Below are 126,734 nucleotides of genomic sequence, written 5' to 3' on the forward strand. Positions count from 1 at the left end.
TATTAGGATTTAATTCTGATATGTACAAATGGATCTGTCTCATTGGTCAATCGATATAGGGTTGCAATGATATACTTAATATATCTTAGGTATTCAACTTGTGAGAATTATAATACTGACTTTGAATGACAGAAATTATAATCATTACTGTTAATTTAAAAAATAGAATTAATCAAATAAATGTTAAGTACCTACAATATGTCAGTGTCTTCATAATTATTTACCTAACTACATCATTTAATAACATACAGGTTAAGCATCTCTAATCTGAAAATCTGAAACTTCCTCAATGCCAACATGATGCTACAAGTGAAAAATTCCACATATAAGTACCCAACACAAACGTTATTTTATGCATAAAATTATTTTAAATATTATATAAAATTACCTCAGACTATGTGTATAAAGTATATGTTAAACATAAATAAATTTCATGTTTAGACTTCGGTCCCATCCCCAAGATATCTCATTATGTATTTGCAAATATTCTCAAATCCCAAAAAATCTGAAATCTGAAACACTTTTGGTCCCAAGCATTTCAGATAACTGATTGTCAACTTGTGTTGATCAGACTGTGACTTAGCATTTCATAAAGGTATAGCTTCTGCCCCAAATAAATCGTCTGTAAGTCAGAACTCTATTGGTGACAAGTGATGGAAACTCAACTCAAATTATCTTGAATTTAAAAAGGTCTTATGAATTTATGTAACCAGAAAAGTCCAGAAGTAAGGCTGGCCTCAGGCATGACTAAATCTTCCCTTTTTTGAGATTTTCAAAGTGTTGATTTGAAAAGAGGAAAAAAAAAAAACAAATTATCTTTCTTCCTACGGCAGTACAGAAAATCCAAAATTTTCTTTATTTAGGTAACATGTCTACTTCTTGCAGTAATTCCTGTGGCTGAAGGGATGGGGCGATCTGATTGGCCAGGCCTGGGTCACATGGCCACTCTTGTAATTTAAGAGTATGAGGAGGATATGGTGATTAGTAGTCCTACCAGAATCTAACGCAAAATAGATAGCCTTTCCACAAATTCTACATTGTTAAAATACATACAGTAAGTCTGCAGATTGTGGTGGTGAATCTGAGTTAAATAACATGCTACAGAGAACCTCTAATTGTGGTGACTTGTACTATAATTCATTCCAGTTGAATTGACCTGAGAGTTGCAAAGCACTCTGTGTATGAAGTGTGGGAATGAGCAGGAGCTTTGCAGGAGAGCTTCTTTAAACACTTCCTGATTCTGGAGCCTGAGCCGTTAACTCCTCTTCACTTGTTTTCTCATTTGTAAAATGGGAGTAATAGTAATGATCCCCATGAGATGCTCCACATGAAGGGTATACACCAGTGTCTGCCACACAGGCATGAGCTCAATAGATAGTTGTTATTCACTATTATTACCAAAGCAGGATTTTTTTTAAAAGACCTGGTCTTTCATATTTATAAATAGCTGATATTTTAAGGAAAAACGAAATGCCCTGTATTTCCTAGCATGAAGATGGCATCACTTTAAAATGGGTCATTAACTTCCCAGAGTGTTAACAGCCAAAACAGCTTGCCATGGCTGCCCCGACTCATACACATACACCCCAACTTCCATCATTGTTTCCAGGTCCCTTATCCTATCCATCTTTCATTCATTTATTTATCAAAAATGTCTTAAGAGCCTAATATGCATCTTCATGACTTGATTTTACCCCCATGACTTCTCCTCAGTCCTTTGGAGGAGCATCAGCCCCACAGTTTGACTTTTTGCTTCTATGTTTAATCACCATTGACACCCTTTTGGTCTGTCATGCCAGAAGACTTTTCCAGAAGACCCTTCCAGAAGACCTCCACTGCCCTCCTGGACTTCGTGTCTCTCTGTGTTTTCAGTGGGGAAAGGTATACACTATATATGTTTACAATTTTTTAAAAAAGTTTTTCCTGTTTTCCTATTTCTTTTAAATCTTTTTGATACTTGAGTAGGATTTCTTTTTCAGTTCATATATAATGGGAGAGGTAGAATTTAGAAGCCAATTTTAAATGAGGATCTAAAAGGGTTAATTACATATAGATGCTGGCTCCTGGTGAGATAAAGTCAAGCTGCTCAATTAAGGTCCCCGCTTGAAATCTGATTGTCTTTCTAAGAGCTTTTCATCTGTAACTTGCATATTCTGGAACAAGTGTTCAATTGTAATCAGCAACATTTTTCACTTAATTTTCTTTAATTTTAGAAGTCTACCAACTAACAGGTTTATCTGTTTCAATAAATGAGCAGGTACTATGCCAAGTGATGCAGGCATTCCTGTACACAGCACCCTGGATTTTACCTGCAAGCAAGAAGGGGATGGGACTGAGTGGTGGTAAAAAGAATGCAAAGATAAATAATTGAAAACATAAATGATGCTTTTATGAAGCAGAATAGGAAAGGAGCTATAAGATGCAATTAAAGTGCTACAGGAGTGTAAAGGAGAGCAACTACAGTAGTCCCTTCTTATCCAAGGATGCATCCATTCCAAGCCCCCCAGTGAATACCTGAAACCATGGCTAGTACTGCACTATACATATCATTTATATATATAGCATATATATATATATAGTACTATGGTTTTTTTGTAGACATAAATACCTATGATAAAGTTTTTAACTTATACATTAGGCACATTAAGAGATTAACAATAATAACTAAAAATAAAATAGATAATTATAACAATATACCATCATAAAGTTATGTGAACATAGTGTCTCTCTTTCTCAAAATATCTTATTGTACTGAACTGAGGAAAACTGAAACCTTGAAAAGTGCAACCATGAATAAGGGGGGACTGGGGACTACTGTATCTCTGTTTGAGGTGAGGCAGAAAGGGTTTCATGGAAAAGGAGGGTGTGAGATGAGCACATATGCTTGGATTTTGGCTAGCAGAGATGGCAGAAGGCAAAAAGAGGGGTGGAAACATAAAGATACAAGATATGACTAACTAGAATATCCAAACAGGGAAGCTTTGACTGTCATTGTGAATGACCTAGTGAATGGAGTCCCACAGGCAGTGAGGAGACAGGGATAAAATGACTGGCACCTGGCAGTCAGATGCAGATGAGATTAGGGCAAGGAGGCCCTGAGGCAGGGAGATAAGTTAGGAGACTCTGTAGGACTAAAGGAAATAAATAAGAGAATCCATTCCTATAATTTTGAGAAGGTGGGCTGCAAGGGATTTGAATATGTGTTTGTTCAGGAGACAGTAAAAGGAGGTAAAGGAAAGGAAGTTGTCAGAAAAACCAGCAGGAGCAACCCACAAGTAGCTTATCTAGATGGAGATTTTCAACAGTGAGTTGAAAATATGCCTCAAGGGAGAATACATACAGATGTGGAAGCATTGGTGCTAGAGTCCTAAGGATCCCTGGGATTCTCAAGATAAACAGTGTTATCTGCTCTTTTTACAGTTTCTCCTCAAACATTTATTTCATTCTTAGGGGAACATTTTTCTTTAGGAAGTAGGAGGAGATAATGCAACAAGGTAAGGGTCAGAGATGGAACAGTCCGAGAGGTCGAAAGAGCTCCCAGGTGGTATGGTATCAGGGAAGGGAAAGGAAAGGAGAGGTTTAGAGAGTGAGAGTATGACAGATTAACCTCCTCAAATACTGCAGAGAAGTTCAATGGCATGAACACTAAGCAAAGACTCTCCTTACTAATTCTGTCATATACTATTAAGACACCTGGCATAGCACTTATTATGTAATATTTTGCTTATTATTCTTCACCATTAGGTAGGGACTACTTGATATTGCTAATTTTTTTTATTTTCAGTATGCTTCACTAGTAAATGAGTGAATGAATGAATGAACACATGAATGAAAATGTTAATTGTGATGGAAACAGTAGTTTCAGTGGACAAGTGGGTGTGGTGTGGAAACCCAATTCCAATGCCTAAAATAAACAAATAATGGTAAGAAAAGTCAAGGTGATATGCTGAGATGTATAGTTTTCTTTTTTAAGGAAAAACCAAACCACCCCAAAACTCAAGTTTTTACAATGCTTGGCTGTAATTGTGATGATTAAAAAAAAAAAAAAAAAAAGAACTGCCATTGTATCAGGAAATGTTTTTTCAGACAGCTAGTTTAGAGAAAGTTCTGCTAAGACATTTCTGTTGACCCAGTGGGACTTTTGGAAAGATTTAGATGATTACAAGAAAAGCCTCTGACAGATATCTGTGAAAGTAAGATTAAAACAATAATGCACACAATCAACTGAGGTCCATGGGTTTGTAAACCAGGGCCAGTCAGGATGCTCAGAGCTGGGAATGGTGATCTTCAGGCAGCCAGGTGAGACTAATCTGGAGAAGCTTTAGGAAGGAGATAAATTTAAGCTGTTTTGAAAGGGGACTATTCTAGTCAATTGGCAAAGAGTCTTAAAGCATGGGATTAGGAATTTTAATTTGATTACTCGAGGTAATTTGGAGCTACCCCAGTGTTTTGAGAAGACTTGGTATAAATGTTGTTTGGAAGATGATTCATTTCCATAGTTCTTAACCCTGTCTGCATATTAGAGTTACCTGGAGAGCTCTGAAAACTCCTGGCGCCCAGGCTGTGCTCCAGAGTAATTAAGTCTGGGGTGGTACCAAAGCATCAGTGCTTTGTTCTGTTTCTTAAAGTTCTCTGGGTGATTTCAATAAAGAGCCAAAAATTAAGAAGCACTGCTCTGAGTATGGGATAAATTGCAAGGAAGCAAGAGAAAGGCTAGAATTAGAAAGGTTAGCCAGGAGGCTGGAAATTGGAATCTGACCTAGCTTTGTGAGCAGAGATAAAAGGGGTGAAGCTAAATAAAGTATTCCAAAGGAAAACTTGGTTGAACTTTGTGATGCATGCCAGTTGCATTTTTAAATAAAGCTATCCTCCAGGAGTGTCACTGCTTTTACTATAATGGATTAGTTGAAAAACAAGCACACAGGATTTGCTTTTGCTAAAATTTGGGGCTATTAGCAAAATTCTCAATTTCTGTGGGAGCAAAGCAGGTCAGAAGAGAAAAGAAAATGTAATCACATTAAAAGTACATGTTGTTTATATTTGAAGGGGGAAACAAAATTGAGTGATGGATGCTCCTGAATTAAGAATCCAAATTCAGATTTTAAATTGAATTACCATTGGGAGATACTGGGCTGTGGTAAAATTATGATCCCTTTAGAGTAACCTTGAAGGAAATGAAAAGTCAGACTATTAAGGAACTGAAGAGAAAGATCCACCATCATTCTCAATCATATTATTCCCCTTTCTTGGAATGAAGAATTTGTAATGGGTATGGGAAATGGATGGTGATGTCTCAGTTTGATGACCTCTCAGAAAGCTGAGTTAGGAAGCAATGATGGGAGTTCCAATGTTTAATTGAGAACACTTCAAATTTATCCTGGCATGACCCACCTTTAAAGTTTAGAGGAAGGGCAGAATGTTATAAAGTGGGACTATTATTTGTAAAAGGAAATAGTGTTTCCTTATTTAACTGTGTATGAGTATTTGATGAAATAGAGACACTGAGAGAGGAACTTCACTGGCAAGAGCTTCCTGAGGGAAGCAATCGAAGATAGTTATTGGAGCAAAATCATTTTTCTGACTCTAAGAATGAAGCTGAGTCTTACAGCGGTGATAAGCCTCCATCTGATAGCTGCTGTCATTACTTAGAGCACAGACTTGGAACTGTAAATGAAAGATAATTGTTCCTATATTCCTGCTCCCAAATGGTGGGTCTCTGGTAGATGCAGAGATAAAGCAGTTGGCCAGGAGTGGTACCAGCTTTAAGTCAGGTAGGTCTGCATGTAATTTGAGGGGCAGAGCCTCCCCTAACCCTCCCTCCCTAGAACTTCCTCAGTTAACATCATTCTACTTGCAGGGAGCAGGGGTACACTAGGTTAGGACATTGTTTGCAGAAGACCCTTGAGGAAATAAAAGTGCAGTATTAAGGATCAGTAACACATCTGGAAATGACATTCATACCCCAACTCCCACCCCGAACTCAGAGGAGCTTAGGGCAAGTAACTAAGTAGCTGGGTCCAAGGGGATGTGTTAAGGTAAGGGTCAGAAGGGAAGAGTTCACAAGCCTGGGTAGGGTACAGCAGGGAGGACCCATGGGTGTCCTGTGGGAAGCAAGTGGGCCTGGGGCAGCAAGAAGGACCTGAAAGGTCTTGCTGACACCCGAGAGGACAAACCCCATCCTTCCACTTTGTCTCTGCCTTGGGCTCCGAGCCCACTCCACTTCATTTCATCCAGCCAGCCTGACTACAGGAGGCCCAAAGCTACTCTGTGCCCTGGGCACGTTTGAGTCTCCTTAAATGCTTCCAATTACCTTTGCCTGGGTTTGTGGTTCCAGGAAAGAAGGTTCTAAATTAACACTGTACAAGGCCCCCCTGCATGTTGGTTTGCAAAATTAATGATCCTAATGGAAAAGCAAATTAATCTTTGATGCTTGGTTGAGGATAAACACAAAAATCTCTGTTTTGGACACTGGACCTTCTTAATACATCTCATCAATAGTATTTTCTCTCTCCCTTCCATGCCTGCCACATTCACAAAGAGAGGAGACAATACAACTTATAACTCCATCTCTGAATCCAAAGGGCCGTGATGCACGCATTTATTCTGCAAACATTTATCAATGGTCTGGTTTGTGCAAGTTGCCCAAAAGAAGCCAGGAAAGGCTGCACAGAGGAGGCCACCTGATGACACCCCCTCACACGTAAGGTTTGACTTGCACTTTCTACATTTATGGTTTGAAAAGACTGCACTAAGCATTTTGTAAAATGTAAATTACATTCTTCAATTTTAGGAAGAGCACAATAGTTTTTCCAAAAGCCGACTGTCACAGTTCTGAGGGTTCACAGAGCTCTTTTAAGGGGATCGGAAGTTCTCTGGCTGCCTTGCTGTGTTTTTCTAGCCAGAAGTCTCTGCTGCAGTGCATTGCTCAGTTCCTTTCAACTGAAAAATTAAATCTGCACTCCTGTCAAAATGTGTCATCTACACACCCGGACACTCATCACAGTTCACCAGGCTCCACGCAGAGTCCAGGCTGAAAGGATGGCATGCCCTCCCCAACCCCACCCTTTTGAGGTCTGGGAAGCCCAGGTGCTGGGGAGGAGTTGAACAACTGTGTCCAGGGAGTGTCTGGCAAAGCCGGCCCAGGGAGTTCCACGGGAGCCTCGGTGCTATGAAAAGAGCCAGTGACCATCCATTTCCTCGGGTGTGAATCACACTGCCCGGTCGGGCCTTTGGGAGAAAATTAATGAAGGACACAGTCAGCGCCGTAGAACCTGCCAAACACACAACAGATCCAGGGGAGTCTGTGAAGGGGGAGGGGGAGATTTTTCCAGAGGCTTTTCTTCCCGTTCCATTTCTCTTTTGTGCCCCACGACCGGGTTCTTGAATGTAAAACTCTCAGAAAGGTCAGGGCGGAGCCTCTTTTATGCCCCGCGGAGTATCTTGCCCACCGGTAAGCGCTGAGTGACAGCGGCGATTTCGGCCCAGAAGACCCGGCGGGGACTGGGTCCAACCAGCCCTCTCTCGGGGGCGCGGCAGCGGCCCCAGGGCGGGCGCAGGGCCGGGGCCCCTGATGAGAGGCGGCCGGACGCAGAGAGCAGTCAGCCCTGGCGCTCAGAGGCTAGGAAGGGGCTCCACCTGGGCGCCGCACCGCGGCGGGAGGGGCGGGGCTGGGCTTCCCGGAGGCGGTGGCGCCTCCTCGCGCACGAGCGCGCGCTCCTCGGCGTCCGGCGCACGCGCGAGGCCGGCTGGGAGCGCGCCCCAGTGGCGGCGGCGGCGGCGGCGGCGACGGGAGGAGGAGGAGTAGGTGGAGAAGGAGGGCGGCTGAGGGGAGGCTGGCCGCGCGCGCAGAGGCAGCGGCGGGGGCGACCGGAGCTGGGGCAGAGTGGGGAGCGAGGGAAGGGGAGGAGAGAGAGGGAGGCGGAGGGCAGTGAGAGACGCATTTCCAATTCCCAACTACAAGCCACGAGTTTGCAGATGGGGTTGCTCGGCGGCGCCTGTGGCTGAGGGAGAGCAGCCGCGGCGGGGAGCGACTGGGAGCGGCGGCAGCGGCGGCGCGGAGGCGGCTGAGGTGCGAGCCGGTGAGTTGTCGGGGCCCCCACGCCGCTCGGGTAACGGTCGCGCTGCGCGCCGGGCCGGCCGGGGGCGCCCTGTTGCTCGCCGCGGCGCGCCACGCGGGGACCCTGGCCAGCCCCGCCCCTCGGCACCTGGGCTTCGGCGGGCGCGGGGAAGAGGGGCCGGGGAGGCGGAGGCGGCGGCGCGGGCGGGGAAGCTGCTGGCCGCCCCCAGCTCGGCCCGCGCGGAAGGGGTGCTCTGCCGGGCTCCTGGCTCTGGTTGCTGGCAGGCGGCCGGCCGGGCCCGAGCTCGGCAACGTGTCTGGCCCATGCTGCTGGCCGTCGTTCCCCACGCGCTCCCCGGCGCGGCCCTGGCTGGGGCTAGGGCCGCAGACGCGCGGGGCCCCATCAGGCGCGGGACTCGGGTGCCGACACCTCTGCGGCGGGAGTCGCGGTGGAGCCTGGATGGAGAGCTGGCCCGGGGGCGGCGTTGCTGTGACTGACACCTCCGGGGTCTGTCCCGAGAGGGGGTGATTTACCCGGCTCCCGGTTCTCTCCCGGGCTCGGAGTTCCTGGGGGAGGAGGCTTTCTGCAACTACCGCCGCTACTTCCGAGGTACGAGACTCCAGTTGTTTGGCCAAAGTGGCTTTGGGCCGAGCACACGCTGCCCCGGGGGCGTTCGCTGCTGAGATCGTGCTTGCGGATCCTGGGTACGTTTGTCTGAAACCGGATAGGTGTCGGGTTTTTTTTTTTTTTTTTTTTTTTTTTTACTTTGGCTTGGTGGAGGGTCAGCAGGGGAGTCGATTGAGGTATCCGATCGTGTGGTGACAGGATGTGGATTGGTTGGTAGATGTTTTTTGCAGAAGGACTTTCTAACACTTTTTTGGGAGTTTATTCTCAATCCTACCAGTTTCTGGGATTGCAGCTCGAGATTACATTTGTTAAACTTCCATCAGTTGGGTGTGCATCTGTGTAGGGGGAGGGGGTGAAGCGAGGAAGAGAATTGAAGACTGACGGGGAAGCTCAGAAAATTCTCCGCATTACTTACAAGCAGCCGGGTAAGGTCAGGCTAGCCACGTTTTTTTCTTTCCTACGCCTTTGGAGAGTGTTGGAATTTTACTTTGTGCTTCAAGTATATTACAAGTGGTCTTGTAATGTAGCTGAGAACGTTTGGGGTGCGTTAAAATGCTCTTCAAGTGGGGTATGATTTAGCAGCCATTTCTTCCCGTGAAATCTTGCAAATCATTTGTAAACTTATGTGGGTCGGATATGCCGGGCGAAGTAACATTGTTAGTAATGCGGTATATAGTTTCCGTATATAGGTATAGCAACGAACCTCAAATAATATTGCTTATTGTAGTCTTCTACTGTGCAATGATGATAGGGTAGTAGGCCTGGTTATAGTTATGTCTTCTGAGGCCTTATTAACAGTAAACAAAGAACTTTTGTGGGTTGTGTCATTTTGAGGTCATCTGTACCTTAAATCTGTCATATATTTAAATAGGTGTTTAAATGCATGTTCGCACGATGTGTTACTCTTTAAGGTCCTTGTTTCTTTTATTCTAGACTACGGTTACATAATACACAAATGGTAACACTTTTAATTGCTCAATTTCGTCCTATGGAGACTGCACACCATCTTTATGAAAGAGGTGTGTATGTGTCCTTACTGATGCCACCGAATTCTTTTCCATCTGAAATGTCAAAATGAATTATTTTACATTCTAGGTTAAATCAACACTGGAAAAATTAAGGTGCTTAAGTAAGTCTAGTAGCTCTATATAAGACAGAATCTTTTTTTTCCTTTAGGCCAACTGCTGGATTTTTTTAAATGAATCATATTTTTAAACATTTGAGGGAGCAGTTTGCTTCTTTCTGAGTCTCATTTTAGCCTGAAATTGTTCCAGAACACTACATAGCCTGCTTCTCTCTTTCTCTCCCGACTCCCCCTCTTTTTAGCTTGAGATAACGGAGAAGACATAATTGTGACTCTGTGTTATCTTTTTTAAAAGTTGTTTTAAAATTGAAGTTGCTTGTTTGAATATTTACTATCCCTTTACATGCTTTACTACTTAATAATGGATTAGCAGAAGACAACAGATGTTTTAATTAAATGCCTTTCATATTTTTGACATCTGAACTTTGTTAAAATTGAGAGGCATCATATTATTGCTGAGAGAGTTAAAAATAATACAGGGTTAGTGCTAGTCAAAGGCTAATTGTAAAAAAACAGCAAGATATTAAAATTAGAAGAGGTAAGAGAACCCATTTATACTTTTGACATCACTTGCTCTAATATAAATTACCTATTGCTAGGTGGTTTTTGAAAAAGAGTATCTTGTAAAATTCACATTAGGTATATAATAGTTAATAATTTTTCTTTCCAGAGTGATTCATTTGATGAGTGACTAGATTTTTTTTTAAATCAGAAGTCTACTGCAGGTAAGTATAGTTAACCATGTAAGTGATGTGCTGTTTATTTCAAGAAGAATGAACACTTACCCATTTGATAAATACTGAACTATTTGGGAATATGTCAATTATTCCTTAAAACTTGCGCAGAGAAAAATTATGCTACTTTTGTTTTAACTGTAGGTTCTTTCTTTAGAAAAATGGTCTTCACATTTATAAATATAAGAGCAGATAAGCACAAGAGATCTCTTCCCTGATATGGTGCTAATACTGAATTAAAGATTTTGTTTTTTTGTTGTAGGAACCGGTTTTGCTTAGTCTTCCTATTCAGTCTCACAGAAGCTGCAATGATTTTCCTCCTTTTCTGTTACTTGTATCTGACCACTGGGGGGAGACTTTACAATTGGGCTTGACCATATTCCTCCTTTACATACATTGGCTGCTAATCATCCTGGGCACTTTGCCAAACTGCTCGTACATGTGCTGAGGAGGGTGCACTCAGAAGCAAGTTTCAATCAAGGTGTTTAATGACTTTTCTTTCTTTAACTCACACCATGCTTACAAAGTATCATTCTTTATATACTGTGTTATTAACAGTCTACCGTTAAGTGGTCTAAGTATGCCTCTAACATAATGAAAGATAAGATTCCTGAATACATTATAGCTTTCAAAGATCCGACTTTACTTGCATTAATCTTAGAGGCAGTGTAGGTTTAATTACTTGCTTAGTGTACACAGATATTAGTTGTCTGGAAGGATCTGGAAAGATCATCACTCTTCTGTGAAGTATATCTATATCCAAACCTCTTTAAACAAATTGGTCTCCTCTTATAAAAAGCTTTTGGAGAAGTTATTGAAGCTAAATTTTAGTGTTCATTTCACCACAGAGGGGAAGTTCGTCCTTTATCATAGTCATAGAGATAAGATTAAAGCCCACAACTTTGTTGACCATTAAGCTGTGACCATTATTACCAGGTGTGATAAGTCAAAAGCCTGGTTTCTACTTTTTCTTTTCTGACAGTATTTAACCTTGTTAATGTCCAATTCAATAATAATGAATTCAGTAAACAGAGGCTGCTACATTTACGGTAGTTTAGAAAGAACTTAAGTTTTATGATCTCCCTTAATTATGATAGACTAATTCACAAACCTTTCTATAATCTTTATCATAGTAAATATATCCACAGAGTAACGAACAGAACAAAATTAGTTTCTATTGTTCCTTCATCCTAGGTTATTTTCCTTCTTTCTTTAAGATGACTTTGCTTTCGTCCAAAAATTCTTTTTTCCCTCTTTACTTTTTTTTCTTTTTTTCTTTTTTTTAATGTAGCGCACTAGAAGAGATACTTTCTGCTTAGGAATATATTCATTTCTGGCTAACTTTAGGATTATGTTAAGTACTTGGGAATGTAAGTTTCTAAAAGCCTGTCAGAGTTATCACTGATTCAAGGCAAAATGAGAATTAAAGACAATATAATGAGTATTTCATAAAGCTCAAGTTATTTTCAAATCCTTTCTAATGCTTGCTAGTTTTGTACATGATTTAATCCCTCCTTCACCAGTTTACATCTTTTCCTCTTTATCATTTCTTTACCCTCTTCCTCCACTTTTTGCTATATTTAATCTACATTGCCCTTCATTTTGTTCCTCATCAATGCTGTGACTTGCTCCTAACTTAGAGCTTTTACACTCTGTTCACTCTGTTGGGAACTCTTTTCCTAAATCATTACATGAGTGACTACTTTTCATCATTTCATGTTGTACTTCAAATATCACCTTTTCAGACAAGCGTTGCTACCTAACCATCCTTTCAGAATGACACTAGCTTCATCCCCCTCTATCCTTTTACCTTTTTTACTTAAAAATTTCTGCAAACCATTTATCACTATCTGAAATTATATTTTTGTATTATTTTATAATCTCCGTACTCACTAGAATATAAGCCCCATGATATCAATGATCTTGTCTCTTTTTGTTTCTCTTTTTGAGATAGAATCTCACTCTGTCACCCAGGCTGGAGTGCAGTGGTGTGATCATGGCTCACTGCAGCCTGGAACTCCTAGTCTCAAGTGATCCTCCCACCTCAGCCTCCTGGTAGCTAGGACTACAGGCAACAACCACCATGCCCAGCTAATTTAAGAGAAAAAAAAAATTGTAGAGATAGAGTCTTGCTGTGTGTGTTGCCCAGGCTGATCTCAAACTCCTGACCTCAAGGGATTCTCTCTCCTCAGTGCCTCAAATACTGGGATCATAAGCATGAACCACCATACCCTGCTGATCTTGTCTCTTTTGATTAACACTATGTTTCAAGGACTTAGACCTGTTCCTGGCATGTAGCTGTCATTAAATAAATCATCCTTTAAAAAAATCTGAGGTCATGTTCTGCCTGAGGTTTCGGTGTTAAAATGCTCCTTTATAAAATGATAGTACTATAGTAAACAGGCTTCTTTTGGCCATAAGTAATAGAAATCCATTCTAGTTGTTATAAAGGGGGTTTATCGTTAAGATGCAGCCAATGTCCAGTGGAATGCAAGGACTGGGACTCCAGTGCCTGCAGGGCACATTATATCTTTTCTCTGTTCTTCTCTGTACATTTGCTTCATTCCTTCTCTTGCTGCAGAGGACCACTTCTAGTCCTCTTAGTGGAAAATATGGCCACCAGCAGCTTCTGAGTTTCCATAGTACCAGCCCAGGAAGCTGGAGAAAGGTTCATCTAGTTCTTCCCTGTTCAATAAACTATCTCATTATTAGAACTTGGTTGTACTTGCTGTAACCACATGTAATGGGATTAAGCAGACAATCTAAGTAGGTGCCCCTGTGATAATTAATGTTCATACTTGTTTGCTGCAAAACATTCATCTCTCCTCTTCTTAAATTTGATCTTGAAATCTGAGGTATCTGAAAAGCACTCTCCTGGAGATATGGAAAAGAAATGTGATATCTTTCATGGGGGTGATTTGCAGTTTGAGGAAGATAAAATATATACAAAAAGGAAATAAAAATAGCATGATGATAATGGAGGAACTGGTAGAAATATTTGCAATTTGTATGATAAACAAGAGTCTAACTTCCTTAACATATAAAGTACCTGCTAACCAATTAGGGAAAGACCAGCCATCAAGTGGGCAAAGATCATGAGTTGAGTAATTATCAGAAAAGGAAATGCAAGTGTTTTGTAAGCATCTGGAAAGGTATTCAACCTCACACATAATACAAATATTATAAATAAAAACTATGAGATACTGTTTCACCTACTGACAGATGGAAAATGTTTGATAATACTTTTGAAGAGGATAGAGGTTAACAGGGGCTTTCACATTGTTGGTGGAAGCACAAATCAATAAAATCTGATGTGGTTGAAATTTCTGAAGAGCATTAAGGTAAATAGAAAAGGCTGAAAATATGCATTAACTGATATAGATGTTTGTGAGAGGGTAAAAAGTTAATACACAACTTATTTGAACACTAACTTGCATTGCTTTGTTTTTGGCTAAAGTCACAAACAAACTGAAACAGCAGGCCTCCTCCTCCAAAAAGAGAGATCTTTGGGTGGTATTTAGTTACCCCTTTCCATCTTCTCCATTCCCCTTTCTTCTACCCCAGTACTGGTAAAGTTGTTTATAAATCTCTAAGATTTTCAAATACTTTGTATCCTTCACACAGCCCAGCACTTTGTTCGCTACTTAGTAGCACTAAGTAAAGATTTAATTGAAGGAGCTTAGCTTACTACATTTTTATAGACTCAGTTCATAATATTTATGCTTTTGGAAGAAATCTTTTATAAAAAGTGATTTTGAATTTTATTTGATAAATGTACTTAGAATATTTATTAGAATAGGCAATAGAGCAATTTTTTAATAAATCTTGGTTTATTGTACAGCATATTAATAGAACTTTACTTTTTCATAGTTCCTTTGTTCTGTAGGATATTATTAGATATTAGTTGGGTAGGATTAATGTTTTTAAAAAGTAGAATAGGGCAGCTGGAGATATGTGGGACTTTTAAAGAAAAGTTTATGAGAAAGTGTGGGGAAAATGATTCTCTGAGCAGACTGGGGGTCACATGCTTAGGAAAAGTGAAGGGTGAGGGATTCGTTTACAGAAATTCTGTGGTGGAACTCAGAGGGGTACATCTTGGGAGAAGTTTTAACTTATGAAAATACTAAGCTGATTTACTTAAATGCATTCTTCAAGGATAAATATATACTTTGTATTTTGTTCTGCAGGTCATTTGTACCATGAAGTGACTCTGGCAGGGATTCTTTACCTAAATGGGCATCAAAATCCTTTGGAGCTATCCTACACTAAAGGATTCTAATTTAGTAGGTCTGGTATGGGGCAGGAGCATGTTTATATTGTTAAAATCCCCAAGAGCCACTGTTTGAGTTTAAAATAGTACATCCTGTGGAATATTCCGTTTTAATAATGAAATCATTCAACAAAGCTTTTGAGGTTGTATATCATTTAGGTAACTCTAATGCTGGAACTTGGTCTCACCAGGTCAATACGTTTGCAAATATCTCGTTGATCCCCATTGCTTTACTGTCTTGTGTACTCTTCCCTCCTGTGCCTTCTTGTTTCTTTTCTACTAATGAATATTCAGGCATGGTTCTCCAAGGAGACCATCATTAGGTGGCCTCATCCATAATTTATCTTTTCAGTACAGAACAAATTATAACACAGCGCTTATACAACTGGCAAATACACTCATCACATGAGTAGATGATTTATGTGTTTTCATTCATATGAGCCTTGAACAAATATACCCAGTTTTACTATTTGAGCTTCCTTGTTTTTATCTTCTTGCTATCAAGAGGTTGGCGTTTAGTCATAGTTAATGCTGATGTAAGCATTTGATAATATTATTGATACCACCAGGTTTCAAGGTCTGTGTAAGTGCTCTCCACACATTATCTCATTTGCTTGTTGCAGATTTAAAAATTATATTTTTAAGTTACTAAAATATTTTTATGATTGTATTAGTTTTTTGTGACTGTTGTGACAAATTGCCACACACTTAGTGACTTATAAATAAATTTATTCTCTTACAATTCTGAAGGCCAGACATCTGAAATCAGTATAATTGGGCCAAAATGAAGGTGTCAACAGGGACAATTTTCCTCCAAAGAATCTAAGGGAGAACTTACTTGTCACCTTTTCCAGTTTCTGGTGGCTTCTGGCATTCCTTGGCTTGTGGCTACACACTGCAGTCTTCAAGGCCAGCATTTCAAATCTCTCTCAGCTCTGTGTTTTTCATTTTCCCACGTGTGTGTGTGTGTGTGTCAGAGAGAGAGAGAGAGAGAGAAATCTCCCTCTGTGAAGGACACTTGTGAGGGCATTTAGTGCTCTCTGGAATAACCTCCCATCACAAGATCTTTAATCACACCTGTGAAACTTTCCAAATATGGTGACATTCACAGGTGTCAGGAATTAAGACATAGCTAGCTTGTGGAGGGGGAGACTATTATTCAGCCTACCATAATGGTAATTTAAATGGTTCAGAAAAGGGAGGAGGAGCTGATAAGTCTTTTTGTCCCATCTTCATCACTTTCTAAGTCAGTATTTCTCAATCAGGGATGATTTTGCTGAACCCTCTCCAGGAATATTTGGCTGTCACAACTGAGAAGGTGTTGCTACTACTATGTATAAGGTATAGGTCAGGGATGCTGCAAACAGTGCACAGGGCAGCCCGCCTCAACAAGGAATCATCCAGCCCAAAATGTCAGAAGTGATGAAGCTGAGAAATGTTATTCTAAAGGCAGGTATTGCCAATAGCTTTTTTGGGGTATCCAGAAAAAATTTTGATGCCTCTGTTATGAGTAAAAGCCTTTAATCTGGTTTGATCAGAACTGGTGGTAGTTTTGGCTGATTGAAAGTGATTTAAGTGAAGAGTCATAAAAAACTATTCACACATATCTTAAATAATATGTTACTTAAAAATCTACATTCATGTGTCAGTCTTGTCTTTGAGTATGTGTCTTTTGCCAGGAGCTCTGGGTCATCATTCTTGTATAAGCCAATGCATTATCACTGGTTACCAGCTTTCAAGTGAGAACTTAAAAGTTTGGGAAGCAGTCTGCATATAAGATCTAGATTTCTAATGTTTTATGACTCCTCAATTGTTTATGCTTGTTTTACCCTTAATTTTACAGCAGTTTATCATTTTGTTGTTTTGTCACTTGCTTTTTGGGGGGGGGGGTCTTTCCAAAGCATCAGCTGATTTTCATATGAACAATACAACTCCCATCATCCTGTATCACATACGACATGTGATGCATATAAAGAAAATGAAATCCTATTTTGTAACAATTGCTTACTAAGGAATTGGAAGTACTAATTCTAGTCACAGTTCATTTGAACAGCATCCAATCTGGTGATATGGTGATGGCTAATGTCAGTTGTTTACAAATTCTTGAATGTTTCAGAATGTTCTCTTTTAGTTCTGTAATGGCAGAGTTTATAAATAATCTATAGAATATTACTATAAATACTTTATTGGTATTACCAGCTTAGTGCTTGAGTTACTTTTCTAAAAGAAACATTGATTTTTTTTCATTAACTATAATAAATATTATTTGAAGTTTGAATGTGGCTATCTTCAAGTGGATTTGTCTTTTTATTTACTAGAATATGTATGTCTATATGCACATAATAAATGGTTATATGGAAAATCTAACTTTAGTTACATAAATAAAAAATTATTTGCCTTTTTTTAATTCCTCTTTTAATATCCTTCTAGCTCCTTATATAAGGAGCTAGATAATTGGGTTTCTTATAAAGAGCTTTGATATAAGAAACTCAGATAATTGAGTAAAGAAGTTTATTAAAGTTGCTTATTTTTGAAATGATAATCATGCTTTTTTTTTTTTTTTTTTTTTTTTTGAGATGGAGTCTTGCTCTGTTGCTCAGGCTGTTGGAGTGCAGTGGCGCGATCTCAGCTCCCTGCAACCTCCGCCTCCCGGGTTCAAATGATTTTCCTGCCCCAGCCTCCTGACTAGCTGGGATTACAGATGTGTGCCACCACGCCCAGCTAATTTTTGTATTTTTAGTAGAAACGGAGTTTCACCATGTTGGCCAGGATGGTCCTGAACTCCTGACCTCGTGATCTACCTGCCTAGGCCTCCCAAAGTGCTGGGATTACAAGCGTGAGCCCCCATGCCTGGAAATCATGCGTATTTTTATACAAATCAATTTAAATGTTTTTTATTTTTTAACTAGTAATCTTTTGGAATGGAACTTCATAAAAAAAAGTAAGCCCCATTTTTAAAAGGTTGAAATATCTTGTGAGACAAAGTAGTCTCAGTTTGCCATCACCAGCCCTTAGCATTAAGCTCTTGAAAACCAGTAGGTGGAGAAATTTTCCATGAAGGAATTTAATAATCTTTATAAAGTTTTACTATTCACCCAATTAAAATGTTAGATTATCATTTTATGCTACTCAATTTGGAAATACCAGATACTATACAATTAGTTTCCATTCACCATTACTTTCTTGAAAGAAACTTTTCAGTACTTCCAATAAGGCCCCCCACCCCCAAATAAAGTGCTTATAAATCCTAGGAGGCATTTTTGAGGGCATTTTATTCAGATCCTTTCTTATGTTCACTTAAAAGTTATTGATTCCAACTTCTGTTCTAGAGATAGCATAACTTGGATGTTTGAGATTAAAAAAAAATAAGCTTTTAGTAACCTTTATTTAACTCACTCAGCTTGCTATAGCCAAGTTGGTATTTATAGTTTGTTTCCACCCTTGATAATTTCATGCCAGTACTCATCAGAGTGTAACCATGGAACACTGACTTGGCTCTATTTGTCCTTATGAATATCTCCATCCCCTCCTTCCCAACACACTGCAATTCTAGGCTGCAAATTTATTTTATCTCTGCCTCTGTTGTCTCTTCTAAGAGTGTGCACTGCTAATATCTTCTACTCCTACTCTGCCATCAATCTAGTTCCCTTCTCTTTTATCATCCAAACCTGGAGTTCCCTCTTTCACAAATTATCTCCAAAAAGAGCAGCTTAGAATTTGTTACTCTCCAGTAGAAATTTTCACTAAAAGCAAATCTGTTTATATATGTATATACTAGTATTACACAAATAAAAAGATTATATAGTTTATTTGAGGGAAGAAGCAGTTTCTTTGTATTCCCCCAGTCAGGCATCATCCATGAACATAGGCTTTGCTATTTTTGTTCTTTTTAATTGAAGATGTTAGGTGAAAACACAGTTTAGCCATATAAGTAGTGTTTTGTCATGTGTGGCAGACTGTAAGTTCTGAAAGAATTCAGAAGAAGAAATGTTCACCTTTGGGGAGAGACTTGCTACTTGATTGAGTTAATTTTGAGATGAGTTCAGGGACTCATTTTAGCTCTAAAATTTTATTCTACAAAAGCAAGAGATAGGTCATAAGCTGGGTAAGTGTGGAATAACCAAGGAAAAAAAGTAGTCCTTAGATGGGATGAGTAACAAGAGTGAAGGCATTTAGGTGAGAATTAGATATGTGGTTGTGCATATAGGAAGTAAAATGATCAATGTGGTTAGAACAGAGAGTTTATATTAAGGAATAAGAGTGCATTAGGTTGAATAGACGGAAAGCTAGATATTAAGAAGAGAAAGTTAAACATCCCCAGATGATAGAAAATCATGTTTTTCTATTGCAGTCTGGTCATTAAAATGATTTTTTAACGTGATTGGTGTGATAGTCTTACATCGAGTGGATTACAGTGAAGAAGAGAATGGTAGGAAGAGGCTTGTGGTAGTAATTTAAAGGTGAATTAAGGAGAGCCTGAAAGATATTGGTGGCAGAGGGAAGGGAGAGTAAAAGATAAATATAAGGACGTTGCAAATTCACCATGACAAGCCAAATGACATAGGGTATCTTGAGGTTTTCAAGGAATTCCTAGGTGAAGGCAGTCTCTGGATTTTCAGGGTTTGGAAATTCCCCGCACGCACCCCCCAAGATTCTAGTGTTTTCCCCAGAATAAACCCTGGTCTTGTTTTAAAGGTTTTTGTTTTTGTTTTTTGGGGGTTTTTTTTTGTTTTTTGTTTTTAGTTATTTCATTTTTAAATAAGTTGTTATGGCCCCTAGATTTGAGCAGGTTGTTCTCATATTTGACTAATTTGTTACTAAAGGATGGTAAAGTTCTTTAGAGACTACCTACCTGGGTATTAACTAGTTGGTCAAATATTTTTTATCCCCACATTATATACTGTTAAAAACAATGGAAGGACGTTAACTGGAATGACGATGGATGAGTGTGGGTACTGTCATATGGGGAGGGGAAAGAGCAGAGGAACTTTTAAATTATTAAATTATTATTAAATTAGAGGAACTGAGAAGGATACTGATAGGAATATATAATTATTTATTTATTTGATTTTATTTTTGAGACGGAGTCTCGCTCTGTCACCCAGGCTGGGGTGCAGTGGCGCATTCTCATCTCACTGCAAGCTCCGCCTCCCGGGTTCACCCCATTCTTCTGCCTCAGCCTCCCAAGTAGCTGGGACTACAGGCGCCCACCACCACGCCCAGCTAATTTTCTGTATTTTTAGTAGAGACAGGGTTTCACTGTGTTAGCCAGGATGGTCTCGATCTCCTCACCTCATGATCCACCCCCCAAAGTGCTGGATTACAGGCGTGAGCCACCGCGCCCAGCTATTTTTCACTTTTTTAAGACAGTGTCTCCCTCTGTCACCCAGTTGAGTGCAGTGGCCTGATTGTAGCTCACTGCAACCTTGAATTTCTGGGCCCTAATGATCCCTCCCAAGTAACTGGGGCTACAGGTCTACACCACTATGTGCAGCTAATTTTTTTTTTTTTTTTTTGTAGAGTCCAGGTCTCACTGTGTTGTTGCCTATCCTGGTCTCAGAACTACTGGTCTCAATCCTCCCTTCTTGGCCTCGCATAGTAGTGGGATTACAGGCATGAGCCCACCATGCTAAGTTTTGTGGGGAAGTGTGGAAAGTATGTGGCTTGATTCTTATCAGAAAGTTTCACTTTACTTTTGGTCTGAGACTTCCTCTTTGACATCTTCTTTTCAATTTCATAAAAGAACACTATAGCAAATACATCTTAGAACCATGACCATACTGTCTCTAGAAAGCCAGAATATTATGAAACATTTAGTAGGTGAGCAAGAAAAGTGGAGTGATCCTGATGCCAGAAATAGCACAGAGCTAATACAGTTAGATCTATTTGTTATTTAGAATATACCAGTGATTCTCTAAGGGGGTAGTTTTGCCCCCAAGGGACATTTGGTAATATTTGAAGCCATCTTTGGTTGTCACACCTAGGGGTGGGATGTTACTGACATCTAGCAGGTAGAGGCCAGGGTTGTTACTGAGCAATTCATTGGGACAGACCCCACAACAAAGAATTAATCTGGCCCCAAATGACAGCAGTGCGAAGATTGAAAAAACCTGGAATATGGAGTAGGCAGGTTCTTCCCTGGGCACGTTTGGAGACACAGGTCAATTTTTTTACTTCCTTTTCTTCTAGGCTTGACCAGATATCATCCTACCAACAGCTTACAATACCATATAGATTCTTACTCTTTGTTTCATTGTGTTCTTATCTTAAGGGTGTCTCTTAGACACTTCAGTTAAACAAATATTTCTCAATATTTCTACCCATCTTCATTTAGGGTTGCTTTTTTCTGCTAAGTTTATTTTTCTGTTTTATCAATTTATCTCTTGAGGGATCACTCTATTTTTAAATAATTGAAGGCCTCGTGATGATGTCTTTAGGTATTCTCTTTTACGTTTTCATGTACTTCAAGTCCCAGGTCTGGGTTGAGCTAGTTCTTGAGTCCAGATTTTTCTCATTACGGTATTTGAACCTGTTCTGATTTTTTAGTATATAAAAAGTTTAAACAACAAGGCCCTTAAGGGAAAAACTATCTTGGAGTTCTTTTAGAATAATTTTATTCTTGCTCACAGATAAAGATTGCCATACATTTAATAGCTACATACAGAAAGGCTGTATAATGGTTTATAGCACTGAATGGAAAACACTGAAATTCTAGAATGAAACAAGGTTTGCAAGAACTTCTTTTTGGCTTTATTGTTTTTGTTAAGCAGAGCAAAATAATTCATAGTGTGAAGATAAAAGTTGAATGAATGTATCATAATTGAGAAAGGGGTATGTTTTTAGAAAAAAAGTTTATTTTGTCCTTATCCCACCTCCATTTAATGTTGATGTAAACATATTGGCCATTTAATATAAAATATAATTCCGGTCTGCCTATGTATAACAACTACACTGTACAATAAAAAGAGATGGAAAGCAAAAGTATTTCTATACTGTAGTGGTCAGGATGTGATTCGTAGATCCAAATTTTGTGTGTGTGTGTATTTGGAAAATTTGGGAGGCAAAGTTCTTGAGTAAGTGCAGATCTTCTTTTAGTAGACACTTCCTGTCTGCTTCGTATACACATCAATTATATCGTCATCTTCCATTTTCACCTGTACAGGTGTTTCATTAATTGGCCTCCCATCACATCTAAAACCAAGTTGCCTCATTGATAGATCAGTTAACAATAAGCTCTCATTAGTTTGCTAAGTGATACACTCTTGAGCTGTACCACTGAGCCATTCCACCCCACCACTACAACTGTATGGTTATTTTTTTGAGTCTTGACTCCTTTCTTGGGCTTTTTGTCAGCCATGGAAAGCATTACTGTTGGAGCTGCTGCCTCTCAAAAGAAGTTTCAGGTACCTCATGCATGTACACACAACCAGCATTAGTAAGTAAGCCTGTTTTAATTCTAGAGATATTTTAACTAAGAAATATTTAAGTGTATGAAGAGACTACTTTTCTGAGCATAGAAGTTTCAGGGCAGTCACATGCTTTTCTGTATTCTTCATGCTCTGAACAAGCTAGTACACCTGGAGGGAGGAATTTATGTTGGTTAATGAGTGACATAGTTCTCCCATCCCATTACTTATTTATGATCAATTTATTATTAAACTTTTAAAATTATTAATGCTACATGACATGCAAAGTTAAATCAGCATGGAAGAATGAATGTACCATGAAAGTTAAAGGTTTCTATCCCTACTCTTACTTCATAGAGTTAATCATGGTTAGTAGTTTCAGATTTAGTTATATTAGTAAAGTGGTCCTCAATTCATGACTGGCATTTTTGGCAGTGCTATACTTTGCAATGCAGGATTGTCCTGACCTGAACACTACTCAGTGTTTAGTGTCCCTTAATATTTAATTTTCTACCATAGTTACTGAGACAATCAAAAATGGCATAGTACATTTCCAAATGCTCACTAGGGAGAGGTGGTATGGTAATTTTAAAAAACATACATCTTAGCATATGTTTATGTTTTCAATTTTACACAGTAACTATTGACTCTAGTATGAGTCATTTTAAGTGTGCACAGACTTCTTGAGGGAGGTGCAGAGAAAGTCCACTTGGGAGGAACTGTGCTTACTTCTAAAGTCTTAGATAATAAGATTTTTCAATCTTAACTGCTTTCTTTCCTGATAGTATTACTTTCTTGTGTTTTCAGCTACCTGTCTTTTTGTGTTTTATGATTTTTGAATTGTGTGCTCTTGCTTCGCTTGGTTTTATTGAAGGAAATTCTGTGCAGCCCGGTTAGAAGACACATTCTTTCCAAGGCTTGCCAAGGCTTTTCTTTGGCATCTTTGGAAGCCACTGACCCAAGACCACTTTGTAGTTTCATTCCTTGGGGTGTTCTGAACCAGGTGGGTATATTTGGAACCCTGAATCCTTGAGAGTAGGCTGTCATTACTAATTCTCAGGTGATATTTTTTCTGCTAATACGGAGTCCAATCTGAGACAGGCCAACTTCCTTATTGTCTTCCTTGGCCAACAGGCATGTTTTTATTAGACTACTCTTACAAAGTAGGGGTTAGTCCTGTAAGGTCTTAGCTTCATGTGGGGAGGTCTAAGTTGCATTCTTCATCTTGAACAGGCCAGGGTCTAAATGGCAGCTTCTGAACTCCTGGGTACTGAAATCCTAAACACCCTGGGGCAGTCATAACTTCAGTACCTACTTACTAGTTTGTTTTCTCCCCTTCGTGTTGGTCCACAGGGATATTCTTGGGGACTTTTTTTTTTTTTTTAGAGGATGTTTTCAGTGTTTTATTTAGCATTTTTAAATGTTTTGTGAGAGAATTATCTTCAATTTTTCAAGTGTACCTTCTTTGCCAAAACAGCAAACTTTTCTTATCTAACTTCTAAACAGTTCCTAAAACTTCTGGTTTGCTGATCTCTTTCTCTTTTATTTCTGTCTCACCTCCCCTCCAGTATTATTGCTGTTTTATTCTTTTTTAAAATTATATACCTGTTTTGTCATTTTAGTGGGTCCTCAGGAGGGAGGGAACGTAGGCATATGTGTTCAGTCTTCCACTTTAACTGGAAGTGTGTCTAATAGTTTTGAGGTCTACTATGCCTATTAGGGCCAGCTGACCTGAGGAAAAGTCAATGTAAATGCCTTTCGATTTAACTGTCATTTTAAGTTTGAACTTAAAAAGCATAGTCTTTGGCTGTAAAAGATGGACAAGGGTCGAGAATGGAGGATGATATTCAGACCATTATGCAATTGAGCAAGGCCTCACTGAGATGGGGGTCAGTGTGTAGCTTGACCTACGTGGGCTCTTACCATAAAGTATAACTATATAGAGCAAATCACATTACAATGATGAGAAACCAGAATTTTAAAATTTCATTCAATTAGTATTTATTACATGTAGTGTGTCTGGAGTAATACTAAGAATTAGAGTGCAAAAATAAATAAAATGCCATATCCTCAGTGAGCCCACTAATTTTCTGTGGGAGGTAGACATGTAAATTAAAATACAGTTAGTTATCATTATTCAAGATAGTTATGGTGTATAAAGTCTCTGCAACTGCAGAATTATCAAATACTGAGCTGTTACTTCTAGGGAAAATGCGGGATTAGGTTCCTGCAAGTCTTTAGTCACAATATTTCATCAACTGGTCAATATATAGCCTTCTTTATGTGTATTTCTCTATAAAGATACTTTATTATATATTATTCATTCATTAACATTGTACTTATAGCCAAGCTCACTATAACTCATGCCTCAACAAAGCTTGTCTAATACGTACATTTTTCTGTAAGGCACACCAGAGCCTTCTCGTGATAAACACTAGATAGCATTTCAGTGCTATGATTGGGGAACATTTTGTGAAATCACAAACAGAAAAATGCAAAAAAAAAAAAAAAAAAAAAAAGTGGCACAAAATAAACTATGAAAAGGATACTTGCTTTTAGTATGAGAGCCAAAACAAGAAAGCAGAGTGTTACTTTGTTCCACTTCAGCTGGGACTGTGCAATGTTGGGTGATTCAAATTTTTTCACCACTCCCTGCATATCCACTAATGACCACAAAAGCTCTATAAGTATCGATTATTGGATTATAAGTAAATTTTAGCAAGTAGGCAAATTCGCAAATACAGAATAATGAAGATCAGATGTACTGTATAATGTGGTAAGTGCTCTATATTTTAAATCTGCTAGGATGGGTCAGGGAAGTCTTCATTTGAGACAATTAAGATGAAGTTACAGCAGTATGAAGCAATGAATCTGTGGAATGGCAAATGGTCCAGTGTGGTTGGAATAAAAGGGCCCCTGTAAGGAGAGGCAAGTGGGGATGTTTGGACTGGTCAGCTAACAGAGGAGGATGTGAAGGCCCTTATGCTATATTAAGGAATTTTGATTCTGTAGATGATGGGAAACTATTGAATGATTTTAGCCAGGGGAGAAACATGGTCATATTTGTATTTCAGAAAGCACACACTGCTGGTGGTATTAGGTATAGATGAAGTAAGGAAAATAAATACAGGCATACCTCAGAGATAGCATGGGTTCAGTTCTGGACTGCTACAATAAAACACATATCACAATGAAACAAATCACACAAATTTTTTTGTTTCCCAGTGCATGTAAAAGTGTGATTACACTATACTGTAGATTATTAAGTGTACAATAGCATTATGACTAAAAAATGTACATACCTTGATTTAAAAATACTTTAAAGCTTAAAAATGCTAACAATCATCAGAGCCTTCAGAGTTGAAATCTTTTGCTGGTGGAGGGTCTTGCCTTGATGCTGGTGGCTACTGACTGATCAGGGTCGTGGTTGTTGAAGGTTGGAGTGGCTGTGGTAATTTCTTAAAATAAGACAGAAATAAAGTTTGCCACATTGACAGACTTTTTTTTCATGAAAGATTTGTTGGTAGTATGTGCTGCTGTTTGAGAACATTTTATCTATAGTAGAACTTCATTAAAAATTGGAGTCAATCCTCTCAAACCCTGCTGCTTTACCAGCTAAACTTATGTAATATTCTAAATTCTTTGTTGTCATTTCAACAATATTTACAGCATCTTCACCAGGAGTAGCTTCCATCTCAAGAAACCACTTTTTTTGCCCACCTGTGAAGACCAACTCCTCTTCTGTTAATGTTTTATCATGAGATTGTAGCAATTCAGCCTACATCTTCAGGCTCCACTTCTAATTCTCATTCCCTTACTTTTTCCACCACATCTGCAGTGACTTATCCACTAAAGTCTTGAATCCCTCAAAGTCATTGATGAGAGTTGGACTCAACTTCTTCCAGACTCCTGTGAATCAACATTTTGAAGGATGTTTTGACCTTCTCCTATGAATCACAAGTGTTCTTAATGACATGAATGGTGAATCATTTCCAAAAGGTTTTCAGTTTGCCCGCATCCATCAGAGGAATCGTTATCTATGGCAGCTATTGTCTTATGAGATGTATTTCTTAAATAAGATTTGAAAGTCAGAATTACTCCTTAATCCATGGGCTGCAAAACAGATGTTGTGTTAGCAAGCATGAAAATAACATTCATCTCCTGTACATGTCTGTCAGAGCTCTTGGGTGACAAGGTGAGTTGTCAATGAGCAGTAATATTTTGAAAGGAATCTTTTTTTCTGAACAGTAGGTCTCAACAGTGGACTTAATAAATTCAGGAAACCTTGTTGTAAACCGATGTGCTGTCATCAAGGTTTTTTTCCATTTATAGTGCACAGTTAGAGTAGTTTAGCATAGTTTTTATGGGACTTAGGATTTTTCAGAATGGTAAATGAGGATTGGCTTCAGCTTAAAGTCACTACCTGTATTTGCCTCTAACTAAAGAATGAGGCCAAGTGTTGACTTTTCACTAGCTGTGAAATCCTATATAGCTAATAAAAGGCTATTTTGTCTGCGCTGAAAATCTATCTGTTGTGTAGCATAGTCACCACATTCATCAATGATCTTAGCTAGATCTTTTGGGTAACTTGTTGCAGCTTCTACATCGGCACTTGCTGCTTCACCTTACATTTTTATGTTATGAGATGACGTCTTTCCGTAAACCTCATGAACAACCTGTGCTAGCTTCAGACTTTTTTCCAGTAGCTCTTCGCCTCTCTCAGCCTTCATAGAATTGAAGGGAGTTAGGGCCTTACTCTGGATTAGACTTTGGTTTAAGAGAATGCTGTGACTGGTTTGATCTCTGGACCACTCAAACTTTCCCCATATCATCAATAATGCTGTTTTGCTTTCTTATTCCTGTGTTCACTGGAGTAGCACTTTTAATTTCCTTCAAGAACTTTTCCTTTGCATTCACAACTTGGCTGTTTAGCTCAAGAGGCCTTTCAGCCTCTTTGCTTTCAACTTCCCTTCCTTATTAAATGTAATCATTTCTAGCTTTTGATTTAAAGTGAGAGACTTGCTACTCTTCCTTTCACTTGAACTCTTAAAGATAATTGTAGAATTATTAATTAGCCTCATTTCAATATCGTTATGTCTCAGGGATTAAGGAGGTCTGAGGGAGAGGGAGACAAGGAATGGCCGGTTGGTAGACCAGTCAGAACACACACATTTATCAGCTGTCTTATATGGGGATGATTCATGGTGCCCAAAACAGTTAACAGTAGTAACATCAGAGAGCACTGATGTGATGGATATGGTAATTACCTTGACCCGATCACCATATGTTATATGTATCGAAATATTACCCCATGAATATATGCATTTATTGTCAATTTTAACAAGATTACTGATCATAGATCATCATAACTGGCATAATAATAATGAAAAAGTTTGAAATATTGTGAAAATTACAAAAATGTGATACAAAGACATGAAGTGAGCACATGCTGTTGGAAAAATGGCTTCAGTAGACTTGATCAGTGCGGGGTTGCCACATTCAGTTTTTTTTTTTTCTTTTTTTAAATTTATTTATTATTATTATACTTTAAGTTGTAGGGTACATGTGCATAACATGCAGGTTTGTTACATATGTATACTTGTGCCATGTTAGTCTGCTGCACCCATCAACTCGTCATTTACATCAGGTATAACTCCCAATGCAATCCCTCCCCCCTCCCCCCTCCCCATGATAGGCCCCGGTGTGTGATGTTCCCCTTCCTGAGTCCAAGTGATCTCGTTGTTCAGTTCCCACCTATGAGTGAGAACATGCGGTGTTTGGTTTTCTGTTCTTGTGATAGTTTGCTAAGAATGATGGTTTCCAGCTGCATCCATGTCCCTACAAAGGACGCAAACTCATCCTTTTTTATGGCTGCATAGTATTCCATGGTGTATATGTGCCACATTTTCTTAATCCAATCTGTCACTGATGGACAATTGGGTTGATTCCAAGTCTTTGCTATTGTGAATAGTGCTGCAATAAACATACGTGTGCATGTGTCTTTATAGCAGCATAATTTATAATCCTTTGGGTATATCCCCAGTAATGGGATGGCTGGGTCATATGGTACATCTAGTTCTAGATCCTTGAGGAATCGCCATACTGTTTTCCATAATGGTTGAACTAGTTTACAATCCCACCAACAGTGTAAAAGTGTTCCTATTTCTCCACATCCTCTCCAGCACCTGTTGTTTCCTGACTTTTTAATGATTGCCATTCTAACTGGTGTGAGATGGTATCTCATTGTGGTTTTGATTTGCATTTCTCTGATGGCCAGTGATGATGAGCATTTTTTCATATGTCTGTTGGCTGTATGAATGTCCTCTTTTGAGAAATGTCTGTTCATATCCTTTGCCCACTTTTTGATGGGGTTGTTTGTTTTTTTCTTGTAAATTTGTTGGAGTTCTTTGTAGGTTCTGGATATTAGCCCTTTGTCAGATGAGTAGATTGCAAAAATTTTCTCCCATTCTGTAGGTTGCCTGTTCACTCTGATGGTAGTTTCTTTTGCTGTGCAGAAGCTCTTTAGTTTAATTAGATCCCATTTGTCAATTTTAGCTTTTGCTGCCGTTGCTTTTGGTGTTTTAGACATGAAGTCTTTGCCAATGCCTATGTCCTGAATGGTACTACCTAGGTTTTCCTCTAGGATTTTTATGGTATTAGGTCTAACATTTAAGTCTCTAATCCATCTTGAATTAATTTTCGTATAAGGAGTAAGGAAAGGATCCAGTTTCAGCTTTCTACTTATGGCTAGCCAATTTTCCCAGCACCATTTATTAAATAGGGAATCCTTTCCCCATTTCTTGTTTTTCTCAGGTTTGTCAAAGATCAGATGGCTGTAGATGTGTGGTATTATTTCTGAGGACTCTGTTCTGTTCCATTGGTCTATATCTCTGTTTTGGTACCAGTACCATGCTGTTTTGGTTACTGTAGCCTTGTAGTATAGTTTGAAGTCAGGTAGCGTGATGCCTCCAGCTTTGTTCTTTTGACTTAGGATTGTCTTGGAGATGCGGGCTCTTTTTTGGTTCCATATGAACTTTAAAGCAGTTTTTTCCAATTCTGTGAAGAAACTCATTGGTAGCTTGATGGGGATGGCATTGAATCTATAAATTACCTTGGGCAGTATGGCCATTTTCACAATATTGATTCTTCCTATCCATGAGCATGGTATGTTCTTCCATTTGTTTGTGTCCTCTTTTATTTCACTGAGCAGTGGTTTGTAGTTCTCCTTGAAGAGGTCCTTTACATCCCTTGTAAGTTGGATTCCTAGGTATTTGATTCTCTTTGAAGCAATTGTGAATGGAAGTTCATTCATGATTTGGCTCTGTGTTTGTCTGTTATTGGTGTATAAGAATGCTTGTGATTTTTGCACATTAATTTTGTATCCTGAGACTTTGCTGAAGTTGCTTATCAGCTTAAGGAGATTTTGGGCCGAGACAATGGGGTTTTCTAAATATACAATCATGTCATCTGCAAACAGGGACAATTTGACTTCTTCTTTTCCTAACTGAATACCCCTGATTTCTTTCTCTTGCCTAATTGCCCTAGCCAGAACTTCCAACACTATGTTGAATAGGAGTGGTGAGAGAGGGCATCCCTGTCTTGTGCCAGTTTTCAAAGGGAATTTTTCCAGTTTTTGCCCATTCAGTATGATATTGGCTGTGGGTTTGTCATAAATAGCTCTTATTATTTTGAGGTACGTTCCATCAATACCGAATTTATTGAGCGTTTTTAGCATGAAGGGCTGTTGAATTTTGTCAAAAGCCTTTTCTGCATCTATTGAGATAATCATGTGGTTCTTGTCTTTGGTTCTGTTTATATGCTGGATTATGTTTATTGATTTGCGAATGTTGAACCAGCCTTGCATCCCAGGGATGAAGCCCACTTGATCATGGTGGATAAGCTTTTTGATGTGTTGTTGAATCCGGTTTGCCAGTATTTTATTGAGGATTTTTGCATCGATGTTCATCAGGGATATTGGTCTAAAATTCTCTTTTTTTGTTGTGTCTCTGCCAGGCTTTGGTATCAGGATGATGTTGGCCTCATAAAATGAGTTAGGGAGGATTCCCTCTTTTTCTATTGATTGGAATAGTTTCAGAAGGAATGGTACCAACTCCTCCTTATACCTCTGGTAGAATTCAGCTGTGAATCCATCTGGTCCTGGACTTTTTTTGGTTGGTAGGCTATTAATTATTGCCTCAATTTCAGAGCCTACTATTGGTCTATTCAGGGATTCAACTTCTTCCTGGTTTAGTCTTGGAAGAGTGTAAGTGTCCAGGAAATTATCCATTTCTTCTAGGTTTTCCAGTTTATTTGCGTAGAGGTGTTTATAGTATTCTCTGATGGTAGTTTGTATTTCTGTGGGGTCGGTGGTGATATCCCCTTTATCATTTTTAATTGCGTCGATTTGATTCTTCTCTCTTTTCTTCTTTATTAGTCTTGCTAGTGGTCTGTCAATTTTGTTGATCTTTTCAAAAAACCAACTCCTGGATTCATTGATTTTTTGGAGGGTTTTTTGTGTCTCTATCTCCTTCAGTTCTGCTCTGATCTTAGTTATTTCTTGCCTTCTGCTAGCTTTGGAATGTGTTTGCTCTTGCTTCTCTAGTTCTTTTAATTGCGATGTTAGAGTGTCAATTTTTGATCTTTCCTGCTTTCTCTTGTGGGCATTTAGTGCTATAAATTTCCCTCTGCACACTGCTTTAAATGTGTCCCAGAGATTCTGGTATGTTGTATCTTTGTTCTCATTGGTTTCAAAGAACATCTTTATTTCTGCCTTCATTTCATTATGTACCCAGTAGTCATTCAGGAGCAGGTTGTTCAGTTTCCATGTAGTTGAGCGGTTTTGATTGAGTTTCTTAGTCCTGAGTTCTAGTTTGATTGCACTGTGGTCTGAGAGACAGTTTGTTATAATTTCTGTTCTTGTACATTTGCTGAGGAGTGCTTTACTTCCAATTATGTGGTCAATTTTGGAGTAAGTACGATGTGGTGCTGAGAAGAATGTATATTCTGTTGATTTGGGGTGGAGAGTTCTATAGATGTCTATTAGGTCTGCTTGCTGCAGAGATGAGTTCAATTCCTGGATATCCTTGTTAACTTTCTGTCTCGTTGATCTGTCTAATGTTGACAGTGGAGTGTTGAAGTCTCCCATTATTATTGTATGGGAGTCTAAGTCTCTTTGTAAGTCTCTAAGGACTTGCTTTATGAATCTGGGTGCTCCTGTATTGGGTGCATATATATTTAGGATAGTTAGCTCTTCCTGTTGAATTGATCCCTTGACCATTATGTAATGGCCTTCTTTGTCTCTTTTGATCTTTGATGGTTTAAAGTCTGTTTTATCAGAGACTAGGATTGCAACCCCTGCTTTTTTTTGTTCTCCATTTGCTTGGTAAATCTTCCTCCATCCCTTTATTTTGAGCCTATGTATGTCTCTGCGTGTGAGATGGGTCTCCTGAATACAGCAGACTGATGGGTCTTGACTCTTTATCCAGTTTGCCAGTCTGTGTCTTTTAATTGGAGCATTTAGTCCATTTACATTTAAGGTTAAGATTGTTATGTGTGAACTTGATCCTGCCATTATGATATTAACTGGTTATTTTGCTCGTTAGTTGATGCAGTTTCTTCCTAGCCTCGATGGTCTTTACATTTTGGCATGTTTTTGCAATGGCTGGTACCGGTTGTTCCTTTCCATGTTGAGTGCTTCCTTCAGGGTCTCTTGTAAGGCAGGCCTAGTGGTGACAAAATCTCTAAGCATTTGCTTATCTGTAAAGGATTTTATTTCTCCTTCACTTATGAAACTTAGTTTGGCTGGATATGAAATTCTGGGTTTAAAATTCTTTTCTTTAAGAATGTTGAATATTGGCCCCCACTCTCTTCTGGCTTGGAGAGTTTCTGCCGAGAGATCTGCTGTGAGTCTGATGGGCTTCCCTTTGTGGGTAACCCGACCTTTCTCTCTGGCTGCCCTTAAGATTTTTTCTTTCATTTCAACTTTGGTGAATCTGGCAATTATGTGTCTTGGAGTTGCTCTTCTCGAGGAGTATCTTTGTGGCGTTCTGTATTTCCTGGATTTGAATGTTGGCCTGCCCTACTAGGTTGGGGAAGTTCTCCTGGATGATATCCTGAAGAGTGTTTTCCAACTTGGTTCCATTTTCCCCCTCACTTTCAGGCACCCCAATCAGACGTAGATTTGGTCTTTTTACATAATCCCATACTTCTTGCAGGCTTTGTTCATTTCTTTTTCTTCTTTTTTCTTTTGGTTTCTCTTCTCGCTTCATTTCATTCATTTGATCCTCAATCGCTGATACTCTTTCTTCCAGTTGATCGAGTCGGTTACTGAAGCTTGTGCATTTGTCACGTATTTCTCGTGTCATGGTTTTCATCTCTTTCATTTCGTTTATGACCTTCTCTGCATTAATTAGTCTAGCCGTCAATTCTTCCACTTTTTTTTCAAGATTTTTAGTTTCTTTGCGCTGGGTACGTAATTCCTCCTTTAGCTCTAAGAAATTTGATGGACTGAAGCCTTCTTCTCTCATCTCGTCAAAGTCATTTTCCGTCCAGCTTTGATCCGTTGCTGGCGATGAGCTGCGCTCCTTTGCCGGGGGAGATGTGCTCTTATTTTTTGAATTTCCAGCTTTTCTGCCCTGCTTTTTCCCCATCTTTGTGGTTTTATCTGCCTCTGGTCTTTGATGATGGTGATGTACTGATGGGGTTTTGGTGTAGGTGTCCTTCCTGTTTGATAGTTTTCCTTCTAACAGTCAGGACCCTCAGCTGTAGGTCTGTTGGAGATTGCTTGAGGTCCACTCCAGACCCTGTTTGCCTGGGTATCAGCAGCAGAGGCTGCAGAAGATAGAATATTTCTGAACAGCGAGTGTACCTGTCTGATTCTTGCTTTGGAAGCTTCCTCTCAGGGGTATACTCCACCCTGTGAGGTGTGGGGTGTCAGACTGCCCCTAGTGGGGGATGTCTCCCAGTTAGGCTACTCAGGGGTCAGGGACCCACTTGAGCAGGCAGTCTGTCCGTTCTCAGATCTCAGCCTCCGTGTTGGGAGATCCACTGCTCTCTTCAAAGCTGTCAGACAGAGTCGTTTGCGTCTGCAGAGTTTTCTGCTGCTTTGTTGTTGTTGTTGTTGTTGTTGTTGTGTAGCTGTGCCCTGTCCCCAGAGGTGGAGTCTACAGAGACAGGCAGGTTTCCTTGAGCTGCTGTGAGCTCCACCCAGTTGGAGCTTCCCAGCAGCTTTGTTTACCTACTTAAGCCTCAGCAATGGCGGGCGCCCCTCCCCCAGCCTCGCTGCTGCCTTGCCGGTAGATCACAGACTGCTGTGCTAGCAATGAGGGAGGCTCCGTGGGCGTGGGACCCTCCCGGCCAGGTGTGGGATGTGATCTCCTGGTGTGCCTGTTTGCTTAAAGCGCAATATTGGGGTGGGAGTTACCCGATTTTCCAGGTGTTGTGTGTCTCAGTTCCCCTGGCTAGGAAAAGGGATTCCCTTCCCCCTTGCGCTTCCCAGGTGAGGCGATGCCTCGCCCTGCTTCAGCTCTCGCTGGTCGGGCTGCAGCAGCTGACCAGCACCGATCGTCCGGCACTCCCCAGTGAGATGAACCCAGTACCTCAGTTGAAAATGCAGAAATCACCGGTCTTCTGTGTCGCTGGCGCTGGGAGTTGGAGACTGGAGCTGTTCCTATTCGGCCATCTTGCTCCGCCCTCCTCTCAGTTTTTTAAAAACCACAGTATCTGTGAAGCACAATAAAACGAAGTGCAGTAAAATGAAGTATGCCTGTAGAACGTTTTAGATATTCAGGTGAGAGATGATGAGAGAGTGAACTAAGGCAGTGACAGTGGAGATAGAGAAAACGGGATATTATTTGAGAAATATGCAAGATTTAAATTAAAAGTTCTTCGTGACAGGTTAGGTAGAATAAAGGAGATCTAACAGGTATTCATGGTTGCTATGAAGATAGGCAATATGGGAGGAAGACCAAATTTAGGAAGTAACATGATAATTTCTGGATATGCTCATTTTTGTGGTGCCCATGGGAGATTTTCTGTGGAGATGTAGGCAAGGAAATATGAATCTGAAGCTTGGGTGATACAGCTTTGAAAGACATCAGCTATATGTCTACTGTGTGTCAAGCACTGTCCTAGTGCCAGAGGAGATGGAACAATGAGTGAATTTTTAGTGAGGGGAAACATAAGCAAAAAATAATTTCAGACGAGTACTGTGATGAAAATGAAACTAATAGGATGGAGAGTGACTGTATGTAAGGGTGGTAGCATAGTTTAGAATGTATGTTTGGGTTTACTTTCTGGGGAGGTAATAGTTACACTGTGACAAAATGAAGAGAATATTGATATGTGTGCGGATCTCTGGGAGGAGCATTTCAAGGAGAGAGAACAGAAGATGGTAAAGATGGAAAATGAGAGATGGGAGATGAACTGGTCTAGTTTGAAAACAGAAAGGAGCCCAGTGTGACTGGAGACAGCAGACAAAGGGAAAGAGTTGGAGAAGTTGAACACAGAGAGGTACAATGGGTACCAAATCATGAAGGCTCTAAGCGGCCATGGTCAAGAGTGTGGCTAGTTTTCTAAGTACAGTGGGGAAGCCTTTGAATATTTTAGCAGGAGAGTAACAAAATCTGTTTTATGTTTCGAAATGATGGCTCTAGCCACTCTGGGGAGAATATTGTTGAGAACTAGAGTGAAAGTAAGGGAACTGGTCAAGTGACTACTACGGCAGACAGGCAAGAGGTGATGGTAGCTTAGAGTAGGGAGATAGCAGTGAATGGGCAAGGGAGTCAGATGACTTTTCTTCAGTCACCTCCATTGTGACTGAATTGAAGAACCAGTTTTTCATTGGATCTGTTATGAATTCTAGGTATTTTTGTAAGTACATATATAAAGTATTATTTTGAAAACAGATGCTATCAATGAAATTTATTCTAAAATTACATAGTTTTGAGATTCAAATTAGAATACTCGATAAAATATCTCAGTGATTCTATAATCATATTTCACATTTATGAATGTTTATTAGGTGTGTACAACATTTTCAAACAATTTTGATTCATTATACTACATATTTTGTAAAATAATGAAGTTTTGACTTGCTTTATTAATTGGTTGAGTGAATAAAAATTTATTCAAAGCAGGACTACTGCATTATGAGAGTAAATTGGCAACAGTGCTATTTATTTGAGTTCTGTTTAAAAAGAAAAAAAAGGACTCTCCGTATATCTAGCTTTCTCCTGTGTGAGCACTACACTTTAACAAGGATATTTCTGGAAATAGTAGGAAGCTTGGACTATGGTAGGGAGAGATTGGGGATTAGTAAACCAGTTAAGAGACTTTTAGAGTAGTCTAGGCGAGAGAAGATTAGAAACTCTAAACCAGACAGTGAAATTTTTAGAGTGAAATTGTGATGATTAGAAACTCTAAACCAGACAGTGAAATTTTTAGAGTGAAATCGTGATGAAGATTACTTTGAGACTTTTATGAAGTAGAATGAAAATATTTGAAGAAGAATTAGATGTCTGGGGGTTAGGGAGAAGAAAAAAATCGGATGATTCTGAGATTAGAAGCATCAGAGAATGGGTAGTTGGTGATGCATAATATAAATGAGAGGTAGAATCTATAGTCGTGGTAGACTTGGTTAGAGTCAATGAGTAGTTTTGAAAATGGTAAATTAAAGGCACCATCTTTGGGACTCCCGGGGAAAAACGTGAAGAAGGCAGTTGAAGAAAGGTGAGTGCTATAACTAATACTTGGAAATTATCATCATATGGAAACTAGATGAAGCCTCAGAAATAAATGAGATCACTCAAGAAAAGAACGAAAACCTGAGAGATAGCATCAGCAGTGATAGTCTGTCATTAAGTAGAATGAAGACAGAGTGTGTCACTGGTTTGTCAGTTGTCCTCATCTTTTCCAAGAAGTTTAAGGAGAGCTGTGGCTGAGATGGCACAGGTGGAGAATGAGAAAGATAACGCACAGCACAGACTACTCTTTGAAAAGTGTGGTGGGGAAAAGGAGAGAGATAAGGCTGTGACTTAAAAGAGAAGTGAGGTTCCATATAGGGATTTTTAAAAGTTATTATTTAAGGATGGAGAAGATGTCAGCATATTTGTAGATGCAGAAATATCAAATGAAAAAGTATTGAAGTTTTAGAGGAATAACCCGTGGATCATGGTCCCACAATGGGTAGGAGGAGTTGATTGATTGACAGGTAGTAGCCTTGTAGAGGAGGAAGGGCATACCTTCTCCTGAGATATAAGGAATAAAGAATGGTGGTAATGTGTTTGATTCTGCAAATGAAAGGGAATTTCAATAAATCATAGGTGATAGACTCTTTTTTTCCTTTTTCTTCTGACAAAATAATCTTTTGACAATTTAGTGTGGTAAATGTTTGAAATAGAGAATATGAGAGAACTTGAGAAGGGGCAAGTAATAGAATTGTGCAGCAGTATTTGGGAGATTCTTTTTGTAGGACCAGGGCAATTTGAGAATATTGCAATACTTGGGGATAAGAATAGGAAGGCAGGCCCTGGAATGGAGGAAAGAGCTGTGGAAAATAAGAGGTGAGGGGAGATGATTACTTCATGATTTGCCTAGGGCTACCTATATTAAAATGTGTGCTGGCAAGCTATTGCTAGGCCACTGGGCAGATCTTTTCACTGAGTCCAAATGTGAACTACATCATTAATGCTGTTTTATCAAACCAAAGTATATAAAGGAAGTTCAGTTAAAGCAGAAAATTATCATTATGGAAAAGGACTTGTGAAAAGTTCTACAACATTTGAGACAAGTATTTTCATGTAAATTAAATTTATGAAGGACAAGTTATTGTCTTTAGTTCATATTTTTAGTTCATTTTTTTAGTTCCAAAATGTACCCAGCTCAATCTTTAGTTGTTAGAAGTGAAGGGCTAGCAAGGATATCCAGTTGTCTATAGTGTTGATGCTTGCCATAGAGAAATTTGCAGTGAGAAAAATATATTAAAATAGTACTATTGTTCAGTTGTAATTTCATCTATTTAAAGTGTTCTTTCACTGTATTGAACAAATTATCAGATTGCCTAAGTTTCTTATAACCAGAAGTCTTTCATATAAGAAATGTGAGGTTAAAACTTAAAATAACCTGTTCATTATAGATTGTATAATCTGCTGTTTCACTGAGTTAGGACCTCTTTGGACTGTGCAAATTTCTGAAACTGTGCTAAATAAATAAGGCTATTATGAGCAAGGTTTTATCTGGACACACAGAATCAAAGTTTTCTAGTATTTGAACTGTGTTTTTATATTCCATCCTAGGATTCTGTGTATGGTGTGTCTGTGTTTCACTGTCTTGTTAATGTGAGCATTCATGTCCAGAAGAGATGACTGGGAGGCATTATACCTTTGAAGAAGATAATTTGTTTCCAACTTATTTTTACTGTCAAAAATATTTTTTGTGCTTATTTTTAATACAGTGCTTTGTATATACTTTTGTGAAATATTTCACCCAGTACTTTAAAGGGTGATATAAGCAAAAGTAAAAAACACACTCAGTGTTGAACGAGGCAGGAATAAAATACAGTCGTGCATCACTTATCAAAGGGGATACATTCTGAGAAATGCATCATTGGGTGATTTCATGATTGTGCAAACATAGAGTGTACTAACACAAGCATAGATTGTACTAACACACACATAGATGGTATAGTCTGTTTTACATGTAGGCTGTTTGGCCTGTCGTTCATAGGCTACAAACCTGTATAACATTTTACACCTGTGGCTTACCGTGAATGGAGCTTGCAGAACTGGAAGTTGCTCTGGGTGAGTCTACTATATGTAGGCTATTATGGGCTAGTGTTCCTAGGCTATAAACTGTACTCTGTAACATTTTACATTTGTGGCTTACCATGAATGGAGCTTGCAGAACTGGCAGTTGCTCTGGGTGAGTGAGTGGTGAGTGAATGTGAAGGCCTAGAATATTATTGTATGCTACTGTAGACTATAAGTAATTTATTTTTTAAAATTTTTTCTTCAGTATTAAATTAACCTTATCTTACTATAACTTTTTTACTTTATAAACTCCATCTCTTGTGTAATAACACTTAAAATACAAATGCATTGTACAACTGTACAAAAATATTTTTTTAATGTCTTTATTCTATAAGCTTTTTTTTTTTTTTTTTTTTTTTAAAGGTGGTGTCTTGCTCTGTCACCCAGGCTGGAGTAGAGTGGTTCAAGTGATTCTCCTGTCTCAGTCTCCCAAGTAGCTGGGATTACAGGTGTGCACCACCACACCTGGCTATTTTTTGTATTTTTAGTAGTCAAGGTTTCACCATGTTGGCCAGGCTGGTCTTGAACTCCTGACCTCAAGTGGTCCACCTACCTCAGCCTCCCAAAGTGCTGGGATTATAGTCATGAGCCACTGCACCCAGTCCTATAAGCTTTTTTCTATTAATTTTGTTTTAACCTTTTACTCTTTTTTGTTAACGAAGACACAAACACATTAGCCTTGGCCTACACAGGGTCAGGATCATCAATATCAGTGTCTTCTACCTTCACATCCTGTCCCACTGGAAGGTCTTCAGGGGCAGTAACACCCATGGAGCTATCATTTCCTATGATAACAGTGCCTTCTTTTGGAATCTCCTGAAGAACCTGCCTGAGGATCTTCTTGAGGGGGTATCACTCTTTTCAGAAATCTGTTCATGGTGGTTTCCTTGGGTTTGTTTCTTTTTTTCATCATAGATTTGCTTATAAGCAGATATATGAACATTCCTGTCTAGTAATGAAAACCTTTCATTGTTGGGGTTCATGTTTTCAAACATTTTAAGGAGCTTGTTGAAGTCTGCAAAAACTTCTGCTAAACCCTTCACTGTACATTTTCTTGAGATAATTTTTCAACTGCATTATAATTTTTTGGAACCGCTATTGTATATGTGGTCTGTGGTCGACTGAAATAATGTTACGTGGCACATGACTGTATCCGAATTGATGAGGTAATTCTAGTAGCTTATAAAATATCTTACGTATCAAGATCCATGTCATTTCCCCCTGAATCAAGGACGAAGAAGAAAAAAGATCTGTTATTTTAAGTATAACATATTTAAATATAGATTATGTTTGATTATAGGTCAATAATTTTTGAGCCCCAGTTTCTTATGAGAATGGAATTGGTAGTGTGCCAGTTAAGGAAAATTTAGGGTGACACTAGATAAACATGGCGGTAAGTAGAAGCAGTTCATTTTGTATAAGTTAAATTATTAAATTTATAAATGTAAAGAATAGCCATTTAACTATTTTTATAGGTTTTTAATTATAGTTTTTATATCTTAGGTTGTAGTTGAATGTTTTATTGAAATATATTTCATGTCATAGTATATAGAAAAAAGAATTTAACAAACCATGTCATCTAAGGAGAACTTTGTCTTCTCCAGGTTTCTGTCCTCAAGCGAAAAAATCTTGCCTGTTTTTAACTCTAGAAAAGTGGTTATAATTATTTGATTTTTCAGCATGCAAACTAGTAACTATTTACACATTTTATATATACATATATATTATTTAGGTTTTTATATTTTATTAAAACTATTAATGCACATATGGATGAAAGACCAGAGGTGCTCCCCAATTCTATTTGTTTCTTCCTCCCAGGAGGCTACTACATTGAACATTTTTAGCTGATTCTTTTGGTATGTCAGTAAATGGTGTGCTTATGTTGCTGATTCTTGATTTTTTTTGGTTTTAACCATTATGGAGGATGAGGATTTAGCTCTTTTCATTTTTCCTCACCACATATACATATCATATACTCTTCCAATCCCTCAGTTCTTTCACCTGATTATATTTGTAATTTTGATTAGATTAGTATTTGTTAGCAGATCCATTAGTAAATTGTAGTTGATATTCTCTATTCCTGTATTTTCATTTTCTCAGACTTAATTTATTTGCTTCGTTTTTTGTATATACTATACTATATGGCTATAATTCAACCCCCAAATCTGTGCTTGTTTTCAGAATCAACTTTCAGTGTGTTGATTCAGATTTGTCAACTTCATTTTCTTGAAGATGTCACTCCTGGAGCCTTCTAAGCTGAATACAGATTCATTTTCTGTAGCTGGTGTACACATGTCACCAATCTTCTCGGAAATCATCTTTGCCTTTTTCATGAGTTGGGCCTTCTAGATCCTGTATTCTCTATCTCCCTCTTTATGTTTTGCTTGTTTCATGCTTAGAGAGCAGCATGTCTTTTGTTTTTGTTTTTGTTTTTGTTTTTAATCTTTCTGAGGAACAGTGTTTGTGGTAGGTTAATTTTGTGAAACCTTGTGAGCAAGACTGAAAATTATTTTTAACTATCCTCACACTTGATTGATAGTTTGGCAGGGTAAAGAATTCCTGGGGGGAAATGTTTTTAAAGGCATCATTGCATCATCTTCTATCTTTAGATGTCATCATTGAGCAGTTCAAAATCATTCCTGATTCTTGACATGTTATTTTTTTCTTTTTTCTCAGTATTCTGATATTTCACAACAAAATATCTTAATATGAGTCTGTTTTCATCTGTTTTGCTAGGTGCTCAGTGTACCATTTATTCCAGCAACTTACATCTTTCATTTCTGGAAAATGTTAAATATTTCATTATTGTTTTTCTCCCCTCCATTTTCTCTCTCATTTCTTTCCAAAACCCATCTGGTTTAGATGCCCTCTAATTGGGTTCTCTAATTTTCTTTTATTTTTCTACTCCTGTGCTTTTCTACATTTTGTGGTATTTCCCCGTATTTATCTTCCATGATTTCCATTGAATTTTTTCTTTCTGCTTTTGTATTTTTATTTTCTAAGAGCGCTTTTGTTTCCTCTATAACTATCTTATTCTAGTTTCATGAGTACAATATTCTTCTTTTTCTTTGATAATTTTTATGACTGTTGCTTTTTTCAACCTGAGTAATTTTTACCTATTTATTTTAATCTCTTTCATTTACTAGGCTTTTCTCAGCTGTCCAGTTTCCCAAGATTCTTAGCTCATTAAGAGTCAGGGGCTAAAAACTTGATGCTCTGATTTCATGTTGAATGTCACTGTAGCTAGTTTGTAACTGGGTTATTTGGGGGTAATACCTGATCTTCATGTCTGTGTCTTTCTTGTTGACTGGTCATATTCTGTAGAGTATGAAGAAGACTTCACATCTGCCTGGAAGGTAAAGACCAAGCTGAAGGCTTCAGATAGTCAAGAGGGAGAATCAGGCGGAGGGGTTTGCATCAGCATTTAATAATCCTGTCTTCCATATTATTTCATTGTCTTTGGTTGACAGGTACCTCTTATCTTACTCTCTCCAGAAAATAAGCCCCTAGTTTTCAGTCCTGTGTAGTGGAGGAAGGTGGGTGATATGGTTTGGCTTTATGTCCCACCCAAATCTCATCTTGAATTTTAATCCCATAATCCCTACATGACATGGAAGGGACCTGGTGGGAGGTAGTTGAATCATGAGGGTGGTTTCCTGTTCTCGTGATAGTAGGTGAGTTCTCACAAGATCTGATGGTTATATAAGCATCTGGTATTTTCCCTGCTGGCACTCATTCTCTCTCCTGCCGCCCTGTGAAGAGATGTCTTCCACCACGATTGTAAATTTCCTGAGGCTGGGGAGCCATGTGGAACTGTGAGTCAATTAAACCGCCTTTCTTCATGAATTACCCCGTCTTGGGTCATAGCAGCATGAGAACAGACTAATACTGTAAGAAGGCATCCCTCTGCAAACTAGGAAGTGAGCCAGCACCTTGATCTTGGACCCCGGCCTTCAGACCTGTGAGAAATAAATTTCTGTCATTTAAGCTACCCAGGCTATGATATTTTTGTCATAGTAGCCTGAATTAACTGAGACAGTGAGATTAGGACTAGCTGAGAAAACCAGCAGTTTTGCTGCCCAAGAGTTGTGGGGTGACTTGATTCAGGCTAGAAAGGAAAGAGAAGACACACAAACTAAACCTGTGACTTTGCTGGTGAAAAGTGGTGGATTTAGTTGGAAACAAATAGAGAAAACCTGCTGCTGTGCTAATTTGACATTGTGGCCCAGCAGGAATTTAGTAGGGAAATCCTAGAAATGAGAGAGCCATGGAAGGGTTAAGATGAGCTCTCCACATAGGGAGACCCAAGGGAACCTGGAAAAAAGTGAAAGCTGATGGGGACTTGAGAACTGGCTGCAACTTTGAATGCATTTCCCAGTCCATCACAGCTCAACTCACTGAGAGTGAAGTCTTATAAACTTGAGGTTTTTGAACATAGCCTTTGCTGATTTGGCCACAGCATTGACTCAAATTGCTGTTGGAGCACAATATTGGTCCATCATTAAGCTTTACAGACATAGGTACAACCCCAGGAGAGAGAGACTAAAATATAAAAATAAGAATTAAAATGTTAAACCGATGTCCTGACAGCATACCTTGGAGGGAAACCAATTCTGCAGTTTAAGTCCAGAACAATTATTTAAAAACTCAATAACTCTGAAAATAAATAAATAAATCTAGAATTACTGTTAAGGGCTCCAACTGTTTCAACCCCAAACTGCTAGACATGGCAAAGAAAAGAAATACCGGGAAAATGTGCCTCATCATCAGGAAAAATAGTCAATAAAACTGACTCTGACTGGGCTCAGTGTTGGATTTAATAAAGACTTCAAATTGGCTATTTAAAATATGCTGAAAGAATTAAAGGAAAATATAGTCTGGGCATGGTGACATGTGCCTGTAGTCCTAGCTACACAGGAGGCTGAGGCGGGAGGATTACTTGAGCCCAGTAGTTCAAGGCTGTGATCACACCTGTGAATAGCCACATCAGTCTAGCCTGGGCAGTAAAGATCCTGTTTCTTTCAAAAAAAAAAAAGAAAAGAAAAGAAAAAAGAAAAATACATGAACAAGATGCTAACAGGACACAATAAATAGAGAATCTCAGTAAAGAAGCAAACTCAAAAAGAACCAAGTAGAGATTTTAGATTTGAAAAGCACAGTATTTGAAATGAAAATTTCATTGGATAGGCTCAACAGATTTAAGATGGCAGAGAAAATATGAAGATCAATAAAAAGTATTTGTTCCAACAAGAGAAAGAAAAGAGATTTATAAGAATAGGGAACAAAGCCTTGGACACCTGTGGGACAATGTCAAACATTCCAATGTACATGTAATGGGAGTTTCAGACAGAAAGGAAAGAGAGAGAGAAAAAAAAATATTTGAAGTAATAGTGGTCCCAAACCATCTCAAAGTTTTACTAAATTTTGGTAGAAAGTAAAACCTAAAAAGAATTTCAGTAAGATGAAGTAAGCACACTATACCCTAACATGGTGGAGAGAGTGAGCTTTGGTCCTTTCAGCTTCTGATAAGGGCATTCCTGCCAAGATGGGGGCTCCACCCTCATGACCTTTTCTAACCCTAATCACCTCCCCAAAGACTCCACCTCCAAATACCATCCCACTGGGAATCAGGGTTTTAGCATATAAATTTGGGAGGGACACAAATGCCTAGGCCATAGCATTGATAAAGCTTCAGTTACCACCAACTGAGCTGGGACCCTGGGGAGGTATATGGGGACAGCCCTAGGCAAGAAGGCCACAGAGTCACACTGCTTTTACCTGAAGCTGTAGCAGTTTTGCAAGAATAAATGTGCCTCATTTTTGTAACGGTCTTTGGGCAATTTTCAGCACCCTTAAAAGGCTGTCTTTGATGATGATGTCCAGTTTTATATTTGCTTTTTGCAGAGGGGAACTGTCGATCTCTTCATGCCAGTATTATCAGAATTTGAGTAATGTTTTTAATAAAAGATTTTCAATGTTTTAATATTACTAAACTTTCATAGTCACAACTTATCAAGTGAAAGAAATCATTGTGATATGGGCAATATTGTTTCTAATGATGCAATTCATTAGGATGTTCACTGCAGCATTTCTTGAAGACATGGGAAAAATAGAAACAACTGCTATGTTTCTCAGAAGCTAAATAAACTACACTCATCCTATGAATCTGCAACAGCTAAAAGAATAACATGGTTTCATATGTACTAACCTGAAAAGTTCTCCAAAATACATTTTTCTGTGGGAAAATAAGCAAGTTTCATATATCACTAATATAGTAAGATATTACTTATATAAATATAGTAGCATATTATGTTTTAGATATATATAAGTATTTATAGAAATGAAGCATACATAACAATATTGCATATTTTCTAAAGGTACAAATATGTAAATATATAGGAATAGGTCTGTAGAGACATAAAAACAAAGTGTAACAGGCATTATCCCTAGGGAAAGAGCAGAGATGGAAAGCTGGCCGAGTTAAGAAGACTCTTGTCTCTATCCAGTAATACTGGAAATTTTTTACAAAATTAATTTATGTATACCTGTGTAATAAAAGAATAATTTAACAAATGGATTGCCCAAGATATCAGCTATGTATATGGAAAGTCGACATCATGAGGATTTCTAGAAGTTTCTATACAAATTCAAAGGGAATAAAGAAAACCATTTTACCAAATAAAATTAAGCACCCTTATATAAAAGATTTTATTAGGCAAAACATGCTTGACATCATTTCTGAAGTCATGGATTTGTCATCCCAAAGATAATCTCCTTATATAGAACATTTCATCTTTTAAAATCCCATACCTTATATATTAGTTTGTACAGTCTGTGTCACATTAAACAATATCTTTTTATAACTTTAACACGTGCATTTCAAGTTACAAGATTTCTTTAATGCATACAGTTAAGAATTACTATGAATGAAACTTATTAGCAATTACTCTTAATTCTTTAAATCATCTTATGAATCAAATATTTTCTGCTGGAAATATTTTACCCTAATTACAACCTTCATAGATTTTAAAAGGAAACAGACTCCAAGACACTGTGGCAATAAATGGAAATAATTTATCTTCCACAGTTCTTTTAAGAATAGAATGATTTTATAGGTGATAGAAGAGGCCTTGAGATACTATGTCAAAGTGAATTTAAGTACTATCTTCATATTTTGAGCTCTGGCTTTTCATATTCTAGCATTTGTTGTTGAGGTTAGTTTTTCGTTGACACTTTGAAAAATTAGTATAGTCACAAAGACATGGTTGATGAGTTGCAGAATATAGATAAAACAGAATAGCATTTATGTTTTTTGTAAAGTAGCCATTTAATTAGGTTTTTTGTTTTGTTTTGTTTTTTGAGATGGGGTCTTGCTCTGTTGCCCAGACTGGTCTTGAATTTGGGCTTAAGCAATCCTCCTGCCTCAGCCTCCCAAAGTTCTGGGATTATAGGAATGAGCCACTGCTCTTGGCCTGTTTACTTTTATTATACAGGTTGAGTATCCCTAATCTGAAATGCTTGGGACCAGAAGTGTTTCAGATTTGGGATTTTTCTGGATTTTGGAGTATTTGCAAATATAATAAGTTGTCTGGGGAGAAGACCCAAGTCTAAACAAAATTCATTTATGCTTCATGTACACCTTATGTACATAGCATGAAAGTACTTTTATATAGTATTTTTAATTTTGTGCATGAAACAAAGTTTTGACTATGACCTGTCACATGAGGTCAGGTGTGGAATTTTCCACTTGTGGTGTCATGTTGGTGTTCAAGAAATTTTGGAGTTTGGAGCATTTCAGATTTTTGGATTAGAGATGTTCAACCTGTATAACCTTATGAGTTGTATCAATGTCATTTATATTTTTCAAGTAAGGAGATAAATGTGTGGTTAGATTTTTAAAAAATACTACATTGGGGAAAATAAGATTAGAATTCAGAATTTAGTTTTTACTCTATTTTAATCACTCCTTTTGCCACACATGTCCTCAGCATTTATACTGGAGTGTTTTATGAGGCAATTCATTATTATTATTTTAACATATAATGAAATGAAGCCCTCTTAATGAAAATGTCATTGCTACAACCTGTTTAAAGGACAGTATGACAATATCTGACAGTTGAAAAATCATGTATCCTTTGATCTAGCAATTCTACTTTTAGCTCTTAGTATTTACTTGCTTGTGTGTGTGTGTGTGTGTATATATATATATTTCTCTCTGAACATATATATACACACATATATATATATCTCGTGTGTGTATATGTATTTGTTTTTGGATGCTGATTGCCACACTAATTACAACTGCAAAAATGGAAGCAGCCTATATGTCTTTCAGTACAGGACAGACTAGATAAATTTTTATGCATGCATACAATGAAGTACTAGGTGTCTCTAAAAGAATGAGCTTCAATATGGAAAAATCACTAAGATTTTATTAAATAAAACAATTGCATTCATGTAAATAAAGATTGATGTATTCAATTTTGTCTGAAAATCTTGTGTAAATTTGTCTAAAATGCTAGAAAGAGACTTCTTTAGGGGAGAAGATCGTTTTTGTTTTTTGATTTTTAAATATTTCAGTATAATTAGACTACGTCTTTTATCACATACATGTGTGTTTATATACACATACATACACGTTTATATACATATGTGTGAACCTATAATGGATTTTTTAAAATGTTATATGTAAAGGTTTTTTAACTCGCTTTTCATCAGAACTTTGGCATCTACTCCATTATCTCCTGGTATTCAGTACTATCAGTAATAAATGTCATGCAGGTTTGATTATTGTTCCTTTAACATTAACACCTTTTTTTCTGGAAATCCCCACTTTTTGTGTTTTAAATATTCTGCAGTTTCACTTAGTGTTTCTAGATTTGGGCCATTTTCATTCCATCTGCTCTGCACATGGTAGACCCCTTCATTCTAAGGTTTTCTATGTCATTTAAACTCAAATACATTTTCTTCTGTTACTTCTTCAACGATTTCCTCACACTTACTCTATTCTTGTCTTATGAAACTCTTAATAGGTAGTGTTGGATTTGCTTCTGGGTTCTAACTTCACTCTCATATTTTTCATCTTTGTTCTACATTTGGAAGATTAACTTGACTTGATTTTCTGGATTAGCAGTTTCAACTTTATTCCATCATTTAGTCTGCTTTTACATTTTAATTTTAATTTTTTTTTTTAAGAAACCCAGTAGCACAATCACAGCTCACTATAACCTTGAACTCTTCAGTTCAAGTGATTCTGCTGTCTCAGCCTCCCAAGTGTCTGGGACTACAGGCACGTGCCACCATGCCCAGCTAATTAACTTATTTATATTTTCTTTTTGTAGAGACGAGATTTTGCTCTATTGCCCAGGCTGGTCTCAAATTGCTGGCCTTAAGCTGTCCTCCCACCTCAGCCTCCTGAAGTGCTGGCATTACAGGTGTGAGGCAGCATGGCCAACCTTAGATTTAAATTTGACAATAATGTTTTTAAGTGCCAGGAACTTTCTTATTTTTTGGTTGCTCCTTTGCTCCCTTTTAGTGACTTTTTCTTTTATGAATGCAGTAGCGTCTCACATGTCTCTCAGAATGCTAACAAAAATAAAATGTTAAAATTCTCTTCTATTCTCAGCACCATCTGTTTTTCCCCCAGTTTAGTTTGTTTAGTTTTACCCACTATCACTGATGTTTTCTTCAAATGCCTGGTGATACAATTGCTAGGTTTTGTTTATAAATGAAGGACTAGGATGATGATTCAGAATATGTATCTGATGAGGATTTCCTCTGTATTTGTGGAGGCTGCTCCTCCCCTCCTCCCACCAGCCTTCTACCTGGAATGGGAGGCCATGGTCAGGCACTGAGTAAGTGGTGGGTTTGTCCTCAGGCAGACTGCTGCTTCAGATTTATAGGCAGAGAGCAGGTGGGAGCCCTGAAAATAACTAAATTAAGAAGGAAGAATACTCTGGATATTGGACTTATTAGGGTAAGGCTATAATGGGAGGACAGAAGAGAAGAAAGTGGCACCACCCCTAGAGTTATTGGGAAATGTAGTAAGGGGAACTTTTGGTTGTTATAACACCTATGGAAGACAACAGGCATTTGATGAATAAAGGAATTTTTTTCTCTCTAAATGCCTGTGGTTTCCTGTTTGAAACACCCTGCTTTAGTGCGTTCACTCCTAGGCAATCTCCCTTCCTCCATCCTGTCTCCTCTAGTATCCTTTACAAAGAACCAGATCTACCTCAGCCTCTACTCTTTTTTTTTTTCAGGCTCCCTCGTCTCCATTCAGAGCCCTCCCCAAAGAGAATAAACCCCCACTGTCTTTGGAAAGAAGTTTGTGGTATTTAGTCAGGCCAAAATGTGTGCTCTTCTATATGGGATTCCTTAATGGCCCAGAATGACTGCCCCTCCACTGTGCCTGCACTTTGTTGTTGTTGACTCCAAGCTTGGATTTTCTCTAGGAATGCTTTAGGAAATTCAGCTCTACATTTGTTTTAAGGCTTTAAATACTGTCATAAATTCAGTGTTTTTAAGATGAATTCGGTTTGCTTTTTTCCACTAGGATACTTCCAGTGGTTTCTCCCCATGTGTCTCATCTTAACACCCTGCCAAACCCATCAAATAAAGAGTTAACTGCTTTCCCGTATTTCCACAATACTAATAATGCAGTAGGAAGTAGTGTTCTAGGAGTTTTCCATGTATTATTTAGCAATAACAACCCTGTGAATTAGATACCATTGTCATTCCCCCATTTAACAGGTGAAAGAAACCCGCTTTAGGAGGATAAGTAATTTACCCAGGTTTTCAGGACTAGGTAAGTGGTAGAATGCAGGTCCTTTACCACTGTGCTGTATCACCTTTTTCTGTGATTACTTCATGATGATCTTATCACCAGTTTCATAACATATGTTTATACATTTTGGTCTACTCTAATAAATTGAGTTTTTGGAGAACAAATAGTTTGTCCATATATTTTCTTCAACATCTAACAACACGTCTGCCTAGCGTCTACCTCTGAGTAAATACCTATGGAATTAGCTGTGCACAGAGTCCTACTTTTCTTCTTTGATTCAATATAATAATACTAAATTACAGTTTCAAGATAGTAGTTTGAGAGGGAAGGTTTGGACAGCACATTGTCATTTTATAGAAAAGTATTTTTATTGATTTAACTAATGTTTTAAATGAACTCTGGTTATGGTCAAATCAGTATGTGAAAATAGTTGCATCAAAATTTAATCTTAAGAAAATGAAATTTCAATCAGTTCTTTTTCTATGTCATCTCTTGGAAATGTACTTTACAAAAGAATGTTGCTGCTGTATTAGAAATAGTGCAGATGACTTTTAAGTGCTTCCTTTAAGAATATGCTTAAATCTTTCCAAATAATGCATAGAATGAGATTTTGTTTTTCATTTCATGGATACTGTAAGTTATGCAACATGGATCTGGTAAAATAATTATTTTATCTGTAAAATATAAGAGCAGAAGTAATTTTTAACATCTTATGAATGCTTAATTTAGCTGTCATATTTTCAATGGAAATTCAGTTTGTTGAATTACTTGGGTGTGAACCTATCACCTAATGTGGTTACAAAAGGATTTTTAATATTAAAATAGGCACGGCCTAGTATATTAAGAATAGCTCATTTACTTACAGTTCTAAACCTGGGTAGAAATGCTTTTGTAAACCAGTTGTTACAGAAAACTTCTGGGACAGAATATAGGCGAATAAATACCACTTTTATTACAATTGCTTTACATAATGGACTGTATTGTAAAGAGCTAGAAATACATTTATAGGCAGGAAGACCGTAAAAGCTTGCCATTTTAGTAGACTAAAGATACCACTTCTATCTTTACGCCTTGTTATGCAATTCATGGGAAGTTGATAGCTTTAAGAGTACTACTCTGTAAACAATATCACCTTTTACTGCTTCCAAGTATTACACAATTTTATTTATAAATAGTAATATATACATTTAAAACTATTTTTGATTTTGGTAACAGAAAAATGTAACATTTTTGTGACTGTGGAACTATGCCACCAAGAAGTAATAATGTCCCAAATGTGGCCTAGTTGTTGAGGATGCAAAGATGATTTCTGCACTCACAAGACTTAGAGTTTAGAAAGGAAGTTGTACATTAAATACCAACAAATTTATATAGGTTTATCAGAATTATGGAGTATAGAGTACTATGAAAGTATGTATTAGGAGAAGTTATCCTAATTAGGGCAGTTAGGGACATTGATATTTTGCCCTTAAAGGATGAGTGTGAATTAGGTATGCAAAGGTGGTTGTGTATAGATGGTGGTAAGTGCAGGGAGGATTTTGCATCAGGGCTGGGATAATACTGGTATGTCTGACGCTGTGGAGGTGGTGCAAATTGAATCTAGCAGTATATTAAAATGTTTATAAGCCATAAAATCACATTTTAATTAATTTCTCATGGGTTATATGTAGATACCAGGCTATTGGTGTAGTCTGGGTACGATATGATAATGGCAAGGACTCATTAGGGGGTGATGGAAAGAAACTGATAGATTCTAGATTCTAGAAATATTTACGAGGTAGAATTTACTGCTTCCTTTGCTGTGTTTGTTTCTACTCCTACCATTTTTAAGCTTTGAAATACTTTTGAATATTTTTGTCCAGTGTTTCTCTTTAGCTATTCCCTTTGTTCATGTGGTTTTTTGCCTTCATTAATACTTTACTGCTGTTTTAATATAAATTGGGAAGAGAAAATATAAACTCAGGTAGTCAATCTAACATATTTTACTGAACCCTAGCCCACTGATTTGAAATGTCACCTTTATTGTATATTGTTTCATTCGACTACTCTGAAGATTTGTCTGTTCCTAGGACAATACTGCACTATTTGAATATACAGTGTTTTTACAGTTAATAGCAGGTACCTCCGTTACATTTATGCTTTCCTTAAAATCATGTTGGCTAGTTTTACATACTTTCCCTTTCAGGTAAATTTTAGGATAAATTTACCCAAAATACTTTTGGGATTTCTATTAGAATTTATTCATTTTTTTTAAAGAATAATTTGGAGAGAATTGGCATTTTTACAGTATTGAATCTTATTACCTCAGAATGTGGTTCTCTCCATTTAATTAATTTATTTTAAATGTCTCAGCATAATTTTAATGACTTTCATACCTGTCTGAACATTTTAGCCTTATTTGGTTATTACTGTTATTTAGGAAAACTGTTGATTTCTTTTCTTGTTGCTCTTATGTATAGTCAGCCAAACTCTCATAAATAACTTCATTAATTTTTTCACTGATTTCTTCAGACCTTTCTGCAATTCCTTGAGAATGCACTTATATCATCTGCATTTCTTAAAATGCTATGTCTTACTACATTACTTAAAACTTAAAGTTTGAAAAGTAGTCATCATAGTGGGCATTCTTGTCTAGTCCCTGACTTCAGTAGTAAAGCTTCTGACATTTCTTGATTAAATGTGATGCTTCCTATAGAACCTGATATAAAATGACTCTTATTTCCTTCTATTTTTACTAAGGTAAGATATTTCCATCGGAATTGGGATTTGAATTCTATCTGATATATCTTAAGCATTGAGATGAGTTTGGGTTTTTTCGTTATTCTATGATATTATATTAAATCACATTATAATTTTTTAACTGAGTTTTGAAGTCTATGTAGAAATTGGAAAGCTTTCAGTCTTTTCTGTTTTGTTTTAAAAATGTGAATTATGTCTATCTTAAAGCTTTGATAGAATTTATTCTTAAATCTATCCAGATCTCATGCCTTTTTTTAAAGAGAGGACCCTTGGAAACCTTTCAGTTTCTTCTATTTGATCTATTTTTGTTTTTTACTTCTTTCTTTGATAATTGACTTTTTTTTAGAAAATCATCTACTTGACTAGATTTTTAAAATAAAGTTGTTCATTATATTCTTAAAAGAGATTTAAAAATCTCGGTACCTAATTTCCTCATCTCATTTCTAATGTTACTTGTGTCTTGCCTTTTTTTTTATTGACACATAATAATTGTACATATTTATCAGGTACTTAGTGATGTTTCAGTACATACACTGTTTAGTGATCAGATCAGGATAATTAGCATATCCACTATCTCAAACATTTTTCATTTATTTGTGTTGGGAACATTCGAACATCCTCTCTTCAGCCATTTGAAAATGTATAATATTGTCAACTACAGTCACCTTATGGTGCTATAAAACACTAGAACTTACTCCTCATATCTAGCTGTAATTTTGCGTCCTTTATCACATCTTTCTACCCTTTCCCCCATTCTTCCCTGCCTCTAGTAACCTCTTTTCTACTTTCTACTTCTGTAAGATCATCTTTTTTAGCTTCCACATAAGAGTGAGAACATGTGATGTTTAACTTTCTGTTCCTGATTTATTTCACTTAATGTCCTCCAGTTCCATCCAGGTGGCTGCACATGACAGGATTTTATTCCTTTTTATGGCTGAATAGTATTCCATTATGTATATATACCACATTTGCTTTATCCATTTATCTGTTATTGGACACTTTGATTGATTCTGTATGTTGACTATTATGAATAGTGCTGCAGTAAACATGGGGGTGGTACAGATATCATTAATATACTGATTTCCTGTACTTTGAATAAATGCCCAGTAGTGGCATTGCTGGATCATGTGGTAGTTCTATTTGTAGATTTTAAGGGCTCTCCCTACTGTCTTCCATTGTGACTGTACTAGTTTACATTTCCACCAATAGTATAAAAGAGTTCTCTTTTCTCCACATCCTTGGTTGAATTTATTCTTAGGGTTTTTTTTTCAGTTATTATAAATATAATGGCTTTCTTAATTTTTAATATGTGGTGTTTGTGTAAAGAAATACTACTGATTTTTGTGTGTTGATTTTGTATTCTGAAAACTTACTGAATTTATCAGTTCTAAGAGTTTTTTTGGTAGAGTCTTTTAGGCTTTTCTATATTGTAAAATCATGTCATATGTAAACAGTAACAATTTGACTTCCCCCTTTCCAGTTTGGATGCCCTTTATTTCTTTCTCTTTTCTGTCACTCTTGCTGGAATTTCCAGTACTGTGTTGAAGAAGACTGGTGAGAGTGCGTACTCTTGTCTTGTTCCAGTCCTTAGAGGGAAAGCTGAAAGCCTTTCAGCTTTCAGTGGGATATTATTAGCTGTGGATTTGCCATATATGGCCATTATTTTGTTAAGGTACGTTTCTTCTCTACCTAATTTGTTGAGTTTTTATCAGGAAGGAATGTTGAATTTTATGAAATGCTTTTTCTGCATATATTGAGATGATTATGTGGTTTTTATTTTTCATTGTGTTCATGTGTCACATTTACTGATTTGTGTGTATTGAACCATCGTTGCATCCCTGTAATCCCACTTGATCATGTTGTTTGATCTTTTTGACGTGTTGTTGGATTTGGTTTGATGATAATGTTGAGGATTTTTGCATTTATGTTCAGTAGGGATACTGGTCTGTAGTTTTCTTTTTGTGTGATATCCTTGCCTGGTTTTTGGTATCAGGGTTATTTTGGCCTTGTAGAGTGAGTTTAGAGGAATTCCCTCCCCTTCAATTTTTGGAATAGTTTGAGAAGATAATTTAGTGGTGAAGCCATCCAGTCCTGGACTTTACTTTGTTGGGAGAGTTTTTTTGTTAGTGATTCAGTTGTATTATACCTTATTGGTCTGTTCGGGTTTTCTATTTCTTCTTGACTCAATCTTGATAGGTTTTATATGTCCAGGAATTTATTACCTATTTTTTCTAGATTTTCAAATGTATTGGCATATAGTTGTTCATAATAGTCTTCAATGATCCTTTGTATTTCTGTAATATCAGTTGTGACATGTTTTGTTTCTGATTTTATTTGGATTTGCTCTCTTTTTTCTTGTTGATTTTATTTTTTCAAAAAACCAACTTGTTTTGTGTACTTTGTATTATTTTAGTCTTTAATTTCTGCTCTGATCCTTATTTTCTTCCTTTTACTACCTTTGAGTTTGGTTTGTTCTTTGTTTTTCTAGTTTCTTCAGATGCATCATTAGGTTATTTGAAATCTTTCTCCTATTTTTTTTTTTTTTTTTTTTTGAGATGAAGTCTCGCTCTGTCGCCCAGGCTGGAGCGCAGTGGCGCGATCTCTGCTCACTGCAAGCTCTGCTGCCTCCTGGGTTCACGCCATTCTCCTGCCTCGGCCTCCCGAGAAGCTGGGACTACAGGCGCCCGCCACCACACCCGGATAACTTTTTTTGTATTTTTTAGTAGAGACGGGGTTTCACCGCATTTGCCAGAATGGTCTCGATCTCCTGACCTCGTGATCTGCCTGCCTCGGCCTCCCATAGTGCTGGGATTACAGAGATGAGCTACCGTGCCTGGCCAATCTTTCTCCTTTTTTGATGCAGGAATTTACTGCTATAAACTAGTCTCTTACTACTGCTTTTGCTGTATCTCACAGGTTTTGGTATATTGTGTTTCTATTTTTATTTGTTTCAAGGAATTTTTTTAATTTCCTTTTAAATTTCTTTATTCACTCATTGGTCATTCAGGATCATGTGGTTGAAATTCCATGTTTTCTTATAGTTTTATATGTTTCTCTTGTTATTGGTTTCTAGTTTCATTTCATTGTGGTCAGATAAGATACTTGATATTATTTTTGATTAAAAAAAAATTTGTGACTTTTGTGCCCTAACATACGGTCATAAATGTGGTTTGCAGTACTTCTCATTACTTATTTTTCTTTCCTTTGACATTGTACATTTGTCTTTATTTTTCCTAGAAAATGTTTCGTGTGCTGATGGAAAAAATGTGTATTCTGCTGCTGTTGGGTGAAATGTTCTGTAAATGTTAGGTCTATTTGGCCTATGGTGCAGTTTAAATCTGATATCTCGTTGATTTTCTGACTAGGTGATCTGTCCGATGCAGAGAGTGGGATGCTGAGGTTTCCAGCTATTATTGTATTAGGGTCTATCTCTCCTTTTAGATGTAATAATATCTGCTTTATATATCTGGTGCTCCAGGGTTGTGTGTATTTATAATTGTTTTAGCCTGTTGCTTAATTTACCCTTTTACTACAATGTCCTTATTTGTCTATTTTCACAGCTTTTAAAGACTGTTTTATCTGAAATGAAATAAGTGTAGCTATTTGCATGGAATATCTTTTTTCATCTCTTTGCTTTTCCTCTGTGTGTCTTCACAGTTGAAGTGAGTTTCTTGTAGGCAACATGTAGTTGACTCTTGTTTTTTTTAATCCATTCAGCCAGTTTATATTTTTTAATTGAGGAATCCAATCCATTTACAGCCAAGGGTGGTGTTGATGCGTGAGGACTTACTCCTGTCATTTTGTTGTTTTCTTTTCTCTTTAAAAAATATCCCTTGTTTCTTACATTCTCTTATTGTTTATTTTTGTGGATGAGTGGTTCTCTGTAGTGATGTTTTGATTTCCTTGTCTATGACTTGATACTTTTCTTTTGCTGTTTTTAGAACTCTTTGTCTTTGACTTTTGACAGTTTGAGTATAATGTGCCCCAGAGAGGACTGTTTGGATTTTATCAATTCGAGGACTTTTGTGCGTCCTAGATCTGGATGTCCATTATCTCCCAAGACTTGGAAAGTTTTTTACAACTAGCTCATTAAATATCTCCTATGACGTTTCCCTTCTTTTCTTCTGGAACTCTCATAATGTGAATATTTGTTCACTTAATGGTGTTCCTTAAATTATTCTTTTTTTCTTTTTGTCTGTCTTAGTTATTTCAACAGACCTGTCCTAAGTTCAGAAATTCTCTCTTCTGCCTGCTCTAGTCTTTTGTTGATGCTCTTCGTTGTATTTTCTTTTAATTTCATTCATTGAATTCTTCAGTTCTAAGATTTCTGTTTGTTTTTTAATATCTCTCTCTCTGTTGAATTTCTCATTCAAATAATGAATCATTTTTCCTAATTTTGTTGAATCGTGTATCTGTATTCTTTTGTTTCTCACTGAGTTTCCTTAAGATTATTATTTTGAATTTTTTCTGATATTTTGTATATTTCCTAATAATTGGGATCTGTTATTGGAGAATTACTGTATTCCTTTGGAAGTGTCACGTTTCTTTGTATTTTCATGTTCGATGTAGCTCTACATTGATTTATTTCTACACATATGGTAGAAAAGTTGCCTTTTCCAGTTTTATGGAGGTGGTGAAAAAACTTGGAGTATTGGTTGCTGGGGTGCATTCACTTTGTTTTTAGGTAGACGCACTAGTGCAGTCTCTGCAGATTCTTCAGCAGTAATCAATTTTAGTGATGTTTGTAAGTGTGCCAGTGGCCTAGGCTGCAAGAGTTTGTGGTGGCGATGGTGCAGCTCTGCCAGGGGTGGGCTCACTGGGCTGTTTCTCAGGTCAGGGGTGCATGAGTGAATGCTGTGATGAGGCAACCAACTTGGTGTCTGGCTTGCTGGGATCATGGCCACGGGGCTGTTACTCTGGCTGGTGGCATGGGCACATGCCTGCTTGGCTGGCTTGGAGATGCAGCACCTGGGTTGGAGCCACTGGGCTATTTCTCAAGTTCTGAGGGATGGTGTGCAGCCACTTGACCAGTCTGGGGGCATGTCTGCCAGAGAAGAACCCACTAGTCTGTTGTTTAGGTTCTGGATTGGGTGCACAACTGCTCAGCCAGTCTGTGGGCATGTTTGTTGAGTTCAGGCCTCCTGGAGTATCTTAGGGCCTAGGTGCCAATATGCAGCCAGTCCAAGGACATCTTCACCAGAGGCTAGCCTGCCAGGCTGTTTTTCAGGCTCAGGACATGGATGTGCAACCATCCAGCCACCATGGGGACATGTCAGCTACTCAGTTGCTCAGGGACCTCTGCTGCTCAGGGGAGGGCATACAATGGTGTGGCTGGCTCCAGGGTGGGTTCTCCCTGGGTGTGTCCACCAGATTGTTTGGCCGGAAGTGCTGGCAGCAGGGATTGGTTTCCTTGCTCTGCAGGACCAGAGTCACAGCAGATCCTGGGCTCAGGCTCTATGCAGCTGGGGTTGTGGGATTCAGACACCTGTGTGGACGTAGTGGAATGAAAACAACTCCTAGGCTGGAAAAGTGGATGGTGTACTTCAGAAATGGTTCTGGTCTCAAGATGATGGGTGACATGCTGCAGCAGCTTGGCTCACAGGGAGTAAGTGGTGGGTGAGGAGTGCAGATCTTGTGCTCCCAGTCTGGGGGAATACAGCTGTGTAAATTCACAGCAGCTCCCCAAACTGGGCTCAGGGCTTGCAAGGACTGTGGATTCTCCTTTAGTAAGGATTGCGTGTGTTTGCAGTGGGAGTGGAGGCTGCTGAGGTTCCTCTGATTACCTTCCTCCCCTACCCAAGCCCCCAACCCCGCAAGAAGTCCTTCCTGATTGAGGGCCATTCTGTGTTTGGGGGATGGGATGGCAGAGGCAGGATGCCTCTGCACTGGCCTTGTGGGCTTCCAATCATCACAGGTATCTCTCCACTTCCCTACTGTACTTCAGCACTCTCCCTTAAACACTACAGTCAAATCTTAGGTGTTTGTTTATTGCCTTGGTCCTTTCTTGAAGCGGAGGAATGTGCACCAGACACTTATAGTCAGCCATCTTACTGACATCACTGTTCGTGTCTTGTCTTTTCTTGGTTAAACTAGCTGAGTATTTGTCTATTTTAATTGGTCATTCGAAAAAGCCAGCTATTTATTGACTTACTGATTGAATGTATCTCTTTTGATTGAATGACTTTTGCTTTTCCTTTTATTAATTCATTTCCGGATTTGATTACCTTGTAAATTTTGGTCTTTCATGATCCATAACAGTTTACTCATACTTTGCCGCTCTTCGCGCTTTTTTCATGGGAGTATTCTTCAGCTTGATCTTTCTGCGTATCACAATTTAATCTTGTTTTTGTTTTTCCCTCTCTTTTTATTTCCTGGTAATTCTGTTTCTCTGGAGGTTCATGCTTTTGTTTGTTGAATTTGGTTAGTCTAATACATGCTGCTAGTTTTCATAAGTGATTGATGATTCATGGTTTTATTCATATTTGTAACTGAAGAGTCTAGATTAAATCTGTTAATTTTTCTCTAGCCCATGTGAGAATCTCATTTATGGCCGGGCGCGGTGGCTAACGCCCATAATCCCAGCACTTTGGGAGGCCAAGGCGAGCGGATCAGGAGGTCAGGAGATGGAGACCATGCTGGCTAACACGGTGAAACCCCGTCTCTACTAAAAATAGAAAAAATAAGCCGGGTGTGATGGCGGGCGCCTGTAGTCCCAGCTACTCGGGAGGCTGAGGCAGGAGAATGGCGTGAACCCAGGAGGCGGAACTTGCAATGAGCCAAGATCACACCACTGCACTCCAGCCTGGGCGACAGAGCGAGACTCCCTCTCCACCACTGCACTCCAGCCTGGGCGACAGAGCGAGACTCCCTCTCAACAACAAAAAAAAGAATCCCATTTATGTGTTATTGAATCTAGGGTCTGATTAAAATATTTATCTCCTCTAGAGATTATTGAGAAGGAGTGGAACTTTGTAAGTGACTTACATGTTGAGTTTAGACTCTCCTTTCTTCCTGCGATCTCTAAGTAAATGGAGAAAACTTCCCTGTTTTTCTGGCTCCTGTCTTAACTTTGTAAGCCTCCCATTCCAGAGAGCCTCTTATTTTATATATTAAGTATTTACATATGCTAGAGTTGTCTAGTGTTTATCGATAGCTGAATAATCATTATAGATTAATGTTTTAATATTTTATAGGACTAAATCATTTTGCTACTTTAAAAAAAATCATGAAGGTACATTATTTGAAGTTTGGGGAAGAAAGGACTTTGGTACCAAAGGACAGCTATTCATATTTTAAGCAGAGAAACAGCAGGAGAGATTTCTGTAAGAAGGTACCAGCTCAAATTCCACTGTTCATAATTTTGGTGAGGGACTCTGCAGAATCACGTTTACTAAATTGGAATTAGGCCCATCTCTCATTATTTGTTATAATTTTCTCACATGGTTTTTCTTTATTGTTTCATATGCTTTTAGGATAATGTAGTTAAAAAGAACTATGTATTGTATTTTGACTATCAATCTACCAAATACACAAACTAATTTGAGAATGATTGACAGCATTATAATATTGGAGATTTCCAGGACAAGGGATGTTGTCAAGTTTATCCATTTCTAGATTAAATTCCATATGATTAAGAATCAGTAACAACTTAGGAAGATCTTTAAAATAACCAAAGATCTATTTCACAATTTCTATCACTTTTCTACTGACTTAAACACCAATTAAAAAAAAAAAAAAAAAGGCAAGCACCTCAAGAATCAATATAGAAGGTACATTTAAAAAACATCTTCAGTACAACTGGAGTTATGAACACTGACTAAACATTTGATAACATTAAGGAATTACTGTTAATTTGTTAGGTATTGCTAATTTGATACTATTGGGTATTTAGGTTATGTTGTGTAAAAAGAGTGCTGATCTTTGAGACATACATTGAAATAGGATTTCTGGAATTTGCTTGAAAGTTATATAAGGTAGAAAGTATATAGGAGTATGAAACAAGGTTGACCATGAGTTGCTAATTGTTGGCACTGATCATTGTGTGGTTTATTATATTCTGTTTTCTTCATATATGTTTGAAGTTTTCCATAATAAAAGTTAAAAATAAAGACAAATGTACAATGTCAAAGAAAAATAAGTAATGAGAAGTACTGCTAACCACATTTATAGCCACAAGACAAAAGTACTTTTAAAATTTGATTCTATTGTTCCCTGCCCACTTAAAGGTAACCTGTTGACTTTCAGCAAAATTACAAAGTAGGTGTAGTTTATATTCTTTATTTCTTATGTCATCTTTCTTCATCTTAGTCCAATACTTGTTTTCCTTCTCCTTTGTCAAGTGCTCATTGTCCTCTTGTTCGCCTCTTTACCTTCAAAAATTATCAGTAATCCATGAAACACCCATAGATGAACCTGTCCAAGTTAACATACAAGAGAAGAATGCTTTGTGAGGGAGATCAGGGATGGAAGACAGGAAATAGGTCTGATAGAGTAATAGAAAAAGATTTGAACATTTAGAAAAATACTGGTAAAAATGTGAGAAGCTTGTTGGAACATTTGGAAAAAACTTAAGAGTTCCATATGAAAAACAATATTGATTTTATTTTTAAAAATTGAGAATCTGAAGATAGAGAAGGTAAAAGCTGAAACCTCTAGTATTCTAACAGAAAATAGATAATGTCCAAAATGAGTCGATCACAAAGTAGCAATATTAGCATATTATCCAGAAAGAAGAGAAACTACGAACAGATCTGATTAGAAGAAACAATTAAGTTCCTAGTAAAATTACTTCTGGGAGTAGGATAAGTTGGGAGAAGGGTGAGTAGCATGGAACAGAAAACTGTACTTATAAGCCATTTAGTAGTACAATCTGACTTTTAACAGTGTTTGTATTTTATTTTAATAAAAATAAAAGTTAATATTAAAAACGACTTCTGTATTTATTGTTGATTTATTCTAAGAAACATCAAAAAGAGGTAAAACTAATAAGATTATAATAGGAGGGGTCTAGCATCACTCTCTTACGTGTATATATGTTGTCCCAGCACCAGTTGTGAAAAGACTGTTTTTTCTTTATTGCATTGTCTTGGCACATTGTCAGAATCAATTGACCATAAATTTATGGATTTGTTTCTAGCCTCTTGTTTAGTTGTGTGTCTGTCTATATGCTAGTTCCACACAGTCTTGATTACTGTAGCTTTTTAGTAAGTTTTGAAATTGAGAAGTGTGGGGTCTCCAACTTTGTTGTTCTTTTTGAAGACTCTTTTGGGTATTCTGGGTTTTTTCGAGTTTCCATATGAATGGAATGAACTTGTCAATTTCTACAAAAAAAAGAAAAGGCAGTTGAGATTTTGATAGGGAGTGTATTAAACCTGTAGGTTAATTTGGGAACTGTTGCCATTTTAATAATAAGTCCTCTGATCCGTGAACATGGGATGTCATTCCCTTTATTTAGGTCTTCTTTCAATGATGTTTTATAGTTTCATTGTACAAATTTTGTACTACTTCTGTTACATCTGTTTCTCAGTATTTTATTGGTTTTGATGCTACTATAAAAGGAATGGTTTTCTTAATTTCATTTTTGGATGGTTTGTCACTAGTGTATAGAAATATACTATGTGTAACAACATATTGATTGTTTTGTATTAATCTTGTATATTGAAACCTTGGTGAACGCACTTACTAGTGATAATAAATTTTTGTATATTAGGATTTTCCATATACAAAATAATATGATCTGCAAATACAAATTGTTTTACTTATTGCTTTCCAGTCTGGATGCCTTTTATTTTCTTTTTCTTTTCTTTTTTTGCTTAACATCCCTGTCTAGAACCTCCAATACAAAGTTGAATAAAAATGCCAAAAGTGTACAGCCTTATTTTATTCCTTATTAGGAGTAAAAGCACCATTAAGTATGATGCTAGCTGTGGGTTTTTCATAGAGAAGACTTTTATCAGAGTGAAGAATTTCCCTTCTATTTTTAGTTTGGTGAATGTTTTCATTATGAAAGGGTTTTGGGTTTTATCTAATGATTTTCTTTGTCTGAAATGTCATTTGGTTTTGTTCTTTGTTCTATTAATAGAGTATATTGATTGAGTTTTTATATGTTGAACCACTCTTGCATTTCTGGGATAAAGTGAACTTGGCCATTATGTACAATTGTTTGTATATGTCGCTGGATTCAGTTTGCCAGTATTTTGTTTAAGATTTTTGCATTTGTATTTCTAGGAGAGATTGGCGGTAATTTTTTTGTGTGTGATGTTGTTGGGTTTAGTATCAGGGTGATTGGTCTCATAGAATGAGTTGGAAAGTGTTTCTTTTTCTTCTCTCTTTTTTTTTTTTGAAGGAGTTTGTGAAGTATTGGTTTTAATTCTTTTTTAATTAATTGATAGAATTCAACGAAAGCTGGTTCTGAGCTTGCAGGAAGTTTCTGATTCCTAAATTAGACTTTCTCCTTCTTATAAGTCTTTTGAATTTTCTATTTTTTTTCTCGAGTAATGTTTTTAAATTTGAAAAATATAAAGCAAGTGCAAAGTTGTAAGTGTGTATAAGGTAGTCTGATAAAGTCTAAATTGCATATAAAAATCTATCCTGCTTTTAATTCCTGGGAAGTCAATTTGAAACTCATACTGTTTAACAATTTCATTTTTTAAAATATTATTTTTCAAAAGAGTATTCTTAATGTCTATTTGCATTATTAAAATAATTTTACTTCACAACAGCTTGAAATTTACATTTTTTTGTGTTTTTTTATGTTGCTTTTATCTCAGCAGCAATGCAGCAAGTCTTGGAAAACCTTACAGAGCTGCCCTCATCTACTGGAGCAGAAGAAATAGACCTAATTTTCCTCAAGGGAATTATGGAGAATCCTATTGTAAAATCACTTGCCAAGGTAAATAGATTTATTCATAAGATTACTGAATTATTTTGGAAATAGTTTTTACAGAGATATTTTCAGATATTACTGTTTTAGAATTTGGTTGATATACATTAGGTTTAGTTAGCAAATAAAAACACTTAGCACATAATGAATTCTTAATATATGCAAAAATTAGGCCATTTTTCTCTTTTCTGTTCTGACTTTAAATACAGGATGAAATGACTCTTAGTTTTGGTATAATGCCTTTAAGGTTTAGAGAAATCATACCTGCACAGTTGTGTTTTAACAGGACCTGTGAAAAAGATCCTGATTCTGTTTCCATTTTCAACAATGGCAAGGTACTGATTTTCTTTTTTTACATTACACCGTGTACCTACTTTTCATTTAAGTTATTGACTTCCTTTATCTAGTGCTTTTTTGAAATTTTGTTGTTTGTTGCATAAGCCTGATATTTTAAGCCTGTTTCCCTAGTCAACTATGGAGTAATCTCTTTAACTCATTGATAAATATACTTTACAACCATTTTTATTAAATAATTATTATATACTAAAGCTTAATGTATTACCTATTTTACAAACCTGCTATACACTTCTTTAGAGTTCCCCCAAATGACTCTTGCTTTCAAGAATCTATGCCACATGCCTTCTTTGACCTTTTCTTTGTAGAGCCATCTTGTTCCTTTTAGTTTTTGCGCTATGAGAATGTTGATTTCACTCTCTTCTGTGATTTTTTCTTAGCCACAGTCTATTACTTGTTATCTTCCAAGACCTCTGAAAAATACATTTTACCAGGTTTTCTGCTAGTGAGAGTGAGTTAATGATGCAGATTCTTTTTTTTTTTTTTTTTTTTTTTTGAGAGGAAGTCTCACTTTGTCACCCAGGCTGGAGTGCACTGGCACAGTCTCGGCTCACTGCAACCTCTGCCTTCTGAGTTCAAGTGATTCTTCTGCCTCAGCCTCCCAAGTAGCTGGGACTACAGGCGTGTGCCACCGCTCCTGGCTAATTTTTGTATTTTTAGTAGAGGAGGGGTTTCACCCTGTTGGCCAGGCTGGTCTCGAACTCCTGGCCTCAAATAAGCCACCAGGCCCGGGCAATGATACAGATTCTTCATTTTATTTACATATTTACTCATGCTAAAATCACATGGTATAAAGGTCCTTAAGCAGAAACTAATCCACTTGCAGATCATCCAACTGGAATTTTTATTTTAGTCATTTTTTACTATAGCCTTTCCAATGTTCATTAGATATTTTTATATTTTAAAAATAATATACAGGGTATTATTTCAGATTCAGACTTGTCATAAACATTAATTCCTGCTGTGTTAAAGTAATAGCTCCAGGGTCTGTTGAAATTAGTAGGAACTGTTTAAGTTTATGTTAAGTAGTTTACCTGGGTTCTTACTGTACTTTTAAAATAGTTTTTTACTCTTTTCTTGATGTTATTCTGTTGATTGTCAGTTTATTGTCCATGTATCTGTTACACTGTTATGTCCATGTTTGTTTAATTTATGGCTTTTGATCTATAGATTTAAAAACTATATAATAAGGCACTTATAACATGCTTACAGTTTACAAAGGTCTTTAAAATACACTGTTTTGTCTTAACAACTTTATGAATTTAAAATATACTGTTTTATCTTTCAACAGCTTTTGAATCGAAAAGTAAGACTCAGAGTAAATAAGTGTTGTATCTAAGGTCTCTCTGCTAGCAAATGACAGATGAGGTTTAGGCCACGTGTTCTATCGTCAAATTCTGTGTTCTAACTACTACAACACAGGGTGATAGGATATGTGTATGTATGTGTATACTTATTCTTAAAAACTGGTGTGAGTAAAAATTTGCTGGTTTTGTGCCATTGATGTTGGCATTTCAGAGGATCATCTTGTTCATTATTCTTAACAGTTGCAATGGTTGGATGACTTTTGAGCAGGTAAGGTGCTACTGTACTCTTTTGAGGATAAAAATGAAATAAAGCAAAGAATTACCCAATAATATGCAACATCCAAGCAGACTCTTAATAAGGAAAAACAGTGGTAGTTCAATATTCCTATAATGTAGGTTAAAAAGAATCCCAGAAATAGGGGAGGAATTCCGCTTCCAAGAAAGAAATAGTAAGTCACAGCAGGTTAGCACTCTCAGTATAACAAGTAGAGGGATAAAAGAGGTACACATTGCTAGATATACAGAGAGGCAGGAATATCTGGCCACTAAGCATGAGAAAAACAACAGAGGCAGTCCCATAAATGGTTTTTTTATTAGCGTTTATACACAAGGATTTGAAAATAACTTATTAATGTATTTTTAATAGAAGGGAGGAAAGACATGTAAAATAGTATTAGAAAATCAATAAAAAATAATCAAATGAACAATTTAGGATCAAGAATACAGTATCTGAAATTAGTTCACTGATAGAAGACTAGACACAACAGAAGAGGGAATAAGTGAATTTAAAGATAGGTTATTAGAAAATATTCAAACAAAAGCTAATAGAAAAGAAAGAATGAAAAAAAGGTAACAGAATATGTGAAACATACTGAAAATGTTTAATATATATGTAGTTTGTAATTCCAGAAAGAAAGGAGAGAGGGAAGAAGAAATACAGGCAAACCCTATACTTTTGCATTTTACTTTATTCCCCTGTGCAGATACTGCCTTTTTAATAAATAATCAGCTAATGGGCAAAATAACCAGCTAGCATTATAATGATGGGATCAAATTCACACATAACAATATTAACCTTAGATGTAAATGGCTAAATGTCCCAATTAAAAGACATAGACCAGCAAATTGGATAAAGAATCAAGACCCACCAGTCTGCTGTATTCAGGAGACACATCTCATGTGCAATGACACACATAGGCTCAAATAAAGGGATGGAGGAAGATTTACCATATAAATATAAAGCCAAAAAAAGCAGGTATTGCAATCCTAATCTCTGATAAAACAGACGTTAAATCAACAAAGATCAAAAAAGACAAGGGCATTACATAATGGTAAAGGGATCAATGCAACAAGAAGAGCTAACTATCGTAAATATATATGCAGCCAATACAGGAGTACCCAGATTCATAAAGCAAGTTCTTAGAGACCTACAGAAACTTAGACTCCCACACAATAATAATGGGAGACTTTAACACGCCACCGTCAATATTAGATCAACAAGACAGAAAATAAACAAGGATATTTAGGACTTGAACTCAGCTTTGGACCAAGTGGACCTAATAGACATCTACAGAACTCTCCACCCCAAATCAACAGAATATACGTTCTTCTCGGCATTGCATAGCACTTCTTCTAAAATCAACCACATAATTGGAAGTAAAACACTCCTCAGCAAATGCAAAAGAACGGAAATCATAACAAAGAGTCTCTCAGACCACGGTGCAATCAAATTAGAACTCAGGATTAAGAAACTCAAAACCATACAACTACATGGAAATTGAACAACCTACTCCTAAATGACTACTGAGTAAATAAGAAAATTAAGGCAGAAATAAATAAGTTCTTTGAAACCAATGGAAACAAAGACACAATGTACCAGAATCTCTGGGACACAGCTAAAGCAGTGTTTGGAGGGAAATTTATAGCACCAAATACCCACAGGAGAAAACAGGAAAGATCTAAAATCAACACCCTCCAATTTTGCAAGAAGTTTCACTTGGATAAAATGCTCTCAAACAACATTGCATGCTATGGAGAAATCTTTCATGAAAGGAGAGTCCATCAATGTGGCAAACCTTATTATTGTCTTATTTTAAGAAATTGCCACAGCCACCCAAGCCTTCAGCAACCACCACCTTGATCGGTCAGCAGCCATCAGCATCAAGGCACGACCTTATGCTAGCAAAAAGATTTCAACTCTCTGAAGGCTCTGATCATTAGCATTTTAACCTTTCAAGTATTTTTAAATTAAGATATGTACATCGTCTTTTAGACACCTTGCAGTTGCTTACTTAATAGACCGCCTTGTCATGTAAACATAACTTTTATATGCACAGGGAAACAAAAAAAGTTGTGTGACTTACTTTGTTGCAGTATTTGCTTTACTGTGGTTATCTGGAGCAGAACCTGCAGTATCTCTGAGCTATGCCTATACTACTAGTAGAATGTTGAAACCTTTGACCATAATAGTAGATTAACCTATCTCTTTTTGCAGTTCTGTCAGATTTTACCTCCCATATTTTAATGCTCTTTTGTTAAACACACATTCACTAAGATTGTTATATCATCTCAGAAAATTAACTCTTATCATTATGTAATGCTTCTCTTTGTTCCCAATAATTTTTCTTGCTCTGAAGTCTGCCCTGTCTGAAATTAATATAGCTACTCCAGTTTTCTTTTAGTTAATGTTAGCATGATATGTCTTTCTCCATACCTTTAATTTTAATCTCTCTGTATCTTTGTATTTAAAGTAAGTTTCTGGTAGAAAACATATAATTCCATCTTTTTTTATTCACTCTGACAGTCTAGTTTTTTTGTGGGTTTTTTTGTTGTTTTTTTTTTTAGATGGAGTCTCACTCTGTTGCCAGGCTTGAGTGCAGTGGCGCCATCTTGGCTCACTGCAACCTCAGACTCCCTGGTTCAAGCAATTCTCCTGCCTCAGGCTCCCAAGTAGCTGGGATTACAGGCACACCTAGCTAATTTTTGTATTTTTAGTAGTGATGGGTTTCACCACGTTGGCCAGAATGGTCTCGATATCTTGCCCTTGTGATCCGCCCACCTCAGCCTCCCGAAATGCTGGGATTAAGGCGCGAGCCACTGCACCCAGCTGACAGTCTCTTTTAAGTGCTTTAGATCATTGATGTTTACATGTTTATTGATATAATTTGATTAATATCTTTCATACTATTACTGTTTTGTATTTGTTGCCTGCTTGCCTGCCTGCCTTCCTTTTTTCCTTGTGTCTCTCACTCATTTTGTGTTTTCTCTGTTTTAACTAAACATTGTATGTGATTTCAACTTTTTCTCCTCTCTTAGCATATTAATTAGACTTTTAAAAAAACCTTTTAGCAGTTCTTGATTTCGCAGTCGTTTGCAGTCTAATATACTTTCAAATAACACCATACCACTTCATGGGTAGTGCAACTACCTTATAAATAACAGTGTTTCCAGTTTCTCCCTCCTGTCCTATATAATATTGCTATCATTCATTTCATTTATTCATAAGCTGTAATAATCAAATACCTTGTTGTGAATAAAACTATTATCAAATCAATTAGGAATAAGAAAAGTAAAAGATTTTATTTTACCTTTTTTTCCCTGTCTCTAGCATTCTTCTTTATATAGACCCAAGTCTTGCACTTACATCGTTTTCCTTCTTTCTGATGAATGTCTTTTAACATTTCTTGCAAGACAGGTGTACTAGTAACAAATATTCTCAATTTTTGTTTGAAAAAGTCCTTTTTGTTTTGTCTTGTTTTGTTTTTTACTTTTGAATGATAACTTTACTGGATAGATAATTCCAGGTTGGTGGAGGTGTTTGTTTTGTTTTGTTTTGTTTTTCAACATTTTAAAGATTTCACTCTATTCTTTGCATGTTTCCTGAAGAGTTCAATATAATTCTTACGCTTGCTGCTCTACAGGTAAGGTTCCCCCCAACACCTGTTCTTTCAATATTTTGTTTTTAATTTTCTGCAGTTTGAATATAATACACCTACACTTAGAATTCTGGGTTTTTATCCTGCACAGTGTTCTGTGAGCCCCCTGGATCTGTGGTTTGGTGTCCATCATTAATTTAGGAAAATTCTCAGTTTCAGATTTTGTAGCATTTTGGATTTTAGATTTTTGGATTAGGGATACTCAACCTATATTATGAATAGTGCTGCCATAAATATTCTTGGATACACTTTTATGTAGACATAGTTTTTATTTCTCCTGAGTATATAACTAGGTAACTCTGTCTCATTGAGGAACTGCCAGACTGTTATCCACAGTAGCTGTACCATTTTTTATTCCCACCAGTAGTGTACAAGAGTTCTAATATCTCTGTATCATCTTCAACACTTGATATTTGATTTTTTGGTTCTTAACTGTCCTGGTGGGTATGAAGTGGCATTTTATTGTGGTTTTGATATGTGTTTCCCCGGAGACTAATGATGTTGAGCATCTTTTCATGTGCTTGTTGACCATTTGTACATATTTTTTTGAGAAATATCTATTTAGATTCTTTGCCCATTTTTAAATTGAGTCATATTTATTTTTATTATGAAGTTGTAAGAGTCTTTTATGTATTCTAGGTACAAGTCTTTTATCAGATATATGATTTGCAAATATTTCTCCCATTATATAGATTGTCTTTTTACTTTTCTTCATAGTGCCTTTTGAAGCACAGAAGTAGTTTTTTTTTTTTTTTTGAGATGGAGTCTCACTCTGTCGCCCAGGCTGTAGTGTAGTGCATGATCTCGGCCCACTGCAAACTCTGCCTCCCAGGTTCATGCCATTCTCCTGCCTCAGCCTCCTGAGTAGCTGGGACTACAGGCACCCGCCACCATGCCCTGCTAATTTTTTGTGTTTTTAGTAGAGATGGGGTTTCACCGTATTAGCCAGGATGGTCTCGATCTCCTGACCTCGTGATCCGTCCACCTCGGCCTTCCAAAATGCTGGGATTACAGTCGTGAGCCACCATGCCCGGCCGAAGCACAGAAGCTTTTAATTTGATGAAGTCCAAGTTGTCTTTTTGTCTTTTGTTGCCTTGTGATTTTGGTCTCATATGTAAGAATCCTTTGCTAAATCCATGGTCATGAAGATTTACCCATGTTTCACAAGAGTTTTATAGTTTTAGCTCTTACATTTAGGTGTTGGATCTATTTTAAGTTAGTTTTTTGTATATTATATGTTAGGCACCAACTTCTGTCTTTTACATGTGCTTCTCTAGTCCATTTGTTGAAGAGACTATCCTTTCATATGGTGTTTCAGCACCATTTGTTGAAGGGAATATTTTTCCCCATTGAGTGGTTTTGGGCACCTTTGTCTAACATGCAACAGTTGGCCACTGACATGTTTTTTTTTTTTTACTTCCAGTTCTATTCCATTGATCTATTGATCTTTCCTTGTGTCAACATCATGTTTTGATAACTCTTGTGTAGTACGTTTTGAAATCAGGAAATGTAAGTACTCCTACTTTGTTCTTTTTCAGGATTGTTTGTTCTGGATCCCTTTGCAACTGTAAGAATTTTAGAATCAGTTTGTCAATTTCTGTAAACATGTCACTGAGGATTCCAATAGGCCTTGCATTGAATCCGTAGTTCATTCTGGGGAGTATTGCCATCTTAACAGTGATAAGTCTTCTAATCCATGAACATTTATTTAAATCTTTAATTTCTTTCAACAATGTTTTGTAATTTTCAGAGTGTAAGTCTTGCACTTATTTTGTTAATTATACTCCTAGGTATTTATTCTTTTGAATGCTGTTATGAATGGACTTGTTTTTTAAATTTCATTGTCAGATTTTTCATTGCTAGTGTATAGAAATATAATTGAGTTTTGTAAATTGATCTTATATATCTTGCAACCTTGCTGAACTTAATTTTTTATTCAAATGGTCTTTTAGTGAATTCCTTCGGATTTTCTAAATATAAGATCATGTCATCTGAATATAGACAGTGTTATTTCTTTTCAACCTGAATGACTCTTTTATTTTTCTTGCCTAATTGTCCTGGCTGTAACCTCCAGTACAGATGTTAAATAGAAGTGATGAGAGTGGACATCTTTGTCTTGTTTCTGCTCTTAAGGGGAAGTATCTAATCTTTCACTAGTAAATATAATGGAAGTTGTGGGTTTATACTGCTATCCTAAACCTTGATTTTTTGCATAAGATTTTATATCAGTACCTGTGTAACAACTTTATTCTTTGTAAATGTGACATAGTATTTTATTGTATGGATATGTCAGGTTTTTTGAGTCAGCCTTCTGATATTTAGATGGCCTTTTTCTTACAAGTTGTGCTGTAATGTGTAATCTTACTGCGTGTTATTTTGTACACACACACACACACATACACACACAGCCCTTTTTAGGATAGATCTGAAAAGAATCAGTGTAAGGCTGGGCATGGTGGCTCACGCCTGTAATCCTAGCACTTTGGGAGGCTGAGGTGGGTGGATCACCTGAGGTCAGGAGTTCGAGTCCAGCCTGACCAACATGGAGAAACCCCGTCTCTACTAAAGACACAAAAATTAGCCAAGCGTGGTGGCACATGCCTGTAATCCCAGCTACTCGCGAGGCCGAGGCAGGAGAATCGCTTGAACCCAGGGGGCAAAGATTGCAATGAGCCGAGATTGTGCCATTGCACTCCAGCCTGGGCAACAAGAGCAAAACTCCATCTCAAAAAAAAAAAAAAAGAATCACTGTAATTTTGGTGGATATGGTCAATTTGCTTACCAGTGTATGTTCCCACTAGAAAAAATATGTCAAAATGTCTGTCTTCTCCCACATTCTCACTCATCAGAATTTTTATCTCTGCCAATCTGATAAAGAGAAAAGGTATTTCAGTATAGTTTTAGTTTTAGTTTTAGTTTTTTAGTTTTAGTTTTCACTCTTATGAGTGAAGTTGTGTGTCTTTTCATATGTTTGAGATATTCGATACACAGTAGGTGACTATTGCAAGTAACAATGTAATACATATTTCAAAATAGCTAGAAGAGAAGATTTTGAATGTTGTCATCCCCAAAAAAATAAATATTTAAAATAATGGATATGGTAATTACCCCATTTGATCATTATACTATGTATACACATGTTTTGAAACATCACATTGTACACCATAAATATATACAATATGTGTCAATTAGAAATATAAAATTAAATTTTTAAAGACAGGTTCCTGAATTTTTCTTTCTGTGAATTTTTTGCTCAAACTCTTCACCCAGTTCTCTTAATGAGTCATTGATCTTTTTCTTATTGATTTGTAGAAGTCCTTCATAAGTAGGGACATTAGCTTTCTGCCTTGAATATGATTTGTGTTTTGATGCTAGTTTGTCATTAGTATTTTGACTTTGTTGATTTTTGATGAGAAATTTAAGATGTTCATGAAGTTAATTTTATTGGGCCTTTTTTGAAATAATGTATGTATCTTTCAGATTTTGTGTTATAGTTAGAAAGATCTTTCCCACTCAAAGGTTATAAAAAGATTATTTTGTATTTCCTCTGACTACTATTAAAGCCAAGCTTTTAAAATGTTCTTTTTTCTTTTAAAAATTTAACAGATTCCCTTTTCTAGTTGTTTGACCTCTGTGTGGTTCTCCTAATTCTACAGATGTATCTAAGAGAAGCTCAGCAGTGCTATTTAGAAGTTTCCTGAGTACCTTGATATGTAACTTATCTAATCTCTGAGTTTGTATTTTGGTTAACTAGGTGATTTCTGGTATGTTCTTTACTCACTAGAGAATTCCATTCTGATTTACTTATACTTACTCATCTTTTTTTATTTTTTTCAGAGCAACAGAGCTCATCTTTTTTGATATAATGTATGCAGAAACAAAATAGAAATTGAGTTCTCCATTCTCTCTGTCTCATTTCTACTGTCTGCTCAAAAATTCTTCTTTGTTTTTGAGTATTTGTGGACCTATGTTGATCTTGAGTTTTAGGTCTCTAGAATAAAAGAAGAGGGTGGCGCTTGATCACAGCCAAACTTATTTCCCATTTACTTAGCTTTTTCAAGAAATAATAAGTAACTACTACATACATAGCTCTTTTCTCAAAATATAGAAACAAAATTTATGATATTGCCCTTGTGTTTTAGAAAGACCAGTTTTCTACACATAATAATAATAATATGATTATTATTTCAAAATGGTATTTGTCACTTTAGATATAGCCCACAACTTTTGTTTGCAAGCATGGTTGGATTGTCCTTGAGTGAAATACCCAGAAGTTCTGAAAGAACATTTTCTTCTCTGAAGTTCATTTCTCAAAGGTGCAGTGGTGAATAAAATCCTCAGAACAGGATATTTAAGAAGGCTAGGCCATATTTGTATCAGCTGCAAATACTCAATGCCAGTCATAGAATGTTCTTCCAACCACTTGTGACAAGTGAAATATATTTTTATTGAGTTAAGCTAGTGTTGCAATAGTGGTCTTTAATATATATATAAAAAAAAAAGGAAACAAGATTTATTTATTTAAATAGCATATGGCTCACTTGCTTCTCTGATTTTTTTGCGTGTTTTTTTTTTTTGTCTTTTTTAGTTTAATTAGTTAAATTAAAGTTGGTACTTGCCTCTTGACGGCTAATAAAAAAAAAATCTGACCTTAAAGTGAATTAGAGGTTCCAAGTTTCTGACAACATCTCAGAGCTTAAAAAGCTATATATTAATAAATGTGGGCCTGCATTTGCTTTCTTAGAAAAAGTAAAATTGATCCCAGTTGACCCCAAGTATGTTGGTTTTCCATGTTAATATATTTAGACCTGCAGTTTCAAAAAAAGCTTTTTTCTGTCTTCAAGTTTTGTATTTTCTAGTGAGATTCTCTTCTTCCATAGAACCAAGCTGTGAGGCTGATATGAAGAAATCTTCAGATATTTTGGGGTTCTTTTCTAACATGATTCTGCCCTCTCACATGACTCTCCCACCCGACCCCCAACCTCTTGCCATCAGTCTTTCCACATTCCTACTTCTCCTAACCCAATTTGGGAGCATCGGGTTAATACACATACTAAGGAATGGAGTTTTCAAGTCATTGATCATTTCTGTTCCTTAACTTGTCCCAAAGTCCTGAATTAAACCAACGACTGCTGATGTCTAAAGTACTGTTGCTAATCATATAACATTTTCCTGAAGAAATAAATGGTCTTTATAGCTCTTACTTAGAGCAAAGGAGTGAAAGTCTAAGGGACGAGTAGTATTCTGAACCATAGAAGTATAAAATAACTATGAGGATAGATACGGCGTAATGGAATTAACACATCTAGACTGGAAGAGCCATGCTAATAAGCAACTACTAAATTAAACTGACTGAGATATGTGTCATACATTTAAGTGAATGAGAATAATGCATCATTTATTGGATTGAATAATTAACTGCAATTTAATGTTAGAGTGGCTCTCTATATAAAGATGAACTCAAGTAAGCTTTAGTAGATAGGAGTTCAAGTCTTGGTATTAGACTACCCGACTCTGCCATTCACCAGTAATGTGAACTCATGCAAATCACTTCGCCTTTTTTGGCATCAGTTTCTTCGTCCATAGTGTGAGTATAATATACCTACCTTTGCTGAATACACACACGCACACACACACTACTTAGAATATAGTATCCAACACAGAAAGAAAGTCCTTCAGTAGATGTTAAGTTTCTTTCCTTCCTTTTTTTTTCCTTCGAAGCTTTCTTTTTATACTATGTTAAAATAATTCGAGTATTACAAGGTTAAAGATGCTAAATCAGGTAGTGGCTGTTTATTCCAGCAAATATTTCTATCTAAATAGTTGGCAATTCTAGCTTATTTCATAAGAGTTAACTAATTCTGTAGAGTATTTTCTGTTTTTTTCCAATGGTGATAATCTTTTTATGATAAATATTGAGTGTCCTCATCTTCTCATCCTTATCTGGCTTGTATTATATGTTCAGAACATTGCAAATTTACCCATTTTCATTTTTTGTGGCATTTTCTAGTCTAATTTTTTTTTTTTTTTTTTTGAGACAGAGTCTCTGTTGCCCAGGCTGTTGTGCAGTGGCATGATCTCGGCTCGCTGCAACCTCTGCCTCCTGGATTCAAGCAGTTCTCCTGCCTCAGCCTCCTGACTAGCTGGGTAGCTGGGATTATAGGTGCCCGCCACCATGCCTGGCTAATTTTTGTATTCTTAGTAGAGATGGGGTTTCACCATGTTGGCCAGGCTGGTCTTGAACTTCTGAACTCAAGTGATCCTCCCGTCTTGGTCTCCCAAAGTACTGGGATTACAGGCATGAGCCACCGTAGTTTAATTTGTTTTAATCTAAATCTCATAAAACTTCTTCCTCTATTTAAATTACATTTGGTCTTTTGATACTTTTCTTTCTGTTTAGTAAGAGTTTTTTCTTCTTTCTCAGTATTTCATATGACTTTTAGAATTTCTTCTTTTAAGGTCTTTCTTTAAAATCTTGCTTAATATGTAGCTCTCTTTTCCACTTAAGAACTTATTTTACTTCTGTGAATTACCTAGAAAAAGTAGATTTAAACAAGAAAAATTGTCTTTTAAAAGTTAGAATGTTTTATTTGGACTCTGAAGGATCCACTCTGTATGGGGGGAAAAAAAACCCATCTGAAGTATTATAGTTTAGGTATCTGAAAAAGTTTAGTTGATACTGTTACCATTTGAAATGTGGATTTTTCTTTAGCAATCCTTGAAATGAATCCTAAGATATAAGATTTGCCATCCACATGGTTTTATTTATGAATTAAATTTTAATAATTATGCTTTTCCTGTCTTCAAAATTATATAGCAACCATTTATCAGAAAAGCAAGGAATGCTTAAAAGATGGAGCCTGCTTAGTGTTCATTCTCAGTTTGAACTTAAAACTCGGCTTTACCCCTACCATGAAAGGATGATTAGAATTACTTACTTTCTGTAACAGTGTGGTTCATGGTCTATTTTCTGTGAAAAAAGATTGTGAGATTAAGAAAAAAACAACTTTACTTATAAAGACAGGAGAGGATCATTTCCCTAATTATGTAGTCTTTCAAAATCCAATTTAAGGACCACCTGCTCTAAACTGACTTTTTTTCTCACTGATTTTCAACATTGGAAGATATGAGCTTCTGGATTCTGGGGTTTCCAAAATTATTTTTATCATTTAAAAAAATATTAGCATATATAATTTTCACATTCCTATTCCTTGTTTTTGTTAATGCATTCTCTTGGTGGTAAGGGACCGTAATAGGTTTTGTAAATAGTCAGCTGACCTGTCCAGTTTTTTTATGGTTTAGTTATAAAAATGAGTTTTTCATGACTTTCAGGATAGAACTAGAGGCCAAGATTTATTATATTTGTTGGTATACTTACTGTAAAATCTATATATTGCCTCTGGTTGAAATATTAAATTTGGTTTACATGAATTAAACCTCCAAGTAATGTATTTTAAAACTTTATGGAAAAGAAATAAACTATGGTCTGGTGCAAAACAAGTAAGTATTATTACTTTAATACACTGTTATTTTTTCAGGCTCATGAGAGGCTAGAAGATTCCAAACTAGAAGCTGTCAGTGACAATAACTTGGAATTAGTCAATGAAATTCTTGAAGACATCACTCCTCTAATAAATGTGGATGAAAATGTGGCAGAACTGGTTGGTATACTCAAAGAGCCTCACTTCCAGGTGACTTTCCCTATCACTTAACTCTCAAGTTCCCTGTATTCCCAAAGTATTCTCCTTTACTTTCCACTTTAAGGTGATATTTTCTTCAAAGATTATTTAGGGCTATAATAGGTAAGTATGTAAATTCCAACCTTGGTATTTTAATGTCCTGATATGCTGAGGATATATAAACAGACCTTTGTAACTACAGTGCTACATAAATGTACACTGTTGCAGAAATACATCACAATGGATTTTCCTTTGTGCCATTAAAGAAAACAACCTTAATTCACCATCAGACCACATGCTGGAGCCATTTTCCTCACTATGATAATGGATTTTTTTCTTCCTCACTACCATTCTGTTTCTTAGTCAATACTTTTTAGTATTGCTTCTCAAGATTGTTGTGCAGTCAGTGACCATGGAACATAAGAGAGCTGTGACAGTGTAGAAACCATTATATAACATAATCTCCTCAGGTACAGAAATAAGTATGATTTTAGCAATGGCATGTACCAGTGACGAGTTCATCAGTTTTACAAAGAAGAATGCATTTCAGAAGAGAAAAGGCAGGCAAGATTTCTTGTAACATATAATAATTAAGACAGTGTGGTATTGGGGAAGGTGTTAGAAAAATTAACTCATTGAAAAGAATGGAAATCCCCGATAAATACATCCCAGCCATATATGGTAACTTGATTTATGACTGGGACATTGCATTTTAGTGGAAAAAGAATGGTGCTGGGGTAGAATAAAGTAAATGTCACCTGCTCTCTGCAAATCTTAGCACTGAAAATCAAATGGTAACAGCCTTTTGCTCTTTCTCAGCCAAAGATTTTATGTGACTCTTCAACAATGTTACTGCAAAATATGAAGGTTTATAGTGAGATGGTTCCAACATAAATTAGTATCTTAGGTACAAAAGAAATATGGACACATATCTCAGAGACATCTCCTGTGCAGGTCCCAGTTGACTGAGTCCTTATGAAGACAAACTGAATTATTTGGACTTTATCCTAAGGACAATGGGAAACTTTAGGTATGGGTTGGGTATTAACCAGGGAAAGGTCAGGTTTGTGAAATGAGATGGTTAAGTTCCAAGGCAAGAAATTATGATGGCAGTACATATAGATACTAAGAAATTTAAACACTTTCAAGCTTTAATCAGTAAAATCAACAGGATTTAGTGATTGGTTGCATATGACAGTTGTGGAAGAGAGATGGGAAGTTGATAACACTATGACTTAAACAATTGATGGCTGTTCAATGAGATAAGGAACACTAGAAGAGAATGTTTTGGACATATTTATGTTAAGGAAACTGGCCATCTTAGGTTTGTGGTACATTGGAAGGATCTAGGTTTTCAGGAATGCTGCATATTAGTAATAAATATTTATAACTTAATAAATATATAAGCACATACATTATATGAAGTGTAACATATAAAAATTTTAGAATACCAGCAAATAAAAATACAAAAATGAAGACATCGCCTTTCTTCTACCCAGATCAATACTCTACTGTCTTGGTGCATATTTGTCCATATTTTTCTATGCACAAATGTACGTATGTAATTTTTTTACTAATTTGAGATCATTTTGCACAAACGTGTTTTACTCTTTAGTTATTTCTAATTTTCTATTTCAGTGAACTTCCATCTCATATAATACACATACCATATTTAGACTTCTCCATTTGATACCACAATATTATTTACAGGTGCCCATTCAGTATAATGTTGGCTGTGGGTTTATCATAGATGGCTCTTATTATTTTGAGGTATGTTCCTTTAATACTTAGTTAATTGATAATTTTTAACATGAAGGGTTGTTGAATTTTATTGAAAGCCTTTTCTGCTCTATTGAGGTAATTATGTAGTTTTTGTCTTTAGTTCTGTTTATGTGATGAGTCACATTTATTGATTTGCAAATGTTGAACAGACCTTGCATTCTGGGGATGAAGCCTACTTGACTCATGGTGGATTAGCTTTTTGATGTGCTGATTGATTTGGTTTGCAGGTATTTTGTTGAGGATTTTGGCATTAATGTTTGTCAAGGATATGGCCTAAAGTTTTCTTTTTTTGTTGTGTCTCTGCCAGGTTTTGATATAAAGATGAGGCTGGCCTCATAGAATTAGTTGGGGAGGAGTTCCTCCTCAGTTTTTTGGAATAACTTTTCTGTAGGAATGGTACCAGCTCTTATTTGTACATCTGGTAGAATTCAGCTGTGAATCCATTAGGTCTCAGGCTTTTTTTGGTTGATAGACTATTTATTACTGATTCAATTTCAGAGGTTGTTATTGGTCTATTCAGGGAATCAGTTTATTCCAGGCTCGGTCTTTGGAGGTTGTATATGTCTAGGAATTTGTCTGTCTCTTCTAGGTTTTCTGGTTTGTGTGCATGGAAGTGTTCATAGTAGTTTCTCATGGTTGTTTTTATTTATATGGATTCACTAGTAACATTCCCTTCATCATTTCTAATTATGTTTATTTGGCTCTCCTCTCTTTATTAGTCTAGCTAGTGACTTGTCTATTAATTTTTTCAAAAAACCAACTCCTGGATTCGTTGATTTTTTTTAAAAAAAAATTATTTATGTATTTATTTACTTTTTGAGATGGAGTCACTGTGTTACCTAGGCTGGAGCACAGTGGCACGATCTCGGTTCTCTGCAACCTCCACCTCCCAGGTTCAAACGATTCTCCTGCCTCAGCCTCCTGAGTAGCTAGGACTACAGGCACATGCCACGATGCCCAGCTAATTTTTGTATTTTTAGTAGAAATGGTGTTTCACTGTGTTGGCCAGGCTGGTCTCAAACTCCTGACCTCAGGTGATCTACCTGCCTTGGCCTCCCAAAGTGCTGGGTTTACAGGTGTGAGCCATCATGCCCAGCCTCGTTGATCTTTTGAAAGGTTTTTTGTGTCTCAGTTTTCTTCAGCTCAGCTCTAATTTTTGTTATTTTTCATCTTCTTCTAGCTTTTGGGTTGTAAATCAGCACTTTCATCAGAGGTTGCAAAATGATGTTTTTCTATTCTACTCTTCCATAATGTTGAGCTTCTCATCAACTGGGCTGCTTAGTGCATTTCCTACTGAAGAGGCAGGAATGTACTTGAACCTTCCTTTTACTAAGTTTCAAAGTGAAGAGCTGTTTAAAATTGCAGTTTCAAGTGGTAACAAATGAATTTTTTCAGTCTTTTTTTAAAAATAGAATTGTGGATCTATGGATTTTTTATTCAATGTTTTAATGTTTTACAGTCCCTTTTTTTAATTTTCAAATTGCCATGACTTTGACGAGTTGTGGGCAAATTTTTACTATAAAAATCTGAAGCACATGAGAATTCTGAACTAGAGATAGAAATTTAAGAGTTGTCAGTGCGTAAGTAGTGGCTCAAGTCATGGGAGAAAATAATACTGCCTAAGGAGGATATAGGGTGGAAAACTAAGCAGCCCAGGTTAGCAATTTCCAGCATTTATAGGAAGAATCCTTACATATGTATTTGTGAGTTGTTTTTATTGAATTTTTTTCTCCAGTGTTTTGCGAATTGTTTTATGAAATGACCAGAAATTACCAATTATCCTGATTGCTTTTATCCCGAACCTGTTAATATTTTTTGCTTTTATTTTGATTTATTGTTTTTCAACTTGGATTGTATCCAGCCCCTCAAGAATGTTTAAACTTAGTTTTATGTTGAATATGCACAGTTGCAGTAAAAATTCTTTTTTTTTTTTTTTTTTTTTTTTTTGAGACAGAGTTTCACTCTTGTTGCCCAGGCTGGAGTACAATGGTACAATCTCAGCTCACTGCGACCTCCGCCTCCCAGGTTCAAGCAATTCTGCCTCAGCCTTCTGAGTAGCTGGGATTACAGGCACATGCTACCATGCCCAGCTAATTTTTTGTGTTTTTAGTAGAGACAGAGTTTCGCCATGTTGGCCAGGCTGGTCTTGAACTCCTGACCTCACATGATCCACCTGCCTCAGCCTCCCAAACTGCTGGGATTACAGGCATAAGCCACCATGCCTGGCCTAAAAAGTATTCTTTTAGGATAAGAAATGAAAAAAAAAAATAACATTTTAGTATTAATTAAGAAATTCCTTGGGAGGCCAAGGTGGGTGGATCGCGAGGTCAGGAGATCGAAACCATCCTGGCTAATGCGGTGAAACCCCATCTCTGCTAAAAATACAAAAAATTAGTTGGGCATGGTAGCACACACCTGTAGTCGCAGCTACTTGGGAGACTGAGGCAGGAGAATCACTTGAACCTGGGAAGTGGGGATTGCAGTGAGCCGAGATTGTATCACTGCACTCCAGCCTAGGTGACAGAGTGAGACTCCGTCTCAAAAAAAAAAAAAAAAAAGCAATTCCTAGAAAGCTGGATCAAAACTACCCATACTGATAGCACATGCATAGTAAATTTGGGAGTTAAAAAAATACATTATATTCAGGACTATTACTGACTTGTTTTTTCCTCAAAAAATATTCTTTTCATAAACTAAAACCTTTATTGGTAATATAAAATTTTCTGTCACTGATATAAGATGCTAATATTTATCCATTTTCTATTGAACATCTTTTAACAGACGTTTTGTACATATAAAAAGTATATCATATTACTAACATAGCAATGTTAGGTAAAAATGTCATTTGAATTTGAATTTTTATGGTATTTTAGTAAATAGGATTGATGGTAAATATTGAATGATATGATGACAATGGTGGCAATGAAATCCAGTACCTTCTTTGTACCAGACTGGAAACCTAGGTTCAGTTTACAGTGAACTTGCCAGTTTTTAAAAAGCATCACTAAATTCTGTCAATCTCTTCACATCTCAAAGAAGGAATATGATATTATTTGATGATAATAAAACTATATATTTTTATATCTCTTAAAAATTATATATTTATTTGATCAACCTGATATTTGGGAATTTAGTACTATGTACCTTGAGTAAGCCCTTGGAATAATGAACTAACAAAGTACTTTTAGTAACATATTTCATCAACGTATTGTAAATAACCACAGGCTATTTTGACTCCTCATAGTCACTGTTGGAGGCCCATGATATTGTGGCATCAAAGTGTTATGATTCACCTCCATCAAGTCCAGAAATGAATAATTCTTCTATCAATAATCAGTTATTACCAGTAGATGCCATTCGTATTCTTGGTATTCACAAAAGAGCTGGGGAACCTTTGGTGAGTATAGATAAATCAGTGCCCTATTAAATCTGAAATATGACATAATTTGTGGTTCAGTCACTACTCTATTGCATTTTTTTTTCCTTTTCATAATGTTATGAAAGCTGTATTCTTATTTGGCCTGTGTAATAAAGACACAGCTGATGCTCTCTCAATTTGGTTTAGTCTGCAAAATTAAACCAAAATGAAAAGTTAAACTGAGCTAGAAGTAGAAATATGGCAAAGGGTAGCAAAAAATTTCAGAAGATGACTACTATGTTTCTTCCTACCCTTTGAAGGCATGAACTGCCCTTTGAAGAAATACTGACAGTATCAAAATATAAAAGGAAGTTGTTATTAAAAATTGAAGCCATACTAGGACTCTCTAAGTAGTGAAGTTTACTATTCCTTGGTAAAATTATTACTTCTGGATCTGACTATAAGAACAGTGAGTGCAAAAAAGGAAAAGCCAGGAATAAATCCATCAGAATGCACAAAATACCTTTTTTTGTTCTGAGTTTCCATTTAGCCTGTAAGATACATCCTATCCACTAGTGTAATAAACTATACTAGTACACAGTTTAATGGGAGTGAAATATTGAAACAGGAGAGAACATATGAAAAGTAAGAATGATTCATTTTACATAGTTTTACAGTTATTTTCTTACATATGTTCATGAATATTTAAGCATTTCTCCCTAATAAATGAGAAATCTCTTTCTTATTTCTCATAGGGTGTGACATTTAGGGTGGAAAATAATGATCTGGTAATCGCCCGAATCCTCCATGGGGGAATGATAGATCGACAAGGTCTACTTCATGTGGGAGATATAATTAAAGAAGTCAATGGACATGAGGTTGGAAACAATCCAAAGGAATTACAAGAATTACTGAAAAATATTAGTGGAAGTGTCACCCTAAAAATTTTACCAAGTTATAGAGATACCATTACTCCTCAACAGGTGAGTAATAAAATTTTTGGTAGTATTAAAAATACTTTCATGTTTTTAATCACAATGTTGGAAATACTATCAGTTGCTACTATTTTGCTAAAGAAAAGAGAAAAACAATCGATTTGAGTATTCTGAAATGCCTTATTTTGTCATGAGTGAATTTTTGAATGTTTAAACAATGCTATTTTGCTATTATAAAGGAAGTAGTAAGATTTCTTTGTAAACACCAGGAACCCTGGCATAACAGTAACCTACAGCCAGGTATCAGAAGAACCATAAAGTCTTTGAATTATTAATCTAGCAAACATTTCTGACAGCTGTTACCTTCAGGCATTGTGTTAGGCCCTGGGAGAGGTTAAAAATGCAGTCCAGATCACCTCCAGCTTAGTGTTTGTGTGATGGATGAAATGACTGATGAGGCCAGAAAAGAGAATGGGTATAAAGAAAATCTTGGACCCCTGGTTTGCACACGTTTGATCTGTATTTTAAAACTAATTTTAGGTAAACTAGATAATTGAATGGGAAAATGTTTTAGTTATAGAGATTGTCTAGGCTCAGTATGTTAAGTGAATTCAAAAAGAAGAGACATGAGATTATGTAACCAGGTGGCAGATATTTGAAGGTGTGAGGTGATTTGTGAACAATAGCTCTAATGAATGGTTAGAATGACCATTTAGGTTGAAATACCAGTGCCGCCAATTATCAGCTTACCTTCTCTGTGCTTCATTTTTCTCATCTATATAGTTAGGGAAAAATTTGTTTTCTCAGAAGTTTGTTATGAAGATTAAATGAGTTAATTCATGTAGTGCTGTCACAGCAACACCTGGCACATAGTGCTCAAGAAGTGGCTGCACTTCTGTGGTGATGAGGCAGTAGTGGTAAAATGGAACCATAAAGAAAGAGTAAGAAAGTAATTGCAGAGGAAGAATTGAAAAGGATGATAGTGTTGGAACCAAAGAGAGGGTTTTCAAGCCTAAGTAATGTAGAAGTAGGTACCTCTAATGTTCAGGTTTATTCCAGAAGTGTATTGTTTGAAACATGAATGAAATTATAAGTTTTCTTACATAAGATACTGCCAGTGTATCTTATTTCATATTGTTAAAATGAGAGCTTAAAAGTCTAGTTCTTACATTTCTGTACAGTTATTTGAAATAACATTTCATTGAATGTCTATTTTAAACTGTTCTTTCAAAGGTAAGGATAGATTATTTAGTCATGAATATTAGCATGTAAATTGAACTTCTGAAAATAGATAGGCTTGTAATTAACTTCGGTTGAAATGAAGGTAGTTTCGTGGTCCTCAAGGAAAAGAATTGTGAAAAATAAATGATATTAGTACTTAGACATTTCATATCAGTAGTACCTCTCAGGCTACCTTTATTCCTCAGTTGGCAAATTTTGATTTGTGACACCTGAGGCCTTATCTTGGACTTGGGTAGGTTGGAAGAGTAAAATCTAGAATTTACGTATTTTATTTATTATTATGTGTTAGTTGTAGTAGGAAGATTTTATTTTCCTTCTGTAGTCCAAACTCCAGACTTCTTCTAGCTCACCATGGCTATAATAGACTTTTACAGGCAAAATAAAATTTTAGAGTATTAATAACTAGGGCTTTGGCCCACATTCCTACATAGATTTTGCATCCGGTAAACTAAATGAATACGATGAAATGCAAGGATATTTAGCCTTGGTTTAAAGATAAGTTTTCCCTGTTCCATACCGTCTCAAACTCTGCTTTTCACTTAGCATTTAGAGCTGGGGGAATAAATTCACGTAGGAGAGGAGTCGTCTTACAAGCCTGAGGCAACCTGAGACCTGTCTTGCCATAAAGAAGAAGAGAAACTATAACATGAAGGCTTCCAAAAGAACATCCAAGTTGAGACTTTTTTTTTTTTTAATGAAAAAGGGAACATTACTCATATGCTGGAATCATAGACATAAACCAGGGCATCTGCAAACCGTGGGCATCCTATTAAGATGCTAGGGAAGCAAGGGCATTTTGCCTCTTCAACTCTTTCACTAAAATCTCCACCGTGTAGTGCTGTGGAGCTTGTCTCAGGTCTGGATTGCTGCAAGAGCAAATGAAAGCCAAGAACTCTTCTGTACCACGGTAATGTTTTTCAAAAGCATAGTCAGTAGATTATCTTTATCAGAATCATTTCAGGTGCTTGGTAAAAGTCCAGAATCTGCTATGGGACATAAGTATCTATATTTAAATTTTGAGGACCAGAGTGAGTTAGAAGTAGCCAATTCTGAAGTTCTTCAACTTATATATAGCTTAGATTCCCAGAGGCTATTCATAATTCCATTTGTTTATTAAGGCCAGCTGATAGGAATTCTCTCTTATTCTTTGGAACCAACATGACCTGGACAACTAGAAACAATATAACAAAATATATTACAGGACTATTTCACTCAAGGATATTCATTAAAAATTCTCAACAAAGTATTAGCAAATCAGATCTGATTGTGTGTATAACAAAGATAATACAACATATCCAAGTTAGATTTATTATCCCAGGTATGCTAGGAGAGTTTCATATTAGAAAATCCATATGTAACTAAGCACATTAACAGACGAAAAGAGAATAACCTCAATGGAGAATTTGATAAAATTCAATTATTTTAAAAAAATGATTAGTAAATTAGAAATAGAAGAGAAAAGCCTTAATTTTATTACAAAAGAAAAAAAAACTAGAACAAACGTTATTGTGAATTAACTAATGTTAGAAGCTTTCCCTTTAAAGTCAGAAACTGGCCTTTCAGCTGGTCTGCCTGAGACCTCTAGTGCCAACCCCAAAAGCGCACTAAGTTTTATTTCCACTCACGAAATTCCACTTCCGTTTTCATTATAAAATGAAAAAGCCTTCACAAACCGAGAAAAACTTGCCAAATTTCAAGCACAATTGTGCATTGGTAAAAAGGAACTGCCCTCAGATGATACAGCAAACATTATCTATTGCAACAGATGATTAAAAGAATCTTTAGTTCTCCTGAAAGAAAGTAGGAATAAGCAATATCTCTGATATTAAAGAGGTATGTTTACAAACCAAGGAATGGTGATCTACACTAACAATCCCAATGTTCAGACATCTCTAGCAGCAAACACTTTGACCATTATACCAGCCATGCTGAGACAAAGCAGCTAACAGAAATGCCACCCAGTGTCTTAAACCAGCTTGGTGTCAACAAGCTTAACGAAACTGGCAGAAGCTGGATGGGAAAGTACCACTTACTTTTGGGGAAGTGGTGATCTTGTTCAGAATTTTGATGAAGCTTCCAACAATGAGGCAAACTGAATTGATTCAGCTTCTAAAAAATAGCCGGGCGAGGTGGCGGGCGCCTGTAGTCCCAGCTACTTGGGAGGCTGAGGCAGGAGAATGGCGTGAACCGGGGAGGCGGAGCTTGCAGTGAGCTGAGATCCGGCCACTGCACTCCAGCCCGGGCTACCGAGCAAGACTCCGTCTCAAAAAAAAAAAAATAATAATAATAATAATAATAATAAAATTTCAAGAATTTTAACTGTTTTTAAAATGTTTGTTTTATATATGATAAAATGTAAACCTATGATACTTTAAATTCCAAGGCCCTTGGACACTGGGACAATGCTACTTTTTAATTATTGATTATACACAGTTATTTATTTGCAATTAGTGAACCAGAAAATAGTTTAAAACAAAGATAAAGGCTTTGCCTAGTTAAAAAAAAAAAAAAAGAAAGAAACTAGAGAAGGATGCTCACTAGCAGCACTTCTATTTAATATTTTCTTGAAGGATACATAAGTACAGTATGACAAAAATAAATTATAGAAGCAAAATGTTTGGAAAGGAGGCAATAAAACTTTTTATTTACAAATACGAGTTTTTGCATAGAAACACCTCAAAACTACAACTTATTAGAAATAATAGGAGTTTATCAAGGTACCTGAAAATAAGATTAAGACACAAAACTCAATTGCATTTCTGTATGTCATCAGCAAACGTCTAGAAATGTAACTATGACATCATTTATAGTAGAGTCAGAGAATGTCACATTTATGTCTAGGAATAAATCTAACCTAAAAAATTCAAGACCTCTACACAAAGGAATTATGAAGAGGATCTAAATAAGCAGGTATATCATGTCATGGACAGGAAGACAATATTGTGAAGATGTTGATTTTTCACGCATTGACTTGCAGATTTAATGGAATTCCAGTCAAAACAGGGTTTTCCATGGAATTTGGTAAGATGAATAGCCAAGACACTTTTGAACCAGAAAAGCGGGAATGGGGTCTGATTATTAATGTTTAGGAATTAAGATGCTGTGATGTTGGCATAGGAAGAGAGAGCATGATCAGTGGACTTTTAGGGAGCGCAGAAAGAGACCTACACATACATATTACTTTGATATGTGACAGAGAAAATGTCTTTCAATGTGGAAAGGAGAGATGATTCAATGAATGGGGGGAAATTGGTTATTCTAGGGATACTGTTTGAAATTGTGTTTCATTCTGCATAGAAAAATCAAGTAAAAGGGGACATGTGTTCAGTAAACATGTAAAGATATATTAAAAATCATAATGTGATATACCATTAAGTTGGTAAAATTATAGCTGTGAATCAACAGCATCTTTTCTACATTGTTGGTGGCAGTGTGTATTGTTATAAACACATTAGGAAGAAAAGTTTAATAATGTCTCTTAGAGTTCAATATTCACATATATCCAGCTGCAGTAATTCCCTAGAGCAATTCTTATGTATATACAGCTGGAAACATGTTAATAAGCATGTAAACCCCAGAAGATTACATGCATATAGCATGATACTTTAAGTTTAAAATAACTATATAATTTTAAAGAGTACATATAGATGCAATAGAACTATATACAAAATGAAAAGCAAGGAGTTTGTGAATCCAAGATTCAGGGTGAAGTGTGCCTTGGTTGGGGAAACCAGAATGATGGGATGGGATGGAATGAGAGCAGGAGAATCAAGTAGGATTTTAATGTTAGTTTTAGGTGGCAAGTGCGTAGCTATTATATTATTAAAACTAATTAAATCAACAAAAGCAGTCCTTGCATAAACCAGTGATATAAACGTAAGAATTATGATTAGTATAATTTTGGCCTAGGTTAGTAGTTAGTAGATTTTTTTTTTTTTTTCAACAAAATCTAGCTCTGTCACCCAGGCTGGAGTGCAGTGGCGTGATCTTGGCTCACTGCAATCTCCACTGCCCAGGTTCAAGCAATTTTCCTGCCTCAGCCTCCCAACTAGCTGGGACTACAGGTGTGTGCCATCATGCCCGGCTAATTTATGTATGATTTTTAAAATAAAATTTTCTATTTGGCTGAGGCTTGAATTTGTGGCCCTCAGATATTTATCAGAGAGGAACATGGATTGCCCTTCAAAACTTTTTTAACCAAACATATATTCTTGTTACCTTGCTGTTGTCAAAAATGTGTGTGTACATCTGTATGTAACCAAGTAGACCAAGTTCATACACTGAAAATTTTTAGAAAAAGCATCCTTCCTTTTTTTTTTAGAAAAAGCATCTCAGCTAGTGTTGTGGAAAATCTCTTAGCAATGATAATCACTTTGTTCACCATCTTGTCACTCACTCTGAAGTGCAGATTCAGATGGACCTGAAACTATGATTTAAGAACTAGGTTCTATAAGCAACATGTGCACCATGTTAAGCCAACACATTCCCAAATGAATTACTAGCCACCTTCTGATTTAACATCAGGGTCAAGGTGGAACTGATTTTCTAGCCATTTCATCCATTTAATTTTTTTCCCACTAATTATTGTCATTTGCATAAGCATAGTGTATTCCTGTGCCATGTTTTCTCAGTACTTCTACTGTTTTTATATTTACTTTTAAAAATATCCTTGAGATAAAGTTTATATAAATAAAGTGTGCAATTTGATACATGTGGACATACATAATGTACCCGTGAAATCAACACAATTGAGATGATGAACACTCCCAGAAATTTATTTGTGTCCATTTCTTTTTCTTTCTTTGAGACAGGGCCTCACTCCTTCACCCAGGCTGGAGTGCAGTGACATGATCACAGCTCACTGCAGCTTCAGCCTCCCAGGGCTCAATTAATCCTTCTACCTCAGCCCTCTGAGGAGCTGGGACCACAGATATGCACCACCACACCTGGCTAATTTTTTTTTTTTTTTTTTTTTTTTTTTGTAGACACAGGGTTTCGCCACGTTGTCCAGGCTGTCTTGAACTCCTGTGCTCAAGCGATCTGCCCGCCTCAGCCTCCTAAAGTGCTAGGATTACCAGCATGAGCCATTGCTCCTGGCCTCCCGGTGCCACTTCTCATCCTTCCCTCCTGCTCCCTTTTTCTCTCCCACCCCTGACTCCAGGCAGCTACTGCTCTGCTTTTTGTCACTTTAAATTATTTTGCATTTTCCATATTTTTATATAAATGGAATACATGTAATCCTTTTTGGATATTGTTTGATTCATTTGTTTAGCTTCCCTCAGCATAGTTGTTTGGGGATTCATTCATGTTGTGTGTATTGATAGTTCATTTATTTTTATTGACAAGTAATATTCCATTGCATGGCTGTACCACAGTTTGTTTATCCATTACCTGGCTGATGAACATTTTTTTGTTGCCAGTTTGGGGCTTTTACAAATAAAGCTGCTATGGACATTTGCATATAAGTCTCTTGAGTATATACCAGGGGTTGAAGGATTGAGTCATATGGTAGGTATATGTTGAACTTCTGAAGAAATGACTAAACTGTTTTCAAAAGTTAGTATACCAACTTAAATTTCCACCAACATTGTATGAAAGTTCCAATTACTCTGCATTTTGAACAACATGTGGTATGGCCAGTCTTTAAAATTTTAGCCATTCTAATAGTGTGTAGTGGTATCTCATTGTGATTTTAATTTGCATTTTCCTAATAACTAATAATATTGAACATATTTTTATGTGTTTATTTGCCATACTTATGTGCACTTTGGTGAAGTGTCTTCAAATCTTTTGTCCATTTTTTGTTGAAATGTTTTTCTTAGTTTTGAGTATTCTTTATGTATTCATGATACAAGTGCTTCATCAGAATTGGGATTTGCCAAGACTTTCTTCCAGTCTCTATCTTGTGTTTTCATTCTCTTAACAATGTCATTCAAAGAGCAGAAGTTCTGAATTTTTATGAAATCCAATTTATCATTTTTTTTCTTTGAGTCATCCTTTTGTGGCTTTATTTAAGAAGTCTTTGTATAACCTAAGGTCATGAAGATTTTCTCCAATTTTTTTTTCTACAAGTTTTACAGTTCTATCTATGCTGTACATCTGAGTCTATGATACATGTACTGTATGTTAATTTTTATATAGGATGTGAGGAAAGGATCAAAGTTTATCTTTTGCATATGAATATTCAATTTTTCCAGCTTAGTTTATTGAAAAGACTATTTCTTTCATCAAATTTGGAAAAACTTTGACAGTAGTTTCTTCAGACATTTTTCCTATTTTTCTGTTTCTTCTGTCCTCTGGTGACTTTAGTTACATGAATATTAGGCCTCTTGAAGTTGTCCCGTGGCTCACTGATTAGTTCATTTATTTCAGCCTTTTTTCTCTGTATTTTTCATGTTGGATATTTTCTATTTTGTCTTCAAGTTAACTGATCTTTTCTTTTGCAACTTCTAATCTGCTATTAATCACACCTAGTGGGTATTTTTCATCTCAGATATTTTGGCTTTCATTTCTAGAAGTTCGAATTGCATCTTTTTTATATCTGCATGTGTTTAATAGACTTAATCCTTCCTATAGTTTCTTGAACCATGAATATAATATGTAAAGTTAAAACAATTACTGTAATGTCCTTGTCTACTAATTCTAGCATATTTGTCATTTCTGGATCACTTGATTTTTCTCCTTGTTGTAGGTTATATTTTCCTCCCTCTTTGCATGCTTGGTCATTTTTGATGGGCTGCCAGGCATCATGAATTTCACCTTGTTGGGTACTGGATATTTTTGTATTAGAAATACTCACTTTTTTTTTTCTTCCAACCTTTTTTTTTTTTTTTTTTTTTTTGAGTCTCACTCTGTCACCAGACTGGAGTACAGTGGCGCAATCTCGGCTCACTGCAACCTCTACCTCCTGGGTACAAGCGATTCTCCTGCCTCAGCCTCCCAAGTAGCTGGGACTACAGGCATGTGCCACCAGGCCCAGCTAATTTTTTAATTTTTAGTAGATATAGGGTTTCATCATGTTGGCCAGGATGGTCTCTATCTCTTAACCTCATGATCCATCTGTCTCAGCCTCCCAAAGTGCTGGGATTACAGGCATGAGCCACTGTTCCCGGCCCTTCCAACTTTTAGGCTCAAGAGGTGTGTGTACAGGTCTGTTACATGGATAAATTACATGTTTCTGGAGTGTAGTGTACAAATGATTTTGTCACCCAGGTAGTGAGCATGATACCTGATAGGTAGTTTTTCAGTCCTCACCCTCCTCTTATCATCTGCCTTCAAGTAAGCCTCAGAGTCTGTTGTTCCCCTTTTTGTGTCGATATATACTCAATGTTTAGCACCCACTTACAAGTGAGAACATGTCGTAATCTGGTTTTCTGTTCCTGCATTAATTGTCTTAAGATAATGGCCTCCAGCTATGTACATGTTGCTCAAAGAACATGATTTTATTCTGTTTATGGCTGCGTAGTATTCCATGATGTATATATGCCAAAATTTCTTTATCCAGTCCACCATTATTGGGCATCTAGGTTGATTGAATATCTTTGCTGTTGTGAAAAGTGCTATGATGAACATATGTGTACATGTGTCTTTATGGTAGAATGATGTATATTCCTTTGGGTATATACCTGGTAATGGGATTGCTGGGTCAAATGGTAGTTCTGTTTTAAGTTTTTTGAGAAATCTCCAAAATGCTTTTCACAGTGGCTGAACTAATTTACATTTCCACTAGCAGTTCCCTTTTCTCTGCAACTTTGCCAACATGTTATTTTTTGACATTTTAGTAATAACCATTCTTAACCTTTGTTCTAGGATACAGATGATTCTTTTAAATCTTGCTTTTTAAGATTTATTAGATATGATTGCAGGATGTAGTTTAGCTCATAACCCTTCTAAGTATTCACGGCCTGTGAATTACGAAGATTTTTCCACCTGGCCTGGTGAGAACAGAAACTATTCTTGACCGTATACAACTTCCCTATATTGTTCCCTGTAATGCTTTCAAATGATTCTTTACCATCATGAGGAAAGAGTTACACAGAGAGAGGGTGCAGGTAGCTTCCTCATACACGTGCATTGATTAAGTACTCAGCTGAAAACAGAAGGAGTCCCTCACAATTGTCTCTGAAGTCTTTCCTCACTGATACTGTGCTCCATGCACTGTAACCACGTTGATCTCCCAGGTCTCCCGAGACCATCAGGCTTCACCTTTCTCCCTTTTGAGTTGCAGCCTGGAAACTCTCTGTCTTGTTAGCTGGGGCAATTGTGTAGCTCATCTTGTTTCTTCCCATCTTTTGGGATCACTGTCTTCATTGCCTGATCTCTGACATCTTGAAAGACATTGTTTCACATATTTTATCAACATAGTTTTTAGTTGTTTCAAGTTGGAGGGTCCTTGTTACTTCATCTGAATCCAAATGGGAGTCAGTTATCCTTATTACCTTAAAAATTTAATTTTTGTATAGGTGAATCATTCCTCATGGTTTGAAAATCAAAAAATGTAAATATGTATTCAGTTGAGATCTCCCTCCGAATCCTTCCCACTACCAACCTAGTCCTCATCCCCCCACCAGTAAAAACTATGCTATTAGTTTATCTTTCCAGAATTTCTTCATTCATATGCGAGTAAATAAAAATTACATATCCTTTTTCACCTTCCACCTCCTTTTTCATAGAAAGGTTGCATAGTATACATGCTATCCTGAACCTTATTTTTTTTGCTTAACCATCTATCTTGAGGATATATCCTTATTGGTGCATACACTTCCTGTTGACACACATCACCTACACACACACACTTTTTTAACGACTAAATGTAGTGCCACATCATGTAGACATACCGTCATTTGTTTAACCAGTTCCTTTTTGTTAAACAATTAGGTTGCTTCCAATCTTTTGCTGTTAGGAATAATGTAGTCTTGTGCATAAGTCATTTTGGATGTATCTGCATAACATAGCTGTTGAATACATTCCCAGACATGGATTACTAGGTCAGAGGGTTTATGCATTTGTAATCTTGATAGCTATTGCCAAATTGGCCTCCCAAGAGGTTGAACCATTCTTCCACAAGCCTTTTAGAAAGAAAATGCCTATTAACCCACAGTTCTTTTATAGGAGGTTATAAAATACAAGGATTTCTGCTAATCTGATAGGAAAAAAGTGTTAATAAAGTAGTTTTAATTTGTATTTCTACTCTGAATGAGGTTGTTGAACATCGCTTATGCTTAAAAGCCATTTGTACTTCCTTTTCCTTATACTTTAAATTGTTTTGGTCATTCAGTTGTTTTTAGTAATAAGAATATGAAATAGATATTTTAGTAGGTGGTGTTTAGTCATTTCTTAATGATGAATGAGCAGTTAACATCCATAGCCTGTAAGTGCAACACTTTAAATTGCATTTAATAAAATATAATTATACTAAGTCTAGTCATATCTTTAATGGTTTTAGAGTCATTACAAAATGGTTAGATCAAAGGTTGGGTTAATTGATTTTTCAGAAAAATTTTCGAAGTTCAAAGTAAAATCAGGTTAATCTGAGTTTTTGACCTTAAGACTAATGTTCTAAAACTACTTTAATAAATGAAAAAAAAATAGAAATTATTCTAGAAATCTTTTACCTTTGAGAGATGTGGTTTGTATTCCACAAATAATGGCATGTCCATAACAATTCCATGGATGTTGGAGGAATGAATATTTGAAATTTGGACTATCTTGTAAAGTCTGAGCTTTATGGTTACAAAATATATTCTGTTCCACACATAAGAATGGTAATCACATTCGTGGTTAGATGACAGGATTCTCTTGCTATTCTTCAATCATTGCATCTTTCTTGAGAAGTAAGAAGTATGCAGGTATTTTTATAACTTTGCATACCAATGCTTTCTTTCTGCCTGATCTCAAATACCTTTAACTTTTTGTTCTATCATTTGTAACTTGCAGGTATTATACTTTGTGGACAATTAATTAGGGAGGTAGTTGCCTTACCAAATGAGTGAAGTAATAAAATGGTCTAGTAGTTTGTTTATATTTTCTTAATTTATTATAAATTAAAAGTCTGGCTTTATTTATGCAATTACAAATATATTTTTAGAGTTGCATCAGTATGGAGAGGCATCCAGCACACATCCATCAGGTATGCTGTCATTCCAGAACATTCTCTGGTACTTCATTTTTCTGTCTTAGCCAACTAAATTTTCTTTGATTAAATTTAATTATTTTGGTTTTTTCCCGTTGTCAAAACATGGAGCTGCATGACATTATCAAGTTAGCCAATTGTCACACTTTAGCAATCTTAATGTTTGTATGCTTGCTTTTTAGATCTAAAATTATATATCAGGAAAAAAAATTATTGACTTACTGATTTAAGGATTAATATTTAGCTTTTCTAGAGTAGTTGAAAATGTTCTGAATGCTTTCTGTGAAAATCATCTAATTATAAATAACTAAGATTTTATTACATGTTCCCAGATTTAGTTATTTTAAAATTATTTTGTATGCATTGATCACAGTACTTTTACCACACTAATAATATAATATGTCTACTTGTGTTATTTGAATTTTGTTTGGTTACAGAAGTATGATAAACAAATAGAAAAAGAACATTGTTATTTTGACTAATTGTGTGCTTTCTTGCTTATTACAGTTTACATGCTGATTAATGCTAAGGCAGTTCTTTAGAAGATAACATTTGAATTTCTATAAATATGTATAAAACAAAGTCTGTTTTAAGAAAGCAGTTGGGCTGGGCACAGTGGCTTATGCCTGTAATCCCCATACTTTGGGAGGCCAAGGAGGGCAGATCGCTTGAGATCAGGAATTTGAGACCATCCTGGCCAACATGGTGAAACCTGATCTCTACTAAAAATACAAAAATTAGCCAGGCGTGGTGGCACATGCCTGTAATTTCAGCTGTTTGGGAGGCTGAGGCAGGAGAATCACTTGAACCTGGGAGACAGAGGTTGCAGTGAGCAGAGATCACGCCACTGCACTCCAGCCTGGGTAAAAGAGTGAGACTCTATCTGAAAAAAGAAAAAAGAAAGCAATTGGTCTGAACTTTCCATCAAATACCAAAAATGCATAATTTAATTAGAATTTAAATTAAAGCAAATAAGCCAAATAGTCCCAATTTTGGAGATCATAACTAACAGTGTAAACTGACATACTTTTATTAATAAAGCAAATGTGAAAGAAATGTATGTACACAAATGAATTTAAAATGGAAAATAGTTTCAAGACTTTTTCGGTATTTGTCTTACAATGGAATTTAATGTTGATCATTTAAATTTAAGATGAGCATATAAATCAGAGCAAGATGATTCAAGAAAAGTATTTAAGACTACCAAATATATTTCATATCTGACTTCGACATGAACTTTTATTGTTTAATTTTGGTTTCAGGGCCTTTTCACAAAGTTCTAATACATCTGAAATATAAACCTTAAATCAACTACCTGTATTATTTCAGGATGTTAATTGGATCATAGCATTTGCTTGCTTTAAGAATTATGCAGTGTTGGTTGGAAAATCAAGTGAAAAGATTGAAGGAAAGTGGAAGAATGGTGGGATAGAATGATTATCAAACTCTTGTTGATTTAAAGTTAGATATTAGAGATGAAGTTTTATTATCTTTGATACCAAAATCTGTTAATATTCTAATAACTTGATTTCCATTTATGAGAGACAAGTTCTTTATCTGAAGTACTAAATACATTTTCAGTTACAATTAAATCAGTGGTTTGACAAGGATTTTTTAAATTCAGTGGAAGTGATATAACTATAGTATTTTTAATTGTGCTGTGTGTTTTAGGTATTTGTGAAGTGTCATTTTGATTATAATCCATACAATGATAACCTAATACCTTGCAAAGAAGCAGGATTGAAGTTTTCCAAAGGAGAAATTCTTCAGATTGTAAATAGAGAAGACCCAAATTGGTGGCAGGTTAGTATGCTTCTCAGAAGTTCCTCAACGACTTTTCAAATTTTAATCTTAGATCTGGTTAATATCTGAATATTCAGGAAGCATATTAGCATTTGTTACAATGATTTTTCCCACATGAACAGCTCCTGCTTCATGGCTACTAATTTTGTGGACATAAGATCAAATTGGGAGGGAATTTGCAAGTAGCTCTTAATAAGTGCAGAATTAACCAGCCTGTGGCACTAACCAGTTGGTTTAGGGAATAGACCAGTTGGTTTTTTTCACATGGGTAATTGCATTAAAATATGCTATTGACCAAGAAGAACTCACTTGGGTCATCCCTTTTAAAAAGATATTTGGGTTTTGTTTATTTTAAGTAGGAGTCTTTTACTATGAAGTAGGTCTTTCTCTTGTCTCCTCTCCCTCATGTTCGTTCATAGCAAGTAAAGCATAATTTCTTAAGGTCTTAATGTCTATTTGCTCACCTCTTTTCAGATACTGGGAAATGGAGATTCACTCTATCAGTTTTGTTAGGTTTTGGATTAAAATCTGTGTATATGGAAAGAGATGTGTATTATCACTGCATTTTTCCCTCCTTTTTTCAGAAGATCTGTTTAATGGTATTCTTTTTTCTTCTCCTCATGTAGCTTTCAGAAACCCCTAGCAGCAGTAATAAGTCTGTTTTTGTAATTGTTTATATTAGCTAACAACCACAGTATTCAGAACTGGAGAAACTGACAAGTCAGGAAGTCTGAAATGCCTTAAACTATCAAAGCAAATGAGAGTTTTACTAAAGAACAAGAAGTAAGAGGAAAGGATCCAGGGCTTAGCACCAAATTCTAAAATTAACTGAGATATTGGTACTCACATTAGCTCTAAAATATAGATCTACTTCTAAGGAGAAACAAATCACAGAATGAGAGCAATCTTACTAATGTGTCCTTAAATTTAAATTAAGACATTATTGCGTATAGGTGCACTGTGTGTTGAGACAGCTAAGAAATGGGTAAATTAAACAATCTATGATTTCAAGAGGTTTCCCCTGAACTTTTTAGATCCCTCATTTAAAAAATCTCTCTGTGGCTGTGTCCTTTATTGAATTATTCTAGTTTTCCTTCTTTTTTCTTTTTCCTATGAATGCGATCTCTTAGTTTTCTCTTCTAACCTCAATTCTTCTCTCAGTTTCTCCCTGCATTTTGATGGTTGGTTACTTTAATTCTGTTTTTCAGGATTTTAATTGCTAAAAGTTATACTAGATTTTCTGTGCTAGTTGTAAGGTTAGAAATACTAACTTTGTGAGATAAATCACTAACAGCCAGTTCTCCAGCCACTGTTTTAAAATATTTCTTTGGAGCTTATTTTAAAAGTTAGCTATTTCACGTTAGGTAAAGTTTTGCCTAGTTTAAATTTACAAACTCTTGGGATATTCATACTCCTGGTAGCATAGATTAAAATCTACACTTTATATTCCAAATAGTATCTCCTTTTCATTTGATTTGGCCTGAAATACCAACATAGTAGGATTAAGGTTGACAGTAAATGTCTTTTAAAGGGTGCTAGATAAAATGTCGTGTTAATACATCTTATTATAGAATAGCGGTTTTTTTTCCTTTTCCAACTTGGTATTATAAATAAGAAGTTTAAGCAATTTAACTTGTATTTTGGTCCCCAAATTTCACTACCAGATATCAGATATGAAGAATTTTAGGTGCCAATTGATTCCTCAGTGCTGAATTGTTTAAGTATCTTAACTGACAATGCTATGGATGTAAATCTTAAGGTTGTTTTTAAAAGCAAATATGACTTTTTTTAACTGACCACTGCTTGTCCTACTTAATAGAATATGGTCTCAAATTTTGGTCACTGAGATATACAATTCGTTAATTTGATTCTAGGCTAGCCATGTAAAAGAGGGAGGAAGCGCTGGTCTCATTCCAAGCCAGTTCCTGGAAGAGAAGAGAAAGGCATTTGTTAGAAGAGACTGGGACAATTCAGGTGATGAGCTCGACAAAATAAGTAACAAGCAGTCCTTTGTGACCACCTTTCTTTGTCTCTTTTGTCTAAATAAGCAAATGCATTTATTTAAAATATGTCTAGAATGAATCCCTCCCTCTGCTTTAGCTCTCATAAGTAATCTTTTTGATCCCGTTCTGCCACCTGCTGGTAGAGTATCAAAATTCAGTGGCTTAACTCACTCCCACCCTCTTTTGCTTCCTAGGATGCAACATTGGGAAGATAATTCTCCCACCCCTATAAAATACTACAGGGCAATTTTTTCATGTTCTGACATACTACTTAAGTTATATTTGTTTTATCATCCTTCAGGACCTTTTTGTGGAACTATAAGTAGCAAAAAAAAGAAGAAGATGATGTATCTCACAACCAGAAATGCAGGTAGGTTTTAAATACTTTTTGAGAAGTCCAAGTGAAGTAGCTATATGTCATTTAGTGTGGCATAAACTCTGAATATACAGCTTTAAGTGAATGTAATTCAGATTAGTACCTAGTTGCAAGGGATTGGCATATGAACACGTGGTGCAATATAATATAAATTATTTAAATCCTGGCATTATATATACTACGATGTGCTTTATTTTGTGAGTATAGTTTATAACAAAACAAATTGGTTAGGATTTTTACTTGTCTTAATGAAGAAGCAGTATTATAATTGAAACTATTTGTCCAGAGAATTTTGAAATAGTAATTTATATGCCATTTCTAAAGGGTAGAATGCCTTTGTCAAGATGTTAAAAGAGTTATGTTTAAGGGCAACTGTATCCTGCTATAACACTGACCATGGTACTTTTAGAAAAATAGCACTGGACCACATGAATCTTGGTCTGATATAATAGAATTCCTTCTTAAATCTTTTAGTCATGCAGAAAGAAATATTTTTAAAAAGAAAGATATGGTAACTGTGTGAGATGATGGATATGTTTAATAGCTTGATTGAGGTAATCATTCACAGTGTACACATTCATGAAAACATCAAGTTGTACACTTCATATACAATTCCTATTTGTCAGTTATACCTCAGTAGAGCTGAAAGGATTTTTAAAAACAATTTAGAATAAAACCCCAGACCTGTATTGGCTACTCATTTGAAGTTAAAAATAAATAAATAAAAAGGAAGGAAGGGAAAGAATGGAAACTACTGTATTTATTCTTCCCAGTTGCAGAGGATGACAGGAGTAAAAAGCAGCTCTATGAATCAGAAATTTCTGGAGGCTTAATCAAAGCAGTTGGCAATTTTAAAAGTACTTTCTTGACTTCAGAGCTACCTCTATGCTGGTAATAAACTAAACAGCACACCCTAAAAGAAAATAATATAGAAGGCAGAAGTAGGCTTGTTTTCTCTTAATATTGGTTTAATCTACTGTGGGGAAACTGTGCAAAGAAAGAGTTGCTATTAGGATAATAAGCTAAGGAAGGAGTGTTATTACTACAGATTGAGAGTTACAGTAACAACAGGTAATATAATATTTCAAATCATCACTTTGGCCCTATTCTTCATAAAATATATGCCCATAAGGCTGTTTTTGCAAAATAGAAAATTCATAATTTGCCCACTAAGATTATACTTTTGGATTATGTTTCTAGTGAAAACAGTGTATCTAAAATTTGTTTTATATGTAGATTTCAAAATCTTAATATTTAAATGTATGTTGTCAGTAAATGTCAGTATGTTGAATTTTCTAATCAAACTGATAATTGTAGATTTGCCATACAATATTCATTTATATAATTGGAAGGTCACTCGTTCCATGGAACTTAAGCAACCACACTAGGTTTGCTCCTGTCCTCTGTATTTGATACATACTTTCTATATAAACTGGTCTGTAATTTGATTATTTATATTAAAGGATTTCTACTGACAAATTGATAATAGATTTCAGTGGATAGAATCTCTGATAAATAAGGATAAAACATAGAATTTTTCTAGCTTGATTAATCAGACTAATTTTTTCTTTTTTTTTTTTTTGAGACAGAGTCTCGCTCTGTCACCAGGCTGGAGTGCAGTGGCATAATCTCGGCTTACTGCAGTCTCCACTTCCTGGGTTCAAGTGATTCTCCTACCTCAGCCTCCCGAGTAGCTGGGACTACAGGTGCGCACCACCATGCCCAGCTAATTTTTTGTATTTTTTTAGTAGAGACAGGGTTTCACCATGTTGGCCAGGATGGTCTCGATCTCTTGACCTCGTGATCCCACCACCTCGACCTCCAGAAGTGCTGGGATTACAGACATGAGCCACCATGCCCGGCCCGATTAGACAGATTTTTAAGGGCAAATGGATGGACCAGGTGTTTAAAGCAAGATATAAAATAATTTACTGGGCCAGGCACAGTGGCTCATGCCTACAATCCCAGCACTTTGAGAGGCTGAGGCAGGAGGATCACTTGAGGCCAGTAGTTTGAGACCAGCCTGGGCAACATACCAAGATCCCATCTCTACAAAAGAAATTAAAAATTAGCTGGGTATGGTGGCCCACGCCTGTGGTTTCATCTACTTGGGAGACTTCCTTGAGCCCAGGAGTTCAAGGGTACGGTGAGCTAAGATGGCAACACTATACTCTACCCTGGGTGACAGTGAGCCCTGGTCTTAAAAACAATAATAAAATAATTACTATTTATTGTACTTTACCAAATTTGTAAAAACAAATCTGTGCTAAGTGGGTACAAGTCAAGTGATATTTAACTATCAAGACAGCTAAGCCATTACTAGACAGAATTGCAGAGATTTCTTTCATGTATATAAAAGATGACTAAATATATATTCCTATTTGCTTTTTCATTTAGAATTTGATCGTCACGAAATCCAGATATATGAGGAGGTAGCCAAAATGCCTCCCTTCCAGAGAAAAACATTAGTATTGATAGGAGCTCAAGGTGTAGGCCGAAGAAGCTTGAAAAACAGGTTTATAGTATTGAATCCCACTAGATTTGGAACTACGGTGCCATGTAAGTTTTCTGTGTTTTCCTTGCTATGCAATTGGCAGGAAAGAGTATGGGCATATGGAGGAGAGGGGGATTATTATCGTTAATTATTGCTATTCCCAAATAAGTTTTCTTTATTGCAGTGAAAATGAACAAGTAAAAGACATTGAAAAATTAAGTAATTCTATAGCTGTTGTGAGATAGTGCTGCAGTGCTGTTGGCTTGCTGTCTGGTGGCAAGTGCTTCTCTAAACTGTTCAGTTCAGAAATCTTAGAATTAAATGCCTATATTTAAGAATTGTGACAAGATAGGCATTTAGGATTTTCTTGTACTGATGTCTGTCTAAAAAGTTGGATTTTTCAGCCATTTTAGTGTAAAGAAAAGGGGAAAGCTTCTGACCCTCAGACGTAGCCAGTGTGGCAACAGCTGTATGAATTTACGTGGCCTGGCTTGTAACTCTCAGTTGTGCAAGGTTATAAACCTGATTTTTGATAGCACATCAAGAGTGATTCATCTTTTACTGCAGGCAGCATTAATTAAGGTTACAAAGTCTGATATATAGAATAAAATAATATTGATGAGAAGTATAACCATTAAGTGAATCAAACACTCATTTTATGGTCTTTGCGTTCATTTCTCTATTTGCATATTTACATAGAAAGTTTAATAATCAATGTCAGAAGTATGCTTGATGAGAATGGAATTAGATCAAGGAATTCGATGATGTTAGTGACTTACTGTAGTGACTAATACACATTTGTCTATAACTGTGGGGACTATTATACATTTGTCTTTGTTTTTGAAATACAAGAATCTTTACTTGTGAACTTAGATGTTCTCTCCCTTGAAGAAAGCAGGAGATAAGCTAACGTTGCTTTCTTAATTCCCTTTGCTATGCTTCTATTTCTGACCAAGCCCCCTTTTAATACGGCATTCCTTTAGGTATATTGATGCTTTCAAGCTATTTTGAGTCAAATCCTAGCCTAACTTTAACCCCATCTCTTTTAATTGAATTTTAGAGTTTCTCTGGTTTTGTCAAGTATATTTTGGGTTTAATTCTCAGTGAGTACTCTTATTGCTAAAATTCTTAAAAGTTAGGGAAATAGCCTCGTCATTGCCCCCATGTGCTGCTTGTAATTCCTTCAGAGTAAGTCTTCTGTTTCTACTGTAGGCATTGTAAAACACTAAATTTAGACAAATCCTAGTAAAGTGATTAACAAAACAAAAACTTCACTGTAATCAAAGTATGTTAAAGCTGCAATTGTGAAATAAAGAAAAAGTTTTTCGCTTTTATCAAATTAATATGTGCCCAATATTTTCGGCAAGTAGTTCTTAAAGACATATAATGAGGGAAAAAATAACCCCTTCTCTTCCCCTGCCTCACCACGGGTTCACTTATGAAAAACAGTCACTTTTCATTGTTTTTGCTATTTCTTTTGGTAGTGTTCCATATTTCTTAATAATGTCTTTAGTCTGCTGTTTCCTGCTGTATCCAGTTTAGGCCTTATCTGTTGACTTCTTGACTGTCCTTCCAATATAAAGATAGCTGTATTTTCAGTTAGTTCAATTTTACTTTCTTGAATAGGCCTTTCCCCTTCTGTGACCCAGGAATCTCCGGAGTTCTGTTTTTCCTTATACTACCTGATTTTATGTATATGTATATACAATTTTTTGTTGTTTTTTAAGCTAAAGACTTGTTTATCCAGTAAGTTGTATTTGTTTTTTTTTCCTGGAGACCTCTGTCTCAGAACCCTGTCTTTCTGCTTCAATGAGGACTACATGCTGTCTCTCTGGCTGCCCACCTGTTAACACTGGAGTAGTTCCCTTTGTTGTTATCCTGGGTTGAAGCTGTTGTTCCTCCATCCCATTCTTTCTCTTTCTTGGGTTATCACCTTGTTTTGCTGGGGTACATCCTCTTGTATGTGGAATGTAATGTCTGCATCTTTGTGTTTTAAAATGTGTATTTTTTGCCCTTTATTTGACTAATTAGCTGAGAATAGAATTCTGGACTGTAAAATTCAAAAGCTATTACAATGTCTTCATCATCGCCAAAAGAATCTCTGTACCCATTTCCCACCAACCTCCTCACCCCCTGCTGCCACGAGCAATCATGAATCTTTCTGTAAAAATAGATTTGCTTATTTTGGACATTTTATATACTGGAGTTACACAATATGTGGTATTTTGTGACTGGCTTCTTAACATGTCAGATCTCATCTGTGTTGTAGCATGTATCAGTACTTATTTTCTTTCCCTTGCTAAGTGATGGTTACATGGCTGTACCACATTTTATCGATATATTCATCAGTTGATGGACATTTGGATTGTTTTATTTTTAGCTATTGTGAATAATGCCACAGTCAGCATTTGTATACAGGTATTTGTGTGGACATATGCCTATTTCTCTTGGGTATATATACCTAGGAATGGAATTTGTAGGTTATATGGTGACTATATGTTGAGCCTTTAGAAGAACTTCTACACTGTTTCCCACAGCAGGTGTATATGTACCCTTTCACAATCCCAGCAGCGTATGAAGTTTCCAGTTTCTCTACATCCTCACCAACATTTGTCATCTGACTTTTTGATTATAGTCATCCTAGTGGGTGTGAAGTTGTATCTTATTTTGGTTCTCATTTGCATTTCCCTAATGGCTGATAATGTCAAACAACTTTTCATGTACATATTTGCCATTTATGCATTTTCTTTGGAGGAATGTCTGTTTAAACTGGTTGCCTATTTTTCAGTTAGGTTATTTGTCTTTTTCTTAAGCTGTAAGAGGAGGTCATATTATATTCTGGATACAAGTTCCTTACTAGATATATGATTTGCACATATTAATATTTTCTCTCATTCTTTGGTGACTTCTCATGTTTTCGATGGTGTCCTTTGATATACCAAAGTTTTTCATTTTGATGACATCCAATTTTGTATATCTTTTGTTGCTCATCATGCTTTTCATATCTTATCAAATATGATACCATATCAAGGCTTTCCCTAACCTGAGGCCACAAAATTTTACTCCTGTATTTTATTTTAAGAGTTTATACTACTAACTCTTATATGCAGATTATATGAGCCATTTTGTGTTCATTTTTGTGTTGAGTGTGAGGAGGGGGTTCCAACTTTATTCTTTTGCTTGCACTTTTCCAGTTGTCACAGCACAATTTGTCAAAAAGAACAGTTCTTTCCTCCAGTGAATTGTCTTGCCACCCTTTTTGAAAATTGATTGTAAATGTGAAGATGGATTTATAAACCCTCAATTCTATTCCATTAACCTAGATGTCTGTCCTTACGCCAGTCCCACATTGTCTCGATTACTGTATATTTGTATTAAGTTTCAAAACCAGGAATTGTGAACCTTCCCAACTTGTTCTTTCTTTTGAAGTTTGTTTTGGCCCTTCTGGGTTCCTGACATTTCTATATAAATTATAAGATAAGCTTCCAGTTTCTGCAGAAAAGGTAGCTAGAATTTTAAGAGGGATTATATTGAATTCTAGCTACCTTTTCTGCAGCAACTGGAAGTTTATCTTATAATTTGTATAGAAATGCCAGTAAGTTAACTTGAGAACTACTGCCATCTGTTTTGTTTTGTTTTGTTTTGTTTTGTTTTGTTTTGTTTTGTTTTGTTTTGTTTGAGATAGAGTCTTGCTCTGTCGCCCAGGCTGGAGTGCAGTGGCGTGGTCTTGGCTCACACAAAGCCTCCAGCCCTCCTGGATTCAAGCCATTCTCCTCCCTCAGCCTCCTGAGTAGCTGGGATTACAGGCACCCACCATCCTGCCTGGCTAATTTTTTTTGTATTTTTAGTAGAGACTTACTTTCACCATGTTGGCCAGGCTGGTTTTGAACTCCTGAGCTCAAGTGATCCACCCGCCTCAGACTCCCAAAGTGCTGGGATTACAGGTGCTATCTTAACGGTATTAATTCTTCCAGTCTATGAGCATAGATGTCTTTCCATTTATTTAGGTCTTCATTTTAATGCTGTTTATGGTTTTCATTGTACAAATGTTATGCTGCTTTTGTCACATTTATTCCTGAGTATTTTGTTCTTTTTTATTCTGTAGCAAAAAGTATTTTCTTAATTTCCTTTTTGGATTGTTCCTTGCTAGTGTATAGAAATAAACTGATTTTTGTGTGTTGGCTTTGTCTTTTAGCCTTATTGACCTCATTGATTCTAATGATGATTTTTTTTGTGTGGGTTCCTCAGGATTTTCTATATACAAAATCATGTCATTTGCAAATAGAGATCGTTTTACTTGTTTCTTTCCAGTCTGGGTGCTGTTTATGTCTTTGTCTCGTCTAATTGCCTCAACTAGAACCTGCAGTGTAATGTGTAATAGTGTAATAGAAGTGGCAAAAGTGAACATCCTTGTCTTGTTCATGATCTTAAGGAGAAAGGAGAAAGCATTCAGTCTTTCCATTTTAGCTGTGGGTTTTTCACAGATGCCTTTCATCAGATTGGAGAAGTTCCCTTGTGTTCCTACTTTGTTGGCTTTTTACCAAGAAAGGGTAGTAGATCTTGCCAAATGCTTTTTCTTTGTTGATGGTTCATATGATTTTTGTTTTTTATTGTCTTCTATTGATATGATGTATTACATTCCTTGATTTTTATATATTGAACCAACCTTGTCTTTTTGTGGTAAATTCCATTTGGTTATGATGTGCCATCTTTTTTATATACTTCTAGATTCGGTTACTTGTAATTTGTAAGGATTTTTGTATCTATATTTATAAGGGATATTGGTCTATAGTTTTCATTCTTACGATGTCATTGTCTAGCTTTGATATGGTAGTACAGGACTCATAGAATGAGTTGTGAAGTATTCTTTCCTCTTTCATTGTTTGGGAAGAGTATGTAAAGGATTAATTATAATTCGTTCAATGTTTGATGAAATTCACCTGTGAAGCCATTTAACCCTGGGCTTTACTTTGTGGGAAGTTTTGATTATTAATTCAGTCTCTTTACTTGTTATAGGTCAACTTGGATTTTTTTTTAATCAGTTTCAGGATTTCTGCAGGGTTCATAGTAATATTTTTTCTTTCATTTCTGATTTTAGATATTTGAGTCTTTCCTCTTTTATTCTTAGTCTATGTAAAGATTTGTCAATTTTGTTGATCTTTTCAGACAACCAAATTTTGCCTTTGCTGATTTTCTGTATTTTTTCTACTTTCTAATTTTTGCTATAATCTTTATTATTTTCTTTCTACTTGTACTTTGGGTTTATTTTACTCTCTTTCTGTTTTTTTAGATAGAAAATTAGATTATTGATTTGAGATCTTTTTTAACATAGGCTTTCACAGCTATAGATTTCCCTCTAAGCATTTAGTTGCGTCTTAAAGTTTTTGGTATACTGCGTTTTTGTTTTCATTCATCTCAAAATACTTTTGCTTTGAGTGGGTGATATATATATGTGTGTGTGTATATATATATATATGTTCAATGATACTTGTCTCTGTAGATGGCTACAGAGACTTTAAAACCATAATCCTGAATGTACAACTATGCAACACAGACCAGTTAGCCAGATCTAAAATAATAAACTGGCTTCTTATGACAACTATTCTGTTCCAACCCTTCTTCCCTCCACAATGACCCTAAATCTTACATGAATATAGTTACTCTGGCAGAACGGAAACCCATCTTTGTGACCAAAAGTAAAAACCAAAGAAGAAATAGCGATTCATCCGTTAGTTGGTGAAAGCAAGAAATGTAGTGCCCTTCACTGTGCTGCTTAGTCTTAACTCATTTTGTCCCTATTCTTCAGCCCATCCGTTTAGCTCGTAATATGTTTGAATTAGCCATATGATTCAGCTCTTTAGTGCTCATCACAGTGCTGATCTTTTTCCCATCAGTAGCTTTTAAGACAATTATCAAGGGCTTAAAGCCCTCCACAGAACCTTTTCTTAGCATGAATGGGTTTAGTTCAACCATCATACATCTTCAAGGTAATGAACGTGCTGCTGGACAACTGGCACTCTGGAAGCACCTGGTCAGCTCTGTCTGTATCTGTGCTCTTCAGCAGCACCATCTCCTCTCAAAGTATTTTCTTTCATTTGTGATTGCTTATTTGATCCATTGGTTATTTGGGAGTGTATTGCTTATTTTCCATATATTTTTGAATTTCTAAAATTTTCTCTTATAAAATTAAGGTGATTTAACTTTCTTTATATATTACAAAATGATCCTAAAATAAAATAGAAAAACATTGTTATTTTAGGGAGATAGGCTATGTTATGAATCCTGTTTTCTCTTTAACATTGACATCTTGACATCTTGAGCTTAGTTAACAAATTAAGTATTACTTTGTTGATTGTTTCTTCATTATTTGAATAGCAGCTAAAATTAATAATTTTGCCTGTCATAAAAAATTACTTCTAAAAAATCACATTATGTAGTTGCTCAGTATAGAAGTCTAAGGAATCAGTAGTCAAACCATGTTCTAATTTCTCTGTTCTAGAAATGGAAAGCAGTTTAAATATGTGGCAACGTAGACTGTTTTTTGGAGCGTTAGTAGAGAATAGGATTGTAGTTAAAGTTCACTTGTAAACTGAAGAACATTTCTCTTAAGAATTAAGATTCCGTCAGCATGGAGGTAGGGGTAGTACGTGTACATATACGTATTTATTTCAAGCAGTGCATTCCCTTGTATGGTTTCACTGTAGTACTTCACAAAAAAAACAAACAAAAAAAACTGCTTTTTAAAATTAATGTTCACAATGTTGAAGCAAGTCCTATTATGCATTTATTTGGAGCATTGAAAGTTGCCTTTGAAGTTTTATTATACACCTTTGGTGACTAATTCCAGAAACCTTAAAGATCACACAATTTTAAATATGAGAAGCCATCATAGCATCTTGAAGATTCTTGAAGATACTTTATAAACACTCTTCACAGTAGTCTAAGATGACCACTCTCAAGGTTGAGCCAGAAAACAAGGGAAAAACGGGAGTCCTATTATACATAATGATCTCATTTGACCCTTATGTTTGAGCATGAGTTTGAAGTTAATTTTTTGTTCTTATAAAAGTTTTCTATGTCTTATGCTTACTAGAATTAGTCAAAACACTGTCATCTTTTTATTTGGATTACTTTCTTAATTTGGTGTTCTTAATAATTCCATCAGTTATTCTGCAACTACTTAGCTAATAGAAACAGAATACTTCTGTCTCTGATCCAGCAAAGCCCAGAGTAAGGCTAAGCTTGAAATAACACACTCAAAAATTACTTTTCTTCTTCAAAGTTATTGTTAACAAAGTTGTCAGAGAGTACACATTTGCAACAGTTTAGAAAGTGGTAATAACCATTCCTAGCACAGACCAATTTGCAAAGGATTGCATGTCTCTGAAAGTATTCAAAGCTATAAAATATCAGACAAAAGGATCTCCTACTTCTAAATTTTGACTTGAGCTATTCAATCTCATTTTCCCAGAAATAATATGTCGGGTCAGAGGAGAGGAGTTTAATAGACCATAATAATAATGAGGCGGCTAGCTCTACCGCTGAAGTGTAAAATAGAACAATTAACATTTGGGAGTATCAATAAACAGGAAGCTAAAAGAAAGGGTTGGTTTTGAGGTAAGGTAAAAGATAATTTGTGGGTAAAACTGCACTTTACAAAATTGGTATTATGACTAAGAATAGGTGAACTTTGCTTGCTCACCTTTTGGGACACTTAGGAAGTGTTAATGTGGAAAGAAAGGATGTGATAGATTCCTAAGGAGAAGGAGAGTGCTTGTCAGTTGAAAAGACTCACCCACAACATGCCTCACACTTATTAACACTTACCATAATTAAGAACGTCATTGAAGGCTCTGCTGCTAGGTAAAATTTTGAGTTTCAAAGTGATTTTAAGAAGCATATTTTTGGATGCGAATTTTGTTTGGGGGACTACCTCTTAAAATATTCCTCTAAGGTATCAAGAAACTTTTTCTATTAAAGGGCCACATGGTAAAGTTTTAGGCTTTGCAGTCCGTACAGTCTGTCACAATTACCACCGTTTTAATGGAAAAGATGTATGATACATAAACAAATGAGTATGGCTGTGATCCAATAAAACTTAAAGAAGCAGATCAGATTTGATCATAGGCTGTAGTTTGCTGCACCAAGTGGAAAAATGTTAAGCCACCCTATGTATTTTAGTCTATTTTTTATGTCCTACAATTTCTTTGTACGAAAGTCTCAACACCATTTTATTTAGTTACTTCACGGAAACCAAGGGAAGATGAAAAAGATGGCCAGGCATATAAGTTTGTGTCACGATCTGAGATGGAAGCAGATATTAAAGCTGGAAAGTATTTGGAACATGGGGAATATGAAGGAAATCTCTATGGAACCAAAATTGATTCTATTCTTGAGGTTGTCCAGACTGGACGGACTTGCATTCTGGATGTCAACCCACAAGTAAGCTGCTTGGATTCCAAAGCTGTTTTTTATATTTTATTTTCTGTGGAGTTTTTTTATTTTCTGTGTGTTGGGGTTGTTTGTTTTGTCAGGGTGGAAAGGTGACTCTTTCCCTCCATTACCTTTGGGTGATAGAGAATATTATTATGTATACATAGCTAGTTAAATAAATCTCTGAACAATTAGCCAACAGCGGCTTGGGTGGCAAAAGAAACTGTGATTAGATCTACGGTAGAAGTTTAGTATGTATTTACCTGTTCAAGTAATGCATAAATGCATACATTAAAAAATGTTAAGTTTAAAACTCTAGTCTGCAATATAAAGAATAAAAAATTAAAGTCACTCCCCCTCCTACCTGACACACATGCACACCTCTTATTCTCACTCTATGTTTCTCTCTCACCTACCCCTTCCCACTCCGCTACACTCAGCCCAACCCCACCTCCCTACTCAGAGATAAGAGTTGTTAATAGTTTCTTATGTCTCTTTCTAGTCATTTCACTATGCCTTAAATACAAATATATATAAGGTAATGGGTTTTCTGTTTTTGTTGTTTCTTTTTACAAAAATGGAAAAATTCTACATAGATTCTTCAGGGATTTTATTAAATAGTACTGTTTCTTGAAGATCTTTTTATGGTTAGTTACTGTAGAGCTTTTTTTTCTTTGTAATTGTTATATAGTACTTTATAGTATGAATATATATTCATTTAACCACTCTCCAATAAATCAACATTAAGGTTATTTCTACTTTTTCGGTATTAACAGAATTCTACAGTTAACATAAAAAGAGTTTACATCACTTTTGATGAGTTTTAGATCATTGTTTTATACTTTTGTTTCTTCAAGAGGAACAGACTGAATTTAGAACAAAATAAATGGATCACTATTTTAAGAAAGTACTATATGGAATGAGAATGACAGAATGGAGATAGATATTAAATTATGTCCTTTAATCCATAGAACAAGTGCAAACAGCCTTTGATTTATACTAAAGGGTAGCAGAATTCTAGTTCTAATATTGTATAAATTGGCTTATTATAATTCTTTTACACAGGCACTGAAAGTATTGAGGACGTCAGAGTTTATGCCCTATGTGGTATTTATTGCGGCTCCAGAGCTAGAGACGTTGCGTGCCATGCACAAGGCTGTGGTGGATGCAGGAATCACTACCAAGCTTCTGACCGTGAGCTAACCATATGATTTTCCTTCTAAAATCTTTCCTTTTCTTTTGAGCATGTTTAACACTTATCTAATTTATTTTTATGTATTTATTTTTGAGGCAGAGTCTTGCCTTCTTGCCCAGGCTGGAATGCGTTGACACGATCTAAGCTCACTGCAACCTCACCCTCCCAGATTAAAGCGATTCTCCTACCTCAGCCTCCCAAGTAGCTGGGATTACAGGCGTGTGCCACCAGGCCCAGCTAATTTTTGTATTTTTAGTAGAGACGGGGTTTCCCCGTGTTGGCTAGACTGGTCTCGAACTCCTGACCTCGAACTCCTGATCTGCCCACCTTGGCCTCCCAAAGTGCTGGGATTACAGGCGGGAGCCACCATGCCTGGCCAACTCTTAGCTAATTATGCTATGAAATAAACATGCTATATAAGGTGCTACAGAATAAAAATTAATTAGATGTAGTTAGGATCTGGAACGGTATCCTTTTACTTGAAAATCATTGTATACTTTATCTTAAATCAAAAGTTTAGTTCCCCTTTGTAAAATGAAATGGACCAATATTAAAATACGCATATTAATTGAACGCCTTCATTTTACTAGTGGGGTGACTGGGCTCCAAGATCATTAACAGGCATGTTTATTATATGGTTTATCATTGGTAAAGTCAGGTGTTCTGATGTTTAGTTTCTATTACATGTTTTTTCCTTTTTTTCCTCTCTCCTTTTTCACTTATGGAAATTCAAAAATCTATGCAAAAAAGGGGAAATAGGAGCCCTTATGCCCATCACCTAGCTTGAATAATCATGGCAATTTCTTGTTTTAATTAGACCCCTCCCCACTTCCTCCTCTCCCTGAATTATTTTGAAGCAAATCTTTGATATCATGTCATCCATAAATATCTCAATATTTATATCTAAAAGATAAAGACATTTAAAACATACCATTAATACAACAAAAATTAATAAGCAGTATCTTACTGTCATCTACATGCAGTCTATATTTGAGTTTCTCCAAGGTTTTGTTGTGTTGTTTTTTTTTAAACAGCTGATTTGTTCAAATCAGTATTCAAACAAGATCAACACATTGAAATTACTTCTTGTCACCTAAATCTTTTTCCCAGCTTAATTGAGGTATAATTGATGCACAGTAAGCTGTACGTACCTAACGTGCCCAGCTTGATCAATTTGGCCATATATTTGTACTCATGAAAGCCCTTACAACCAAAATAATGAACATGTCCATCATCTCCACACATTTCCCTGTGTAACCTGCTCCCTGCACCCTTCCTCCCACCACTCTCACCGTTTCCCCCCACTGTACTTGGTTATATGCCATGAAATCAGGTAGTAGTAGTTTTCTTTGTTCTTTTTCAAGTTGATCCATGTCTCTGCTTTCTGAATGTATGAAACATGGTAAGTGTTTAATGTCTTTGCAGATTCTAACATGTGAGTCAGTTCTGGATTGGTTTTGATTGAATGATTTTTCTCTTTATTATGGGTATATCTTCCTGCTTCTTTGCAATCCTGGTAACTTTTTTGGATGCCAGACATTGTGAGCTTTGTTCTAGGATGCAGTTATTTGGAAATAGTTTGTTTTTTTCAGGTCTCACTTTTTAAATGTGTTGGGTAAGACCCAAGCAGTTCTTATTTTAGGGCCAGTTATTCCCCACAAATAAGGCAAGACCTATTTGGTACTCCTACCACAGGGCCTGTGAGTCATGAGGTTTTCTGTTCTGGCTAAGGCGGAATAGGTGCCATCCCTGGGTACCTCTAATCCTTTCTGGTGGTTCTTTCTCAGCTTCAGGTCGTACCCATGTGCAGGTTGGTACTCAGCTGAATGCTGGACAAGGACCTTCTACAAATCTCCAAAGTCTGTCTGTGCTGCTCTTCCCCTCCAGCGTTCCGTCCTGCAAACTCTTGCCACCTGGGTCTCCCTGGGCTCAGCTCTGTCTTCAACTCAGTGTCCTGTAGGCTCCTCTGGGCTCACTCTCTCTATCCTACTACCCATAAATTCTTTCAAGCCAGTAAACTGGAGTAATCATAGGACTCACTTCATTTGTTTTCTATCTTTCTGTGATCTGTTTTTAATATCTTGATGTATAGTATCTTAAAAACTGTTTCATACATTTTGTCCATAAATTAATTGTTAGGTGGGAGAGGTAGTCTGGTGCCTGTTATTCCACCTTGGCTAGAAGCAGATGTCCCTTTAGTACCTTTTAATCTGTAAATTCTCACTGCCACCCTCCCTCCCCTCTCTTTTCACATTGTTTTAGTTGTTTAAAAAAAAAAAAAAAAAAAAAAGTAGGTCATTTATCCTACAGCATGTTCCATAATCTGGATTTTACCCATTCTGCCCCCATTGTATCATTTTCCTCTATCCCTTCTATTTCCTGTAAACTGATAGGTCGATCTAGAGGGTTGATCAGACACAGATTCAGGTTTTGGTTGGTGGTTGGTTGGTTTTTGCAAGAATAATTCATAGGTGGTACTTGTTTTATTACATCATGAGGCATACGTCAGGCTTTTTGTCATGAGATTAATCAGTGGGGTCAGAAGTTGTTAGCCTGATCTATAAAGTTCCTCAGTAACTCTTTACCTAATGGTTTTAGCAAACTTTATTGATCTTTGCCTTGGATAAGTTATTTTTTTAGGGATGGCAAAGTGGTAGTATTCTAAGTTTGTCATTCCTTCTATGTTTATAAAATAGAATTCTTAAAAAGAACTTTTCCTCATCAAGTAGTTGATTATTCTGAGGTACGGTTGATACAGGAAAGGCAGGATACATCTTTGATACTATCCTTTGTAGGTCAGCTTTCAGAATAATGAGTTTATTCCCCAAGAGCCTCTAGAGGTTGCAGGTGACCAGCTGAGATTGGCTTTGTTTTTTCAATTTCTTGAGCACATGTGTTCAAACTTATTTGATGTGCTTTATTCTGTTGCAGTGATTATTCTTATTGGTGCTAAGATTGTCCCATCATTGACCAATAGGAGCTTATTCTAGTTGGCCCTTGAGACCTTTTTTTTTTAAATGACCCTGATAGTCTTGCGTAGCTTCCTTGCTATCTGGTAGAACAAATGTTCCAGGCTCATCTTGTATATTTTCTGTTCTAGGCCAGGAACCAGCCATTTTTCCAAGATACTCTGGTTTCTTTTAGGGTAAATAGTGTTTTAAGACCATAATACTCACAGCGCCCATTGTCACAGAGTTGCTCACTGCTTCTTGCTAGACCTTTTTATGTGGACAGTGCTAGCATATATGCTTTTCTGTTTGTATGTTTGAAGGAAAATATATCATGAATTTATTCTGATATTTTCCAATCAAATTCAAGATCACAGGATTTTTATTTAACTTATTTTATCTTATATGCCTAATTCCTTTCTCTTATGCTGAATATCCCAGTTCTCATAAACACTGGAAATGTTAGAATTAGAATATCATATAATTGCTCATTTGCTTTATTCCACAGTACAAATACAACATTCTGGGAATAAGTGTATCAACACAACCACCACTAGTATCATTACTGTGAACAGTCCCCCCAGCTCCCCACCTAGTTCTTTCTGTCTTTAGAATATATCCCACTAAGTATATACAGTCAGATCACTGTGTTTTGTTTTTTTGTTTTTTTTTGTCACCAGGCTGGAGTGCAGTGGTGCAATCTCGGCTTACTGCAACCTCTGCCTCCCGAGTTCAAGCCATTCTCCTGCCTCAGCCTCCCGGGTAGCTGGGACTACAGGCACGTGCCACCACGCCCAGCTAACTTTTGTATTTTTAGTAGAGATGGTGTTTCACCCTGTTGGCCAGGAAGATCACTATGTTTTAAAGTCACTTGAAGTACCTTATCTCTGTGTATTTAGTTCGGTTATTCTTTTTAATGTTTAAATTATTGTGTCTTCAGCTAGTAGGAGCCTATTCAACTTGAATTCTGAGTCTTTTTAACACGATTCTAGTAGTGTTTGATAATTCCTTGCTTTCTGATATGACAAGATGCTCCAGATTATTCTACATTTCCTGGCCCAGACCTGGAACCAGCCATCCAGAAGCCCTTGTTTCTTTTAGTGGGAGATAGCATTTAAAGATAATTCAGACAGTAAGGGTATACATTAAACTCAGTTGGACGTTGTTTTTAGACCTTTTCAGTAACCAGAGGTAGGAAATAAATTTTTTGTTTTTAGAAAACATATACATCATTTGTTCAATTTGAAAGCTTCAAATGAAATTTTACATTCTTCTTCCTTAGCTTTATATTTGCCTTTTTTCCCTCTTATCCTGAAAACCTTGGTTTGTGATTATATTAACATCATTTCTTTTCTTACATGTATATAAATACAAGTACATGCACATATGTAATTTCTGAGTAATATCTGTATTAACAATATGATTAGTGAAAAGATTCAAGTTTCAGTCTTTTATTTATTGTTCTTAGGATATATACCACTAGATTTTTTTTTTCCTTCAACTTTTGTTTTGAGTTCCAGGGTACATGTACAGGATGTGCAGGCTTGTTACATAGGTGAACGTGTGCCATGGTGGTTTGCTGCACAGATCAACCCATTACCTACGTATTAAGCCCAGCATCCATTGGCTATTCTTCCTGATGCTCTCCCTTCCCTGTGCTCCTACCCTGACAGGCCCCAGTGTGTATTATTCCCACCGTGTGTCCATGTGTTCTCATTGTACACCTCCCACTTATAACCCACTGGATACTATCTTCTTTTAAAGCCACTGAAATAATTCCTTGCTGCATGGTTAAACCACCAACTTGGAACATAGGCTTATTTGTTTTATTTGGCTTCTGATTTTTAAGAATGGCTTTTATTTGAATTTAAATTTTGTTGTATAATTCTGTACAACATTTTCATTGCTCCAACATAAATCTTAAAACAAATCCAGCTTTTCTGTTCCCTCTCCCTTTGTTTCCTCCCACTCACATTGGCTACCATTATTGCTAGCCATTTTACCATATTAGTTTCCAATATAAGCAAGTGTGCCTGTGTATCCTCCCCCCCTCCGCCATTTTATACATAAATCATACCTTATGTACAAAATGTGCCTGCATTTTTCCCATATCATTATATCCTGGAGAACACTCGATAGCCAGAGAGAGAATCTTTATTTCCTGTTCCATCTGTATGGCATACTCCATTATTGTTGACAGGTTTTTTTTTTTTTTTTTTTTTTTAACAAATCAAATTGCTAATGGCTATAATAGGCAAGAATTGCTTTCAAGTTGAACTGTGGCCTGTTTGCATATCTGTAATCAGAGATATTTTAGTTGTTTCAGACTCATTTAGAAATCTCAGTATTAGCTGAAATGTAAGTATTAGGGTCCTTCAGGCCTGGCAATGAATCCGCTTCTGTCTCTACACTTTCTACACAAATGATGTTGTTGGGTGCTTCCATCAACATCATTTACATTCGTGCCATTGTTATGCTAATGATTTATATACAGCTAGCCCAGACCTCAGAGCTCTGATTTGCATAACCAGTAGCCTGCTCTACATCTCCACTTGGATGTCTCACAAACATCTTAAGCTTACCATATTACAAAGTAGCACACTTTGTTTCCCCCAGAAATTATGCCCTCCCCACCCCTCCACTCTGTATCTCACACAGCCACCCATTTACCTTAGTTAGAAACCTAAGAGCAATTCATGACTCATTCATTTTCCTCCCTTTTCAAATCCTGGATGATGTAAAAAACTAATCCTGATTATTTTATCACCAAAATAAATTTCCAATCTGGTGTAATTTTCATCTCCTCTGTCACCATCATAATCTAGGCAGCCCTTTTCTCTGACCTGGATTCCTGCCATCAGTCTCCCTGCTTCCACTCGTGTCATGCCACATTTTCACTTGAGGCCCACAGAGGTCTTTCGATCACATAGGGGTCCTCCATGACCTACCTTGTTCCCTAGCCCTTCACCCATTCCAGTCTTCTTTCAGTATCTTGAACGTGCCAGGGTCGTTTCCTTCCTCTGGGTTTTGCCCTGCTGTTTCCTCTGCCTGGATGCTGACCTCCTTATTTTCATTTAGTTCTCAGCTTAACTGTCATTTACTACTCAGTCTCTTTCCAATCACTTTATCTAAAGTAGATCTCTTAAAATTCTTTGTGCCTGTTTTGTTTCTTTCATGATAGTTATCACAACTTGGAATTTTTTATATTTATTTCCTCTTTATCTCCTCCACTAAAGGATAGGAACCCTCTCTGTTATTCATTGTTATACCCACTGATTCTGAAACATAGTAGATACCTTAATAGGAACTCAATAAATATTTGTAGAATATATAGAAGTATAGTGAAAATCAAAACACCATCTTACAAAAAGCTTTACTCATGTAGAACCCATTGCTTATGTACTCCCCACATCATTCCACAATGACTAAAACTACTTTATGAAATATGAACAGTGCCTGGACAAAAACATAAATAAACGTATGTGAGTATGTGTTTTGGTGGAGGATGGGCAGCATGTAAGGTTAATCTTCAAAAAACACTTCTAAGATTCTGTGATCTTATCTTAGAGAAAGGTAGCAAATTTGGCTTTGAGCTTAACAGCCACTACAAATTGAGTTCCATGATGTACATAGGCCATAAGATAAAAATCTTTCAAAAAGGATAATATAGTGGAGCTAGAAACCAGTCACCTATAGTAATTCTTTTGTTACTGTAGATTCACTACAGTATTATTCACTCCAAGATTATTGTCAGCAGTCTTTTAATTAGGAATTTTATCTTAGTATCAGTCAAACAGAAGATGCAGAATACTCATAAATGTAAACATGAGGATTGTTGGAAAGAATAAGACATGAACAGATGGCAGCGTTGTCTTTAACACTATATGGATTAGATTTTGAGGATTAATACCAGAATTACCAGAAATATATCTAACCTATTTATTATATTCACTTCTAGTTGGAGTTTGAGCAAGTAAATATGCATTGTAATACAAACATTTCCTTTTAAAACTCTTCAACAGGACTCTGACTTAAAGAAAACAGTGGATGAAAGTGCGCGGATTCAGAGAGCATACAACCACTATTTTGATTTGATCATCATAAATGACAATCTAGACAAAGCCTTTGAAAAACTACAAACTGCCATAGAGAAACTGAGAATGGAACCACAGTGGGTCCCAATCAGCTGGGTTTACTGATGATTCAGTAAGGTTAACAATGAAAATTAAACTTTTAAAAAGTGACTGCAACAATTAAACCTTCTACTGAGAAAATACATCACAGTTAGAAGATCATCTGCCAAGTCCGGGCGTTTTTATGGTGTAGATTGAAATAACAGTACACTGTTCTGAATTTTTATATAAATTGTGGTTGGGAAGGTGTACTAATATATAATTTATCTTAATTTTTCTAACTTTGTATGGATAATCTTTCTATTCATATCACATAAAGAAATGCGTTGAAGCATTTTGTATATGTTTTGATTTAGTACCCTTGCCTTTTTCATCAAAGGAGTTTTCAAATCATTCACTCTTAACATTGGTCTCACATTTTCACTGTGATAATGAATATTACTTGAAATAGTTTTGTAAAGCTGTCATTTAGTTCAGTATTGAAATAGTGAAGGATTAGTCTTAATAGAAGAAAATATAGTTATTGACCTTCCTTCTTATAAATTTCTTACAATAGCAGAATTTTAATGTCAGTGTTACAGCTAGTCTACTACCATCTAAATCTGACATCAAAAGTCTGATCAGTTTACATATTTTCATTATTTCAGAGATGTATGGCTATCCATTCTAATTTATACAGTTGCATTAGTTTCGTCTCTTCATTTCTATCTTTACTGAAAAATTGAAGAGCAATACCTTGCACTCTCTTATGAGGTTATTCTTTTTATTTGTTGCAGTGTTATGATACTAATTTAATGTGTACACAGTAAGCTCTGAGGCTGGAAGCAAGGTCATGCAGACTGAGAGAGTGCCTTATCCTGTAAATCCTTACAGCAAAATGACACTTGAAGAAAGCTTATTTTCACATGTAAAATTTTAACTGACAAAAGGAACCTACTACTTTAAATAATGTTTTTATTAGAACATGGTCAGCAAATGTATCATGCCTCTGCAAATTTTAGTGATGTTTAAAGATGCCTCTAAGTTTGCAGTTGTAGGTTTTTGTGAATAATCAATGTGCTTTTGGAAATGTGATGTGATCCTTAGGGTACCTGTTCTGTCTGTTGTGTTGAGAACCAAATCCATTGAACAACTTAAAAAATTGGGAAATAATTGTCAGCTGTTTTGTATACATACACACAAAATATATACATTATATAATATGTATATTATGTATTATATAATATATATTAAATGTTTTGTATATTTTTTACATATCTGTTAAGAAATGTACTTTGTTTTTTGTTTGTTTGTTTGTTTTGAGATGGAGTCTGTCTCTGTCACCCATGCTGGAGTACAGTGGCACGATCTCAGCTCGCTGCAACCTCTGCCTACTGGGTTCATGTGATTCTCGTGCCTCAACTTCCCAAGTAGCTGGGATTACAGGTGCATGCCACCATACCCGGCTAATTTTTGTATTTTTAGTAGAGACGAGGTTTCACCATGTTGGCCAGGCTGGTGTCGAACTCCTGACCTCAAGTGATCTGCCCACCTTGGCCTCCCAAAATGCTGGGATTACAGGCATGAGCCACCGCACCTAACCAAGAAATGTACTTTTTGTTTAATGATTACCAAAAGAAGTTGTCCTTTAGATGCATTGACTTATACAAATTCCCACATTCACCTCAGTTAATATCTTCCTTTAGGATTCTTGAATAATAGAAATTCTTCCTAAAATATATTCAGAGATGCAACTCATTATTAAATTAAGGTAACCACATTCTGTATTGTTGCCAGCTTTTCATATAAACATTATTCACACTTTAAAGGATTAGGTGCTTAAATATTGATGGTCATCTTTGTCTAGTGTTAGGTGCCAGACACCTGGCTGCTGAATTTGTTTTTTCCCTCACCAAGGTTGTCATATGGAATGCCAGCTGGGAGAACTTTGAGGGATCTTTTTCACAATAAAACAAAACACCCAAGTTGTCATATTGCTAAAGTTGGAAATCTATAGGTTTTTCTTTTCTTTTTTTTTTTTTTTTTTTGATTCTAGATTTCATTGCCAGAATACAAATTCACATTTCTTGTCCCAGGGCAGGGAATTGGTGACAAAATGGATTATACTATTTTAATAACTGTGGAAACTTTCAAACTACATGTATTTACACCAAATTCTTGGCTTCTCAAAGCAACATGAATTAAAGCACAGTGTCAAGGTGATGCCCTATGACTTAATGTTTTAACACACACTTGAAATTTTAAGAGAAATTTCAGTTCTGCACTCAGGAAATGTGCTGTATTCTCTAATGTACTTTCATGCTGCAGCATGGAGCCTCTTTAAACAGCTTTGGGATAATTATAGCAGCACAAGAAGTTTATCTGCCAAATATTTCAATCGTCTTGGTACAATAGATGACTTTTACATCATGTATATTGTTAGCCTTATGTGATATAAAATGTATTACTTAGAAAATATACTTAAAGGAATTATTTCTTATAAATGGTATTCATGATTGACTATTTAATTAATGCATATTAGATTTCTCCTAATATGAAATGATGCAGTTTAGTTCATTTCAGTCTAGATGCCAGTGCTAACACGAATACATTTAGATAAGTTCATTGTATCTCAATGAAGAATCATTGAACTTGAAACCCAAGTCCCATATGAATCTGCAGGAATGAGCAGTGCTCTGCTGGGGCAAGAAGCCCAGGGGTCCCAGGGTTCTTCCTAGGTATTGAGAGTATAGCTGTGATCAAGGAAATGTGAACTTCTCTTTTGGGAAGATCTGTGATAATTAGCTTTATGGAAGAGAAAATGGTTTAGAGTGATGTTGAGCAATTGTTAAGGGTTGAAATAGACACACACATGCATGTGCTTTTGGGAAACATGATGTGCCAGCACATTAATGTGCCTGAGGGCTCCTTGTGGATAGGTGAATGTCCACATTTCAGCACTCAGGGCATGACTGTACACAACTGAAGACTATATATGTATATTTTTTTCATTTTCAAATGTACAAATACCCATAGAGGTGATATCCCTGGATAAGTCATTTAACCATAACTTACTGAAATAAATGTGATAGCCCTACAAAGTAGAATTTTCACCTTCATTACAGCCATGCCTTTATTATGCAGTCTCCATTTCTGTGTGGTATTTGGTAATATCACATGTCAGATACATCAGGAGTTTGTTTATTTTGGCTAACTCTAACTATACAATTGCTGAACATAGCTTTCTGAAATGGAAATTATATCAGAAACCCAGTATGCCTACAGCAGTAGTAGCCTAAACTCTAGATTCTAGAATCCGATAAATTTATAGTAGTTTTTAAGAAGTTTCCTTTAAAGCAACAAATAGATTATTAAGGCAAATTTAGATAATAACCCAAGTTAGCGATAAAACCGTGTGACATTATAGATTATATCCAGATACTAACTGCTTTGACCATATCCCAATGACAATAAAAAATGATCCTTGCTTTAAAAATTATTAAATGGTACTTATTTTTCTGTATAACAAGTGTCATGATCCCAGTGATTGGAGTTGATTTTCAAGGTGGATAGCCATAGAGTTAGGTAAAATTATTTTGAATTGGCAAACTAAAGATAACAATTTTGAAAATTGCTGAAAATAATAATCTACTTACATTTTACTTTTGTAACTTCTGAAACAGTACTCCATTATCCAGAAATCACAGGCTAGAGAGCCAATAATTTTATAGTAATTAACCTTAACTAAACATGAAAAAGGCAATCCTGAAGTTTTATGTACATAGATAGCAGTTCATTTTTTAAATGTTTGAGTTGCCATATATTATGTATGTGTGTGTGTGTATATATATATACAGCTATGTGTATAATACATAAAATTCTCCCAAAATATATGAATATAAAACTGAATGTATTCATTCATGTAATTATAACTAGCATTCTAAAATTTTTAATTACTCCCATTTCTTTGACATTCTGAAACTTTTTTTAGATTGTTTTTAAAGGCTCTGGTTCCACCTTGAATCTGATAATCTTTCTGAAAAATATATGAGAAACTCAGAAAGTAGTCATTATTATAATAAATTTAATTTTCTTAGGGAAAAAAGGGTTCTGGATGGAAACCCCTTGGGAAATTCTTATTTAAACTTTTGAATGAATCTGTAATATGATTCAGGTTGAGATTATGGTACCTGCCCTTGTCTTATTTCAAGAGATTTGCTGTGAGAATTCATGTAATAACATCTGTAATGTATTTGGAATTCTTGGGAGAAATTCATTCTTTTAAATAATGGGATTATTGTATATAGTACAAATGAATACTCATAAAATTTAAGAATACATTTGACTAATAATTGAGCATCTTGTCAGTTTTTATGCCAGTATATATTGTATACCTGAGGAAGATGACAGTTCTATAATTTTTTTAAGGTAAGGTTATTTTTAAATTGCATTTTTGTTCTAGCGTTTTGCAGTTTATATTCTTTTTAAAATATTTCCCATAATTCATCATGCTACCTTCTGTGTTCTTGGAATGGTTTTTGAAAAATGCACGGATTCGAACATGAGTCCTTAACATACTAAACAGCAAAAGAATGATGATATATCATTTCTAAAGTAAGCATGGTTCACACCACTTTGGCAAGACACTGCAGTACTTTTTAAAAAATACTCTCTAGTGATAAAAGTAAAGACAGGGTAGATCCTAATTCTGACTTCTGACTGTGTGATCTTCGATGAAATTTATACTTCCCTTTATCATTACTATTCTACTTGTTAAGTAAGGCTAAGTTAATATTTGTCTTCGCCTTAAATTCTAATTTGTAATTTGTAACTGTGATGTGGTAACTGATATGCTGAACTGAAAAATCCTTATTTAGTTATTTTAAAGTGTACCTCTTTCTGAAGTAATGTAGTGAATGGAGGAATACTTTTCAGGAATTCTTCTTCCAGTTTTAAAATAGCCCCAGATAAAGTTTCAGCCGGAAGAAGGTCTGTTCTGCTCTCTTAGTCCTAATCAGAAAGTCCCTTTTAGCTTATAAACCCATACTAAATCCAAACCCTTAACAAATCCTTGCTGCCAGCCAGACCACTCACAAGTCAAAAAAATGTAAGCAAACATTCCAGTACTTGGTTACACCAGAAGACTCTGATCTTTGCCCCTGAAAACTGTCCTACTTTTTATCCTTATACCTGAAATCACTGTAGCCCTATTGTTTTACCCATACCATTAATTTAAAAAGGCGTCTATTTCTTTGTAGAAAAAAACATTCACAGTGAGGTTTTAGTTTATGAACCTCAAAATCCAGATATTAATCCACTTTAGTTATTACTTTCTAATTGCTTCTCAGTCATTGGCTGATAATGCAGTGGTGTGATAAATTTGACTTATGTCCACATACAAAAGTCGATCAGAAGGGATAGTTCTCTTCCTTTTTTCCCCTCCTACTGGCTCTTACTGTTTTCTAATCTCCAATGTAAACGGAATGAACACATCTATAGTTAAGGTAAAAGCCACCAATAAAATCCGAAGATAGAATGATTTACTGCTTGTAAAGCAACTGTCTTTGAATCTTATGAAATAGGTGGTGGTGCTACCACAGAAGCCAAAAAGGTCTTAAAATTGGAAATAGATGTCTTTATTGTACTTCAGCCAACAGCAAGCCAGGAGAAGAAACATATAAATATGGCAGGCCATATATGAAATTTGGCTCTCCTCCTATCAAAGTAGCCTGGGAGCTTGGAGGAAGCCTAATTAATTAACTTAAACAGGAAAAAAGTATACTCATCTGATGTATGTAAAAACTCATCAGCTGTAAATTACCAACATTAAACCAGAAGTCATTACCATTTAAAATGTGTGGTTTTCATCTTATTCTTAAATAGGAGAGGTGGACAGTAGTGTAAGTAACATTGCTTTAAAGACATGAAACTTGTCCTGGTAAACATGGTCTAAATGAGAAATGCCTCCATCTTTTCAGGTAGAACCAGATTTCAGGCGTAGCTTAGCTAATCTGTATTTGAAATACAATATAAATATTTCTTATATCTCTGTATCCTCTTAAAAAGAATTGCTGACTGACTCCTGTCTCTTCAGTAACAGATTTTTTTTTTTTTTAAAGAAGTGATATATTGGACTCTGTTGTAGAAGAATGAGCACTAGTATTCAGCAACAAGTGCAATTTCTCCATGTAATGTTGAGCTCTGTTAGAGCTTATGGTGAGTATTTGATGTGAAAACCTTGCTGTGGGAATTTTTTATTCTTCCTTTTCCCCCCATCCCAGTTCGTTTTGGTAAATCTTTTCTTTGAACACAGACGCATGCTTTTTTAAACCTCTAGTCTTCAAAGTAACTGTAGAAGAGAATCTTTAAAAAAAAAAAAAAAAAAAGTGGAGGGCAGAATGCTTGTTAGCAATCTGAAAATCAAAGCTGAACAAGCTGCTTAAGTTTCTGATTAAGAAGTTTAAAAAGAAAAATTAATTGCTGCCGCTTTCCAGGTAATTGTATTATTAGTTTCTGTATAAAAGAAACATTATTGCTGTTGTTGTATAAATAAAATTTTCCTGCAGTACAATTAAGTATTGATTTTTCAGAAACTGTCCCTATAAATCTTTTCACATATTTCCAAGTGCTGTCCAAAACAAAAATTATTGAAATGTCTAATCTGTGAGATTACATACTCCTGGTAAGATATTTTTGTATATATAAAGAAATATTTACTATTGGAAAAAAGTGTTTCATTTATAGGTAGAACTAAGGATTAGAGATAATAATGGAGGATATCTGATTAGCTTTGATAATTTTCTTTTAACTGTTTGCATTTTTTTTAACTTTTAGGTTTGGGGGTACATGTGAAGGTTTGTTACATAGGTAAACACGTGTCACAGGGGTGTATTGTACACATTATTTCATTGTCCAGATACTGAGCCTGGCACCCAATAGTTATCTCTTCTGCTTCTCTCCCTCCTCCCACCCTCCCCACTCAAGTAGACCCCAGTGTCTGTTGTTTCCTTCTTTGTATTCATAAGATATTATCATTTAGCTCTCACTTAGAAGTGAGAACATACAATATTTGGTTTTCTGTTCCTGTTTTAATTTGCTAAGGATACTGGCCTCCATCTCCATCCATGTTCCTGCAAAAGACATGATCTCATTCTTTTTTATGGCTGCATAGTATTCCATGGCATATGTATGTGTATGTGTGTATATATATATATCTCATATTTTCTTTATCCAATCTGTCATTGATGGGCATTTAGGTTGATTTGTGTTTTTGCTATTGTGAATAGTGCTGCAATGAACATTTGCATGCATGTCTTTATGGCAGGAAGATTTATATTCCTCTGCGTATATACCCAGTAATGGGATTGCTGGGTCAAATGGCAGTTTGCTACCTTTTAACTCTTTGAGGAATCTTCATTACTGCTTTCCAACTAATATACACTCCCACCAACAAGGTATGAGTGTTCCCTTTTCTCTACAACCATGCTAGCATCTGATAGTTTTTGACTTTTTAATAATAGCCATCCTGACTGGCGTGAGATGGTATCTCATTGTGGTTTTGATTTGTATTTCTCTAATGATCAGTGATATTGAGCTATTCTACATGTGGTTGTTGGCCACACATGTCTTCTTTTGAGAAGTATTTGTTCGTGTCCTTTGCCCACTCTTTATGGGGGGGGGGGGCGGTGTTTTTCTCTTGTAAATTTAAGTTCCTTGTAGATGCTGGATATTAGACCTTTGTCAGATGCATAGTTTGCAAGTATTTTCTCCCATTCTGTAGGCTGTCTGTTTACTCTGTTCGGTTTCTTTTGCTGTGGAGAAACTCTTAAGTTTAATTAGATCTCACTTGTCAATTTTTGCTTTTGTTGCCATTGCTTTTGGTATCTTTGTCATGAAATCTTTACTTGTTCCTATGTCCAGGATGGTATTGCCAAGGTTGTCTTCCAGGGTTTTTATAGTTTTGGGTTTTGCATTTAAGTCTTTAATCCATCTTGAGTTGATTTTTGTATATGGTTTAAGGAAGCAGTCCAGCTTCAGTCTTCTGCAGGTAATTTCTTTTAAGTGCTAAAGGTCTTTGTAAAAAGCCCCTAAAGTCATTTAGTTTTTTCCACCTAAATAAATAAATTGATCACCTGCCTCTACAACAGAAGCCCTAATCATTGTTTTCTCTATCCCAGCCCGATTTGGTGATTTTCAAAGACACTCAAGGAAAGAATTTCAGTGTTGGGGAAGGTTAAAATACAGGACCAAGAAAACGAGGCTTCTATGCTGAGATGGCATGGAATACTCTTGACCATTTCCCAGCTAGCCAGGAATGTAAGAAACCCTGGTGAGAAAGAGAATGAACTGACCCACTCTGGCACACAGCTCAGCACTGCAGCCTGCAGTGAGAGGGAATGTGGGCCCACCAGGCTGACAAGAGAGACAGAGGTGTGGCACTGGGTACATGCAGGAAGCCTCCTTCCGGACAGGGCCCTTTGCAACTTTTGCCCAAGCTAATTTCCAGGATTACCTACCTCATACTTAAGAAATTGCTAGTACAGTGTATCTCTGATGTCTTCAGAAGAATTAGATGTTATCTTCTTCGTCCTTCCATCTTATACTACCTTAGTTTTCTATCACAACCACAAATTTACTAACTTAAGAGAACACAAATTTATTATCTCTTCTGTAGGTCTGAAGTCCAACACAGATATCACCAAGCTAAAATCAAGGTGTCGGCCGGGGCCTGTTAGGGTTCTTACCTGGAGATCTGAGGAAGAACCCGTGTCAGGCTTGTGCAGGTTGTTGGCTGACTTCATTTCCATGCAGCTATAGGACTGAGGTCCCTGTTTCCTTGCTGGCTGTCAGAGGGACTGCGTTCTTCTCTTGCTCTGGTCCCTTCCATCTTCAGAGCTAGCAGCAGCACATAGATCTCTTTTTTCCTTTTTTTTTTTTTCCCGAGATGGAGTTTGGCTCTTGTTGCCCAGGCTGGAGTGCAATGGCACGATCTCAGCTCACTGCAGCCTGTGCCTCCTGGGTTCAAGTGATTCTCCTATCTTAGCCTCCTGATAGCTGGGATTACAGGTATGCACCACCATACTCAGGAATTTTTTTTTTTTTTTTTTTTTTTTTTTGTATTTTTAGTAGAGATGGGGTTTCACCATGTTGGCCAGGATGGTCTCAATCTCTTGACCTCGTGATCCGCCCACCTCAGCCTCCCAAAGTGCTGGGATTACAGGCGTGATTACAGGCCACCGCGCCTGGCCGGCACATAGATTCTTTCTATCGGCCTCACCTTTCCTGCGTTTTCTTGGGCCAAGTCTCCCTCACAGTCTCTTCTGCCTTCTTTCCTTTAAGGGCCCACCCACATAATCCAGGATAATGTGTCCGTGTCAGGTCCATAACTTTAAAAGCATTTGTCAAGTCCCTTTCTGCCATGTAAAATAACATACGGGTTCCAGGGACTAGGTCTTAGACATATTTAAGGAGTCATTAATGGACCAACAATACTAGCTATGTCAGTGGTACTCCTTTCATCCATTTATGAAGAAGTGGTCCTCTTATGAATGGAAATATCAGAATTAAGGGGGCTGTCCTGTGCTATTCTAGGAAGTATTCATTTTATTTACTGTTTTCCAGATGTCCTGAGCTAATAGACTTGTTTGCAAATCTAATTATGAAAAAAAAAGTATGATTCTTAATGTCAATAGGGGCACTTTTTAAAAAACATTTAATGAGGAAGAAGTTGGAGATATTATCAGTTAGAAACCTCCAAATATGATATCTCCAACTTCCTCATTAAATATTTTTAAACCTTTGGAAGCCCAATTCCACCTCCCTCAAGCACACCTAGCCTTGTTGGACCCACATCTCTACAGGTGTCTGCTAAGATGCCTGGCAGTAATGGGAGGCTGGGAACAACTGTAGTTGCATAAAGCTACCTCCTTTTTAATAGCCAGTTCTTAAAACACAATCCAGCATGTCAACTGGCTGGTCTTAGAACAGTTGTGAAACAGCTAGATTCCTGACTGACGTAACCCAGACTTTCGGCACTTGTTGGGATGGCTTCTTTCGATCTGAAGTCTTTCATTTTCGTCTGTTTCTTAATTTGGAGGATAGGACATACAGAATTCTCGCAGGAATAGAAAGGTAAAAAATCTTTCTCTGCCTCTTGTCTCAACCTCTAAGTTGCTCTCTCCCCAAAGAGCCACCGTTAGATTTCATGTGAACTCTTTAAATGAAATTTTCCATACATATTGATAACATATATACA

At 36.4% G+C, this 126,734-nt stretch overlaps 1 protein-coding gene across 8 annotated transcripts; it reads left to right on the plus strand.

Annotated features, from left to right (window-relative positions):
* The first annotated feature begins 7,872 nt into the window (after nucleotides 1-7,872).
* MPP6 (membrane palmitoylated protein 6) lies at nucleotides 7,873-116,834 on the plus strand. Of its 8 annotated transcripts, none has more exons than XM_009203218.4 (14): nucleotides 7,923-8,078; nucleotides 62,279-62,400; nucleotides 62,664-62,726; nucleotides 75,526-75,678; nucleotides 80,693-80,845; nucleotides 81,562-81,789; nucleotides 93,071-93,112; nucleotides 94,787-94,918; nucleotides 96,793-96,892; nucleotides 97,223-97,291; nucleotides 99,695-99,856; nucleotides 108,031-108,233; nucleotides 109,290-109,418; nucleotides 116,390-116,834. In XM_009203218.4, the coding sequence occupies exons 2-14, from the start codon at nucleotides 62,284-62,286 to the stop codon at nucleotides 116,564-116,566; spliced, it is 1,728 nt and encodes a 575-aa protein (XP_009201482.1). In that variant the 5' UTR covers nucleotides 7,923-8,078; nucleotides 62,279-62,283; the 3' UTR covers nucleotides 116,567-116,834. The 8 variants fall into 8 exon arrangements, with proteins under 8 accessions (XP_009201484.1, XP_009201482.1, XP_017812338.1 ...); XM_017956849.3 differs by having other exon boundaries at nucleotides 62,282-62,400; XM_031665326.1 differs by lacking the exon at nucleotides 7,923-8,078 and adding an exon at nucleotides 8,559-8,666 and having other exon boundaries at nucleotides 62,282-62,400.
* The last annotated feature ends 9,900 nt before the right edge of the window (nucleotides 116,835-126,734 follow it).

Source organism: Papio anubis, chromosome 4 (genome assembly GCF_008728515.1).
Source record: "Papio anubis isolate 15944 chromosome 4, Panubis1.0, whole genome shotgun sequence".
Lineage (NCBI taxonomy): Eukaryota > Metazoa > Chordata > Mammalia > Primates > Cercopithecidae > Papio > Papio anubis.

Excerpts from the sequence above, each read along its gene's own strand:
- MPP6 (XM_009203218.4), top strand. The coding sequence starts at position 62,284 with ATGCAGCAAGTCTTGGAAAACCTTACAGAGCTGCCCTCATCTACTGGA. Across the intron at positions 80,846-81,561 it reads AAAGAGCTGGGGAACCTTTG|GGTGTGACATTTAGGGTGGA; the intron begins GTGAGTATAGAT and ends TATTTCTCATAG. Across the intron at positions 93,113-94,786 it reads ATCCAGCACACATCCATCAG|GTATTTGTGAAGTGTCATTT; the intron begins GTATGCTGTCAT and ends TGTGTGTTTTAG.